General features: G+C 40.1%; 6 protein-coding genes across 11 annotated transcripts; 3 read left to right on the top strand and 3 right to left on the bottom strand.

The window, feature by feature from the left end:
* The first annotated feature begins 12,293 nt into the window (after positions 1–12,293).
* On the top strand, positions 12,294–21,903 carry LOC307140187 (histone H2A.Z). Its single transcript, XM_079839481.1, has 5 exons — positions 12,294–12,365; positions 12,650–12,727; positions 19,900–20,013; positions 20,093–20,222; positions 20,334–21,903. Exons 1-5 carry the CDS (start codon positions 12,363–12,365, stop codon positions 20,393–20,395), a joined length of 387 nt encoding a protein of 128 aa, XP_079695607.1. The 5' UTR covers positions 12,294–12,362; the 3' UTR covers positions 20,396–21,903.
* A 3,439-nt stretch (positions 21,904–25,342) lies between these two features.
* Positions 25,343–26,804, bottom strand: LOC307118101 (uncharacterized protein; the record flags this gene model as incomplete). Its single annotated transcript, XM_079803510.1, has 4 exons — positions 25,343–25,725; positions 25,968–26,033; positions 26,120–26,279; positions 26,700–26,804. 4 exons carry the CDS (start codon positions 26,802–26,804, stop codon positions 25,466–25,468), a joined length of 591 nt encoding a protein of 196 aa, XP_079659636.1. The 3' UTR covers positions 25,343–25,465.
* A 9,577-nt stretch (positions 26,805–36,381) lies between these two features.
* Positions 36,382–46,342, top strand: LOC307119030 (G protein pathway suppressor 2-like). The gene is made up of 11 exons (XM_079805044.1): positions 36,382–36,559; positions 36,677–36,794; positions 37,100–37,209; positions 37,363–37,475; positions 38,607–38,683; positions 38,832–38,911; positions 39,213–39,387; positions 42,471–42,554; positions 42,804–42,880; positions 43,010–43,105; positions 44,661–46,342. The coding sequence occupies exons 2-11, from the start codon at positions 36,701–36,703 to the stop codon at positions 44,754–44,756; spliced, it is 1,002 nt and encodes a 333-aa protein (XP_079661170.1). The 5' UTR covers positions 36,382–36,559; positions 36,677–36,700; the 3' UTR covers positions 44,757–46,342.
* Positions 45,330–56,175, bottom strand: LOC307119036 (eukaryotic translation initiation factor 5A-1). The gene is made up of 6 exons (XM_079805056.1): positions 55,785–56,175; positions 53,892–54,066; positions 48,555–48,659; positions 48,328–48,459; positions 48,154–48,226; positions 45,330–46,491 (listed from the first exon to the last, which is right to left on the bottom strand). Exons 2-5 carry the CDS (start codon positions 54,057–54,059, stop codon positions 48,164–48,166), a joined length of 468 nt encoding a protein of 155 aa, XP_079661182.1. The 5' UTR covers positions 54,060–54,066; positions 55,785–56,175; the 3' UTR covers positions 45,330–46,491; positions 48,154–48,163.
* LOC307119019 (Y-box-binding protein 2-A-like) lies at positions 55,003–66,699 on the top strand. Of its 5 annotated transcripts, none has more exons than XM_079804990.1 (10): positions 55,003–55,277; positions 59,821–59,884; positions 60,046–60,079; positions 60,334–60,423; positions 60,523–60,774; positions 61,007–61,089; positions 63,145–63,325; positions 63,599–63,703; positions 63,768–63,839; positions 66,153–66,699. In XM_079804990.1, the coding sequence occupies exons 1-9, from the start codon at positions 55,118–55,120 to the stop codon at positions 63,801–63,803; spliced, it is 1,005 nt and encodes a 334-aa protein (XP_079661116.1). In that variant the 5' UTR covers positions 55,003–55,117; the 3' UTR covers positions 63,804–63,839; positions 66,153–66,699. The 5 variants fall into 5 exon arrangements, with proteins under 5 accessions (XP_079661116.1, XP_079661117.1, XP_079661118.1 ...); XM_079804991.1 differs by lacking the exon at positions 55,003–55,277 and adding an exon at positions 58,710–58,938; XM_079804992.1 differs by lacking the exon at positions 55,003–55,277 and adding an exon at positions 58,863–58,938 and having other exon boundaries at positions 59,827–59,884.
* Positions 66,700–69,639: 2,940 nt separating this feature from the next.
* On the bottom strand, positions 69,640–96,521 carry LOC307141870 (solute carrier family 2, facilitated glucose transporter member 4-like). Of its 2 annotated transcripts, XR_013818395.1 has the most exons (12): positions 96,238–96,501; positions 93,355–93,450; positions 81,441–81,601; positions 79,742–79,866; positions 74,768–74,883; positions 74,434–74,596; positions 73,400–73,587; positions 72,960–73,064; positions 72,440–72,541; positions 71,610–71,813; positions 71,213–71,517; positions 69,640–69,761 (listed from the first exon to the last, which is right to left on the bottom strand). XR_013818395.1 is itself a non-coding variant. In XM_079842328.1 (11 exons), the coding sequence occupies exons 1-11, from the start codon at positions 96,268–96,270 to the stop codon at positions 71,293–71,295; spliced, it is 1,518 nt and encodes a 505-aa protein (XP_079698454.1). In that variant the 5' UTR covers positions 96,271–96,521; the 3' UTR covers positions 70,123–71,292. The 2 variants fall into 2 exon arrangements, 1 of the variants encoding a protein (XP_079698454.1); XM_079842328.1 differs by lacking the exon at positions 69,640–69,761 and having other exon boundaries at positions 70,123–71,517; positions 96,238–96,521.
* Between the last annotated feature and the right edge of the window lie 47,658 nt (positions 96,522–144,179).

Here is a 144,179-nt window from a genome sequence, read left to right as displayed (position 1 = left end):
ATGGTAAAATTTTAGAAGAAACAGTACAGCACCTTAAAACATCAACCTGCGCCCTTGACACACTCCCCACTTCTTTTTTCAAAAGTGTGTTTAACTGTTTAGAAGCAGATCTCCTAGAAGTTGTAAACTCCTCACTTCTTTCTGGGACTTTTCAAAACTCCCTAAAAACCGCAGTAGTAAAGCCTCTCCTGAAAAAGAGAAATCTGGATAACTCCATATTGAGCAACTACAGACCAATCTCAAATCTCCCCTTCATAGGCAAGATCATTGAAAAAGTTGTTTTCAGTCAGCTGAACAAATTCTTGAACTCAAACGGATACTTTGACAATTTTCAATCTGGTTTCCGACCGCATCACAGCACAGAGACAGCGCTCATAAAGATTATAAATGATATTCGCCTCAATACAGATACAGGCAAAACATCAATTCTGGTACTACTGGACCTCAGTGCTGCATTCGACACTGTTGACCACAACATACTTCTTGACAGGCTAGAAAATTGGGTTGGGCTTTCTGGAATGGTCCTCAAATGGTTCAGGTCATACTTAGAAGGGAGAGGTTATTATGTGAGTATAGGTGACCATAAGTCTGAGTGGACATCCATGACATGCGGAGTCCCACAAGGGTCAATTCTTGCACCACTACTATTCAACCTGTATATGCTGCCACTGAGCCAAATAATGAAAAATAACAAAATGGCTTACCACAGCTATGCTGACGACACCCAGATCTACTTAGCCCTATCACCGAATGACTACAGCCCCATTGACTCTCTATGTAAATGCATTGATGAAGTTAACAGTTGGATGTGCCAAAACTTTCTTCAGTTAAACAAAGACAAAACTGAAATTACTACATTTGGAAACAAAGATGAAATTCTCAAGGTGAATGCATATCTTGAGGCTAAAGGCCTGAAATCAAAAAATCAAGTCAGGAATCTTGGTGTGATTTTGGAGTCAGACCTGAGTTTCAATAGTCATGTCAAAGCAATAACTAAATCCGCTTACTATCATCTCAAAAACATATCAAGAATTAGATGCTTTGTTTCCAGGCAAGACTTAGAGAAACTCGTTCATGCTTTTATTACCAGTAGGGTGGACTATTGTAATGGTCTCCTCACCGGCCTTCCCAAAAAGACCATTAGACAGCTGCAGCTCATACAGAACGCTGCTGCCAGGATCCTGAGCAGAACCAGAAAATATGACCATATCACACCAGTCCTCAGATCTTTACACTGGCTTCCAGTTACATTTAGGATCGATTTTAAAGTGCTATTACTTGTATATAAATCACTCAATGACCTAGGACCTCAATACATTGCAGATATGCTGATTAAATACAAACCCAACAGATCACTCAGATCATCAGGATCAAGTCAATTAGAAATACCAAGGGTTCACTCAAAGCAAGGAGAGTCTGCTTTTAGCTATTATGCCAGCCGTAGCTGGAACCAGCTTCCTGACCAGATCAGATGTGCTCAAACAGTAGCCACTTTCAAATCCAGACTCAAAACACATTTGTTCAGCTGTGCATTTACAGAATGAGCACTGTGCCACTGTACGTGCTTTGTCCGAACTGCTTGCATTTTAATTTATATGCTTAAATTTAACCCTGTTCTTATTTTTATTTTTAATTATACTCTTTATTTTTATCTTTCAATGTTTTCTTTATTTTTTATTTCTTTTAATTCCTATTATAACTGTAATATTTTTATTTCATTTCTGTGTAAAGCACTTTGAATTGCCACTGTGTATGAAATGTGCTATACAAATAAACTTGCCTTGCCTTGCCTTGCCTTGCCTCCTGTAGGGGAAGTGATCACACTCTAAAGCCCACTGGGGCCCCCTCTCTTGAGTCCGCTCCTTTGCACTGACTGCTACCGTTACCTATGCTTAAGAGCTCTAACTCCTGGGGACTTTATTCCCTGGAGAAGCAGCACATAACGACGATCAGCGACTTCTTATACCATTAACTTTTAGTATAATTATGCCTCACTCTTCACAAGCGGAATGAAGCGAAGTACACTGCTCTCCTTTTCCAATCTCTTCCAGTCAGACAGCCCTAACCAATAATAACAAAAGCTTACTACCTTGTTTACTTGTTTGCCAGAGGTTTACCAAGGAATGATTGCTCGCGAATCCTCCACCAAAACTGTTGGGGACACAGTTTTAGACCCAGAGACCAGATATGTTGAATGAAGACCAGAAGTCAAGAGTTAGATTAATTAAAGAAATTTACTGAGGAATAGTTTGCAGTTTCATCAGCAGAAGCCAGCATCAGAGTCTCTCGTGGAATCGCAGGCCAGACTCTAACTCACAGAGAATTTTGCCCACCAGTTATACTGTTTACAAGGACATTGATTACATCAACAATAACAGATGGCCTAAGCCTTAAATCGCTACGGAGACCTAAAAGTCTAAACATTTGTCACACATGTATAGATATGCCGGAATGGCGTAGTTTAGTCAGGATGCTCGTCACAACATCAATCCCACAAGGGTAAGATTGGCCTCGGACATCGTAAAGGGCGCCTGCATGTCAGGAGGGGGGCCAGGCCCCGATCAGATAGCTCTAACAAACCTGCACAGAACTTGTAAAGACGCACACACATACAAGCACTAGGGCATCACACTCTAGTTAATGTCAGGTGATTATGACAGTTTATCAAGAGAACAATCGATACCCAAACAACGACTCCGCCATAACTATCCTTCGCGAGAGTGAGCCTGGCATGGCTGGAGGTCAACCCAGAGCAGCTGGGGAGACTAGTTTTAATACTACAAAATCATCCTCAAACTAAATATATAAAGGTATGAAATCACACAGAATTACAATCATCTCTAGATTACATATGAAAGCAGAGAAAGAGATATTTATTTTGATTATCCTTGATTATTCAGGTTATGGATATAATAAAAGAATCATTGATATCAAAGGATGTGTGTATAAAAGAAGAGACAATCCGTTTCAGTTTAGCAAACGCAATACGAGAGTACTCTCGAAAGGGAACGCTTCGGTTACTAACGTAACCTTGGTTCCCTGAGATGAGGGAACGAGTATTGCGTTTGCTTAACCGTGCTTTGCTTGCTCAGGAGTCGCTTCAGTCGATTAACCTGACCGATTAACCTGACAGCTTTAACCTTGCGAGACAGGGTCTTATATACCCTTGGCTATGCAAATTCTGTTGCCCCTTGTGGCGGGAATTTAGAAGGACCTGATTGGTCCATCCTGCCCCGCGGTCTCGCCATAGGTTGCTGTAGTTGCAGCGGCACAGCCAATCAGCACGCAGCTGCTTCCTGCTGAGAGCTGTGCAGCTGCACTGCGTGTATATGGTATTTTTTGGATAAAAATTTGCTTCAATATCTCGAGGAAAGTTTTCCCCATAGCGTTTAGCAAACGCAATACTGGGAACCGAGGTTACGTTAGTAACCGAAGCGTTATTTGAGGTGTTTCAAATGTACCCCTGTACCAACTGTACCTGGTCTCAGTGGCGCCACCAGGGGGTGGCCAGGGGTGGCCGTGGCCACCCCTGGCCGACTCCTGGCCACCCCACTGGCCACCCCATGGCCAATATAAATTTTAGTAGCATCAGTTATGCATTTCATCCCTAATGCACAGCCAGGCAGGCAAGCCGCTCTAGACCTTCGATCACACACAGCCCGCCCCGCCCCTCCCCCGATGCCGCTGTTGCGCGCTCAGACAACAGTACAGTAAGTAGCAGTTAGTAACATTAAATATAACACAATAAACCAAAGTATATCAGTAGGAGTTTCCTTAAGTCTTTCTGATAGTTTTCTACAGGCCGGTTTACTACACCAGTAGAATACAATTCTGAAATTATGGTTTCTAGTTTTGGTGTGCCACCCCAAGATTTTAAGTGGCCCCATCTGGCCACCCCTATGAAAAATTTCTGGAGGCGCCACTGCCTGGTCTACCCCTAAGTATGATTTAAACCATGCCAATTCAATTCCATTAATGCCAAAGTAATTTGAGAGTCTATTCAAAAGAATGTTGTGGTCGATAGTATCGAATGCAGCGCTATGATCAAGTAACACTAATAGCGAGATACAACCAAGATCGGATGATATGAGCAAATCATTTGTAACTCTAATGAGAGCAGTCTCAGTACTATGATACGGTCTAAATCCTGACTGGAAATCTTCACAAATACCATTTCTTTCTAAAAAGGAGCATAGTTGTGAGGATACTGCATTTTCTAGTATTTTTGACAGAAAGGATAGATTTGTGATTGGCCTGTAATTGACTAATTCTGTAGGATCAAGTTGCGTTGAGGGTTGAGCATACATGTTGTTGTACATGTACATTATTATTTGTGAACTAATGTTCAGCTTTTTTTTAATGGTCAACTTATTTTCAGCAGTCATCAAGCTTGTACAGACACAAATATGTACCTTTTATTTCCCTGATTGGGAAGCTGATTGCACATTAAAACCCCCTGCAGTCATAATTTTTTCAGCCCATTTCAAGTTTGATTTTAACGTGACATAAAGCAGTGAAATGGCTGTTGTTTACTTACTTTCGAATTACTTTTCCGTTAACGGCATCATTATCTTCATTCAGGTTGATGAGAACACGCAGGTAAATGAAGCAGGATTTATCACACAAACCAATAATATCCCATCATAACCGATCATATCCAATCATAGATCATATCTCCTCTCATGTGACTTTTCCCCATTCATTCTCAATTACCCCCAACTAAACCCACTGCACACATTAGGGTGTCTGTTTTAACCTCTTAAGCTCTGGGACCATTTTTAGGATTTTCACCTGGATTTGGCCTACCCAAATGGAAAAGCTTCCCATACCCCCATACAGTGATCTAAATACACAATTTTAGTGTAATTTTACAGGAAACCTAGCCTGGCGTGGCCATACTCAATTCTAGTCAGAATATGAGTCTGGTACCGCTCCATTGAACTTTGATTATGGGGCGTGTTTCAACCGAGCCAGGAAAGACCTCAATTGGATAGACCCACAACCAATCAGAGCAACGCGTAACGTTAGTTGTCAAATGTCAACAGAACTCAACTGCACTGTGTTGCCAAGTCCGTGTTTTTCTCCATGTCCGCGGGTTGAAGCGACCCCAATTATGTGATTATATAAACCCAGGAATGCGAATTTTAGCAGGCAACCTTGCCAAAATAACATATTTTGCCAACCAAACGCCATTTTTTTCCGGAGAACCCCCCGGAAAGTTATTGTTTTGGGCTATAGTTTTGAGTAGCAATTGTGCGCGACATTGCAAAAACACTTGGAAACCCTGTCTGCACGCACGCTGGATTAAGTAACGTTACAAGAAAAAGATGAGTGTAAACGATCTTTGCCAGTAATAAAATAATTTAAGGATACACAGAGTACTTACCAACACGATCATCGTTTCTGAGAGAAATAGTGAAGGTGAATGCATATACGAACAAGTTCTCCATTTAGGATAAGAGCAAATTCAACCCAAGAGCCTTCGATGACGTGGATGATTACGTTTCTGTTTATCATCTGTCCATCATCGTCTAAAGCCCGCCCTGACAATTTCATTGGTCCGAACAGTTTCTGTTCGGGCATAATTACTCCTCTATGGAGCGAGTCCAGACCGAATTGCCCGAGCAAAAAAAATTGTGGGCGGGGCTAAATTCGGCTGGCATCCAGTCTACAGGAAACCATTTGAAGTTACATAAATCACTGCTAAAAGTGATAAACATGTAAGTATATGTTAAAAGAGAGACGCTTTTTTATTTATTTGGTTATAAATTCATTTTTGAAAGTGTGTAACTCAGGCCCTGTGTGCTCTGGCACCCTGCAGACAGTTTGAGGTGCGTTTCCACTAGATTCCAGAAAATAGTGGAACATTTTTTTTTGTGTGTGTGTATCATGTTGTATGGAAGATTTATACAAATAGATCTGAAGGGAGGACCTAACCGTTAGATTTCTTATTAGTCTATGGAAGTCTATGGCAGCCCATAGAACCGTTTGTGGGAAAGTTATGAAATTTGGCACACTGATAGAGGACTGGCCCAACATTAACCACACCAAATTTGGAGTCTCTAACTCAATCCCTTTAGCGCCACCACCTGTCCAAAGTTTGACTCATGTTTATGCTAATAACTTTTGAACCCTAAGGGTTAGAAACAAAGTTATTTTTTCCTCTGTTTCCTTGGCTCAAGCCAATTCGACTGCACCCTATGACATCATTTTCCGTTGTAATAATTTCCCCGCCATTTTTAATTAACCGAAAACCTACTTTTGCGAACTCCTCCTAGGCCGTTGCTCCAATTTTCACAAAAATTTGACCAGATCATCTTCCGACCATGCTGACAAAAAAACATGGAATTCAACTTGATTCATCAAATCGTTTTCGATAAACACGCAAATAGTGAAAATTACGTCTGACACCGACGCTCCGAAGCTTGCTTCAAACTCGAACGGTCCTTGCAATGAACCACTGCTTCGGAGCTTGTATCATCAAGTCATTAGTCACATGAAAATGACATCTGAAGCAAACACACTGGTTCACTCCTGTAGTGAACCACCTGACTGCTTTGACAGCCCAATCCAGTGTTGACAGGTTTGAAACCTGGCGGCTGAATTTCTGATAAAAGTGAAGCCAAACCATGGCAACAACGTGGGTTGTAGTAGTCGGTGTTTGGATTGGCGTTATTGTTGAGGAGAGTGGATTGAGTTTATTTCAGTGTCACCCTCTGCCATATTTTTATTTATTTTTATTATTAATTAGAGAACATATGAACATTGTTACATAAAAACACGCATCAAAGACAGAAACTTCAAAAACCCTCTGCTACATTATACAAGTACAACCAGTTACACAAGCACATCCTTTTCAACATACAAAAGTATCAGTCCCACCAGTTAATAAGTTATAGAGTTCTGCTTCCCACAGCTAAACAAGATAAAGCTTTCACACATGATACTTCTAAAAAAACTATAGAAACCATTACAGAAATTCTATTGGATTTAATGGTTTTCATGGGAATTGTATTGGTTGTAATGGGAATTATAGTGGTATCTGTGGGGTCTCTACTGATATATGTTGGGTTCTATTGGTGGGGGCATTAAATCCTAATGGAATATGTCCCAAGCACACTACAAAAAAAGAATTATGTAGAGGTTTAAATGGTAAAAGCCAATGGTTCCTATTGGTATTTTAATAGAAACCATTAGAATTTCTGTGATGGTTTCCAACTTTTTTTAAGCTGGTCTGATCTTCTGTCCTTGTCTAAAGAAATAATTATACACACACACACACACACACACACACACACACATCATGCTTAATGTTTTATTATCATGGTGAACACATGAAATTCATCAGTATTTGTAAAATTCACCTACATAAATGAGTTTCACAGCACTAACACTGTTTCAGCTTTGATCGCCTCGGTAAACACGTAATAAACGGGACGTCAACATATTAGCCTACTTGCATTTTATGGTTGTCAGCTTTGTTGCATTACATTTACTTCACCAGGAGATGGTGCTGCAATTTCTATCTGAATGAAGCTTCGAGTAATGAACCATTTTCGACACAATTGTATCAGAAAGCAATAATGCTTCGAAACGCTTCATTTGGCCATCACTACACGCAAACAATTTTTACGTAACGCTTGCAAAAACACACTTAAGGCAATATCTCCGCAACCCTTTATTGTATTCAAACCAAATTTGGTACATTTCATCACAAGCATGACCTGAGGCAATATGCAGCTTTTCGGCGCAACGCCACCTACTGGTCTGGAGATTAAAAAATGGCTATTTTTGCTTATAACTTCTGAACCGTTTGTCCAAAAGAGTGGTATCGTTAGATTCAGGACGGCATGCCGAGTCGTCTGGTATCCAATTTTACCATATCGGCCATTTTGACTGTCAGCCATTTTTAATTATGTGCTAAAATGCTGTATTTTATCAACGCATGAAAGGATTGTTACGAAACTCTGTATGGGTCATCAGCACGATGCCCTGAAGTAGCCTGAGAAGTTTCGAAACAGCGCCACCTAGTGGAGAATTTTTTTTATTCAAACGCTTTTAACTTTGGGTGGGGTTGACTTATTTTCATGGGACTAACTTTTTTTGTCTCCTGAATCCTTGCAGAGTCCAACGATTCCAGACTTGCCAGGTTTCGGCGTATGGTTTGTGCAGCGCTGTAATTTAGCGCTTAAAAAACGTTAGCTGATATCTTCGAAACCGCTAGTCCGATCGAGACGAAACCAGCGCCAGAAAATCGAAAACATAGGTCGATAGCTAAATGCTAATACCCAAATGTCAAAATATTGATAGTAAGGGGGAGTAAAATCCAATCAAAGTCAGGTGTCAGTCATTTTGTACATGTTTTTTCATATAAATGTCTATAACTCCAAAACGAAATGAGATATTTTCACCAAAATTTACACACACATGTATGGGCTCACTCCAATGACAAATTAAAAAAATTGTAGGATTGTTTCTCTTGGTGGCACTATAATAGAACAAAAAATGACATACAATACATGCAATACATGCTCTATACAACTCAATGTTTGGGTTTTAACATTTTTACTTGAAATTGTCTTCAAATTGTAACAGTAATGATTCAATCAGTCATGTGGCAGGATAGACCAAAGTCTGAACATCTCACAGCCCTCGTGACTTGTCTAATCAAATCATACTTAAACAAAGGGCCTGTGTGTTACGCTGATTAGATCCGAGGCGTCATCATGTAGCCGCAAGAGATTGGAGCATTGAACTCTTTGGGCGTCGGCCTTCCCCTCTATAAAAACTGGAACCGACCATCAACTCTTTGCATTTTCGCCACCACAAGGAACGGACCTCTTGGCATTTCGCCATGAAGGGGAATACCAACCCTGGTCTTCCCAATCCTGAGAGAAGGCCTCCCCGCACGGAGAGAGAAATCGGCAGACTTCTGGAGCGTCTTTCCTAAACTTCAAAGAAGCTCACCTGGGACTCGCAAATCCTTAGCGAACTTCCCCGACGATTCGAACTCAGACACTTACACGAGAAGCCGTAGTAATGCAAGTATTCTATTTCACAATCAAACTGCTTGTAAGAGGTTGTCTGAATTATTTTTGATTCACGAAATCATAAATTTCTTGAGGGCTCTTGCGAAAGGACTGTGAAGCTGTCTCTCTCTCTCGCTCTCTCTCTCGCTCTCTCTCTCTCTCTCTCTCTCTCCCTTGTTAATTATTCTTCCCTTTTTATTATTCGTTAAGTTTCATGTTTCCTTGTTTGTACCATATTGTTTTTTTTCTCCTACATATATATGCATATTTCCCCCGTATGAATCGTAGCTTTGTAAACTGTAGTTGTTTTATTAAAACCCAATGATTGCATTAAATTGGATCCGTATTGTTTTGCTCACAAAATCGAAGTCAATGAGACATAAGATTTTAGCTACCCATTTAAGCTTGATTTTCCTGTATTACTACTTCAGTAATACAAATTGTACAAACATAAGAGATATTATTTGTCCTGATCAAACAGATCAATGTTTCTTAAGGTTTGTAAGATTGATAATTGATGAAGAAATCAATTTGGATAAAGGTTACTTTTAAATGATTAAAGGTTCCGTTATACGTAATTTTGTCTGTACAACAAGCAAATCTTATTTATAGACTCATGAATATTAATACCATTTGAATTAATTATTCCCCGAAACTCATTGTTGCTACAAAATGTCTTCACTCATTTTTTCAGTTGGTCTGCTGCTAGCTTCCTTGTTTGCTTCTGTTGCGCTTGGCCCCGGTATTGCTGCTTGCAGCTATATTTCTTAGTGGTCTTGTATCCTCTACGATATTCACCATAACAATATTGCAAGCATTTCCCCTGTGTATACTGATAATCCCTCAGTGATCCTTTTACCTACTGAAAATTCTGGAACAATAAATGCTACTCCTATTTTTCCACCTGAATTCTTTGATGCATCTGCATATATCTGAATATAATCATGGTAATTATTATCAATGTATTGTTGTATGATACTTGAATTTAAAACAGCTTCCCTATGCGTCCTTGATTTCTAAAATTGTGAGATCTACTCTGGTGTCAGGAAGTATTAAGGGTTGAATGGTTGGCAATGGTACTGATGGACTAATGTTTAATTTAACCATTTCAAAATCAATTGCTTTTTGTTCCACTGTCCATTCAAAGCTTTTGTCTCCTTTTTCTCCTTTTCCCAAGCCGGTTTTAAAGTATTCTGTGTTGGGTGATCCTGACTATGGCCTTGTAAAGTGACCCAATAGCTCAGCGATAGAGTTCTTCTCACTAGCCTTTCTCCCATTTCAACCTGAAGTGCCTCTGTTAGGGTTGTTTTAAATGTTCCTGTGCTTAACCTCAATGTCTGAAATTGTACCCCAGGGCCGTAACCACCATAGACATTGAGGGGGTCAAGTCCCCCTGAATAATTATGACATTGAATTAAAATATAATATGACATTATTTATGTAAATCATAACTGAATTTGACGTGACAAGAAACCTTTTGCATTTTTATATAATTAGACTGACGGAAATAAGAGTGAATGTGTACATATTTAAAAAGAATATTATTTGCAAATAGTTTACTTCATATCTACAACAGAACCAGAACCATTCTTATTTATTTTTCTTTATTTCCTTAAATTGCTTTTAATCCTTTAATAATTTAATTCCTTGAAATAAACCACACATTGAAAATCTAATATTGTTACGTTCTGTCTGCCTGCCTATTCAGATTGTATTCATATTTTTTTGATAATAGTAATAAAAGAAGCAAAGGACAGCATCTGAATGAAATGAGACAGTCAAACTTAGAAAAATGTAAGCTTATAATAATATTTTTCTAAGTAACATTAATAAAAAATAACAGAAAAATTAAATAAAATTTACGAAACTCCCCGCGTTGTTATGAGAACTACAATACCGACATTTGATAGTTGGTTTAAAAATGGTATTATTTTTGTATCTCAACTTTTTAATCAAAATGGTTCAATCTGTAATTATTCTGAGTTCTTAGTAAAGCATGGGATTCCTGTTACTCCAAAAGAGTTTGCAATTGTTGCTGATGCAGTGCCACAAGGAGTTATTATGCTTTATAAAGGATTTTCTTTTTCATCCTCTTATCACTCGGTGGATCTGTGCAAAACATTTGTTGGTAAACAGTGCCTTTCTTCATCTAAATCAAAAAACAATAAGAAAATTAGAGTCTTGTTTCAGGAGGAGATTGCTTCTGTGCCTTATGTCATTTCTTACTGGAATGTTTTTGTAAATAATATTCCCTGGAAGAAAGTTTGGACATTGCCTCACAAATACTTGATAACCAACAAAATGAGAGAAATTAACTTTAAGTTAATTCATAGGTTTTATCCAGATAAGTGCTATCTGCCTCATTCTGTCCAGAAAAATACAACGTTATTAATGCTGCCTTCACGTGCTATCGGAATTATCGTAAATACGAGTTTCCTAGGTAAAAATTGCACATGAACGCCCTCTGATGTCGTGTTTACCACTGGGAAGTTCGGAAATAATTTTGATACCCCAATTCCCGAGATGGGCGTGTCATAAGCGAGCTTTAAACATGGTGGCGGGGAGAACTACTGCTGTGGCAGGTGTGGTTTTATTGTTTTTTTTTTCCAAAACAGCTAGGTCGTCTTATCTTGACATTAATGTAGTACATATTTACATGTAAGAGTAATCATATGAAGCGTATTGTATGTTTGGTACACAGCGAAAATAGCCTGCATTTGACTGAAATTACAGAATCAGCAGAAGACTTAAAAATGACATTAATACCCTCTGTTCTTTCTGTTTAGAGAAACCCGAATCTACTTTACATTTATTTTGGAATTGCTCTCACACAGTGACATTTTGGTGTGATGTGTGTGACTTTATCAAAGGCTATGTTAATCCAAATTTTGAATTTACTTATAAAAATGTTATTTCTGGTTTTCATGAAGGTCAAGAGAAAAATTATATTCATTTTATAAATCTTATTTTTCTGTTAGCCAAATATCACATTCATAAATGTAAATTTTCTAACTGTAAACCTAGTTTTTAAGATTTAAACTTGAGGTGAAAATGTATTTTGAATCCACTGAGTTTTCTAAAAACGTAAAGGCTACAAGAAGATTAATCTTGACTGAAGTACCTTGGTGTATTATTCCTTTATTGTGGTATGACAATGATGAAAATTGTTGTTATTGTTGACTTATTGCTGATTGGCTAATTTACACGCCAAATATCCCGGATGTAGAAACGAGTTATAGTTCACACAGAGAAGGCGCGAAACTCAGTTTGAATTGGGGGAGGAACTGTGTCCGTGCTGCTCAGCTGTAGTAAGCGTCATTTACAAATTATAAAATGGTAAGTGTTTCTTTTCACTGTTGTATTAATGTTGTTCCACGCGTCTTTTTGGAAAGATACATAACAGGTTAAACATACATTTAGAGAATTATGTTCCCAGTTTGTGGACTAATATTATGCGGCTAGTTAGCTTAGCTCCTGTGCTAACTGGCGTAGTGTAAACAATTAGTGAATCCGAAAACCACCGCCTTGTGTATTTATGGTCGTGTACGTAATGTAAAAGGTCGACACACTTCGGTTAACTCGTATAACACGATGAGTGAGTATGGTGTCGTTTGTTTCAGGCTGGAGGTAAAGCAGGAAAGGACTCAGGGAAGGCGAAAGCGAAGGCTGTTTCACGCTCTCAAAGGGCTGGACTGCAGGTAAGACCAGCCGTAATGATCAAACCGTCTCCATTGACTTTGTATGCGTGAAGCGACCTCCTTGTCACTTCCTTGTTCTTACAAAAAACAGAACAATGTCTAAAAGCGAATATGTGACAAACTGTACAGCAAACAAACTAAACAAAACCCAGAACCAAACACCCATAAGTTTTTATAAGCTGTTGTTGACCCAAAAAAACTGACATTTGGATATTTGACTTAACAGTGACAATGTTTACTGCACACGTAGGCATACTGAGGCATAGTGAGTGTCAGGATCACCAAATTTACCCATTCTGAAAGATTATTGAAGCTTCACATCTTCTTGCCTGTTTCCACGTTTTTTTGGGTCGACAGCTTATAAAAACGTAATTCTGTGTTTTTTTTGTGTGTTTGCTGTACACCTTGTCACACATCCGCTTTTAGTCATTGTTCTGTTTGTTATAAGTCCGAAATGACTAGGAGGCTGCTTCATGCAATGCAAAGTCAATGGAGACGGTTGGATTGTCTCTCTCACCCCCCCACCCCCTGGTGTGGGCGTGGCCTAAATACGCTATGAAGACTATAGAGACAGAGCGTATTTAGGCCACGCCCACACCATGGGGGAAACAATCCAATGCTCTCCATCGACTTTGCATTGCGGGAGGCTGCCTCATTGTCATTTCGGACATATAACAAAAAACAGAACAATGTATAAAAGCTGATATGTGACAAGGTGTACAGCAAATAAGCTAAAAAACACAGAAATAAGTTTTTATAAGCTGTCGACCCAAAAAAGAGCGTTTAAGAAGATAAAAGTGGATACAGGCATAGGCGTCTTTCGGGGGGGACGTGTACCCACCAGATTTCGTCATGAGTCCTTTTGTACCCACCACTTTTATTTATTTTTTTATTTTTTTTAAACCTCGAGTTCAATTTTGCGGTGAAGCATTGCTGACACACACATTTTTTTCCACTCAATTGTGTCGTAATAACGATATCTTATGTCGTTTTAACGACATCTTTTGTTGTAAAAACGTTTGAAAAGCAGAAGCAAGCTCCGTAAAATAGGCTCTTCCGCTGCCTGTATCAGTGGCAGTGCCCATAACACGAAATTGTTGTAATGGATTGATGTAGCCTATACAGTTCTTAACAGCCATGGGTAGCAGGTGCCATGGACCGCTCATGATTTAGCGTAATGACGGACCCCAGTGCAGCCACAAATATCATAATTATCTATAGGCTAGGCCTACTGTAATTGAGACATTCAAGAAATGTATTAAAAAGAAAGACGCTTTCAGCCTTACTCAAAGTAGAGCCCTACATTTCTGCCCGAGCCTGACGGGCCCCGACTTTTTTACGCCCTAGGGCCGGGCTTCGGGCCAATTTTCCAGTCATAGCCTACCTCAGACGCGGACTGGGCTTCGGGCTTTTTTAGGCTATAGGACGGCGCTATGCAACACGCTTCGCTGCAAATGAGTAAAGCAAGCCAACACGCAAACTGCCACAAGTGAAACTGAAAATAAGCTAAGTTTTAGATGCTCAAAAGCACAATCATCTTCATTAAAATTAATGAGACTAAATGCTCTTGCCAGTGTTTAGGTCGCTCGTTCTCATAATGCAGTCTTTGATGTTGAAAAGAGCTGATGAATAAAATACTCATATCGGTTGATTTCGTTGACATGAACTCCGTTAAATGTGCATATAGCACGGGAATTGAAGATCGGATATATATTCATTTCGCGGAGAGGTGTAGCCTAAGGTAAGACAACCAGCATGTTTTTTTATTTTTAATTATTTGTTTAGATTGTGTAGCCCGTTTTGTTTGCGCGCGCCGTTGCGATCTGCCTGCCTCATCTTGTCAAAAATGCCTTTTTACTGTGATGGTGGTGATAATAGGCTAAACGTTTAAACGATGCTTCAAGTGTTTTTTATGGATTTAATAAGCAAGACAAGTCAAGTGTTGATTTCAGAGGCTAAAGTGTTGGGTTAACTCACTGTCGGCCGCTGGCCGCTTGGTCGTCACTTTAAAAAGCAAAAACTTTAGTTTAACAAACATTAAATGCTTTAAACATTTTTCTAAATTAACTTAATAAAGAAACAAAACGAAATATATCTACTTTGACATTAAAAACAAAACTGAACTATTTTAATGGCTGTAACTAATGTGTAATAGGGAGGATTAAAAAAACACGGGCTCCAGTGGGACTCTGATAATGAAGTGGTAAAAAAAATTGCAAAAATATTAAAAAATTTGCGGGGCGCTTTCGTCGGCATGAGTAAGATAGGCTATAAGACCCGCAATATGTCTCTCATCTGACATTTTTATTTATTTACATTAGTAAGCTGCAGGACATAGTCTTTCAAAACATGACCTGCGCGAAAGAGAAAAAAAAAATGTACCCAGCACTTCTGAAAATGCACTTCTGAATGCGTCTCTGTCCCCAGCACATTTCAAACCAAACTGACGCCCATGGATACAGGCAATACGAAGTGACGCTTCAGCAGGAAGAATGGGTAAATTTTGGGATCCTGACACTCAGTATGTGTATGTGTGCAGTAAACATTGTCACTGTTAAGTCAAATATCCAAATGTCCGTTTTATATATGATATTTCCTGTCGTTGATTACATTCCCCTCTAGTCGCCGTAGTTATCAGTGTAATATGACCTGTAGCGCTCTCTCAATGGCCTGAATCCACTTTTGTCCTTAAACGCTCGTTTTTTGGGTCAACAGCTTATAAAAACGTCTGGGTTTTTGCCTCTGGGTTTTGTTTAGTTTGTTTGCAGTTCACTTTGTCACATATCAGCTTTTATACATTGTTCAGTTTTTTTTAATAAGTCCGAAATGACAATGAGGCAGCCTCCCGCAATGCAAAGTCAATGGAGACAGTTTGATTGTTTTCCCCCCCGGTGGGCGTGGTCTTCAGATTATGACGCGTGTCGCTCTGTCTCTATAGAGACAGAGCGTATTTAGGCCACGCCCACACTGGGGGGGAAAACAATCCAACGCTCTCCATTGACTTTGCATTGCGGGAGGCTGCCTCATTATCATTTCGGACTTATAACAAAAAACTGAACAATGTATAAAAGCTGATATGTGACAAAGTGTACAGCAAACAAGCTAAACAAAATCCAACGCTCTCCATTGCTCAGCTGCTTTTGGGTTGTTTTCCCATATATATATATATATATATATATAATATATATTCCACACCAGCCTTTTCAGAAATGGAAAAGTTGCAGATATAATTGTCTTCCGTAAAAGTGCAGGTAATGTTTAAATAGTGCAACTGTGCTGAAAAACATCACACAATACAAACAATAATAATTAAAACACTGACAAGTTTTAAATGTAAACCGATTCTGTATTTATTCATACACTCATGGTGCAAACAGTGGTAAAAATAGCAGAAACAGCAAAAGTAATTACCCCTAAAATGTCTTCAGATTACAAAAAAGTTGAAAATAATGATTTAATGATAGAACTTCAGTAATTTGAGTTAATAATGCCACAAATTCTTCTACTAATAAAAATAAACTGGACTAAGGAATGAGCTTCTGGGTTCATGAATATTAATCACGTTGTCAGCGCTCATTCAAACTGATTTGTTGAAATCAAAACACAGTAATAGGTGCACGACAGCCAATGAGATTCCCGTTTGTGCATTCGTTCCTTCCTGTTCATGAAAGGCTGAATAATTCCAAATAAACGCCATTATTTTACAGGAAATACAACAAAGGATATTGTTTACATGTAGCACATCAATTCTGTGTGGTATAAGACTCTCTCGTTCTCTCTTTGAGTGTGTGTGAAACACTGAGCGCTCTGTCGCGCGCCTCACACTAGTGTTTAATGTGCGTCAAATACACTGCGCATTCATTGAGAAGAACTGAAATAGTGTGCTTTACCGATCGATTGAGAATGACCGCTTGAGCGATTCGCTCTGTCCAAGTGCTCAGCGAGTGAAGATACATCTGTATGTACAGGTTCAGATTGCCCTCAGGTAGCCCCTCGTTTAGCTATGAACTCTTCCGCCATAATGGTTTTCGCTCTGCACGTGAGATGCCGATTCAGTTGCGCGGCGCTTAGGGCACTGAGTGCTGCGGGGGCACCACAAGAAAATCTCTCTCCAACCCCCGTTCAGCTATACAAAGTGACGAACGCAGCCACCGCGGCCATTATAAAGTAATAACGCTTAGGGCATCTAGAGACGGCCAGCGGCGGCACTGTGCGGATGGGTCGCGCCATCAACAAGGCTTTATCGTTATTACGGGAAGACAAATTCTTATCGTGGGGAGAATTTTTACCGGTATATCGCAAACGATAAGATATCGCCCATCCCTATTCTCAATATGCGTTCTTGTCTGTACTTGTGTTCTCGTGGACTTGTGAAACGTCATCAGTAGCTGCCCAAGTACTGTTCCAATTCAAAGTTCACATCTAGCCATAGACAAGTACAGTTCAAATCCCCGGCTGTGTCCTTGATCCGCCCCTTTTATCAAGGATGCATCGACTTCAGACAGACCGGTATCCCAGAATGCATCTCGCACCAACGGACGCAACGATCAGTAATGCCCCCCAACACCCCAGCATGATAAGTTGATGCTACTTGGTCGTGCGTGAGCCTCTACTACTAAGAACGTAACCGAGAGCAGAGCGACATTATCATCAATTAAAGTAATACTGTTTGCATGTGCTTTATAACAAGTCTCAATGGGGTGCGGCATTTTGTCACTTGCAACACGCCCAGAATACACATAATTTCTGCTTAAAATAAGCCTAAAATGCAAAACAAGACCACTTTAGGATGGTAAGAGTTATTTTTAAGCACAAGCGTAATAAAACATTTGAAGTAAAAAAAAAATTAAATTATCCTATATAGTATAAACTTGTGAAAATTAAAATATTAAATACAATTATAAAATGTTAAAATATTTGTTAAATAGTTTTATTTATCATATTTGTTTTATTTTTGTAATGTTTTTGTTAAGTCATGTTATAATGTTTTGAACTGCTTGTTATTTACAATGGCAACTATTAACTGTTTTCATTTTTTTTTTTTATGTATTAAATCCACATAAATATTCCTAATCAAACTAAATCATAATAATTATTAATGTTAATGATGATAATATAGAGCCCACAACAACAAATAAACAAACAAAAACATTTAAAAATGTATTGTACTGTTTAAAAGATAATAACAAATGAGATTAGTGATATTTTGACCACTCAAATAGGAAATGTCTCCGGTTTCCATTTCAGAAATATGGTCACCTTACATAAACCACATAATAATGTTTAATATAGGCCTATTATTTTTTAAATCTAAATGAAGAGGCAGGGTTGTTTTATACTTCGTTTTGTTATAAATATATAAGATAATCAATGTAGCTACGCGTTGCCTGAACAACATTTGTGTGGCTAATATGTTTAAGATTTTTTTTAAAAAAAATGAAAAGAGGCAGTGGTGTTTTATGACATTTCGTTTTATTGTAGCCTAATATATACGTTTCTCTATACCAAGTAGGCCTTCGCGAACTTATGACTTGTGTCCGTGGTAGTTCAGGCTTGCCAAGTTCAACTCCGGAGAACGAACTCCTGAGGACGGGAGGACAATAGTCCGGTAATCTGCTAATGGAACAGCAGGGTTCTTGATGGTGTTATTCAGTGTATATATGTATATTTTAGGCTACAATAAAACGAAATGATAAAACACCACTCTGCCTCTTTTCATTTTCATTAAAACATATTATAGCCACACAAATGTAGTGCAGGCAATGTATTATCTTGCATACTTATAAAAACCCCTGCCTCTTTTCGTTTACATAAAAAAAAAAAAAAAAAAAAAAATGTGGTTCAGACAAGTGTGATTTATCACTGTAATAAAATGAAATATGCCATACACAACCCAGTCTATTTTTGTTAAATGTCAATTTATGTGTTTAATAGTCTAAAAATATAAAGTTATGAAACTTCACTTTGCCCTCAGTCAAAACGATTTGCCAGGGAACAAATTATAGATTCATGAGACCAAAGATCACCTGTTAGAAGACGAATTATATCTGAAGACATCAGAGCCAGCGGCAGACGTCAGAAGGACTAGCCATGTTAAGGCTGCTCTAGGCGAGGAGAGCACCTGCTGAGCGCCGCTGATCGACTGGATCTCACAACTCCGAAATCGCCTGATCAAATTTTCAAAAAGGCGCTCTCTTTATAAATAAACCACAGATTTGAGCTGTACACAAGTACATTCTCGCCTGAAAAAGTCTTAACTACATTTTGTGAAACATTAACAGTAGTATTTTTAAATTACGCTACTTTCTCATCCGCTATTGACGTTTGCTGGTTGGTGCGAGATGCATTCTGGGATACCGGTCTGTCTGAAGTCCACTAGTCTCCTCTCGATGTGTCCTCGATAAAAGGGCCGGATCAAGGACACATCCGGGGACTTAAACTGTACTTGGCTGGATGTGAACTTTGAATTGGAACAGTATTGGGCAGCAACTGATGACGCTTCACAATTGACGACTGACGATTCCTCCCGTCCTCTGGAGTTCGTTCTCCCGAGTCGAATTTGCAAGTCTGAACTACCAAGGACAAGCTCAACAAAACCCAGAAGTTTGTATAAGCTGTTGACCCAAAAAACGAGCTTATAAGGACACCGAAGTGGATACAGACCATTGAGACAGAGCGCGACACGTTATATTACACTGAGAGCTACGCCCACTGGAGGGGAACGTAATCGGCAACAGGAAATATAATATATAAAACTGACATTTGGATATTTTACTTAACAGTGACAATGTTTACTGCACACATATGCTTACTGAGTGTCAGGATCCCAAAATTTACCCATTCTTCCTGCTGAAGCTTCACGTTTTATTGCCTTGATCCACTTTTGTCTCCTTAAACGCTCTTCTTTTTTTTGGGTCGACAGCTTATAAAACCTTATTTCTGTTTTGTTTTTGTTTTTTAGCTTGTATGCTGTACACTGTCACATAGCAGCTTTAAGACATTGTTCTGTTTTTTGTTATAAGCCTGAAATGACTAGGAGGCAGCCTCACGCAGTGCAAAGTCAATGGAGAGCATTAGATGTCCAGCACATCCCCCACCCCCCACCCGGTGTGGGCGTGGCCTAAATACGCTCTGTCTCTTCGCTTACTCTTTTTTTCACTCTTGGTCATTAGTTTCCAGTGGGTCGTATTCACAGACACCTGAAGTCCAGGACCACCAGTCACGGGCGTGTTGGAGCCACTGCCGCAGTGTACAGTGCTGCTATTCTAGAGTATTTAACTGCTGAGGTGATTACCATTTAAGGCAGACTGCATTGGGCCGAGACTTATCAGACCTGTGATTTAACATGCCAGTTTTTATATTAAGGTACTCGAGCTGGCGGGAAATGCGTCTAAAGATCTGAAGGTGAAGAGAATTACCCCACGCCACTTGCAGCTGGCTATCAGAGGCGATGAGGAGTTGGACTCTCTCATTAAGGCGACTATTGCTGGTGGTGGTAAGTTCTAATTCAACCTTCAAGTTCTTCAATTTTGTGTGTTGTCATTTGTGCTCTAACCCCCCCCCCCCCCCCTTTTTTTCTCTCCCTTTTTAAATCCCCACCTTGTAGGTGTTATACCCCACATTCATAAGTCTCTTATTGGGAAGAAGGGACAACAGAAGACCGTGTAAACAATGTTGTCTCTGCACATGAGTTTTCAGAATGTTTTGTTTGCCCTGTAGATTAGAGTTTTAACTTTATTGTCTGTCTTTGCATTTACTCATTACTGGGGTATTTTTTTTAAAACATAGCTTCAGAGAAGCTTTTTTTGGTCCCTTTTATGATGTTTGCCTAGTTGTTGTTGTTGTTTTCTTGCAATGTGGCTTTTGAACTTGTGAAGCTTCAGGATTTTATTTCAATAAAGCTGAAAGTGCCAATCAATATAAAGGTCTCGCTCTTTGTTTTTGTTTTTTTAAAGCAGTGATGTTCATTCACGATGTAAAATTATTTTTTGTTATTGGAGAAACCTCAGTCTTTATACTGAGTAGGGGTGTAACGGTACACAAAACTGACGGTTCGGTACGTACCTCGGTTTTGAAGTCACGGTTCGGTACGAGTTCGGTACAGCAGATTTACAAAATTGCTTTTTATTTATTTTTTATATTTAACAGTGGTTTACTGGAGAAAAAAAGTGTCCTTGAATGAATTAAATTATATCTAAAAGTTTATTTAAGATATTTCTGTAAATTATATAGGGAGCCCTTACTTGTACATTAATATTAAAGGTTCACAACAGAGCCCAAACTATTAGCCTAAATTCAGTTGCTATTTATTTTTAGGTATAATAATCAACACTCAAATAACACATTGTGTGCAAATATGTAAACTTCACATAAGGCAGTTTTTGCATTAACTTCTAAATCTAATTATAAAATAGTTTTTTTCTCCAAATCGTTGTTGAAATATAATAATTTATATACAGTGTCTGTCATTTTCATGACAGGTTTATTTAACATGCATGAAATAATCAAGACATCACTAACAGGTTAAGTAGAATATAATGAATATAACGGCTAATATAGAGCATATATTTAGCGAAAGAGTTGATTTCTCTAGTGAATAAAATTATGTGGACACTGAATGACTGCCTGAGGTAAATGTGATGCTAACGTTACATGACATTGTTTAGTTCACAAGCAGTTATATTGACATCTTTCCGCAGTTGAAACATTGATATAGCAATTACACCACATATATACATGACAGTAAATTGTAATGTATCCTCAGCATACCTTCAGATCGTCATTCATGTTTATTCTTGAATCTTTAGTAACAGATGATCGATCGCCTTCACAGATGATCGCGTTCACGCGCGTGCGCGTCCCGCGGCCGCTTGAACTGTGATCAGTGACCAGTCACGCCACAGAGCGTCAAAATGGCATTTATCGTTTGAATTTCGTGATAAAATGGACTGAATACTTAATATGTTCGTGTGGGAACTCGGATTGAAGTGTGTTCCGCGCTTACAACAAGCCGACTGTTAACTGTTAAACATTACATTCATAACCGTTCGGTACACGCGTGCACCGTACCGGAAGCCCTGTACCGAAACGGTTCAATACGAATACGTGTACCGTTACACCCCTAATACTGAGGTAATCTTAATGGACTTAATGTAAAATAAAGCCATTTAAATCCTTATATTTGTCCCAGAAGTTACTGCAATTGGAATCTTTTTCCAGTAATGAAAGTTGACGGCCATAGTTTTGTTGGAAATGTTCAAATGTACTGACTGTGTTTAAGTAGCAAACAGTAAAGGGCAGCCTCGCACATGTTCCTTTATTTTGATCCTGACAGCTATAGCGACCACCGTCTTAATGGGTGACTCTTAAATGACATCTATTTTGCGGCAGCCACCAACTTGATTCTAATTTATTAAATTATTTTGAAGCACAAATATTAGTGTATACATAAAATATGTAATGCAGGAAAGAGGTTTCAATGTTATTGGTATGTTTTATTTTAAAATAAAATCTGTATAATTAAACCAGTCGCTGGTAGATAAATATTTATTTTATAGTCAAAACCATAATATACTGTGAAAGAACAAGACACTTATGTAGCGTCATCAATATTGATTTAAAATGTTTGTAAATCCTTCCATACAATAAACTTGAGTTACTCAATCTTTGGAAATATGTTCACGTTTTATCACCTCTATAACGGTATTTTGACTACGCCCCCGGACCAATAGGCCTACCACAATAATAGTTGTATGGTAGTATCATATGCCATTCTGAACACAGCTTCCATACTGATTTTAGTGTTTGAGTTGTATTTAGTATAGATGCTGGCAAATATAGTAGTGCTGCATTCCAGTTTGTTTTTAGTATGCCCTTCACTTGCTAACTTCCCTCCGTCTTGTTCACTCGGATGTGTCCACTACATGGCGGAACCTTTGCAGTATGGAACATACTAAGCCCTTGATCACTTGGAATCCTATGGAGTTGATTTTTATTTTTTTCCTTTACAAAATCGTTTAATGCAGCATTTTCTATGTACACTCACCTAAAGGATTATTAGGAACACCTGTTCAATTTCTCATTAATGCAATTATCTAATCAACCAATCACATGGCAGTTGTTTCAATGCATTTAGGGGTGTGGTCCTGGTCAAGACAATCTCCTGAACTCCAAATTGAATGTCAAAATGGGAAAGAAAGGTGATTTAAGCAATTTTGAGCGTGGCATGGTTGTTGGTGCCAGACGGGCAGGTCTGAGTATTTCACAATCTGCTCAGTTACTGGGATTTTCACGCACAACCATTTCTAGGGTTTACAAAGAATGGTGTGAAAAGGGAAAAACATCCAGTATGCGGCAGTCCTGTGGGTGAAAATGCCTTGTTGATGCTAGAGGTCAGAGGAGAAATGGGTCGACTGATTCAAGCTGACAGAAGAGCAACTTTGACTGAAATAACCACTCGTTACAACAGAGGTATGCTGCAAAGCATTTGTGAAGCCACAACACGCACAACCTTGAGGTGGATGGCCTTTAAAGGTCCCATGGCATGGCATTTTTCTATTATTTTATAGTGTTTTCTGAGGTGTACTTATATTATTAGTATGATTTTTACATCATAAAATGTCATAATTTAGAAATAAAAGGCATTTTTTCTATACTGCTGTTTGCCCTGTGGCTGAATGCCCTGCTTCAAGAGGCGTGTCTGCTGTGAGACTTCAGTAAAAACGCCCACTGTTGTGATTGGCTGACATCTTTGCATTTTAAATGAGCGTGGTTTAACGAGGCACGAGCAGGCACGAGTCTGCCATAAGCCGCGTTTCCACCGAAATTACCCGGAACTATTTGTACCAGGAACTTTTTTCCCAGGAACTTTTTCTCCCCCAGACCTGCTACAATCTGCGTTTCCACCGCGGCAGAGAATGTCTAATATGGCGAGAAGTTTCACTCTCACTGAACTTCCGGCTTCTGAACTGGTTGCAGTTCCTCTCTGATTCCATATGAGGGCGCTCACAGGACGAGTGCAGAATGAATGGAGGTCTATGGCGCTATACCAATAAAAATCCACTTTTCTCAGGATTTAATTTTTTATCTAGTAATTTGAATGTTGTATTCGAAAGGAAATGCAAATAAATTACACATTGCTGGGTGTTAGATTTTTTAGAGTCACTTATTTGCTTTAAAAAGTCTTTTAAAGTGTCAATGACGTCATACACATGTACGACCAGAGATACTGCTTAACGGCAATCCTTCAGTCGCTCTGGTGCTTTCGCGCTCTGCACTTTCTTTTCTCTCGAGGCATCGACAACACAGCTGACACAGGTAAATACACGTGCTAGAAGAGTTTTTGTTTTGTTTGTTTCTGGTCCCGCTTCAGATGACACGATGCCATCAAGCGGGATCTCTGGTCGTAATCAGTCCTTCACTGACCAATCAGCGTTCATTAGCAGAATGCTAGCGTGTTATGGACAACAACAACTCAACCTGTAAGAAATCAAAAGGACATAAGTACTCGTTCATTCAACTTTCGACCTAAAACCCATGTTGAACTTGCAAAATCTACAATCATTTCTGAGATTTCTCAACGGCAATCGGGTGAAAGAGACAAATTTAGCCGTCAAGCCCCATTGACTTCCATTCATTTTGCACTCATGGCGATCGCCCCCAGTGGAACTCTGGTGGTACTACAACCAAAATTCTGTACAACAGGGCTTAATAGGGAGTGGGCAGGCTCTCCGTAGACGGGCTCTGACCGCGGTCTAAAGTACCGGGGAGATTAGGCAAATTAGTCCGGTGACGTGGGAATGCGCGCGACTGCTTCTCCCAGTCACCGACGGACAGTAATCACTTTTGCGCGATACTGTCTGCAACAATAACAAGTGTAGGAGATGCAAGCAGCGCTGCTTTTGCTGATTATGTACACACATTACCAACACTGTTTATTTAAACGTGCACTTTCACCTGGTTTGACCATTTTAATGCAAAATGGGATGATGGGCAATCCAAAATCTGAATGTGTTGTAATAGCTCAATTCCAAAACAAAACATTTTCTATAAAAGGATAATGAGGTTTCAGTCATGACAGATGTGTGAAAAGTTAATTGAATGAAAACAATAGACTGAATTAAGCAGTTGAAAGATTAGGTACTAGACTGCAAGTATTTTTTTTATCACAATAACATCTCTTAACATTCACAAAAAAAAAATTCACATGACTAGTATTACAATATGCTTCATTAAATGCATAATTTTAGAGACTTCTTCCTCAAATTTGAAATGAAGCAGGACCACACTTATGGCTTCACTTAAGTTGTGGTTATAAGTTATTATACTACATTCACATAGTTATACATTTAAAAATATAATATTTGGGTTTTCTAGATATGTTTATGTGCATATTCAGAAAGACTTGCGAGCAGCAGCCCTTTTATTTGCTTCCTACACTATATGAATACAATTAGAATGTGGTTATATAGTTAGAATGTGGAAATTAAAGACACAGTGACATTTTACACATTTTACTTTATTTTAGACAGATTAGTTCTTACAAAATTAAAATAAAAGTGTGCAAAGACAAATAAATTACTAGAACAATAAAATGAAAATATAAAATGTGAAAACAACAATATAAAAAAAAAGAGTGTATTTTTCAGTAACCTTTCCAAGAGCTGTGCCAACATGTACAATATATAAAGTACAAGTGTGGTAGTGCAAATGCTTCATTCAAGCGGCTGGTCATTGTGGCTACTTCTTGAACGACTGGACAAACTGTCCAAGAACAGACAGAAACCAGGTCTGAAAGTCCCTCTGCTTTCTTCCGCTTCTGACTGGTGGAATGCCAGCTCTTGCCTCCTCATCTCTCCTCGGCCTGGCTATCCAGTAACAGCTGAATATATTGGTCAGGCTGTTCTTGTCCATGCTGCAGGACGGCCGGTTAGCCTCCTCCATGTCCCTCAGTGCATCAAGAAAGTCACAGTCCTTTTTCCTTTTCCCTAAGTAGAAAACTTGCACAGAAACACATGGAAATTAATACACAAGGCAACCATGAAACAATAGAAACCATCAATTAATTATTTAAAGTGTTTTCACTACAAATAATGAACAATTGTTTGGCCAGCTTGAACAATGCCCAGTGTGCAAATTTTATCATGGGCAATTTAAGTTTACAATTAAAAACAACAAAACCATTAAGGATTACACATCAGTTTTTAAATATATACACATTTTTGTCAGCTCTATAACGTACTGGTGACCGCGGGGGAAAACACGCTGGTCTCCGTTGCCTGCGATTCATCAGGGCCACTCGTTACGTCTGGAAAAGCACGTTGAAAAAAGTTACTGCAACCTGTTTAAACACTGCAACGAGTTTAATAGATGAAACCAAGATGATATATTTACCTTCAACCCACTCGGATTCCTGGATGGTTTCCAACAACGCACTAGCCGAGTCTTTCGTTACCGCTGCCCTAGAAAAGGACGGTCTGTGTCCCAGCAACGCGTCCAGGCGGTCATACCACTTGTTGATACGCCGGTCGGAACCGCTCCGGTTGTTATGATCCTTTAATTTCTTGTAATCTTGTCTTAATTTCTTCAATTTCTCTCTGCACTGTTTTCCAGTGTGACTGGAACCGAGTCGATATCTTCAGGTAACGTTATACCTTTTCATTACGGGTCGCCGTTTCCAGTTCCCGCTGGATGTCCTCCTCCGCATATATGCTCAATAAAGCCTGAACCTCGTCGTCGGTCCATCGGTCGAATTTATTGTTGAACTCCATTGTTGCAAAAAAATATTTACTGAACGCAAAACCCACAGAACTCACCTCGCAAAAGACTTGTAAATATGGCGGTGGGAAAAAAAATAGCTGCGAGAGCTCAACCAATCAGAGAGGGTGACAAGATGGCGGAGAGAGCGGACGCACTGTGAATAGCTCAGAGTAGCAAAGCCTTGTAAATCAATGGAATCAACTTTTAACTTAACCAAACCCTGAAATATCAGATAAAGAACTGTAGAGAACTCGTCATAATAATTCAGAATCCTGTGAACGACCCTGCGAACCTCCTGGAGGACGATATTGCAGACCATAACATGTCTAGCACGAAAGCTAATGCTAAATTGAAAGCTCTCCAAGAACACGACTATGGTGGACCAGAAAGGATGGAAACTAACATCAGAGGTACTAAAAACACCTTAACATCCCCTTCCAAAACACCAGCACCACAGAAAAAGTCCAAACCAGAGGAAGTTATGACTGCTGGCGCCCATGTTGAAGACGCCTCTAACGCTGCGATATTGGCTGCTATCGGAACTCTTCAAAACATGATGCAGGACTTCAAAGCGGAGCTAAAGCAGAACACGCTGACCATAGCAAACATCGCGAAAGCGGTAGAGTTTAACTCTGCCGAGATCAAAGATTGTAAAGTACAGTGCCAAAAACTGCACGCCGAGGTGAAACAACTGAAAGAGGAGAACACGGATCTGGAGAAAAAAGTAACAGAAGTGGGAAAAAGAGCTGTAGAGTTGGAGCGTTATAAGAGAAGATGGAACCTGCGTTTAAACGGATTACAGGAGGAAAAAGACGAAAACACACGACAAATCATCTCTGATATCATCGGGAAGATTGCGCCACACTGGAGGGAGAAGATGGATTTCATCCTGGATTCAGTGCACCGACTGGGGCCGAGTAACACCAACCGCCCTCGTCAAATAATCATGCAGTTCACAGGACGCCACTTCAGGGACGAACTCTGGCGGATTACCAAACTTCACCGCGTATGCAAGGATCTCAACATCCGCTTCGCAGAAGACCTCACCAAGGAAGACAGAGAGGCACGGAGTGCTGTATGGCCAAAAGTTGAACAAGCAAGGAAGGCAGGTCTAAAGACAGTGTTCCGGGGCCCTCATGCTTTCATTAATGGTCAAAGAGTCTCACCATAGACAGTAGACACAACTGTCCAGGGTTTTTTTGTTTTTGTCTTTTGACTCCAGATGCTTTCATTAATGGACAGAGTCTCACCATAGTCACCACCGTCCAGGGTTTTTTGGACTCCAGATGCTTTCATTAATGGTCAAAGAGTCTCACCATAGACAGTAGTCACAACTGTCCAGGGTTTTTTTGTTTTTGTCTTTTGACTCCAGATGCTTTCATTAATGGACAGAGTCTCACCATAGTCACCACCGTCCAGGGTTTTTTGGACTCCAGATGCTTTCATTAATGGTCAAAGAGTCTCACCATAGACAGTAGTCACAACTGTCCAGGGTTTTTTTGTTTTTGTCTTTTGACTCCAGATGCTTTCATTAATGGAAAAAGTCTCACCATAGTCACAACTATTCAGCCTATTCAAATAATTTTTTTTATTTATTTTTTGATTCCCGAAAACAAGTGAGTTTAAATGAGTACGTATTCTCAGGGTTTTGCTACTATGTTCCTGTTAGGAAGCTTCTACTGTTGTTCTAAGTAAGTTCAGTAATCCTTTGTTCTAGATTTTTATATATATATATATATATATATATATATATATATATATATATATATATATATATATATATATATTTTTTTTTTTTTATTAACATATAATTTTATTTTTCTATGTTCAGTTTAAAGAGTAACATTTCATTAATTTCTGTTAATGCAAGGGGTTTAAGAGACATGACAAAAAGAAAAAGTATTTTTTTATTTTGTAAAGGGAAGAAATCAAATATAATTTTTTTGCAGGAAACCCATTCTAAGGTTGATGATGTTATATTTTGGTCTAAACAATGGGGAGATGAAGTTTACTTTAGCCATGGCACCTCAAGATCAGCAGGTGTCGCCATCCTCCTAAATAATTTCAAAGGTCATATTGTGTCCCATATGGCAGATGATTTTGGTCACTGGTTGATTCTTATCATAAACATAGATGGTCTGAAATTTATTTTAGTCAATATTTATGGATATAACATCAGTAGACAAAACCGAAACCTACTTGAGCAAATTGGTTTAGAGTTAGACAATCTTAAATTAACACACTCGACTGATAACATTATCATTGGTGGCGACCTAAACCTAGTTCATGATGAATTTCTTGATAAATACCCTTGTAGATACTCTGTAAGTCATCCAAACACCATATTCATGAACTTCTGCGAAAAACACAATTTGGTTGATGCTTGGAGACACTTAAACCCAGAAATTTCTAAATACTCCTGGTTTAGTTCAAGCCACAAATATAAATCCAGAATTGATCACTGGTTAATTGCAAATAATTTGCTAGTTTATAATATTAGTTCTGATATTTCTGCTGCACCACTAACAGATCATAGTGTTATTCTACTACAGATCAAACCCAATGATAACAATGTCCACACACACACATATTGGAAGTTCAATTCCAGTCTGCTCAAAAATAATGACTACTGCCAAAAAATCAAATTATTAGTGAAAGAATATGCCAATTCTGAGGACCTAACAACTGCTACCAAAAAATGGGAATTCCTAAAATATAAAATACGCCAATTTACCATCTCATTCAGTAAAATGCTTAAAAAAGATAGTGAAAAACAACAATTAGACATTATTAATCAGTTAAATATGTACTGCAATAAACCAAACCCAACTGAAGACGATAAACAGAAGATATTAAGCCTCCAACCTAAACTAGATGAAATTTACAGTCGTAAGGCCCAAGGGGCATTTATTAGATCCAGAGCTAAGTGGATCGAGGAGGGGGAAAAAAATTCATCGTATTTCTGTGGTCTTGAAAAAAGAAGACAAGAAAAAAATAGCATCAGATCCCTGATGATTGATAATAATGAGGTCACAAATGAAAGAGTAATATCTTCAGAAATCTGGAAATTCTATAGCCAACTCTATAGCTCTAAATTCTCTAGCATGGACTGTCAGAATTTCTTTCAGGATATAGCAAAACATATTCCAAAATTAGAGGATGGCTTCAAACAAACATGTGATAGTCAAATAACAATTACAGAACTAGACGCAGTAATTGGTCGTCTCTCTCTTAACAAAGCTCCCGGATCTGATGGTCTCACAGGTGACTTTTACAGACATTTTTGGGTTGATTTAAGAGTCCTGCTGCTACAAGTCTTTACTGAAATATTCGAAACATGTGTGCTTCCACCAACAATGAGACATGGAGTTATCATCTCTATCCCAAAACCTGGAAAAGATCCCAGAATTATAGATAACCGAAGACCCATTACACTCAGAAATTCAGACTACAAACTCCTAACTTACATCTTTGCTTCTCGTCTTCAAACAGGGATTTCAGATATTATTGCAGATACACAGTCAGGCTTCTTAAAAGGAAGGTCAATTCATAACAATATAAGATTGGTAATGGACATTATTGAGTATAGAAGCCAAATAGAAGATGATGGTTTCCTTCTATTTCTAGACTTCTATAAAGCATTTGACTCTGTGGAACACCCATTTATTCTCTCGGTGCTCAAACACTTTGGGTTTGGAATCAAATTTAGAGAATGGGTTGGTGGCTTATATCGAGATATTAGTAGCTGTGTCCTATTACCTAGTGGTACCACCCCAAGCTTCAAGATTAATGTGGGTATCCCTCAAGGTTGCCCCATCTCACCATACCTATTCATCCTAGCCACAGAAATGCTAGCAATCTATATTAAAAACTGTAATGATATTAAAAAACTTAATGTACTTGGCACAGACATAATAATCAGCCAACTAGCGGATGACACAACGATATTCTTAAAAGATAGATACCAAATTTCAACAACTATTGCCAAAATTGAAAAATTCTCAAAAGCCTCAGGTCTAACATTAAACTTAAAAAAATGTGAATTGCTTGCTGTACACGACACTTCACTGAAAAACATCTGTAATATCCCTATTAAATCAGAAATCAAATACCTGGGAATTTACCTTTCCAAAGACCAAAAGCAAAGCCAACTTCTGAATGTAGAAAATAAAATTAAAGAATGCAAATCAAGATTAAATAGATGGCTACAGAGGGACTTATCAATCATAGGTCGTATTTACCTAACTAAAATGGAATGTTTATCAAGATGTATTTACCCAGCCTATTCCAATGCCATTCCAAACAAATTGATTAAATCTATCAACCAAATCAACCTAAACTTCATTTGGAGAAACAGACCACATTATATGAAAAAAAGCCATATGGTGAAAGACACAAAAGATGGAGGACTAAAAGTTATTGATTTCGATTGCCTTAATGGAACCTTAAAAATAAATTGGCTAAAATCTTGGATCAAACATAGAAACTCTTTCTGGTATTGTATTCCAAAGACCTTATTCAAGAAAATTGGAGGATTAGAATTTCTTCTTAGAGCGGACTTTAATATTAATAAATTACCTATATCATTGTCAGAGTTTCACAAACAAATACTCTTGTATTGGAAAATGCTATACACACATAACTTCTCACCCCATACATGTGTACTCTGGAACAACAGATATATTTTGCACCGCAACCGATCTCTGTTCTTTGATGATTGGTATGGGAAAAACATATGGTCCATGTCCGACTTAATGGATACCAATGGACATTTTTTTAATTATGAACAATTTTGCATTAAACATAAATTCAATCCCTCAAAATCAGACTTTTTAAAATTACATAAAGCAATACCCCAAGGTTTTGTCCTTCTAACAAGAAGCATTTTAACATATTATACGATTCAACCACAATTGGCCCCACTATCAATTCAAGGGATCTATATTCTGGATAAAAAATGCACTAATCACTTTATTAGAAAATGTCTTATTGATTATCTTTACCCTAACAGCCAAAATAAAAATAGCATCCTACAAAAATTTGATAAAGTTTCAATCATTAAGCTGAGAACAATGTATCTAACACTCCCTATACCTCCTAAAGTGAAAGAAACACACTTCAAAGTAATGAACAATATTTACCCCTCTAAAGATTTACTGAATTTTCGCTTTGGTATAGTTGATAATATATGTACATTCTGTGAAAATGATGTTGAAACTACGGACCATGTATTTTTCTCATGTAATGTGATTCAGACATTTTGGTGTGAAATGTATAATTGGGTTAAACTAAAGATGTCTTCACTCCCAACCTCTTTCTCTAGAGACGACATAACATTTGGATTGATATTACAAAACAAGGGTGATGAGCTTTGTATTAATACAATCGTATGTCTAGCTAAATTTTTCATTCACAAATGTAGAATTGTGAAATCATCTCCCAAATTTGTTGTTTTTTTAAATGAATTTAAAATGTATATGAAATCTTTGAAAATCTTAAAAGGTCCTAAAGCACAAAAAATATTTGATACCCTAAAACACTTCCCAACTGAGGTTAGTAACTGAACAATGACTGAAATCTCCTTGTGTCATATTATAATCTTTGTTTTTGTTTTGTTTTTGTTTTTATTATGGTTTTCTTTCTCTTCCTAATAATTCACCCTTATTTTTATCACGAAGACTGTTTATAATTTCCTGTTTGTATTAAGAGCTGCTCTCTCAGGCTATGTATTTTCTGTATTCTATTCTGAAGAAACGATTTCTATGCAGCCATGTTTGTTTTGTAAATATTATTTTCAATAAAAAAAAAAAATAAAAAAAAAGCTCAACCAATCAGCATGTTCAGCGCCCAAGTCCCACCCCCGAAAGTTCGCGAACCTTTCAAAAGTCCCACCTCGCAAGCAGGGCCGTTTGGAGGGGGAAATATTTACCCGGAACTTCATTTAGACCCTGGTTCCTGCGGTCGAAACACACAGAGTTCCCCCCCAAAGTTCCTGGTTCCGGGGTAAAGTTCCTGCGGTGGAAACGCGGCTAGAGTTCCCCCCCAAAGTTCCTGGTTCCGGGGTAAAGTTCCTGCGGTGGAAACGCGGCTATAGAGACGGATGGACCTGTGTTCACTTCTCATCAGTTCTCTCAGCATGTCTCAATTCAGGGTGAACTGTTGTAGTTACTAGCATATACTTCAGGTTATTAGTTTATTTCTAGTCGGAGGGGCTGTCACTCATGTCAGAAAGTTAGTAACTTTAGTAAATTATGGATCAGCGCTGACTCGAGACGCGAACCTTTTAGAACGATTCAGTCCGATTTGGTGAACTGGTTCGGTTCACTAAAAAGAACCGATTCAAAAGAATGATTCGTTCGCGAACCGGACATCACGGAGACGAAGCGATTACTAACAAAGTTATTTATAGTAACTACTGAGTTATGAGAGCGCTGTCAGTCAGCGCGAGTTTATTGTGTTTGTATCTGAGAGTTCTGAATAAACACGAGTCCCAGTCACACCGAGTCCTCTTCATCATTATTCTACCAACTTTGTAACACATGCAATGTACCATTACAGCGAGATGAACGAGTTAGTAAGTGTTGAGTATAGCATTTCTAGATATGTTCCAATCATATGAATAGCGTCATTGACGCGCATTGAGTAACGTTACACAGCGCAAACAAAGACACAACAGCTGTAATCGAATGTAATCCAGTTTATTCTGGGGAAAGCTGGCTAGCCTAGCTGGATACCCTCACGCTTACCCTCCTTCTGCTTAATCTCGCGCCGCGTTTGGTGCCTCCGCTGTGGGCCAGATGCAGTACTGGGGGTCGGGGATGTTGGAGGCCGAGCTTCGGCGTGCGTGAAGTTTATCTCTAAAGATGTGACTGCTGATGTTAAACAGAAAAGACTGTATGCACATTTTAGAACAGATAGACGCGACAAGGACGTACAAAAACACTGACTCACAAGATAGAAAACACGAACACACCTTTCTGTCGGGAGAGAGAGAAGTCGCTGCGTGTCCACAAATAATAAATAATAAGCTACACATAAGAAATCAATGATCACAGATCAGAAGGAACTGAAGAAAGACTTCTGTTTTCATTTGTACATCCAAACACTGAGAAACTGCCAGTGTTCACTCGTTCACAAGTAACGTTAATGATCTCGAGTGTTTGCATGGGTGTGGCAGATTCTCTGGGCGGGGGAAAGGGAGGTAACCGCTCCTGCTTGGACGTCAAACCAGGAGACTTCAGGATTGGCTCGTCTGGCCTGTCATTTTCTCAAAGGCAGAGAGAGACAGCCAGAACTCGGGTTTACACCGATCAACATTTCTATCCACTTGGGGACAATATTCAGGCTAGGGGAACTCATATTAATGTTGAAATACCTCATAAAATGAAAATTTCATGCCATGGGACCTTTAACAGCAGAAGACCCCACCGGGTACCACTCATCTCCACTACAAATAGGAAAAAGAGGCTACAATTTGCACAAGCTCACCAAAATTGGACAGTTGAAGACTGGAAAAATGTTGCCTGGTCTGATGAGTCTCGATTTCTGTTGAGACATTCAAATGGTAGAGTCAGAATTTGGCGTAAACAGAATGAGAACATGGATCCATCATGCCTTGTTACCACTGTGCAGGCTGCTGGTGGTGGTGTAATGGTGTGGGCGATATTTTCTTGGCACACTTTAGGCCCCTTAGTGCCAATTGGGCATCGTTTAAATGCCACGGCCTACTTGAGCATTGTTTCTTACCATGTCGATCCCTTTATGACCACCATGTTCCCATCCTCTGATGGCTACTTCCAGCAGGATAATGCACCATGTCACAAAGCTTGAATCATTTCAAATTGGTTTCTTGAACATGACAATGAGTTCACTGTACTAAAGTGGCCCCCACAGTCACCAGATCTCAACCCGATAGAGCATCTTTGGGATGTGGTGGAACGGGACCTTCGTGCCCTGGATGTGCATCCCACAAATTTCCATCAACTGCAAGATGCTATCTTAACAATATGGGCCAACATTTCTAAAGAATGCTTTCAGCACCTTGTTGAATCAATGCCACGTAGAATTAAGGTAGTTCTGAAGGCGAAAGGGGGTCAAACACAGTATTAGTATGGTGTTCCTAATAATCCTTTAGGTATAGTGTATATATAGGTGTGTGTGTGGGCTGCTTTAATTTATTATTATTATTTTTTTAATTAAAATATAGAGTTGTTTGTGGTGGGGTAAATTAAACGCGATATTCTGTGAATTATTTTGATAATTATGTTCACAGTCTTTACTATTACTATAAGTTTATACTATTGATTTTTTTTTTACGTTTAGTTTTTCCGTGTAATTTTATTTTTCTCCAACAGCTCATGTACCTATTGGATTTTACTTGTGCAACCTACGCAATGACGCACATCCGAGTCCACAAGACGGAGGTAAGTTAGCGAGTGATTCTAAGCTTACTTATGTAGCTACATCAATACATTCAGATAATAAAATAAATAAGATAATTGATCAAATAATGCTGAACTTTTTGTGGAAAAACCGTATACATTAAATGAGAATCTGTAATTGTTAATTCCTTTTCAAAATGGTGGGCTTGATTATTTAGATTTTTCTATTTTAAGTAAGCTAACACCTTCAAAATTAACTGGTTAAAATATTTTCGGAACAACACTAATTCTATGTGGAATATTATTTCTAAGTCTGTTTTTGACCAACTTGGTGGCCTTTCATTTTTGCTTATGTGTGATTACAAATCCGAAAAACTTCCAGTTAAACTGTCAGCTTTTCACAGACAAGCATTTTTGGCTTGGAAGTTAATTTACAAGCATAATTTTTCACCACATAATTTTTACATTTGGAATAATTGTAATATTTTGTATAAGCATAAGAGTATATTTTTAAGTGTGAATTATCAAGGGTATTTAATGACTTATGATGAATTCCTTTCATACTTCATCTTCCTGGTTTTCCCTAAAGAATTTGCCTCTGTAATCGGTGCTATTTCTACGGATGTTGTTTCTTTATGTAGAGGTATTTCATAAACGCAACCAGATGATACGATCTGTGGAAAAGTTATGTTTTTTTCCCCAAAAAAGAAGTAGTGAGTAAACCATATGTCATTTCCTATTGGTCAAGGTTTATTGGAACTATTAATTGGAGTAAGGTTTGGCTGTTACCTAATAAATGTATTATTACAAATCAAGGAAATTTCATTTAAGATATTGCACAAATTTTACCCCGCTAAACATTTTCTATCCAAGTTTAACAAAGACATGTATGTAAATTGTTCATTTTGTTCTTTGCAACCAGAAACTGTACCTCATATTTTTTGGCATTGTCAATTTACAAAGAGGTTATGGTGGGAAGTTTCTAAATTTATTAATGACAAATTGGATTGCAATTTTCTTTTGTGATATGAACATGTAGCCTAATATTGTAATTTTTTTATTTTTTTCAATATGAAAAGAGTTTGGAAAATTAAGCTTATATTATTAATCTTGTGATTTATATTTGTTAATTTCACATTCAGCTGTGTAAATTTAGTAATCAGAAACCTCTTTTTTTCTGTGGTATTGAGAGAATTAGAAAATTATATGGTTTCTCTTAAGGACAGTACAAACAAAAAAGCTGTTAAAACCATTCATTTATTGAATACATTTAAGATTTTGTGAAACGTCAAAGCCTTTTATGTTTTTTTTGGTCTATTATGTTTTTATTAACTTTCTTGTAAATTATATTTTGTATCCTTAAACCTGCCTTTTTTTTGTCTTGTATTATTTGTTCCTGTTCTGTAACTGTTGTTCAAGCAATAACAAAATAAAAATAATAAAATGGTTAGCGAGTGAAAGCAAGTACGTAACCTGATTGGAACAACATTGAACCGGAAAAGGAAAGCATCATGTGGCATTTTAAACCGGAACTGAATGGTAAAAAAAAAAAAAAAAACAATATTTAACTCGGTTCAACACGAATCACAGCGCTCAAAAATACTTTTTAGTGTATTTTCTCCTCAAATGTTTAGAGATTTTTTTTTTTAGAACACAAAGGAAAACATTGCTGAAAACGTGCAGCAATACGAAGGTAAGTTTATTATTCTATAGAGACACGTTTGCTGTTTGTCGTAGTTGTCGATGAAGCGGCCAGTATGTTGCATTAAACAAAAATCAAACGTATATAGTAAGACGTGTGTGTCTTCAGCTGGCTCCTCCACTGCCTGTCACGATGCCTGCTCTACTGGAGAGACCAAAGCTGTCCAATGCGATGGCCAGAGCCCTGCATAAGCATATAATGAAAGAGAGAGAGAGGAAAAGACAAGGTAAACGTGTGTTTCCAATCTAGAGCAAAAGAGTAAATAAACATGTGTAAATGTGTAAAAAACAAAAACAAAAAAACATGTTTATAAACATTTCAATTAAAAGAAAACGCAGTGTTTATAAACACTTGTAAATAAAAGAAAACATGTTTATAAACATTTGTAAATAAAAAAAAGACACCATGTTTAAATAGTTTTGAATAACCCACTAGAATATTGGTCCTTATTACATACATGGTAACAGGTTCAGTTAATTTTTAATTCTGTTTAAAAAGATGGTTTGTATATCCACTCTTTTCATACTGTAGAGGAGGAAGAAGTGGATAAGATGATGGAACAGAAAATGAGAGAAGAGGAGGAAAGGAAACGAACTAAAGAAATGGAGGAACGAATGTCTTTGGAAGAGACTAAAGAACAGGTGTGTACAGCAACACTAGCTCCTCACTATGAGGCAGAAGAAGAACCATACAGAAGAACATTTTTTAAAACCTGCAGAAGCACTGAAGTGTGATGTGTTCCCCATGCATTTGCTCATTCCCATATGTTTATTAAGGGTTTTATTGTTTATTAGGTTCAAAAAATGGGTGAAAAACTGCAGGTTTTGCAAGAGGAGAAACATCAGCTCTTCTTGCAGCTTAAAAAAGTCCTTCATGAGGAGGAAAGGCGTCGCAGAAAGGAGCAAAGGTAAATTAATCCTTTTTCTTTTCTTTTTAAATATCTGACAAATATTTAGCTGTCATGTTCCTTATCTCAACCAGTCACTTGTACTTTTTACATTGACCCTCCCCTTTGTTCAGGGACTTGTTATATTTTTTATTTCTTTACTTTAAATGTCTGTGAAACTTCTTCAGTTTGTCTCAATTGTTGAATCTTTTTATGTTTCATACAAATATTATATATTATGTTAAAAGGATGGTTCACCCAATTACTCCATGATTTAATCACCCTCAAGCCATCCTAGTTGTATATGACATTCTTCTTTCAGACGAATACAATCAGAGTTTGTTGTATGATAAAAATGTCCTGGCTAATCCAAGCATTATAATGGCAGTGAATGGCAGCCTAAAAAGTGCATCCATCCATTATAAAAGTAATCCACATGGCTCTGGGGATTAATAAAGGCCTTCTGATGTGAATTGGTTGATATCCATGTTTAAATCTTTATCAAGTAAAATATCTAGCTTCCGGCGGACCGCCTTTGGTATTCAACCAAAGAATTAACGCGATAACGGCGTTAACGCTTCTCATTTACTTTGAATGGGTGATGTCATGCGTTGCCGAACTGAATTGTGGGTTCCGCCGCGTCGCTTCATTCGGAAGCGGCAGAAATTGAAGATTTGTCAACTTTTCAAGCACCAACGCAGGCGTAATCCAATCAGATCGCCCTATGCAAATACCCTAGAGCAGACGCTAGCCAATTACGTTCATGCAACCCTAGAGCAGACGCAGCAGGTAATGTGATTGGCTGTTGTCACTATGACAGTCGCATCAGCGCCAAGCTTCAGCCACGCTCTCCGTCAAGCATTAACGCTGACGCCCCATGTGAATGCAGCGTAACACCTCTCTCAGTTCAAAACACTTACGCTACGTCCGACATCATCGTCGCTCCAATTGCGTTTTTTTCGTAAGTTGAATATGGAAGGTGGTATGGCTGAAGCTAGATATCTTAATTTATAACGTGTTAAATATGGATATGTTTTTTTTACCGTTTTACAAACAGTTGGAGTAAGAGTTTCTTTTTTGCAGAGTTTATATTTTCTAGCTATATTAAACAGTGTAATTATCAAGTGTATATGAATTTATTTTATTTTTCAGTGATATTACAACACTTCCTTCATCCAGTTATCAGTCCAGCTTACCTCTGCACTCAGGACAGCATCTACTCATACAAGGTGACGTATTTAAAGGTTGCAAAACCTTATTGACTTTGGATTATTTTGAATGAAATAATAGTAGTCAGTAGGACCGCAAAACAGTTTTGTTCTCTTAATTAGACCATACCGCGATCCCGTGCTTAATGCTATTTCTGTGTGTTTTAAGGAAGTCCAGTGAGTCACAATAGAGCCAGTGCTTTGTTAGGGGAGCGCAGTAAACAGTTGTTTCAGACACCTCTGATGCCTGTAAGTAAATAAATCTGAAGAACATATAACACTGTGTGGTCTTTTTAAAAACAACAATGCCAAACAATTTAGAAGTGAAGTTGTTTTATGCAGAGAGACTTCGCTTTATTAAATTTAGGAAAACATTTTGAGAATTGTGTCTTGTAAGATTTGTGTTCAGTGAGGTGTTAAACCATTGAATTTGTCAGTAACAATAGCATCTTTAAAATACAGAATTTTTTGTTTTGTTGTTGTTGCTGCAATTACCATATTATAGGTTGTATCTGGCCCACACTTATCCATAAAATGTTGTCTTGTTTAGGGCCATCAATTCTCCAGTCAGCCAGGTTTCCTCCCTGGTTCCTCGGAGCATGGGCAATTCTCAAGTAGCGCTGCGGTCCATGAGCCATTTGCAGTCACCCAGTCCCAGCACCACACCTCTTACGGACATACTGCTTCTGTGCCCATCAGCTTTGCTAGCACCACTCAGATCAGAGGTAAATAAAACCTGAACGTTGAGATTTTTTTTTTATACATGTCAACCTCAGTCTTCAGGTGATAGTGTTATTCTAACATTAGATTTCTTAATTGTCATGATTTTTCTTTATACGAAATGTTTTTGCATCTTCTCAGGTCAACCAGTTTAATCAGTTCAACTTGCAGAACTTTTTATAACATTAGAATAATTTCTTACTCTTTAGAAACTGCTCTGCCCTTAGGCGTTGTAATGCACTGAAATAAGCACATCATAGAAACATGTAGAACATGCTCACTATTCCGGTGGGATTTAACAAAAGGTGAAACGCATCACTGAAGGAGTATTCTTAAAGGTCCCATGGCATGAAAATTTCATTTTATGAGGTTTTTTTAACATTAATATGAGTTCCCCTAGCCTGTATATGGTCGGGCCAGTGACAAATAAGGTTTTCAACTGACAAAAAATTCAAATAGGTTAAAACTGCACATCAAAGTAGTTATTTTATTTATGGGAGGGTTTTTTTACTTATTACTAAAATCTAAATTTTAAACAATCAGAGACAAGACTAGACATGACAAGAATCATGTGACGACACCAGTCAAAATGTCATACGGGATAACGTTAATGGATTTTCTAAATATTATGATATTAAAACTTTTCAAATCAATAATACTTAATGAATATATAAATTGATGCAGTAAACAATATGTAGAGCTCAGAAAAATAAAATTTGTCAATGACTACTTGTTCAAGTTCTTTACTCACATTTTAACACTGCAATGTGATTTAAAATGCAAAATGTCTGGAAATGTTTTACAGGACTTGGTATCATGTTATTATTGTTTCCTCAACTCCATGAAGTGAAATGATGCATTTCAATGGAAAAAAACAGTGTTATCCCGTCTGACTTAAATTGTTACTCGGTATGACACCATATGAGTTAACACATGAATTGTCATTTTTACAACACTTACACATAATAATGTTCATAAATAGTTAATGTTATGCAATGTTTTTCCAAGGAAATTAATTAGGCTCCACTGTAAAGAAATACTGATGTGGTTTTCAGTGTGTAAACTGTTACACACAAACTCAGTGTGGTTTCTTCCCAGATTTTTTTCTTTCATGTTTATGAATATCAAAACAGCACAACTTTTCAACATTAGGTTTAATTTAGTACTGAAAAGTACCTTGAACCATTTTATTGATGATCATAGTATTCATCTACATCAATATTCATAAATAATGTAAAGGGTTAAAGTAGGCGACCTTCACTCATTTCACTGAACAGCATTTATTTGAACAACAAATTTACAAAAAGCATGTAATTGAACAACATATATATAAAGAACAATCTTATTAATGGTTCTTTAAGGGGCAGATTCCCCAATATGACAGGTTGGACAATAATTAAATGTAATTGTAATTGAATATTATTATGAATTATATAATCTGCTAATATTCAACTAAACACTGTTAATGATATGTTAATATCACAATTTGAATGGAAATTATACAAATTAAAGCTGAAAACTATAAGAATATATTGTCAAACACATGTCATCCAAGATGACGAATTACATTATGGACTAACAGAAAATAACTGTTATCCTATATGACAAAATTGTTATCCGGTATGACAAAACTCAGTTTAAATCTTAATCAGGCAGTATTTTTGGCTATCTATAGAACTCTGCAACCTTTACCTTCAACTTCCAAATATGTAAATTCATGCTAAATAAACACATTTACATAAAATCCACATTATATATGTTATTTTAGTGTTATCCCATATGACACAGGATTTTACTACATAGTGTGCTAGTGAGGAAAAAGGGTAAGTTAAACACATTTTATGAAAGACATACTTAAATTTCACCATTGTTCGGGGGTCCTTCAGGGTCGTCCTGATTGTGTAACATGCTGCCTCGCATCGTGTCAAAATAAAATTCACAATAAAATTGCTCCAGTTTGCTTATCCCGAATGACATTGGCTGACAGCCAGTTTTGGGACAGAATGCTCCAAAGCATAACAATCAACTGGATGTCATAATTCTTTGTAATATTTAAATATATTGTTGTCAAGACTCATACAATAATGCCTGTGGCAGAGATGTTAGGGTTTAATAGATTTTTTTACAGTTTGTTTGGCTTTTTTGTATGTCACTCTAAGGTCCGGACAATTATCCGGTTTGACATTATGTGACTATAATGTCTAATACTTCTTACACTTTGTAATACCCTCAATATATGTTCATATCATTTGATAAACAGAGATCAATGGATTCAATAAATGTGCTTTTTATTAAACATTTCCTTATTTTGACTTCATAAAGGGGTTTGGACATCAAAATTGCACGGCACGTCACCCATCAATTAAATTTTGATGGGTGTTAACCGAGTTCTGGCTGTCTTTCTCTGCCTTTGAGAAAATGACAGCTCAGATGAGCTGATCTTAAATTTTCCTGTTATGACGTCATACCAGGAAAGGTTACCTCCCCTTCCTCTGCTTTGCCCGCCCAGAGCATTCTGAGAAAATGGATTCAGTTTATATCAGCACAGGCTTTACAAACAGACTTTACGATATGGATTTGACAGCACCGCGACAAACAGGGAGTAACAGTGTTCAGTAATGCCTGATCTGTGATCAGTGATTTCTGATGTGTAGCTAATCATTCAAGTTCACGAGTACCCAGTCAGTCTCTCTCTCTCTCATGCATGCAGTGTGTGCAGTGCCTCGCTAAACCACGCCCCCTCCGCAACATAATCTAACACTCATTGCAAATGCAAAGATGTCAGCCAATCACAACAGTGGGCGTTTTCACTGAAGTCTCACAGCAGACACAACCCTTGAAACAGGGCATTCAGCCAGAGGGCAAACATCAGTATAGAAAAAATGCCTTTTATTTCTAAATTATGACATTTTTGATGTAAAAATCATACTAACAATAGAAGTACACCTCAGGAATCATTATAAAATAATAGAAAAATGCCATGCCATGGGACCTTTAATCTTTGCTATAGCTTATTTAGATGTTGTCTGTGCTTACAGAGAATTGGACTTGGTGAGTTGCCCTCCCTTCACATTTTCTGTCTATGCAGGTGCATCACCTTTCCAGAGCATGCCATTCCTGACCCACCAGCCTCAGGGTTATGCTGTCCACAGCCATTTCACTGCCCAGCCAGGTAAAGAAGCCGCCACACATTTTTTTTTTTCATACTTAATGCAGCTCTTCCTTAACATTTGTGTACTTTACATGAGATTTTCTTCTCTCTTTGGGCTAGAGATGCGCCATGCAGATTAGTATTGTGCTGTTTTATCTCAACAAGATAAAGTTCTTTCATTAATGCGTCAACAGAAACTTTACACTTAGGATAAACAAATGTTGTTTGTTTTGGTCCATCATTCCTTCATTCCTCCATTAATCTTCACAGGATTTATCCCTAGTGCTAGTATCCCCCTTCAGAAACAGCTTGAACATGCTAATCAGCAGTCTGGCTTTACTGACTCTGTAAGTACTTACTGAGACTCATTTAGTAAATATTGAGTATTTGTGAGCTTCATCTTCCATGAGAAAATGTATTGTTTAAACGCATGTGGTTATAATAAATAGTTATTTTGTCTGTGTTGTCATTGTTAGGCTGCTCTTAGACCCATGCATTCACAGGCTTTACATGTGAGTGCAGCTGGTCTGATGTCCACTTCATCCATGGCAGTCCAGATCCCTACTGCCAAGGTGAGCTCACTAACTTGCATTGAACCCCTCTGAATGCACATCATTAGATAAAAAGGTCATCAACATGGATTCTTAATCTTGATCCCAGGGGCCTCATTTATAAAACGTGCGTACGCACAGATTTGATCTTTAGAGTGTGCGTATGCTAAAATCCACGGCAAAGTTCATATTTATAAAAATGGTCTTTGACGTGGAAAAGGGCTTACCGCCACGTCAGGGTCTGTGCAGACGTACACACTTTTCCTTGTGGCAGTGTCGGAGTACTGCAGGTATTTGGAAATCTATAGATAATAGTAGATAGAGTAGTAGCAATAATAATTATAGTAATAATAATAATAATAATTATTATTATTATTATTCTGAAAATATTTATTGTCCCTAATAATAGTTATTTATCCTTACAGATAAATCTACATTAATTAAATTAGAATATATAAATGTCACCCATTATTATTATTTTTACATGTGCAAATATCAGCATGGACTACAGAACATGAGTTTTCACATATCGTCACATTACGCACCTGCATCACTTCTTTGAAAGGAGAAAAACAGAAATATGAAATATGTTTCACTTAAATAATTAACACATTACCAAAACGAAAGAGATAAAAAAACCTATGCAACAAGTGTAGGCTACACTGACTGACGCGCTCCAAAAGTTAAAGTAATTTTTTTTACAAATTAAAGAACAATATTTTGTTTTTACTGTGAGTGTACACAAATTAAAGTAAACCAGCAGTTTCAGGGTTTTTTCTAAACACAGTTTTGACTGATATTTAGCGTACCATAACCATGCAGCAAACATTTAAAAAATAGCCTGAAAAATAACTTTACAAATGAATAAATTAAAAGAATACCCTAGGCTACTTGTTAATAATAAAACGTATAGCCTGCATTTTTCAAAACCCTGTTAGCATAATTATACAGCATTTAAAGTTCAATTATTTAGCATGTATAGGCCTAATTTGATTCCAAACGTGTAAATTATTTAGACTAATGTAGGCTATAAAATGATTTTAATTTAATTTACAAGGCGGCGATCTGAAACCATTCATTTGTGCACAATTTCAAGATCATTTGTTATTTTATAGATTTCACATGTGAAAGAGGCGTACTCACGTTTTGTTGGTTTTTGGGAGTCACACGTACACATTTGAGAAATGATCTTAGATCAAACGTAGGACAGTTTTTATGCAACATTTTATAAATGAGGCCCCAGGTGTTTAAGAATATTCTTTTTTTAAATAACTGCCAGTTGTTTTGATTTTATCAATAATTTTTCGACCATTCACCACATGCTTTTGTTTTGAGCAACAGTGTACTAGATATATACAGATATAATGAGAAGACATAATAACAGACATTTTTGTAAAAACAAATCGGGGAAAACCGTACAGTTGTAATTGAAATCGATACAACGCATAGTCAAAGATGTGAGCACCTGTTGCCTCCCATATTAAAATATGTTGTTGGTTAATTTTAAAATATTTGGTGAGGATAAACTTTTTTTATGTTTATTTTTTTAAATAGATCCACTTTATTTATGTTTCAGGCTCAATTCCAGAGTTCATCTCAGCCAGCATCACGTCATGCCTTTGTCCCCGCTCAGGCTGGACAGAGATTCTTCCACCATGGAAAACCACATTAACTACTAAAGTATGACCGTGACTAGGTGCCAGGTTACAGAAAACTCTTTTGAAACCCAGTCAATTTGAATTTACTTTTTTAACATTATAATAAATGTACCATGCAGCAAGTATAGTTGGATTATAAACATTATTGAATGGTTACTGAATAAGGAATGGGTTTACACTCAATGAATCTAAGATTTGTCATGGTATGCTGATTTTGGCTAAGTTATTCTGATGTTAAGAGCAAGGTGGTATTTTACATCAGAGGATTGACGTCCAAAAAAAGATTGAAAATTAAGACCCAAATGTTGAATAAGCTGTGCTTTCCCTGCAAGACCCTTGTAAACTTTTCCCCCCAAATTTAGCAAGAATTGTCTGTGTATTTTAACTTTAAAGTAAGTTTGAAGTGTTCGTAATTAAGTTTAATAGCTGTTGGATCAGTATGTCCTACATTACATAGAAGAATACTTTCTAAAATAACTACCATAATAGTTATGTTTTTAATGTCTTTTTGTGGAGTTTGCCAGCAGCAGCCATGCCATTGTGGTCAATATATTACATCACGAACAAGCCAAAAAACATCACGAATGGAAATAAAGACATGATTTATGTGCTTTTTTTTTTTTTAAATATTGGCTGGGTTGTCTTGCTAGAATACACATTTTTGTTTATTTCCATTTTATTTTTGAATCACAGTCTTGCAAAACAAATTTTACATTACTCATACTTTAGTCACGTGTAATTTACATTACCTTGGACATAATTGATTTTAAAGGGGATAATTAACATTTTTTCACATTTTCATCCAACCCTCAAACTTAAAGACAGGAATTGGTTTGTTTGTCTGTCAAGTGTGGACAGCAAACATTAAGCAAACAATTATAGGCCAAGACCGATCCCATTACAGGCAGAAGTTTGTGTTTATTTCAAGGAGATCTAAGGCTTAGGCTTATGGCGGCACCTTCCAGCTTCACCGCATACTCAAACAGCAAATACTTGAGGTATCTTGATAAAATTGTGTTTTTGGCTTCCTATTAATCAGTCTCATTCCCAGTGAATTTTATTTTATTTATTTTTTTTGCAGGGGGGTGGGGGTGGTGCTAAAAGTGATCTGAAATCTTCCTGCATCCATCCATTCACCAGCCTGAGCGATATTGTCACTCCCTGCTTAAGGGTCTTTTGCTTTAAGCTACTGGAAGATAAAATGGAAGTTAAGCAGAATACTTTGTCCTGTGATACAAAACTGCATCCTATAACACATCATTGCTTTTGTATCTGTCCTTCACATTAGATTCTGCACTTGAATGGTTTTTCACTTCACCCCTGCACTCTTAATTGCTCAAATAAAATGAACCACGTAACAGACCTCTTTAGCTATTTGCTACAGAGATTTAAGATAGCAAAGAACATTAGGGGCAGTTTTTTTGTAAGTTTTAAAATCAACACGGACACACTCATACTACTAAAGACAACTATGAGGTGCCCTTCTCCAATAACCCCAGCCATACATCACTATGGTGCTTTAGTCCACTGTCCATTTCTCTTTTTATGTACCTTTTGGTTTCACAAGAATTAAAATATTTTTTAGAACATTTTGATTATTACATTTGTTTCCTAGTTTTTTTAACCTACAGATGGGCTATAAAGTACAGACAGAAAGAGAGGGAGAAATAAAGAGTGAAAAAAGGAGGGAGGATAGCATTGCTGAGGTCTAATTCTCTCCTATCCCGGTCCAGTGTATCTTGTCAACCCCTGAGAGAAAGGAAGAGAGTAGTACAAGCAAGAGTGAGTGAGGAAAGAGTGATAAAAGTAAAAAGCAATGAAGTTGAAGAAAACATGGGGGGAAAAAACCCCACAGTAAGCTCAAGGAAAAGGTAAGTCCATATCCACACAAGTATGTACGAAGATTTATAATGGTTCAAAACAAGGGTTCTAGTTAAATGTAGATGGAGTGTCTACAAAAGTGAATGTGCTCTCCATTACAGAACAGAGTTGGATATCTGTCGGTTCATTTTGAAGCCCGAAGTCAAAGTGCACAATAAGCCAGTACACAATCATTGTATCACTCCCATAACTCAGGAACAACAGATATGGGTGATATTAACACATTATGGTGGTTTATGATGGTTCTTAATTTTACAGTACAGCATGTTTGGTTATACATCAAACAAAATATTAGTAACAGTGTAATATACAAAATGAAATTCTATTTACATCTCAGTCATTGCTTTTATATAGCAGACACAGATCAAGACAATTTAACACTGCAGTAGTACTACATCTCGTGTTAATCAAAAGTGCATTTGCCAGTATGCAAACAGCAAAGTATTATATCTAAAGAAAGCTTGTGTTGTCACAACTTTTTAAATGCATCACTAAACATCCTAGGTCAATTTCTGGACACTGATCACATCTAATTTTAGGACATAAAATTATTATAAAATTAGTCCATTTCTAAGACTTACCACTACAGAATAATTGTCCCGCATAATTCTGCTAGAGATATGAAACAAGAGCTTAATGTACATCAGGGAAGTCATCAGACATCAATCATTTGGAGACATTGTCTTTTGAATAAATTAAGTTTACAGCCTCTTTCTTTCAGCATGGAACAGGCACGTTTGCTTATTCTAGCGTGTAAAGGTTTGATGGTTAACAATTAAAGGGGTACTTCAGCGCTGGGAAGATTAATGTGTATTTAAATTGGATCATTTATGTAGTAGAAATGTGAAATTATTTTTGAATTTGGTGCCTTCTAGACCGAGAAAAGACAGAAAATGTATTCGTCTCATGTGGATGAAAGACAACAACTCCCAGAATGCACTTGCTTTGCTGCCCTACAAGGCCACTCCTAAAGCCACAGCTACTGGTTACATCTCATGCCCACCACGGCACCGCCCCCACCCCACCTACGTTTTGATATTCATAGTAATAAAATAATTTTTTTCAGTTAGAGAGTGTCTTTTCAATAAAGTGAGAGTGAGCCGAACGAAAGGCACGGCACAAATGCTGCAGGAGTCAGATTTCATTCATCACGAGAAGAGCTGAGGTAAGCGCGGGCCAATCATTCCCACCGCGTGTACAGTCTGGCGCGATATCAGATCATGCCTATGGAAGCTTAACTTTCATAGGAATTCATTGAAAAGTTGAAGCTCACTTTGCTCCGTACTATTATTGTTTTTATAGTACTGTTATTAATGTACGATCATTCGAATATACTACCGGCTTTCTACTGATACAAAGCTTAATGCTAAATCACTGAAGTAACCCTTTAAAACGTTTTTTATTTTATTGTTTCAAGTTAAGGTAAACCTTTAAATAAGTGCTTTGCTGCAAGCACACTGGTGAGGCACAGTTGCTCCAGACCTAGTTAGCTGGTGAGCATTCGTGCACAGCAGCAAGAGCTCCATATACCTGCTGTGTTTTATTTAGCCATGGCTTTGATGGCTACTGCAGCCTCCTCATTCATAGCAGACAGGACAGTGATCTGGAAAGAAACATGAAGAGGTTCCACGCTAAACTATTAACATTCAAATAGGAAGATATGCTCAGTGACATTTGAGGGGTGGCTGCTTTAACAATACTTACCAGGATTTCCTCACCAGCATCGAACTTGCTTTCTATCTCTTTGCCCAGGTCTCCCTCTGGCATTTTCAGGTCTTCTCTGACCTCACCGCTGTCCTGGAGCAGGGACAGGTAACCATCCTGTATGCCAATAAGCTGAAAAAAGTGGAAAAAACTGAAATTTGTGAAACACTATTACATTATTATTATTATATTACATTATTATTTTACTAATATTGCTAGTCAAATACCTGGTAGTCCATTCTTTTGATGTTGGGGACATCCATATTGTGGGTTGAGGGACAGATATCCTCATACTTTTTGCCAGAGAAGATGTCAATGCCCACCATGTGAACCTTTGTACAAAATAAAGTTAGGCGTGGGGGTTATTTCACTGCTGTCTATTCAAAATCATAACTACATTTCATCTGCTTCATACCCACACATTTTGTTAATGGCCTCCCTTTCATCTGCACCTCATTCATAAAGACCCATATAAAAGGGACTTCTGGAACTCCATTATGTGCCAAACAAACACTCATCCACACACACAATTCGTGTAGCTGAGTGGATCGCGTATACAACTTACGGAAAAAGCATAACTTGCAATGGATTACGTCAGACGTAATACAAGCGTTTTGAACTCTGAGAGGCACTACACCATCTCTGTAAGTTGAATACTGAAGGCAGTCTGATGGAAGCTAGATATTTTACTTTATAAAGTTTTAACAAACCCATTGATTCGCCTTTATTAACCCCCCGGAGCTGTGTGGATTACTTTTATAATGGATGGAAGCACATTTTTGGGCTGCTATTCACTGCCATTATAAAGCTTGGATTAGCCAGGACATTTTTTTAAACATAACTGATTGTATTCGTCTGACAGAAGAATGCCATATACACCTAGGATGGCTTGAGGGTGAATAAATCATGGGGTAATTTTCATTTTTGGGTGAACTATCCCTTTAACATCAACACTATGACTGCTATTTTTTTTTGTAATGTACTCGTCAAATAAAACCAATGTTATTGCATTTAAAGTAAATAAATGAAAATGATGTGCATTAGTCTAGCTAATGCCGAGTTCACACTGCACGATTTTCAAACTCGTCAGACCACAGTTCTTTTCACACTGAACGACTATCTGAGGTAGCATTCAGTTGCTGCCCTGTGCACACTGCACAATGGATCGGTGACGGGGTTTCACATTTCATGACTTTACAATATGGAAGATTCACGACAACTGTCTGGTCCGCAAACTACGTTTCACAACCAAATACACGCGAGAAGTGATTAGGAAATAACGAAAGATCACGCATGCGTGAGTTCTCGCGGAATTGTTATTGAAAATGACAACCTGAGAAGCTTGCGATCCAAATTGTCTGTGCGCTGTAAAGGAGAAAAAGAAACAAGGATTATGGAGCAGGAAATGGTTGGGGAGACACGGGGAGGAAGGATTGCGTGTTCTGCAAAGAGAGTTATAATTTTGCAATGTGCTGCTGTTGCGGCTGGTAAAGCAAATGTTAGCGCTTTGCTTATATTTGATATAAATTGTAAATACACTGCCATTCAAAAGTTTGGGATTGGTACTTTTTTTGTGTTTTTAAAAGAAGTCTCTTATGCTTACCAAGGCTGCACTTATTTGATTAAAAATACAAAACAAACAGTAATATTGTGAATTATTACAATTTAAAATAACTTTTTTTAAATGCAATTTATTTTTGTGATGCAAGCTGAATTTTCTGCATCATTACTCTAGTCTTCAGTGTCACGTAATCCTTCAGAAATCATGATTTGTTTAATAATCAGAAATGTTTCTTGAGCAGCAAATCAGCATATTAAGCCCTGTTTCCACCGAAATTACCCGGAACAATTTGTACCAGGAACTTTTTTCCCCCAGACCTGCTACTGTCTGCGTTTCCACTGCGGTCTAAAGTACTGTGAAGATTAGGCAAATTAGTCCAGAGACGTGGGACTGCGCGCGACTGTTCCTCCCAGTCAGCGATGGACAGTAATCATTTTTGTGCAATACTGTCTGCAACAATATAACAAGTATGGAGGAGATGCAAGCAGCGCTGCTTTTGCTAGTTATGTATTGGTTTATTAAAGATGTAATTAACAAAACGGCAGAAAAGAGACAAGCACTGATACTAAAGCTTATTCTGAAAGCTTGTAAAGCTAGATTTAAAATAAGACAACCTATGTTATTATCAGCTATTACGGACATTGGCCGTGCGATTGCTGAGTGCGCGCCATCGGACAGAAAGAGCAAGACTGATATTTACTGAACGCAGAACGAACCTCACAAGACTTTTAAAAATGCCAGTTAAAATGCAAAATGCTGCGTGAGCTCAACCAATCAGCATGTTCAGCACCCAAGTCCCACCCCCGAAAGTTCCTGAACTTTGAAAAAGTACTACCTTGCGAGCAGGGCCGTTTGGAGGGGGAAATATTTACCTGGAACTTCATTTAGAGCCTGGTTCCTGCGGTCGAAACACACCGAGTACCACCCCAAAGTTCCTAGTTCCTGGGCAAAGTTCCTGCGGTGGAAACGCGGCTTTAGAATGATTTCTAAAAGAGCATGTGACACTGACGACTGGAGTAATCATGCTGAAAATTCAGCTTTGCCATCACAGAAATAAATTACATTTTAAAATATATTTCATTATAATAATATTTCACAATATTAGTTTTTTTAATTAAATAAATGCAGCCTTGGTGAGTAGAAGACTTATTTTAAAAACATAAAATCTTACATATCCCAAACTTTTCATCAGCAGTGTATATCTATTAAAATACTGATATTCTGGTCTGTAACTCCTCCCAGAACTTCCCGCTGCCCTGTATCTTGCTCTCTCATTGGCTGTAGGTCATCGCCAGGGGCGTAACTACCGGCAGTGCAGCCACACTGGGGCCCGTGCGGCGGGGGGGCCCACAGCGCACGCGGGCCCTGCCCACATCGCAAGCGGGCCCCTGGCGACAAAGTGACTACGCAGGAAATTGTGACACTCACATTTCAAATTAAATGCACTGGTTTCAGATTCTAAAAATCACACGGCATTCGCGCTCTAACGCCGCGCTTACTGACCACCTTTTCATCAGAGTATGTGAGCGAAGCAGAGTGGTGTGACGCTCCACTAGATATTCCGCTCTATGCCAGCGCACTCCACAATTCACTCTAAAATGTAAATTGTTTTATTTAAAAGTAGCGATTTCAAGCTTTCTTTAGACATATGTTTCATGTTTATTAAGCGCACCGTTTTTATTTATTTTACAAAAGCACAAAGTTTTGTTGTTATTGTGAGTGTACACAAATAAAAGTAGACAAAGAATCGTTTATAATTATGTCTCACATTTATCTGTATGGCCAAAAATGACAGAGTATTGCGGGTTATATCCACTGTCTGACTCGTGAGGAAAAAACCCATCAGAACTCACCGGCACTTTAGTTTCATATTTATGTTTAAATAGTAGCCCATAATATCATTTTTTTATAATATTATTTTGTATTATTATTTTTCAGTATTTTAATGTTGATTTAGGCCCTACTTGATTATGAAAAGTGGACAGCATGAGTAAAATGCGCAATATGTCGGGAGACATGGATCAGACATGATTTTGACCACTATATTAAGTTTTGATTTGTAAAAAAGCCTTTCTTTAAAGTGAATTTCGTTTTTGTAAAAAATGTATTTTAATTTTCATCAGTTTCATAAACTAATTGCCTGGATATTTAATAAATAAGAAGGAAACCAAGAACGTCGGGAATGGATTGACGTGCGTAACGAAACCTCTTGCCTGTTTCCGCGGCCTTTGAGTAAGGCTGAAATAATAGGCTAAGTCTTTCCATTTTTAATACATTTCCTGAATACATGTTTTAATTACAGTAGGCCTATAAGATAGTTACTATATGTGTGGCTTTAAAGCAATAGGCTATGCTATATTATATAAAGTGGTATAAATAAGCGTGACTTGTCTGGAGTGCTGAATCGCAGAACTGGTGCAAACCTATCCATATTGATATGATCAGATCAGATCAGACGCTTTCTCTTTAAAATGTCATATTTGTTGTGTGTTTTGTTGGAGAGAGATGGACGCAAAAAGAACTATAAGAAACTAAGATAGGCTACTGATCTTAGTTGGTCTAAATCATGGGCATCACTAGGCCTTTTTAGGGGGGCTTCAAAAATATGTGATTAACCTTTAAAACATATGAAACTGGTGGCAGGCTTTGGCTTCGTCCCGTCTTTTAATCTGCGTTAATCAGCGTGTTCTTCAATCCGCAGCGGCGCTGAGCAGAGCGCACGTCAGAAGCAGAGATGTGTGCGTTCATCTGAGCCTCGTTGGCCTGTCACCACTCATCAATGCCTACATAATTGAGAAAACCAATCAAATCAAGTAGGCGGGCTTTATGTACACACAGATGCGGCTGAGGATTAGCGCGAATTTTAGCAGCGCGACTCGACGTCAAGAGTGAGATATGTAGCCTAAGTAGGCCTAGCTAAATGAACATTTCATATTTAACAGCTGCTTCTTTAATTCAGAAAAGTTAAACAAATGACAGAATTATTCAGACAAATTAATAAACTTTTGTCTAATTTCACCATTTTGAATTGAAAATAGGTCTATGTAGGTTAATGTGATTCATAATATAATTAACAAACAACAAGTTTTCTTCAGAATAGGCATAAGATTAATAATGAATGTGTACATATTGTAAATTAATATAATTCCATTTGTAGCCTTCAGTAAATTAAAAAAGCTCAGCTTTTTTCAGCCTGTATTGGGCATAAGATTAGTAATGTGTGCATATTGTGAATTAATTTAATAGTAACCTTTCCTGGTAGCCTTCAATAAATTAATGTGTCAACGAAAATTATTCATAAAACATATAAATATCAGTTAACCAGATTTACTCTCTTCACTGGTTAAAATGGAAAAAACTATCAGTCATATCTGCCCACTGACATGGTTTTCAAGCTATTGTTATAAAAATGTTTGGCCTTCAGAACATCTTAAAATACACATATGTAGATCATAGAAATCAAAAATTTTCTCAGGGGAGCATGTACCTGAACCCCCCTTACTACCTCACATTTGGAATCTCAGCGATTATAAAACCGTGCCTATATTCCGATTCCGATAGGCCCTAGAATATGGTCATACAGAATAAGGCCTTAATATTTGCTCTAAAAGTAATAATCAACAGCCGATATTCTAATATAGAATTGGACCCTAAACTAAAGTGTTACCATTTTTTTCATACCCTCACTGGGGGCTGAGCCCCCCCGTGCAGCCCAGGGGGCCCGTCATAATAGCCTGCACTGGGGCCTGTCATTAATAAAGTTTCACCACTGGTCATCGCAATGTATTTTTCAGTCAGAAACACATTTCACACAGCAGGAATTTGAATCGCAGACAGGTCCAGATATTTAGCATGCCAAATAACTCACGGTCGTCAGCGACTCATCTGCAATTCTGTCAGATCGCGTCTTTGATAATTAACACTGCGTGATTTGTCACTTGCATGAAAATCGGGCCTAAATGTGTGCAGTGAGAACTGGGCATAAGTTGTAACCATCACTCACCTTGGCGTGTCCATGTTTACCGGTTTTAGATGTGGACATCTCCACAATCTTGCATGGTCGACCCTTTAAAACTACAAAACCATTTTTACGCAGGGCAGAGCACTGCATGGGGTAGGTAGCAGAGGCACCGGCATCGCCTGTCGTGAAGTCCAGGTCAGCATCTGCCATGTTATTTCTAAAGATTAATAAACCAGAATTACATTGGTTAATATTAGTCAGCATAATTCATCTGAGAAAGATACTAAAGAAAGATGGGTCTTTTGTAACAACCATCTTGCTATTCTTGAATTAGGCCTATATCCCCCCAAAAAAAATCTTTCATCAAAGTGAACTTGTTCATCCCCTGAAACAACTTTCGTTTTTTTCCCACTGACATCTCTTGGGGCCATAATAGTCAAATAACTATTGAGGGGAGGTTTTTTTGTTCTCCTTTTTTCTTTTTTTTTAGCAAATTTTACTCTGAAATAAGCCAAACCAAAGTAAAATTCATTGCAAACAGAAATTCAATAACCATGACCAACTTGGATCAGGATATCTGTCCCTCAAACCACAGTATGAACATTCCTGACATCTGAAGAATGGACTTCAGACATGTCCAGATTACATTTATAAATAGAACCAACCATGATAATTACTGTTTTACAAAAAATTTAACAATAAAAGCAGTGCAATAATATATATGCCACATTATCTTTAATTTTAATTATCTTTCAACAAATGAAAATATCTTTTAAATAAATTAATTGTAGTCTCATGGATTACTGTTTGCAGAAGCAAGCTATATAAGGCAACAAGAACATGTCACCTGTTAACTGGACTAATGACATGCCCAACTATTGTAAATATGTAATTATACCTTACAAATACTTGTCAACAACACTGACAATTGTCATTAAACAGCTAGAAAACACAACATTTGAGTAACTTCACTGTACCGTGCAATGATGGTCTGCAAGTATTCACGTGGGTAGGGCCCAAACGTCAAGTCATGGTGCTAGACACGCAGCCCATATCCCACTAGCATGCACATATCGATACATAAATCCATTTCACTCCACATTTAAAATGCTAAGCATCCGATTTCCACTTTCAAACAGCTAACATAATTTGAATGATCGCTGCGCTTCACAAGTCTAGTCAGTTGCACAAGTAGCGCAACTCGCCGCTATCGCACACTTGCACTGTGACACATTTTACAGGGAATACGGGTCGTATGTGTTTGAACAATGAAAGTTGGGCTGCTTAGCTTTCATAAGGACACGCATGCATGTCCTCCAGCCGCAGTAACCTGGCTGCTTTCTGAGGCCTGCTGGATCTGCCACTGCGCACTGATCAGAACCCGAGGCCCGCCGAGCAGCCGCGCTAATCACGGACAAGCAGGTGCACGTATGTCACCCTTAACCCGCACTTGACAACTCGTGAACCAGATCCACAGACTAACTTTAATGCATAACGAAAACCTGCGCGGCTAAAACGAGGTTTCTATGATGCAAGGCTTAGCTAATGTAACGTTAAAATGCGAGGCGCCGTGGACTCATGCGTCTTGAGTTGTGATCAAGTTTTTTTCCATCTTTGTCTTTGTGTCGGGGTGAAACTTTGACGCGAATGTTCCTCGTCAAATTCAGTTTAGTTTGTGCATCCAACGCCCAAGGAAAATATATTGTCGTCATTCTAAATTATTCGCGCAAAATAATGAGTGCACATGTCCTATAAACACTTAGCAATTTACAAGAGATGCTGTATCGTAAGCTAATTGTTTGCTTTGTTTAGGTGACTGTCAAAAGCATGAAACAGATGACAGGTTATCTCGAGCGAGGAGGAGGTTGTTGAGGTGGTTGTTGTTGTTGTTACGCGCGATCACGCCCGTTGTTTGAATTGGTTAAGCATACTTACCTGGTTTACAGCCTTGTCCACGCTTTCAGGGCAACCCAACAGGATATCCCTTTTTCTTGCCCTTTTCTCTCTCGGATCTGTCTGCCTGTTTTTTTGCTATCAGCTGCGCGATGCCTCTTGTGTTTACTCAAGCAATCCGGCTAGCCTGACGCTGCTGTCATTACAAGCGGTTCGTATTCCCCTCTCTCAGTTTGAGCAACACGTTTAGTTGGCTGACCCAAAGCGTGGATCCTAAACTGTCGCTCGCTCGCTCTCTCTCGCTCGCTCTCTCTCTCTCGCTCTCCCTCCTCGTTCTCCCTCTCTCTCACTCTGATCCGTAGTACGAACTAAGTCAACCTCATATACCATGAAATGAACCTCAACCGTTTACCGCGCCTGCGCATTCACCATCGCTCTTTAAATTCAAGGGCGGGTGGAAGTGATGTTGCCATATGCGTGATTTTGCTTATTTGTTTATTTATTTATTATTATTAGTATTTTTTGTGGTGCCCAAGTATGACTGATCGCAATTTTCAAACATCGCAGCCTATTCGAGCCATGTTCTGCATAATGTAATTAGGCCTAATTATTGCCATACTTTCTTTCCTCTTAAATCCCAAATGAGGCATGTAATACATATAGAAATCCATCCATTTACATTCCTGTTTATGAAATTGGGGCAGGACCACAAGAGCCCTTTGCCCCTTAGGGCCCTAAAACTAATAGTCCAATGATAGCTACCAAAAACTTTTATTTTTCTTTCTGTTGCTAAATCGTTGTCGTTGTTTAAAGAAAGGTGTAAGAATTATTTAGTGACTATCCTGAGCTGTGACATCAAAGGCAACAGAGAAAAAAAGTTCACTTGACCCCAAAAAATCAGTCACTGGCAAAACAAAATTACTGTATAATGATTAACGGATATAATATTTCTTGCAAAAAATATAAATAAAGTCAGAATACACAGACACTTTTATCACCAATAACCAAATTGGTGAAAGATGGAGATATGTCTAAGTGCAGTGCTGCAGCACCATTATGTGACAGCCGTTTCAGGACAGCCACAGACCGTTGGCTGTTTCGAAGTTGTCATCTGGTTAAATTCAACAAGATTTTCTACAGGAATTCTAACTGTCTATCTGGAATGCTGTGACGGCAAACCTCTTTAAAATACATCAATGAGTTTTACATGCTGGTCTATTGTAGGGACACTGATATTACTTTTTCACGTCCCTAAAAATGAGGCTGAATGAACGAACTGTAATTGGTTTCTTTACATGTCGTCAAATGGCCTCTAGGTGGTCCTTGGCGAATGAAAGATGCTATGGAGTCCAGACATTTTGCAGCTGTCTTGAAACTGCTTTGACGTATGGTTCTGCAGCTCAGCAGTTGAATACTATTGGAAAGATGTCAGATTTGCAGTCAGATTACTATATTTAGTATGTTAGTATGTAGGCCTATTAATGGGGTCGTACTGTCCAGCAAAACCTTGGTTTACATATCACAGTAAAGTACGACCATCCTCTCAGAGCAGACAAATATTCCTGCCTACTTTTCGAACCCCACTCTACATAATCTCATTAATCGCCATAATCTGTTTATACTTATATTTATACTGGTGAAATGTGAGATCAGAATGTCTGATTTTGGTTTTATGATATGGTAACAGTAGTGAGTGTGCAGAGTGTACCTTGTGTCTGACTGGAAGTCAGTCTCTAGTGCAAATTTCTTTTGTAATGCAACTCTAAATGTAAAAAATAAAGATCTACACAAATTTTCTCCATTCTGTCACCTGATGGAGTTTTGGTTACTTGTCACCGTCACCTCTGTCGCCTTTGGCTTGCTTAGTTGGGGACACTAAATATTAAACTATATTACTGATCTGCCCGCATTGACACTATGATAATTTTACTAAGCTGGATGACATCACTGTATTCTCCAAAAGTGGCTGTGCAGCCGAATCAAATTATGTTACATTATTTTCCTTTTTAACACTTTGAAGCTGCTTTGAAACAATCAGCATTGTAAAAAGCGCTATATAAAAAAAGATGACTTGACGACAAATATTATATTCACTTATCTTTTGTTTACTGCATGGTTCAGATGTCATATGTCTGCATGACTTTAGTCTGGATTTCTCTCACTCATGATGCAAACAGCAGACATAAAGATAGACACACTGGGATTCTTCATAGCATTACACACACTCAGCTACTACTTCATCAAATGCAACATGCACATATTTAGGTACAGAAACTACTGAATGAAATTAAAATTAGTGAATAAAATAATGAATGTCCAATAAAATTATAAGGTGTCGGAAGAATATGACCAAATACACTGCACCAACAGTCTTGGCAAGTCGTTTGGATAAAAATAGTCAAGTGAAACTTGAATCTGGTGACCTATGTGTAGAAGGGCTTGTGCAAGGCATAATGGGTAAAAAAAAGTGTGTGCCATAACTTTATCTATTATTAATTATAAATTATTATTAACTTTATCAATATTATTATTATATTAATATTGATAAAGTTAATAATAATTTATATTAGACCTGTTTCTGCATAGAAGATATAAAGTAGTGGTGCTGTTGACAGAAAATCTGACAAATCAAAAATAAGCCAGCCTGGTGATTTGATGGGATATAGGCTGACTTTTGTGATTTGTCTGATTTTCTGTCAACAGCTCCACTGCTTGCTATCTTCTATGGAGAAACAGGTCTGATGTATTTCATGACACCACTGCAAAATACATATTAATGTTTTGAAAGAGGCATCTATAAAAATATAAAAGATATACTGCATGACCGAAGAGGAGGCATTATACAGTACGACTGAAGCTGGATTATGACATTATGATTAATAATAATCATATAGAAAACATTAGCATGTAATTCTGTAAAAAGTCGTAATGAAAGTGTGAAAAAACAATTTGGTTTTCGCGCGAGACATACGCACTGACTTCCAATTAATCACGCGAGAATGAAGATAGTACTCGCGGATTGGTCGCTCGAACACCAATTAAATCCAGGCTTCATGACAGGGAATCGGGATAAAAAGTTTGAGGTGGCCGCTTAAGTAAAAGTTTGGCGAGTCAGAGGGAGGGGGTTAAATCCAGAGAGAAGAGATGAGCGACACAGAGGCGTCTGAGCAACCTCAGCCCGAGAGAAAAGTCATCGGTAGGGATTCAGTGTCTTATACATTTATTTAAGACACATTACAAATCATAGTAATGAACACGTCGTGTTTATTGAATGAGACGCAACTGACAGGCTTTAGAGTTCTGACAAATTAGCTGTTTTGTATTAATCAGCTGCTTATCTTGTTTTGCTTTCGACAGTATCGTTTTTCAGAATTTATTTATGCTAGGCTATATAGTTTAATTCACAATTGCGACTTTGCATAAATGCTATCGATAACGATGTCGATAATATAAATGTTTTTTACCACATGGTTACCTTCTTCTTTGGAACTTGTTTTACCATTTATTCTCGAGTTAACGTTACTCTTCACTGGGCGATATGATCGTGTCTTGTTTGGGATTTTATATTTTGTAGTTTCTGTAACTACAGCAAAAGATCAATTTAAAGTAGTCCGGTATGATCTGAAGTTCTTCATATTTGAAGCAGGCCAGCATTTGGCTATTTACACAGTGAAAGTGCGTCGATGACCTACATTTCTCCGCGGCTGTCACCATGTGCTTTATGTGGGAGGGATTTAACTGCAGGTGTGTTGCATGTCATTAAGTAAAATATTTACATTATTAACCATAATTTGCAATGTTTGGCCTTGGATCGCATGGATCCAATGATAACCTCATCTTATCGGGCCAAAAACACGTATTTGCGTCTCCCTTTGTCTGACGAGCGTCTGAACGACCTAAGGGGTTGAAAGGTTTCAAAGTTTGTAGTTAATAATTCACACACGTGGCCCAGTGTTCAAATGAGCCTGCATACCGGTCTTTGCTTGAGCATAATAGCTACGAATCTTGTCTGAGCACAGCAACAACTCAAAATATCTTGTGATTGGATGGCGATGCATTATTGTATGATCTGTTACAGCAACAGGTGTGCAAGGGACTGTGAAGTGGTTCAATGTGCGCAATGGATATGGCTTTATCAATAGGTAGGTTCATAATGCTGGTATATAATGTATAATATCGCTAAGCAAGCATTTTAATTATCAGGGTTTTTTGCCTTCACAATATCAAATGATTTTCTCAGAAAAAAATATTGGTTAAGTATAGTCGGTTTCAAATTTAATTTAATTCCCTTTTTGTTCCACAGAAATGATACTAAAGATGATGTATTTGTTCATCAGGTAATGTTTACTTTATACATGCATTGCAACCTTTAATATAAACTACTTTAAATCATTTTCTGGTGGAGTAATGCCACTAGTTTGTTTTTTGTTAAGATGTTAAATGCAGCATATTATAAACATGTCATTCTCCTAATATATCAACATTAGTTTTTAAATGGTTCGACTTGCAACTTAACCCACCCATCAATGATGGAAAATTTTAGGCTAAGGATATGCGTTTTCCTAAGGATGTGCCTTTTTCCTTTGGGCAGACTGCAATAAAAAAGAATAACCCAAGAAAGTTCCTCAGAAGTGTGGGGGACGGCGAGGTTGTGGAGTTTGACGTTGTCGAAGCAGCTAAAGTAAGTGGTTCTGGATGAATCCAAATAGTGTTGAGGAATATTGTTTAATATTGAGTTATATAGCTTAATTTTCACTCTAAAACTAAGCATTTGCTTTAGGGCTCAGAGGCAGCGAATGTGACCGGTCCAGGGGGTATACCTGTCAAAGGCAGCCGATACGCCCCCAATAAACGCAGATTTCGTAGGCGCTTTTACCCCCGTAATGCACGTCCTGCTGAAGGAGAGGAGAATGCTGAGGGTGCTCCAGCTGGTCCCACAACTGAGGGAGAGAGCAGTGAGGAGAAGGGAGCCCCTCGGCCACGTCCTCGCCGCCAGCGTCCACGCAGGAGACCTGTTCCGCCACAAGGCGAGGTGAGGTCATTTGGATGCTGTTTTTAATCTAAAGGTCTGCCATCCCTTAGATTTAATAGTATATTTGAAACATTGCTAGTGAATATTGTAGGCCCTGGTGACATTTCATAGGATTTGTGTTCAATGTGAACTTTCAATATTCAACATTAATCCTTTAAACTTTTGATAATTTTGTTTTATTACTGCACACAGCTAGTCAGTGAGTTTTGCAGTTTTTTTTTCTCCGCTCTAGGGAGAAGCAGGAGAGAAGAACGAGGAAGTAGATGGTGCCCAGCAGAGGCCGCCACCTCGCAGGTTCAGACCTCGATTTCGAAGGTTCATATCCCCACTTGTATATACAACAAACTATAGCTACAGGTTTTAGAAAAACAAAAAAGCTCACAGGAAAAATGCATCAACGGTATAATATTTAATATTTGGATATAGGGTGATGTCATCAATTTTCCTAGGCCAGACATCGCTTTTGTATGATAGTTCATTGACTTTCCAACTGATCTTCAAACCATGCAGCCAGGGCTTAATTTCTGCCGGAACATGTTCCGGCACCTCCGATGTTGGATCCGGAACCTTTTTTATTGAATCCGGCACCTCGTATGTCACTATTAAAATTAATTGTGGTTAATTTAATAGTCCGAAAAATAACTGCTTGTGAAAACAATTGATGCAGTATATTTATTAAATTTTTTTTACATTTAGCACCCGTGCAGTGCATGTTCTGAAATTAAAATAAAAATTGCCTTGAATAGGCTACACGCGGAACTTTTTTCCTTGTTTGTTTTGCGGTCTATTGACGATGCAATGCTCTGATGCGAGCCGCTAGAAAGCCCTGGTCTGTTGTAGAAAGGATACTGATCCATCCAATGCAACAAATGTATTTAATGGCTAATGTATGCATAGGCCTATGCTGAGTTTAATTTATTTATGATTAGATGCGCTGCAGTTCACGCGCAATGCAAGTGAACGCAGCGCACCGGTGCCTCCATGTCACGGTTGTTATATTTGCTTTTTATTTATTAAATACAAGCAATTAGTTGATGCAACATTTACTAAAATTAATATACAATTTATACAACAAAAAAAAATTGTTTCAAAGAAAGGCTTTCTACAAAGCAAAACTTAATGCATTTTTTTTTTCCCGTTACCTCCAACCTGCGTTTTGAGTCGCCGGATACACCCCCCTCTGTGCTCCGGGACCTCCCACTTTACAAATTAAGCACTGCATGCAGCAAAAGCAAGCCACTTTTGAGCATCGCAAGCTTCCCTGGAATTGTTGGAGTCATTGATGGAACTCATGTTTGCATCATTGCTCCAACTGTAAATTAGACGTGTATCAATAGAAAAGGATTCCACGGCATCAATACTAATTTTTGGTGAATTATTTATTTATTTTTGTACAATGCAAAGTAATTTTTAAATTTAAATATTAACATTTCAGTGTCTTAATTAAATGATTTTCATTTAATTACATTAAATGATTGGTGTAATGCTGCTGCGACTTCACCCTTGCAGCCTCACTATTGGCTGATTCAGAGGTTGAGGGTGGCCATTTTGGGCTGACATTGTAGTCCTTAATTCACAACACTCAGGTTCCACCTCAGTCAGCACTTGAGAATCAGTCTTAGACTTTTATAAAGTAGCTAAAAGCTACTTTCAGCAAAGTCTCTTACTCTTCGATATCTTAGTCAAATCTAAGAGTCTCTATTAATCTAACGTCAAAGCTTAAGACTAAATTCTTAAGAGCATTTGTGAGATGTTTTATAATCAGACGCCCTGATTTGAGACTGGACCGTGTTGTCTTGTCAAATTCCCATACTGGTGTTTATTTGAAAAGAAAAATGGAGGGGGTTGAGTCAAATATTAAGATGCCTTACATTTTGAAAAGTGTGTTTAAGGCTGCAAAAAGTCTTAAGTAATATATAGTCTTAAATATAATTAATTTATAATTTCACCAGTGCTAATCACCATTTTTCAAATGTGAATGTGTTGTGGTAAATCCTTGCTTTTTGGTAACTGAATTGAATCAACACTGAACTGATTCCAGCTGAATAACAACATTGTCTTCTGTAGAGCTGCTTCTTATGAATTGAACTCCTTTCATTGACTCCCACTGATTAACTTTACCTACTGAACTGACTTGCAGCAGAATATCTCATAATTATAGTTTGCATTATTTGATTATTCTGTTCGTACTGTGAAGCCACTTTGAAATGATCTGTATTGTGTAAAATTCTATATAAATAAAGGTGACTTGATCAAATGTGACTTGATCAAATAAAGGTGAATGACAATGTCATTGCCTTAAACATGCAAGATAGCCTGTGCTCATTTATTGTATTTTTCAAATCTGAAAGTCTCTTATGTGATGCCCAGGCCGTTCCATCCCCGGCCACCCCCTGGAGAGGTTCAACAGACAGTAGCCCCTGCAGAAGGGCAAGAGTCGCCCCCTAAAGAGGGCCAGACCAACGGGGAACAGACAGAAGGGCAGTCCCAGAAACCTCGCAGACCGTTCAGTCGGCGCAGACAGAGGAAATCTGAATCTGGTACTTCTAAAGTAAGTGATTTCCATAAAAACGCACAAGTGAAGTAGTTGAACTTGACAATATTAGCTTTGTCCTCACTTCCTGACTGTTTAACGTTACCTGCTACAATTCTGGAATGGGGCCATTTTCTCTGGACACTGCTGGAGAAGCAAACAATCAGCTAATCAATTTGAGAAATATTTTGACTTTTAAAAAAAATTGATCTTAATCGAATAGCTCTGTCCCTGTCCCACAACTGTATTCTTCAACTAGGTTGTATAAATATCTGGCTTGTCATTGTTTAGGATGGAGACGAACCTGAAAAACCTGAGTCCCCAGCTCGGACCTCCAAGTCTGCTAACGTCAAATCCTCTTCTGAAACGTCCCCAAAACAGTCCCCTAAAAATGAGGTGAGTAGTTTTGTTTTTTGCCAATGACGCTAATGGACCCTAACAACAGTTTCTCCCTGTGTAGGCACCTGCCCCTACAGCTTCCAAGCCCTCAGAATGATTTCTGTGTCTGGAAAAAATGTGACCCTGGAAAGAGGTGGGACTTCCTGAGCTAAACTGGTTTTGGCCATCAAACTACAACTGCTGTTAAAATGCAGTTAGAAGTTGTCAGCTTGCTGTAGCAGCTACTGAATATTCTAAAACATTTAATTCGTGTTTTGTTTAGTCATGCTTTTTAACTCTTTGCCCGCCATCATTTTTGAAAAGTTGTCAGTTTTTGATCTTTTTCACAATTTCTTGGCCCCCAGAATATTTTGTTGTAAAAAAAGAACAGACTGCTGCTTTTAAACAAAAACCCTGTTTAATTCTAGCTTCATGCATTTTGGACAAAAAGCTATGAAAATCATGTTTTCTGAATCTGATTCAGAACAGGGATCAAAATATGGATGGAGTCCATCAACTCCCCTAATGCTTGCACAGTCCTTTAGCTCATCCTGGGTCGATATTTTCATTCAGTAACATTTGGCAGTTTTGAATTCTGCTGTTTAATGTTGATTATTGCGTTATTTTACATGTATATGATTACATGTGATAGCTTGTTTCTGCAACTTTTTCGCATGGGGTTTTGGTCAGGAGATTCAGTACCCTTTCAACAGTGTCATAGCGCCCCCTAGCGTATAACCGTTCCGTGTTGGGCGGGGAAAGTTAAAAAGTTGAATTAATTGGCAAAGACAATCCTTGTATCATTCGTTCATTCCTTTTTTGATTTTTATATTTATTTATAAAAATGTTTTAAAAAAATTATTTATTTATAAAAATGTTAAAAATAAAAGTGTATTACAATTTGTATATATATATATATATATGTATGTATATGTATGTGTGTATATATATATGTATGTGTATATATATATATATATATATATATATATATATATATATATATATATATATTTATATTTATATATATTTATATATTTATTTATTTATATATTTATTTATTTATTTATTTATTTATTTATATATTTATTTATTTATTTATTTATTTATTTATTTATTTATTTATTTATTTATTTATTTATTTATTTATATATTTATTTATTTATTTATTTATTTATTTATTTATATATTTATTTATTAACATTCAGTTGTAGAAAATTAATAAACAGCTTGAATGTTCAACCTCTAGATGTCGAAGATCAAACAGTGTCGTCATCAGTTGTTCCTCAGTTAGAGCACAACAGAGATAATGCATGCATACTCTTCTGAGGCTTGTACTGTAGGCCGTTTTATTAATTTATTATTGATCTCAAAATAATGCTTTTGCTCTGCGCAAACTGCTGTGTACTCGCATAGATGTACACAGGATTGCAATGCCAATATTTTCACTTGACGATAAAATTACTTTTTTGGTTTCTCGCCAAACCTTACTTTTTACCTTTTAGAACAATTGGAATGCAAAGCCCTTTGCATAGGATTTTGACATGTTTTTATCCGCTTTAATAAAAAAAAAAAAAAAAAAATTCTCTTGATGAAAGTCACCATTCTCTTCCATTTTAAATGAGCAAGCGTGAGCAAGACAATAAAAAAATGCAGCAGTCAAGCTTTTTGTTTTAGCTGAGATTTGTATTAATTGATGTCACAAAATGGCCTGGTTTCACAGACAGGGCTTAGATTAAAGCCAGGATTAGGCCTTAGTTCAATTAGGACATTTAAGTAACTTTACAAACGTGCCTTAGAAAAAACATTACTGGTGTGCATATTGAGACAAAACAATGGCACTGACATATTTCAGTGTAAGTTGCTTTCTGTTAAAACAGCTCAAACATGCATTTTAGTCTTAGGCTAGGTTTTAAGCCTTGTTTGTAAAACAAACCGGGGGAATGCGTTTTATTTTCTCAGCCAAGTAAACTTCCAAAGCTAAATCACAGAACCGTTGTGCGTTCCCTACACTACTCCATGCTGTCCGGTGCGTTGTGCAGTTTTGCTACACATTGAGAGTTGGTCAGTTAAATAAAATGGCAGTGTGCCAAAGTAGACTAATGGGTAATGTATGGAGGCAGGTGCGAGGTACATTCATATTTCTGAAATAAACACCTATAATAGCCTATTTCACTGATGCGTAGTTAGCCATGAATCTACATCTACACCGAAGAAAGCCCTGTCTAGGTGAATTATGGTTCGTGTAAAGCCATTCATTAGTCTAGTTGTTTGATAAAGAGATGAAATGTTGTAATAAACACTTAAGAATCTGTACTCACTAACAACTTTTGCATTTGTTTAATTTTAGTTTTATGCATTTGTCTAAATTTTTAAAATAACCCTCTGTCCTTCTAAGTTGCCTTTTTTTTTTTTTTTTTTCTTCTTCCATGCCTCACTTTTTTTTTTTTCTTCCTGTGTCACTGCATAGGTTCCCAGGTGGGTTAGTTTGAGGGGTAGGACCACGCCTGTCTCGTCAAACATTCAAACAACTTGCCCCTCGCTTCTACGTCCTTGTCCCTCCCCCAACCTGATCCACCGCTTGTGGTCTGGACCCTTCATCTGTCAGGGAGAGCGAAAGAGAGGGATGAATGGGAAGAGAGGGTTGGGTTGATGCATACTTGACCATTTAAAAGTAAATAGCAAAAAAAAAAACTGCTCTTAAAAAGCCCATTAAATTTACAATATTTCCCCTTAATAGTTTTGTTCTGTACTATGGGTGATGAGCAGTAAAGAAAACGTGACCAGTTCGTCTACTTTAAGTTCATCAAAGAGCGGAAATGCCATCCAGTGTGATGAGCGCAGCACAGACTCTTCTCTTACTTGTAACTTGATAAAAGGGGAAAGCATGCATCCAATCAAAATACAATTTGGTTTAAAAATTGTCCCTTTTTTCTTTTTGTTTGGTATGTACTTTACTTTGGTGGGGATTTTGTGCAATGCCAGTAAAGTAAATAAAGAGTAAATTGATTATTTGCAAAGCCTTGACCTTTTTTTTTATTTTTATTTTTTCTCATTCTGCATCCATTTATCTATGTTCTGTTGTATCAAACCTTATTGAAAAGCTGGGGCCCGTTTCAGAAAGGAGGTTAAGTGAAAACTGAGTATGTTACAGAGGTGGACAGTAAGTACATTTACTTGAGTACTGTACTTAAGTACACTTTTTGAGTATCTGTACTTTCCTTGAGGAGTTTTTTTTTTTTCTGGAAACTTATGACTTTTACTTCACTACATTTGAAAGACAAATATCGTACTTTTTACTCCACTACATTTCTATCAAGGCCCTCGAATTAGATAGTCCTAGCCGCTTTTAAAGTCAGTGGATGATTCGTGTTTTTTTTGTTTTTTTTCTTTCAGTAATCACTCGTAGGATCACATGAAGTTCAATGATTTCCAAGTATTTTTGAACACTAATCAATTGATGGCAAAATAGAAGGCGGCAGTTCCTAGACGCAGTGCACGCAACCATGGTCATACTTTAAAGTTAAAATTAAGAAGAGCACATGTGGATAAGTCTGAAAAAGTGACACGAAAGAAGTCTGAAAAAGTGCGACAACACGAAAGCGCACACAGAAAGCTGCCTCTCCGATGCTAGACCACAAGTACTGAATTTTAGTTCTACTAAAATCTTATTATAGACTAAAACTAAAACAATTCAGATGCCTAAAATGTTATAGTCAAAAGACTATGACTAAAACTAAATAAAAATTTGCTGTCAAAATTAACATTGGTATGAAATATGGTTGGTCAAATGATTTTTATAGATTTACCCGCCAAGTTGCTACATAGCCTTGTGGATACATCGCTAACGCATAACGTTTGACAATGTTAGTTAGCATGCAAAAACGTAGTTGGGCTAATGTTAACTGAAGTCCTTTCAGAAATGTTTTTTACATGATCCTATCAAATAAACACAATGTAAAAACCTTTCTTTTCTAGTATGATTTTGACTTTGAGAGCTTTGTAACTTTTAAACAAGTATTTAAATGAGTTCAAGGTATGCTAGCATGTCGGATGGAGCATGACTGGCTTAAACCACCATGATGGAACGGCGTGCATTCATACAACAATAATAAAATGCGTTTACTTTTGATACTTAAGTACAGAAGTACTTGCTTTTAAAAGTACTTAAGTAAAAATCTATCTTTACAACTTTCACTTGTAATGGAGTAATATTTAACCAATTACTTTTACTCAAGTAATGGAGTTGTGTACTTTGTCCACCTCTGGTTTGTTAACCCTGAAATGAGGGGAAACTCTGGGTTTTCCTGTTTCAGAATGGGAGGTATGTCAAACCCGAGAAAGCAGGGTAAGTCAAGCCAGTTAATGAAAGAGAGGTAACTTGTACTCGGAGTCAGTTACCAGGGTAACTTACTCTGTGAACCTAACCTGGTCTGGAGCACGTTTTCTTTGGTAAACCCAGTTTCTTTCGGTGTCCTCCCCATTTTTAAAGCGTTAGCGGTGTTTAAATACTTTATTCTTTTAATACTTTTCTTACTGAGTATTTTTGTCTTAAATCAAGTACAAATATCTAAAAATTATAAATTAAATCTAAAGAGCATTTTACTTAAAACAAGTAAAATTCTGCCAGTGGGGTATGAAAAAAATCCTAATGTAAACGGAAAAAGTATTTCTTACCCCACTGGCAGATAATGTGCAAAATATGGGAAATGCACTTTTTTTTTTCACTGCAGGAAACGAGACTAAATACCCTTTTTGTATTTTTTTTTTCTAGTGTATAAAATGCATATTGATTTAAGAATCTTTAGAAATTGACTGGAAACAAGACAAAAATACAATAAAAAAAGTAAAAGCATTATGCACATATTTTCATCATGAGGACAAAGTGACAAAAATGGCATGTCCTTTTATACAGGATCCTGACGTTCACTTGATAAAGCTCTAGAAGTAACCTAATAATTAGAATTTCCTTTAGGATTTCCAGTGGTTGGATGCATTGACACGTATATTCCCATCATCACACTTTCTGAAAATTGGATTAGGAGAGTGGGGACGGTTGCAACATGGGGCAGTTGCAACATTGCTTATTCCTTCAATCAGGAATGAGCTAGTGATGATACTCATACTAAATATGCTCTTATAGCTCCTCTACCTTTCTGGAAGAAAAAAGCCACATGTGACTATTCCTTTTTTTTTTTAAGTAAAAACGTTTTTTTTCATGCTTAGTTTTTGTCATACTGTCTAAACTGTTTGCGTGAAGCATTATAATTTTAATCAGTGTTTTCTCAGCTTCTAAAAGACATAGCTACCATGTGTCAAGGCTGTTGTGTCAAGCTAGTATAGCAAGTTTTATCTTGGCTGTCAGTGTAGGGACAGTTGCAACATGCTGATGCAACTTGCAACTGTCCCCTATGCCATCAATTAATGTAAGCTGTATAACCAGTATTGTGTAAGTTACTCTAAAAGTAATTCATTACTAATTACATCTTCAAAAGCCAGCAGGTATGTCCCCTTTTTTAAGTAAATGCTGTCAGACTTGGCCACAATGTAGGTAATTAACCAAAACATTGTTACTTGTAAATAAAGAAAGAAATTGCAATATGATGTTAAAGGAATTATTTTTCTTACATTTAAATGAATGTTGCAGCTGTCCCCTCTTATGGGGTCAGATGCAACATTTGACTTTGTCTATTCAAGTATAAATTGTATGTGTATTATCATATGTACGCATGTTACAGTGGTGTGGGTGGGTAGCTGACAGATTTGGGTTTAATGTATTACAATTTTGGCTTTCCAATAAAAACAGTCTCTGAGAAACTGAAGAAAATGCAAAGTGTTGCAACCGTCCCCACTCTCCTGTGAACTGTGGAAGGGAAGGATGCTAGATGGATGGGCAGTCCGAGATATAGTAACCACCACCACAGCTGTTAAATAAACACAAATGATTCACAATTTTTATGATCATCTTAAATACTTTATTCTTTTTCCTGTTGGATTTTAATATTCTTCCTCCATCTACTATTCATCTGTCAGTGGTGCTGGTGTTTTGCGAGCCTCTGCCTTCTTGCTGTTGGCTGGCCTGAGTAGAAGTCAAATGTTAATTTCATTACCCTAATTAATAAACAAACAGGTGGGATCAGAGAACATTTAATTATGTGAAAAGAGCATTAGACTATGTGGGAAAAGCTGATGCACATTGAAATAGACACTGAATTATATATATTTTTTTTTATATGCCACGTTTGTAAAGTCATGAAACCTACACAATAAACCTTTTATGCTTAAAGCTTTACTGATTGAATTGAATATTCAGCTCTTCTGAAACCCAAAACTCAGCGTTCCCCATCTCAGGGTAAGTCAACTCAGAGTTCAAGTTTAAACTCAGAGTTGGTTGAACCTCCTTATTGAAACGGGCCCCTGGTCACACTTCCACTGTTTGTAAATGTACAGTTGGTTTGTCAGAACAAACATGTTTTATTCCATGAAAATAAGTTAAAATTACACCTCAGAATGTGGCATATAGTGTCAACACAAGGAATACAGGTAAGCTTTTTTCACTCATAAAACGGCACACATCTTTAATTTCTCAGTGGGACACTTTTTTTTTTCCCTTATATAGTGAAGAAATGTTCTCTATATATTAAGAACAAACAATTTCCTATACAATTCCTATGAAGTTATAGCCTACATGTTGGAAATTACAAAATATGCATGTTTTGATTGTTATTGAAACAAATATTGATGGTTTTCGTTTCTAGTAATAACCAGTTTCTCTAATGTGTGTTGACGATGGTGTTTGATAAGCAGTAAAAAACTGCAAGTAAAATTTTAGCTTTGTGCAAAAACTTTGGAAGCATTTTATCCTTTGGCAGTATTTGACCGTCAGTTACCAATCAGTATTAGAATGTTTTATGGACCCTTTTCACAGACTGTGATGCATTTCCGCAGTTATCAACATTGCAAATGTAATAAAGATCCATTTTTTGTTCCAAATTTTTTTTTTTTAAATGGAATGCATATTTATAATGCTATACTTTGTGTGTATATTACCGTGCTGGCTACTTTTACATCTTATTCTCTTCTGACTGCTGAAATCTCAATTTTACATTTTTCCCCTCTTTTGGAAAGTTTTGTAAACGCTATCGCTTTTTTTTTTTTTTTGCTTTTGCAACTGGAGCAGATAGAAAGAAATACAAAAATTATATTTGCTGACATCTCCTATTCACCACTATATGAAAACTTCCGCTTCTGAAAACACAGAAAATGTGAAAAGGGTCCATTATCCTAATATAATGCTACAATGAAAAGAACAGTCTATGATCCACTATAATTGTATGCAAAAGCATAACTCGCTTTGTGACATATGGAAACCTTTGTGAAGTTAAAGTGCAGAATTCCAAATCTCAAGTCTTGCTCCTTTTCAAACAACATTGCACTTTCTCCTAAAGTCCAACATCCTTCTTTATAATACTTAATTTCCAAAGACCACATTGTCTCTTCTTAGTAATGTTGTCTTTTTGGTATGCATACCATTTTCCTCTCCAAGCCACAAAGAACGGTAAATTGTGGTAATTCTGGCCCCCATCCACAATCTCTCTCGCTCTCGGGGTTCAGTTCTCTGTCCCATCAGATCCTAGGTAGTCCAGCTCTGTACTGTGTTTCCCTTGATCCAGGTCCATGTCCATGTCCATCATGTTTTGTGGATGACCATGGAAGGTGGCTGAGATCTGGTCAAAAGTCTTGCCTCGTGTCTCAGGAACTCGGAAGAATGTGAAGAGCAGAAAGAAAAGGAGGAGCACAGCGAAGATGAGGAAAACGTATGGACCACATAGGTTCTGTGGTAAGGAGAGAATGAGTTAAGACACATTTGCAACAAGAAGGTTAATTAAATATTGCAACCAGAATAAAACAATGCTTCTGTACTTACAGCAACATACGGGAAGCCCATGCCAATGATGAAGTTGGCAGTCCAGTTGGAGCAGCCAGCTACTGCCATGGCTGCTGGTCTGGGACCTTGTGAGAATAGTTCAGCCACAAAGAACCAAGGGATAGGACCTGGCCCCACCTCGAAGAAGGCCACAAAACCAAAAATAGCCATCATGCTAATGTAGCTCATTGATGGCACGGTCTCCTGTCAGTGAACAAAGAAAAAATAGTTAATGATAATGAATGAATGAATGATAATGAACAGTTTCATCACCTTTGCTAAAGCAGAGTTGTTGTTGTTGTTGTTGTTGTTGTTGTTGTTTTACAGTTAAGGTTAGGTTAGGCAGGGGTGTCCAATCCTGCTCCTGGAGGGCCACTGTCCTGCAGAGTTTAGCTCCAACCCCAATGAAACACAGCTGAACCAGCTAACCAAGGTCTTACTAGGCATACTAGAAACTTCCAGCAGGTGTGTCGAGGCAAGCTGGAGCTAAACTCTGCAGGGCAGCGGCCCTCCAGGACCGATTTTGGACAGCCCTGGGTTAGGGTTTCAAAACAATAGTTCATACTCTATCTGTCATTTTACAGATTCCGGTTGAACCATACATCAAAAAGTGATCAACATTTTGACAGCCTTTACTGACCAGGAAAAATGTGAAGCAAATTTATTTGAGCATTTTATAACCGGTTTCTCCCTTCTGACATTGTCAAGTGATTTTCTCTAAATTGAGTGTACTTTTTTCCAGTAACTGTTTTATGCACATTAGTCAAATAGAAATATTTGGTAAATCTATGAATTTGCTATTCTTTTCTTGAAAAGTATTTTGAGCTGACCAGTAATGTGAGGGCAACTGTCATGATGATGGCACAGATACACATTCCAGCAAGTCCAAACATGTGGAGTGTCCGGCGACCCATTCGCTCAACCAGGAAGACCTGTAGATTGGACAAGTGCAATTGACAGTGAGCAATGTCAGTAATAGGCATCACATAATAAACATGAAGTTGTAGTTTGGCTTGGATTACACTAATAATGTTGTTTGTATTGTTTGATTAAAAATAATAATAATTATTATACAAAATAATGATATATTTCTTAAGATAAAAAAACTTAATGAAATGCTACATTTTAGCCAAAAAGAGGGTTGCTTTTTAAATTGTATTATCTTCTCTTGACTGCTCTACCCACACTTACAAACAAAAAAAATCCACTGATATCTGGTCAACAAAATCCGTCTTATTTTTGGTCCACAGCTATTGGGGAAAACATTAAGTGCCAAAAGCTAATGCTTAAACTTGTTAGTTCCTCTTTAAAGAGTCATGGGATCTGTGTTTTTGTTTGTTTTTTACTTACCGAGACTATAGTGAAAGCACAATTGACAGCTCCAGCACCTATGGTGGCATAAACCGGACTCTCCACCCCAGCCTTCTTGAAGATGTCAGTAGAATAATAGAAGATCTATGCAGTGCAAAGCAAGGGCAATTGTGAGAAAAATATGAAAAAATGGGTTCAAAAACATGTCACACACAAATTCAGTTTATTTAAGTTTCCTGTTCTATAAAAATGGTGATAAATGATTACATTTATCCGTCAATCATTTAGCCCAAAACTTTATTTTTTGTGCCACCATTATTACAAAGGCTCAGTTACATTAAATAATTTTAGAAAGCTTAACAAAGCAAAGGTACTCAAACACTGTAGAGGAGTTGCATTCAGCTTCTTCTTTTTTTTTTATAACTTTAAGTCATTAATCTCTGTTCATCTTTCTTTCCTAGCACAACTCCAGCACTCACAGCATTAACTCCTGACAGCTGCTGAGAGAGCTGCAGCAGGATAGAGATGATAATGGGCTGCCGGTACAGAGGAGAGCGAAAGAGCTCAGCAATGGACACTTTCCTCTCCATATCCATCCTCCTCTTTTCCTCCTTCATCTCAGCCAAATCTTCCCTGACCTCCAGACGGCCAGTTAAGCGCCGCAAAGCTGAAGAAGATTTCTCAATGGTTAGTGTGCATTTAGTTTACCATTTAAGAATGATTGAATATTAAAAGTAGATCATTACAAATATTTGTGATGGAGTATAATTTGACATTCACTTTATAGATTTTAAACAAACACAAATGTATAAAAGTAGGCCTACACATATAAATTGTACTTTATTATTTTTTAACAAACATTTCGTTACAATTATAATTTGTGTACAATTTGGAATTATAATTATTATATTTATAAATTATGATCATCTGCGTGAGCAAGCAGTATTTGTTAATGATAGCACTTATGTTGAGCGACTGTTGTTAGGCTCAATGAGCAGATATTTTATCCGGTCCAAAAAGTTAAAAAGCCTTTATTTACCTCACACTAGAAACTTTAAGAATGACTAAAACACTGCACACTGATGCATTTTGATCATTCACAGGGTGCACAGGGGCAGTGCCATTCAAAGTATTTGAGATTTATTTTAAGAAAAAAATCCAATGCACTTCTTCCCGTCCAAAAAAAGTAAAAGAAAAAAGAAACAGAAAAGAAAAAAAAAAGAAAAAAAAAAAGCCTTTTGGGCATTCAGCCTTCCTCAGAGTCTGTCAGGTGAGGAAGGCTGAATGCCCAAAAGGCTTTTTTTTTCTGTTTCTTTTTTCTTTTACTTTTTTTGGACTGGAAGAAGTGCATTGGATTTTTTTCTTAAAATAAATCTCAAATACTTTGAATGGCACTGCCCCTGTGCATCTTTTCAGCATGATTTGTATTTGGTATTCATGTTTATTATTTGGGATACATGCATGAAAAAACATGTGGCGTGCACCAAACTGTAGAAATGACCCATGATCTCACCGCTCTTTGCATGGTGCTCTTGGCACCGGATGATATAGAGGAAGCGCGGGCTCTCCGGACAGAAAGGCAACAGCGTCATCTGCAGGACTGTAGGGAGTACTGTAACACCCAGCAGCACCGGCCACAGCTGCTCATTGCCCAACAGAGACTCGAGTCCTAAGATCTGAAGAGAAGATCATGAGATGGATAATGAGAAATAAGTGAAAGATAAAAATAATATTGAAAATGAAATAATAAAGGACTAGAGACCATTCACAGTAATTATCCGTTTAAAAAGAGAATTGAAAAATAATATAAAGGAAAAAAACATGATTGAACTTAAGAACTACTGTACCTGGGCGATAAAAATGCCTGTGACGATGGCCAGCTGGTGTAGTGTGCCCAGAGCTCCTCTTAGACTGGTAGGGGCAATCTCACCCACATACATTGGCACCAATCCCGATGCCAACCCTTATGAAGAAAAAGAAAAACAAAGTCCTCTGAATATAAATATTAACATTGTAATTAATTCCTGTAACGTCAACTACATTTTCAGCAGCTATTACTCCTAGTCTTCAGTATCACATGCTCTTTTTAGCATGTGCCTGACTGACACCATGTGATGTGGCTCGTCTGGTGTCAGCTGCACCCGATACTGCTGCCATACATTTCCATCTCAGTGCAATGTAAGATGAACCCATTCTCCTGAAGTGCTGCACAATGTATCCACAACACCGCAACAAAACCAGGCCAGCAGACATTTCCCTGTAACAATCTACAGTGAGGAAAATAAGTATTTGAACACCCTGCTATTTTGCAAGTTCTCCCACTTAGAAATCATGGAGGGGTCTGAAATTGTCATCGTAGGTGCATGTCCACTGTGAGAGACATAATCTAAAAAAAAAAATCCAGAAATCACAATGTATGATTTTTTAACTATTTATTTGTATGATACAGCTGCAAATAAGTATTTGAACACCTGAGAAAATCAATGTTAATATTTGGTACAGTAGTCTTTGTTTGCAATTACAGAGGTCAAACGTTTCCTGTAGTTTTTCACCAGGTTTGCACACACTGCAGGAGGGATTTTGGCCTACTCCTCCACACAGATCTTCTCTAGATCAGTCACGTTTCTGGCCTGTCGCTGAGAAACACGGAGTTTGAGCTCCCACCAAAGATTCTCTATTGGGTTTAGGTCTGGAGACTGGCTAGGCCACGCCAGAACCTTGATATGCTTCTTACAGAGCCACTCCTTGGTTATCCTGGTCTTAGTGTATTACCATCAGTAACCTTGGAAACGGTGGTCCCAGCTCTTTTCAGGTCTGATCAGGTCAGATTTCTCACCTTTCTTAGGATTATTGAGACCCCACAAGGTGAGATCTTGCATGGAGCCCCAGTCCAAGGGAGATTGACAGTCATGTTTAGCTTCTTCCATTTTCTAATGATTGCTCCAACAGTGGACCCTTTTTTCACCAAGCTGCTTGGCAATTTCCCCGTAGCCCTTTCCAGCCTTGTGGAGGTGTACAATTTTGTCTCTAGTGTCTTTGGACAGCTCTTTGGTCTTGGCCATGTTAGTAGTTGGATTCTTACTGATTGTATGGGGTGGACATGTGTCTTTATGCAGCTAACGACCTCAGACAGGTGCATCTAATTTAGGATAATAAATGGAGTGGAGGTGGACATTTTAAAGGCAGACTAACAGGTCTTTGAGGGTCAGAATTCTAGCTGATAGACAGGTGTTCAAATACTTATTTGCAGCTGTATCATACAAATAAATAGTTTAAAAGATTTTTTTTTTAGATTATGTCTCTCACAGTGAACATGCACCTACGATGACAATTTCAGACCCCTCCATGATTTCTAAGTGGGAGAACTTGCAAAATAGCAGGGTGTTCAAATACTTATTTTCCTCACTGTACATTAGCTATATCCCTGAATCATCTGCTATTGCATCCCTCCTTGATTTTTTTTAAAATTATTTATAAGTGCTACGATTATAAATAAAATACACTGGTTACACTGGAGATTGTGCCCTCATTAAGTAATTAAATAATTATTTTTGGAATTTTTGCCTTTCAGTTGCCACATTGAATTCAAGTCTGTGGGCCTCATTTATAAAATATTGCATAGAAACCGTCCTACATTTGTTATTCTGATAATTTCTCAAATGTGCATATGTGTTATTCAGAGAACACGAACACACAAAAAACTTTCGTACACCTCTCTTTCAGATGTGAAATCTGTAAATCGCAAATTTCTGAATGGTTTCTGAACTCCACCTTGTAAACGCCAACTGATTAATGTCCTTAACATATAAAAGAGCAACAGTCAACATCCAAATCCTTTACTCTCTGCCACAAGGAAAAGTGCGTACTATGGCAAGCCGTTTTAGCATTAAATACCCCTGTCTGTACTAGTCATAATTTAGTTTTGACTCGTCGTAATTGGAATTAAGATATCTACAATGTGATTATGATAGTCATAATTTGCATTGAATATATCTACAATGCTTTTTGAAATAAACACTGACAAAACAGTGGCGGCTGGTGATAAAAAAAAATTTTTTTGGGGGGGGGGGGTCGACAGTGTCTTCACTTTTATCTTTTTACACATTCATTTCCCACATATAATTGAATAAGGAAAAACTAACAAAAAACAGCAACAACAGACTAGCATGTTGACTAATTGAACATAAATTTTGCTCTCCTTTCTTTCTGGCCAGCAAATTTCTCAATGACTCTCTGATTAAAGTCAGTCATCTCAGTAGTGTCATGACGTTTGCATTGTTCAGTTAGATATTTGCGGTCTCTTACCCCCGTTGTTGTACACAAAACTTCAGTACCGACACTTTGAAATAAAAGACAGGGAAAGCAATAAAGGGCATTGCTGACAACACATCCAGCCAGCCACCTACGTTTCTCATAACAGGCGCGTGAAGCTCCGAGTGCAGCTGCGTCCTCTGTCACTGGCCTGCTGCTGGATTTGTAAATCGCATTGGTCCGGTTCGGGATCTTCCAACGAACGCCTTGTGAAAGAATTTGGTTTAACTGCTGCCATCTCTACGAAAGTGATCATCATAACAAGGTTTTGGCAGAGTCGGAGTGACTGTGTCGCCCGCGCACTTTCGCTTTAGTGGCCAAGAGCGGAAAGTTGAATGACAGGTGACGAGAACCAATCAGATTGGATAAAATAACACGCATCCAATTCTGGTTCGCCAGGGATGCAGCGACCTGCGTCTGGAGGAGAATCTTTAAAAACCAATTAGAGACCAGCTTCAGGTCACATGCTGCCCGTATATTTTTGGACTCAGACATCCATTTGTCCGGCGTCCCTCGCACATGAAACATATTGAAGAACATATTAGTTAACCGATCAAAGCCAGTTTTTATTAAATGCTGAGGCTCTTACTAACAGCCGGCACGTCGTATGAGTAAACTATTTTATTTTTATTTCATTTGTATATAATTTTTGTATACATGTATATTTCTGGAATTTTGATGGGGGCGGCGCCCCAGCGCCCTCTATTGACCAGCCGCCACTGTGACAAAAACTATACAAGTTTTAGGGCTGGACGATTATGTTATACAGTATATATAACATTGATATAAATTATCACCCGGATTTAGATCTACCTATATGTATTGTATATATTCTACCTATATTAGTGTAATAGCTTTTAAAACATAAAAGTATTCCCTTACAGTACATAAAAAAAAAAAAATCTAAATCCAGTCTTAAACCATCTGCGAAATGCAATTTTCTTTAAATATTCATGCTATTATTATTAATAATAATAATAATAATATTAATAATAATAATAATAAACAAAACTGGTATTTTTAAAATGTACTGTAAAGAAAAAAATCCAATGCTTTATGTTTAATAAACATATAATAATAATAATATGAATATTTAAATGTTGCATTTCGCAGGTAGTTTAAGACTGGCTTTATATTTAAAAAAAATGTACTGTAAGGGAATACTAATTTTTTTATGTTTTAAAAACTATTACAATAATGAAAATATGACATGTTTTTGGTGAGTTTATAATGTGATAATTTTCTGATAATGTAAAAATTGTTGTTACATCATGAGCTCAAGATTTTATTACATTTTGACAAAATGATTACATTATGAACATTTTATGTAATACTTATTACATTATGTGCAGTTTTTACATCATGCGCAGTTATTACATTATGAGTTACAGGCGTGTTCCAGCGGGAAAGTGACGTCAGTGCATTCCCTCTATCATTTTAAAATAACTTTTCAATGCATCATCACTGAAAACAGCTAAATATCGCCATCACGGATCTCTTGCTATAATACAATACAATACTATACTTCCACCTTGAGGGTTATTATTAAACGAGTAAACCTTCATCAACACAGAAGGCACAATCCATACATAACGTAATGTACTAATCAATGTTAATGCCATAATATTGTATTAACTTATAATCTTTTTAAAATCAGCCTTCACCTTTTTTGACTGGGTCTGCCTTGATTCTGAAGCATTATTTTTGTTCATCACTCATTTATTTGAACTATTTTTCATTTCAATTCCATTGTTCTCCACTCTTGTCTTTTCAAATTTTATAAATAAATTCAGACAAGCAGTTTGTGTCTCATTTATTGAACACTACACAGTTGGTCCGTTTCACAACATGATTCTATTAAAATCACAGCGCTACATATGCATGCTGGAGACCTTTTACCCTATGAATGCATTCCGATGTTATTTAATAATCCCTTAAGTAATTTATCCCTTTTCTCTCTGTGATAGCAGTTAGCACTAAGGCAAGGAAAGCGCTCCGGTGAGAGGGAGGAGCTGAGTAAATGACGTGTATGTGTGACATGTCAATTGAAGATATCTATGACATCATCATAATCGCATTGTAGATATTTTAATTGCAATTATGACTAGTCAAAATTACAGAATAGATATCTTTATTTATTTATTTCATTACAACATGGCGTGAATGCAGCATTAGACTAGTCAAAACGTTTGCTTACTAGTGCAATTATTGTAATTTATGTATGATGTTAAGTATGAAGAGATTGACTTAACCCATCCAGTGCTACTAATGACTACATTTCCAGTCTCCCTGATGACTTTAATAATACACTGTGTTCACCATCTTATATCATGGAGTGAGTTCATTGTAATTTATTACACAGAAATTAAATTAAATGAATAATAATTTCAACTGCAAGAACATTTAAGATTAAACATTTACTGTAATGAAAATAAACTGCTTTAATGTACTTTTAGTTCATATACCTTAGATACTTTGTTAGCAATGTAAGAAAAAGACTGAAAGCTTACCACAATATGCCCCAATGGTAAAGCGTCCTAAAATCATCATTTCAAATGACCGGCTGATTTTGGACATCCCCATCAGTCCTCCACCAATAAATGCAAGGACATTATTGATAAGCATTGCTTTCCTCCTAGCATAATAAACAAAGAACATCAAATCATATTATTACCTGTATGTAATACAATTGAGACATTTATTTTCTTAATTTAAGTTATTTTCTAAAACTGAACAGAAATCCCACTATTTTTCTCCACATATTGATTCATATTTTTATCACACCCCTTCTGCTGACATTATATTATTTATTACATCGTGTAGGCTGGAACAGGTGTGCCACCTTAATGTTATACACCCCAGCCAAAATCAATGACACAGGAAAATACCGTGGCCTTCTCTGACCATGAAACCTAAAGGGCCTACACAGCTGTTGTAACCTGTAACTTGAGATCTGAATGCCTGTATCACAACTTTGTCCTTCAACAAGGTTTCTCTTCAAATCACGTTGGATTTAAAAAATAAACTATTTTTAAACTATTCCAACTGATGAAATGCTTTGCATTGGCTCAGGCTTCTGGTTTCTTTACTCCCACTTTCTGTTCTTTCACACTCCATCTCTTTTAGTCACAATTTTATAGAACTTTAATGACATCCCATTCTTAACCCATAGATTTTAATATGGAGTTGGCCCACCCTTTGCAGCTATAACAGCTTCAACACTTCTGGGAAGGCTTTCCACAAGGTTTAGCAATGTGTTTATGGGAATTTTTTACCATTATTATAGAAGCGCATTTGTGAGGCACGGATGTTGGACGAGAAAGTCTGGCTCGCAGTCTCCACTCTAATTCAACCCAAAGGTGTTCTATCAGGTTGAGGTCAGGACTCAAGTTCCTCCACATCAAACTCGATCCATGTCTTTATGGACCTTGCTTTGTGCACTGGTGCGCAGTCCCGCTGGAACACGAAGGGGCCATCCCCAAGCTGTTCCCACAAAATTGGGAGCATGAACTTGTCCAAAATGTCTTGGTATGCTAAAGCATTAAGAGTTCCTTTCACTGGAACTAAGGGGCCAAGTCCAACCCCTGAACTTCAACCCCACACTATAATCCCCTCTCCACCAAACTTTACACTTGGCACAATGCAGTCAGGCAAGTACCGTTCTCCTGGCAACCGTCAAACCCAGACTCGTCCACCGGATTACCAGACAGAGAAGCCACTTTGTGGCTGAGTTGCTGTTGTTCCCAATTGCTTCCACTTTGTTACAATATCACTAACAGTTGACCATGGGATATATAAGTAGTGAGGAAATTTCACAAATGGACTTATTGCACAGGTGGCAACCTATCACGGCACCACGCTTAAATTCACTGAGCTCCTGAGAGCAACCCATTCTTTCACAAATGTTTGTAGAAGCAGTCTGCATGCCTATGTGCTTGATTTTATATACCTGTGGCCATGGAAGTGATTGTAACACCTGGATTCAATGATTTGGAGGGGTGGCCCAATACTTTTGGCAATATAGTTTATTTATGTATTGACTAATGCCCTTTTATTCAGGGTAGGGGGGCCTACTGTAATACTGTAGCCCACAATATTTAAGTAATGAGTGTGTTTTTGTAGATTTTAATCTGTAGTCCAAACATGGTATATTCAGTTTCACGTAAAAAAAATATAATAATAATACACAATTGGATATAGCTGTCTTACCTGCCAAAAAACTCTGATATGATTCCTACAGAGAAGGAGGACACCATTCCCCCAATGGAGAAGATGGCCACAGAGAGTGACCAAAGAGAGGTCAGTGTTTGTAGAGGGATTGGTTCTGAGTACCTTTCCATCCATGTTGAGTTATAGTCCTGCTCAATGATCTGAGGTCAGAGGGATGCAAAAAAGAGGGAAGACAAGAGGAGGATGACATGATGAGACATAAGTATTCTCAGGAAAAATCTAATCTCTTTTCACCCTGATGACGCAAATATCTCATTACATTTGAATGTGATTAGTGATACGCATTGTATCCTTGAGCAAGACACTGGGCTGATTCAGAGACACGGCCCCTACAATTTCCTGGAGAGTACAATTCTCGGTTGAAACTGCGTTCTGGGTGCACCACACAACCACATTTTAAATTCTAAATTCACAAATTAGAATGGTGAAAAAGGTTTTTAGATTATCACATTTTGTTTATTGTCATGTTTGTCTCTTCATGTCTTTTATTTAGTTAACTCTGGGTTTTAGCCACCATGAAAATGGCTCAGCTTTTAGCAGTGTTCATTGCCATAGTAACGATACTCGGTTACTTAACGTAACCTCGGTTCTCTCTAGAAGAGGGAACGATTATTGCGTAAGTTTCCTTACGCATCGGGAAAGTATTCTTTCTTCGAGATTTCTGAAAAACCCCAAATTATCCTTAATTTTGTAACATTGTCAACGCAGTGCGGCAGCCTGGCAGACCATAGCAGGCTATTCCAGCGTGCTATTGGCTGGTCTGCTGGCAACTGCAGCAGCCTATCGGTGAGCCCGCGTGACGTGGCGACCAATGACCACCTGGCTTCATTTGCCTACAGGTGGGGCGTGGCCACGTGTATATAAGCGGGGCTCACGGGCTGCGTATTCGGTTTTCGTAGTTCTGAAGCGTAAAAGCCCGCGGGGCGCACGGCAAGGAACGCAATACTCGTTCCCTCTTCTAGAGAGAACCGAGGTTACGTTAAGTAACCGAGTATCGTTCTCTTACGAGAGGTTCTCTCGTATTGCGTAAGTTTCCTTACGCATCGGGAACACATTGTCAACGCCGTGCGCGCCTCGCATACAGCATATGTATCCCAGGGAACCGGGGACCATAACACTGCTCGGGCAGGGTGGCCGCTAAGGAAAACGGGCCACCACATATACCGACACTTCATTCGAACTGACGGGTGGTTACAACGGGTGGTTACAACACCCTGTCCCATGAATGAGGGAACGGCACCTGCCGGTCTCCTTCAAATTCGCCACACCTTGTCTCATGAATGAGGGAACGGCAACGCCGGTCGCCTTCAAATTCACAATATCTTAATATATGAGTGAGATAACGGCACCGCCGGTCACCTTCAAACTCACAACAGCTTGTCTCGTAAATGAGGGAACGGCACCGCCGGTCTCCTTCAAATTCACATAAGCCTAGTACCGAACTTACTACCAGTATGTGAGCTATGTCTGCGCAGAATCACTGGGCAGAACCAACAGCCCTATTGAACTGATAACACTTTCGCCTGTAAGGCAGGAACTTCCAGATTGTAAAATCTCACGAACGTAGACGGGGAGGCCCAGCCTGCCACCATACAGATATCGTGGATGGAAATCCCTCTGGCCCAAGCCCACGAAGAGGCCATGCCTCTAGTGGAGTGTGCTCTGACACCTAGCGGGCACTGCAGGTGTTTGGAAGCGTAAGCTGCTGCAATCGCGTCCACTATCCACCTGGGCAGGGTCTGTTTCGAGGAGGCGAGACCTTTAGTGCGCCCTCCAAACGAAACAAATAGCTGCTCAGAGCGCCTGAAGGCGGCGGAGCGTGTGACGTAAACCTTCAATGCCCTGACAGGGCAGAGGACATTGCCACCGTCCCCCTCAACGGATACTGGCAGAGCCGAGAGGGAGACAATCTGCGCCCTGAAGGGAGTGCCTATCGCTTTGGGGACATAACCATGCCTCGGCCTAAGAATGACCTTGGAGTCATTCGGGCCGAACTCCATACACGTCGGGCTCACTGAGAGCGCGTGTAGATCCCCCACGCGTTTTACTGAAGCCAGAGCTATCAGGAACGCGTTTTTTAGCGAAAGGAACCTTGGTTCCACAGTCTCGAGCGGTTCAAAGGGATGAGCCTTCAGGGCCTCTAGGACCAAGGCCAGATCCCATATAGGAACCGATGGGGGCCGCGGGGGATTCATCCATCTGGCTCCTCTGAGGAAACGGATGATGAGCTTGTTCCTTCCTAGCGTGCTACCTAGCGTCGAGCGAACGCTGCTATAGCCGCCACATACACTTTGAGCGTGGAAGGGGACCTGCCCAGTTCCAAAAGCTCCTGGAGGAAGGAGAGCACCCGCTGGACCCCACATTGCTGTGGGTCCAATCCCTTGGAAACACACCACTCAGTGAACACCGACCACTTACAACTATATAACCGCCTCGTCGAGGGGGCTCTAGAGTGTGAAATCGTGTTCATAACCCCTTCGGGCAGGTCAACGGGTATCCGTTGGTCACCCATACATGCAGAGACCATCGCTCTGGATGGGGATGCCAAACTGACCCTCCTGCTTGAGAGAGGAGGTCAGCTCTCAGCGGAACTGGCCAGGGGGGTGAGTGCGACAGCTTCACCAGCTCTGGGTACCAAATCTGGTTCTCCCAGCGCAGCGCTATAAGGAGCACCGGGCGGCGCGTCTCCCTGATTTTCGCTATGACCTGGGGCAATAGGGAAATCGGCGGGAAAGCATACAGCGGGAGGCTGGGCCAAGGTTGGGACAGCGCATCCTCGCTTTTGGACAGAAACCTCGGGCAGCGGGCGTTCTCTTTTGTTGCAAAGAGGTCGAGCTCCGCTCTGCCGAATAGGCGCCATACCAGCTGGACTGTCTGAGGGTGCAGGGACCATTCTCCTGGGAGAATGAGGCCCCTGGACAGCTTGTCCGGGCCCACATTGAGGTGGCCCGGTACGTGCGCAGCTCTCAGCGAGCGCAGCGAGCTGTGTGCCCACACGAGCAGGCGTTCTGTCAGATTGCCCAGACACCTGTGGTATAAGTATTACATAAAACCGACCAACACGTGGTGTCCTCGTATAAGCGGGAGAAACTGCTTGAGCGCGTTCTCTACCGCTATCATCTCCAAACAGTTTATGTGTAGGAGCTTTTCTCCGCTCGACCAGAGGCCCGAGGCCGATCTGCCCTCGAAAACGGCACCCCAACCCGAGGTGGAGGCGTCCGTCGAGATGACCTTGCGGTGTGAGATGGCTCCCATCGTCACTCCCCGCTGGTACCAGTCGGCTACTAACCAGGGCTCTAGAGCTGAAACGCAGCCCTGAGTCACTCTGATCCTGAAGCCTCCGGACGCCCAGGCTCTGTGAGGCACTCGGGCGTTTAACCAGCATTGCAGCGGGCGCATGCGCATTAAGCCCAGCTGGAGCACAGCTGCAGCTGAGGCCATACGTCCCAGCATCCTCTGAAAGAGCTTGAGAGGTGCGATTTTGCCCGGCCGGAAGTACGCAGCCATGCGCCGAACTTGGCGCGCGCGTTGGGGTGACAGACGGGCTGACATTGCCACAGTGTCCAGATTCAAACCCAGAAATGAGGTTGATTGCGTGGGCACTAATGAGCTCTTGGTCCAATTGACCGTGAGCCCCAGGCTGTCCAGATGGCTGAGCAGCATTGCCCTGTGGGCGAGGAGCTCGGCCTCGGACTGCGCCAGGATGAGCCAATCGTCCAGATAGTTCAATACTCGCATCCCTCGACTTCTCAGGGGAGCGAGGGCTGCGTCCATGCACTTCGTAAATGTACGGGGTGCTAGTGACAGGCCGAACGAAAGGACGGTGTATTGATAAGCCTGGCCGTCGAAGGCGAATCGTAACAATGGCCTGTGACGCGGCGTTATCTTGATTTGAAAATATGCATCTTTCAAATCTAGGGAGATTAGCCAGTCTCTCGGGCGAATATGCGCGAGGATCGTGAGCATCTTGAACGATCTTCTCATAAGAGCTTTGTTCAGACGCCTCAGATCCAGAATCGGTCTGAGCGACGCATCCCTTTTTGGCACGAGAAAATACCGGCTGTAAAAGCCTGACTCGCTCATAGAATGGGGAACCGGTTCTAAAGCCCCTTTGCACAGCAGCGTGGCTATCTCTGCTCGAAGTAGATGTGCTACTTCCTCGCTCACTCTCGTCTCCGTACGCGCACAGAAGCGCGGAGGGCGGCGAGCGAACTGCAGAGTGTAGCCGTGCTTCACTGTTTTCAGCACCCATTCTGATACACCTGGAATGGCTTCCCACGCTCTCGCGTGTGCCACACGGGATAGAACGGCCTCCGGGCTCGAAACGCCGCGCTTCGTGGGTTTGACGGCCTGTATAGGAGGGGCGGGTGCAGTGCGTGCGCTCTCTGTGCTGTGGGCCAGCCGATCGCTCGCGATGGCTGGCCACCCTACACACTGTATCTCTGCCGCTTCGAGCGGGGAGTGGCTTGTGTGTGGCCCTACACTCATCGCTCCGGCCACCCTGGGCGGAGAACAAATGGTGTGTGGCGCGGCGCGTAGCGCCTGAGGCATAATGTTCGCGAAAATGTGTGAGCACGTTTGAGCGGGCACAACTCTTACGCGTGGAACATGACCGGTTAAGAGTGGCTGTGTGACAGCGCGTGTGGTGGTTAGGCGTGGACGCAAACAAGCGGACACGTGACCTAACTCTAGCACTCGAGCGGCCGGTGGCCGCTTTATGTGAGTGAGAGACACGGGGTTTATAGTGCTTGTGTGCAGGGGTGAACACAGAAAAGTGGGCACATTTACTGCATTTGAAACACCTACGGCGTGAGCCTTGCAACCAGAAATAATGCAACTTTTGTGATTTCTCTGGTTCGCCGTAAAAACGGCGGTTATTGACAGGCGAGAGGGCAGTTTTGCCGGCTCGTTGGCTGTGTGAAATCCATCTGCAGCAGCCACAGTGGTGGGGGCTGACAGGAAAGAGAGTTTTGACGGTGGTCCGGCCGCGGCGGGACTTAACCGTAGTTTCTCGTTTCTGGCTAGGAGGACTTTCGAGGCTCGGACTTCAGCGCGATCCTAGGCCGGGGGCCCCGAGGGGGAGGTGGCTTACCACGGCTGGAAGAGCGCGATCTGGGGCGGCCGCTCGGTCTTCGCTGAGACGAAGGGGGCCGCGCTGGGCGCTGCGCGGAGCTCGGTGCTGGCTGGTCACGAGGACGGCGAGCAACGGAGCTATTGCTAGCACCGGGGCGTCGAGGCAGGAAGAGGTTCATGGCCTGAGTCGTCTTCTGCACTTCAGAGAAACGATCGACGATCCCCTTGACCGCTGGTCCGAAGAGCCCAGACGGGGAGAGTGGGGCGTTTAGAAAGGCCGCGCGCTCTGTTTCTCGCATATCCGCGAGCGTGAGCCAGAGGTGGCGCTCAGCTACCGTGAGGGAGGCCATAGAGTATCCGAGGGCCTGTGCTGCGGTCTTGGTAGCGCGAAGGGCGAGATCCGTCGCGCTTCGCAAATCCGTGACCAACTCAGTGTCATAGCTTTTCTCATCCAGGTCGCGGAGGAGATTAGCGTGGAGGATTTGCAGCACGGCCATAGAGTGCAGAGCAGATGCCGCTTGACCGGAGGCAGCGAAAGCGCGACCGATCAGCGATGACGTCACTCTGCAGGCCTTAGACGGGAGGGCAGCCTTTGAGCGCCAACCAGAAGGCGGGCAAAGGTGCGCTGCGACCGTCTCTTCCACCGGAGGGATAGCATTGTAGCCTTTCTCAGCCGCGCCGTCAACTTGTGAGAGCGCCGAAGAAGCCTGAGACGAGACCCTCGCGGAGAATGGCGCGTTCCAGGACTTTGCGAGCTCCTCGTGAAGCTCTGGCAGAAAAGGTGCAGTCCTGGAGGTGGGCGCACGGCGGCGACTGTTTAGGAAGCATCCGTCAAGTCGATTCGGCGCTGCCACCTTGGGCGGGGCCCATTCGAGGCCTAGCTGCTCGACAGCCCGGGTGAGAAGGCGCAACAGTTCCGCGTCCTCACCCGCTCGAGAGCGTCCGGAGGCCCGGACTGAAGAGGTCGCGGAAGACCAGTCCTCGCTGTCGGAAGCCATGATGGAGCAGCTGTCGGCGCGTTCCGCGGCCGCATCCGCCTCATCCCCGGAGGCGGCAACAGAAATGGCGGCCTGGGGTGGGGGCGGGGAAGGCGAGAGTGAAGCCGGCGGGAAGGGTTCCGGCGAGCTTCTCTCTGCGAACTCCGGAGTCCGCTGCGAGCGGCGCTTCTTTCTGCGCGGCTTAGCAGGGACTGGAGGGATGTCGTCATCGAACTGATTGAGTCGAGCCCGCAGGGTCGACATCGTCAGTTCCTCGCACTCCGGGCATCCGCCGGCGAGTAGTGCGGCGGCGGCATGATCACGGCCCAGGCAGAGAGCGCAGATCACATGGCGGTCCCCGGAACTGAGCTGCGCGTGACACGAGCCGCAGGTGGAATGAGACATTTTGTATCAAACGCTCGGCTCTTTTTGAGAAAGTGTGACGCAGCGGCGACAACACTTGAGCGTAAAAGGATATGGGCTGCCGAATAGCAAAGCAGGCACGGATGGCTGAAGGTGGCGCGATGCTGCCGGCTTCTTCAGGCGCTGTCCTCTGCTTGCTCGTCTGCACGATCACGGCGCCGGGTTCCAGATCCAGCGATGCGAAGGGCTTCGCTGAAGAAAAGAAAATCGAATATGCAGCCCGTGAGCCCCGCTTATATACACGTGGCCACGCCCCACCTGTAGGCAAATGAAGCCAGGTGGTCGCCACGTCACGCGGGCTCACCGATAGGCTGCTGCAGTTGCCAGCAGAGCAGCCAATAGCACGCTGGAATAGCCTGCTATGGTCTGCCAGGCTGCCGCACTGCGTTGACAATGTTACAAAATTAAGGATAATTTTGGGTTTTTCAGAAATCTCGAAGAAAGAATACTTTCCCGATGCGCAAGGAAACTTACGCAATACTAGAGAACCTCTCGTAAGAGAACTTATGCTCCACAGCTAACCTGCTCTGAGGCAAACTGAAACTGGGAAATCTCAAACTGAACCAATCAGCTGTGAGCAAAGTGACACATGTCTGACGTAATATAATCACTCCCCCAGTTTCTCTTGCTCCAAATTAAAGGTCACTACAAAGTAACAGATTTTTAAAAGACAAAATCGTCTGGCTTCAATGATTATTTATTAGAATTATTTTATATGATTTATATAAAATTATACGCTTAATCCACGTGCAATTTTAGTTTAACAATTATTATAACACATTTAGTTTAAATGTATAAATATATACAGATAATATGTAATACGCTTTGTAAACAAAAGATAAAGCTTTAAAAATTACTACATGTGAGCTTGCATATTCAAGTCTCTGTATAGGCTATATATTATCAACTAACTTCACATCAACCAGGGCCGGCCCTGACCAATTTGCTGCCCAAGGCAAGATTTTACTTGGTGCCCCTTGTATCAAGGTTTAACACTACATGTTAACAGTCTAAGTTGTGGAAACACTGCTACTGTTTTATTTTTGTAATGCATTGATGTTTTTTTTATAGTTGTTTTATATGATGTCCAGTCCTTTCTACCCTGTCATTATGTTCATGATATTATTATTATTTATTTTTTTAAAGGCTGATGATAGTTAAACTATACAAAAATAGCACCTACAGCCTAAACACAAATAGCAAGAGTGCATCTGGCATTCATGCACAAACTATTCATTGAGAACTAGCAAAAGTTTCTTCCACTAAACTATGCACATTCATGTTTTCACCACGAATTAAACTGAGAAATTTAGATATTTAATGTGAAATTTACATAAAATTATGCTAAATAAACCTGTATATAAATATCATTACTAATTTCGGCAAATACATTTTAAAATTGCCATATGTCCCCTTAAAACTGCACAACTGTAGAATAAAAACATTAGGCTATTAAAAAAGTGATATTACATGCGTTTTAAAAAACAGATATGATTTTTTTTTACAAAATCACACTGTCTGTGGCCTCTGGAGAACCCAGAACGGCTGCTTGCATATAGTTTAAGGAATTGATCAGAGAACATTAGTATTTTACTTCTATGCAGGTAAATAAACTGTTCATTCATTAGCCTACGTCACTTTACCTCTGTCTTTACACTGCAAAAAATGCTCTTCTTATTTAGTATTTTTCTTCTTGTTTCCAGTCCAAACATCTAAAAATTCTTAAATCAGGATGCATTTACTAGATAAGTAAAATGACATAAGATATATTTTCCTTGTTTTCTGGGGGGAAAAAAATCTAAATGAAGTGAGTTTTTGCTTAAAACAAGCTAAATTATCTGCCAAATGGGGTGAGAAAAATTATCTTATTTCTGTTTGGGACAGAAACACGATTTCAATCAGAAACTAGATTATTTTTCTCACCCCATTGGCAGATCATTTAGCTTGTTTTAAGCATAAACTCACTTAAGAAAAAATATAATTTTACTTATCTAGCATATGCATCTTGATGTAAGAATTTTTTAATATTTAGACTAGAAAGACAAAAATACTAAATAAGAAGAGCAGTGTATCCCTTATCTTCCCTGCATCAGAGTCTACACCTTGAGCGAGCGACCAAGCGCCCTAAAAAATGAAAGTAATCCTGTCTACATTAGATGCGGCGAGAGGCGACGCGACACAACAAATCTCCCCAACGTTAAACTGATAGCGCGTTATATTTCTGACGCCCTTCAAGTAGCTCGGCGGGGGAGATTGATGAGGTGGACCGGGAAGAGGCGGGGGACTTGGTTAAGTTTTTTGCGCTTTATTTGGTAATATTACAAATTAATATGAATAAAATAGTAATAGCCTACATTTTGGCTCCCCTATAGATGAGTGGCGCCCCTAGCATTTGCCTATTCCGCCTATGCCACGGGCCGGCCCTGACATCAACTAACATCACAACTTTCACTCACTGATATAGCAAGATATTTTCTTATTGTTGGGTAAATTAATTTATGTACTTCATATTCTTCAATTTCTTCAGTCTTCGGCAGAAGAGAGAATTGAAATCGCATTGACTCTCTTGCGAGAAGTTAATCACAATTTTGCATGTTTAAGGGATGAGATTGTCTGTTCACTACTGATGTCACACTTTCATGTGCACACATTCCATAGTTATTGATTAACTCAGGATCAAAGCCTGAGCTGACAGAGAATGTTGATGATTTGTTGGTACCAACAAAGCCTGATTTAATTGGTTTCAATTTGTTAACTCGAAACTAATCCTGTAACCCTGAGTTTGTTCAACTAGCATCATGGTATGGCCCTAGTGATGTCATTTAAGACACTGAAGCTTCAAGTCACGCATAGAGCACGCAGCACAATCTCCAGTGAAGCCCCGTATCGGGGTGTGTATTGGTTTCACAGTCACATGATCGACGATAAACGAAGCCCCACACTCTAAAAAATAATTCAGTGGCTTAGTAAATATCACAGTAATAATTAACTTTTTTGACTTAATAAAATTTCTAAATATCATTTATTTGATGTTTTGAGTTAAACATACCAAAATAATTGACTAAAAATCCAACAGTTAATTTTGTCTCAAATTTACAGTTAAATTTAAGTTTTTTTCACTAAAAGAATTTAGTGTTCGAATAACCAATTATTTATTTCAAATATACTTCATATATTTGTGAAATTTCTATCAAAATATTTGAGAAAGGAGAATTAAATCGATCTGTTTCAAGAACCACAAATATTACTTAATTCAAATTAAGATTATTAATATTTACACGCACTGAAGAAATTTAGTAAGTTTACTTGATTATAACACTGCACCCCTCCCCCGCCCCTTGACGTGACGACGGTTAATTGAGCGCTGCTGTTTTCCTCTCAGGAGTTCCTTCTTCTCAGCGTCGCAGAATTGGAACATTTCCTCTGTGAAATTCAGGTTTGTGTGTTTTATTTTATCTATAAAATCATTACTGAGCTTAAACATTTTTTATTTAATGCAAAACAACATAACGCTACAGGGACGCAATGTGAGTAAAGGAGTGCTGCATCTGTCTTTGAAGCCCCTGGTGCTAACGTTACAGCCTTGCTCAAAACACACGACTTTATTCCTTAAGATAATTAATATAATAAATTTGGATGATAAAATGTTCTTACAACTATACACTGTTTGTTTATTGGCAGGTTATGGAGTCAGGCGCGTTTTGCAGCATCTTTGAGCTACGAGTGAAACGCAGGACGGCGGTCTGAAGTTCAAAGTCCACCCTCAGAGCACGAGTCCATCTCAGGCTCGAGAAACGGCGCTGATATGGTGGAAATGGTATAACAGACAGGTTGATTACACTTGAATTACTTTTAAATGTTTAATTTTTACTTCTAAAATGTTTGTAACATGAGTTTAAATGTTGTAAATATGTTGTAAAATATTGTATACATGTCAAAACTGTAATATGCTGTATTGCTATACTCATCGACAATAAAGGCCATTGTCATGTATAAGTGTGGTTGTGTGGAGTATTTTACAAAGGTATAGAGGAAATTAAAGTTATACTATAAGAGTTAATATTACTCATAAATAAAAACAGTTAATTGTACTCTTAAATATTGTTTTTTAAATGTTTTTCCTCCAATTTTTTCTACTCAATTTTATTTGTAAATGTACCAAATGTAGTTACACAGATCTACTTAATTTTTTTTACTTGCATTTGCTCAGCTCATATGGTGTATGTAATTGATTTCACTGCTTTAAAATTTACTCAATTTTATTAGTGTAAAAATGTTTCACCAAAAAAATTGAGTACATCATAGTAAATGTTTTTAGAGTGCACTTTCTGTCTTTGTGTGTTGGAATGTTTGAAACCACAGATCGTACTTTAAAAGCATACAAGTAATATGAAGAATACAAATTATTCAGGCAAAAAACTTGCCAAATGCAACTCTGTTAGTCCTATATGTGTATATTATTCTTCTATTACATCATATAGCAATCATTGGCACACTTTAATGGGTATTTGAATTTATCAGCGTCTAATATTGGATCATTATTGCATTGATTATTAGCATGTTATATGTGTAAGTGTGTGTGTGTGGCTTTTCATTTCTAAAACAACCATGCATGAAGACACATATAATGGCCATATTCCAGGATGACAGTGAGCAAGATTCATCAGACTCAAATGTGAAAGAATGGTTGGGAGGGAGCATGACAAATCATTTTCACACATGAATTGTCACCTCTGAGACCAGACCTCTGAATTCATTGAAAGTCTTTGGGATGTGCTGGAGTAGACTTTACAGAGTGCTTGACTCTTGCATTGTCAATACAAGATCTTGACCAAAAATTGATGCACCTCTTGATGGAGTAAATGTTGTGTGATGTTATTTCCATCAAAAGGTGCATTTTGGTCTATCTTCTATTGGCAAAAATGATTTTGAGAGAGTAAAAACTGTAGATGCACTTGAAATGACAATTGCCGATTATTATAATTTGTAATATATAGCTGTGGACTGTGCTTAAAACCTTAAGTCACTGTTCATAAATGTAATTCTTTGGACAACATTATATCCAACTGTTTCAAACTGAAGTTAACACTCTAAAAAAAAGGCTCGTAATCGTAGGGGAACCTTTTTTTAGTGCTATATAGCACCAATTTTGGTGCTTCAGCGGTTCTTCAGAGGTGCTATATAGCACCTTAGTCAAAGAACCGGTGAAGAACCACTGATGAACAACTGAAGAACCACTGAAGCACCAAAACTGGTGCTATATAGCACTAAAAAAGGTTCCCCTATGATTACGAGCCAAGAACCATTTTTGGTGCCATATAGAACCTTTTTTTTTTTTTTAGAGTGAATATAGTGATAATATGTCTAAACTATTTATATGTAACTGATTTTTACATTTTGAAATATAGATGCAATATTACCTTCTGTGGAGCGTTGATGACTCCAATGTTATAGCCAAACTGAAAGGAACCCAGTACAGCGGTGAACACTGACAGTGCGAGGGTTCCAGTTATTCTCTGCAGGACACCAAAACAGACAATGTTTATAGGCACAGTATCATAAGTCTGTTGAAGCAGGAATATTTTGTGATCTCAACACATTGGTGTTTAAAGTATGATCAAATATTAAAATAAAGCTAAGTTACAAATTTCAAAAGAAGTTATTACAGCAATACCATCACATTCACTCTGTAAATTTAAATATATGTTTTACATATTGTTGTTAAATATTGTAATTCTATATTTATATATTGGGATAAAATGTAAATACACATTCCAGATAACTACGTGAGATTGTATGATTGCCTCAACCTGTATATGAAACCATTATGTCCTAGAATTCACAGCAATATGTTCAACATTATGAGATTGAAAACAAGATATCTATCTGATTACCTTCATATTTAATTAAGGATTGCTGCTTTAACATTAAGCCCTATACTAATTTGATCTGTTCTGTTCTGTCCTGTCACGTGTTTGAGGTAAAATGGTTCAGTCTGTTCCCCTGTCTTTGTGGTTCATCTTGCATTAGCAGCATAGGCCACACACCTGTCTTTTCACTGACTGACAGAAGCGTAGGAACAGAGCCGACTCATCTCTTGTTTATATCTGCTGACACTACCCATAGGAGTGTACAACACATCGTTCTAAACAAATGCTGTATTCATTGTGTAACACTTACTGACATTAATACAGTATTAGGGGCCAGACACCAAAGGTGCATATTTATACATATTCAGTACATATCCATGTCCTGCGCTTACGCATCCATTGTATATCCTGCACTTGCTGCTATTGCACTTCTGGTTAGACCTAAACTGCATTTCGTTGCCTTGTACTTGTACTTGTGTAATGACAATAAAGTTGAATCTAATCTAATAGGCACCTATTGTATCTTTTAATTTTGTTCTTCTTCTCCTACTCTTTGGCAGCCCATAGAACCTCTTGCGAGAATGTTATGAAATTTGCCACACAGACACAGTCTAAACTAATTTGGTCTTTAACTCAATCCCTATAGTGCCACCAACTGTCAAAATGTATAATATGTATTTACTAAAAAAAAATTCTCTCTGAATCTTTGGCTCAAGATGATTCAAACTTATGTCATTTTCTGTCACATAAACAAATTCTGCCTTTTTTTAAGCATTTTTCAAACTCGTCCTAAATGGTTCGTCTAATCTGATTTTCAGCAAAGTTGGCTCAGATCATCTACAGACCATGCTGGCAAAACTTTATCAAAATCTTTTTGATAAACCAAACCGTTCTAGAATAACACGCAAATTCAACAAAGAGCCCATCAAAATGCAATGCTTTATTATACTGAGACAAATCTTGGTACATGTAATCACAAGCATGACATGAGGAAACTTGCAGTGTTTCAGCACACCACCACCTACTGGTCTGGAGATATAACTTTTTTTTCATCATTCACTATTTTTGCTTCTTAACTTCTGAACGGTTTGCCCCAAAATCACAAAACATTAGATTCTCATTAGGTCTCATTAGATCCGGTATGACATACAGCGTCAAATGGTACCAAATTGTTCCCATATCAGCCATGTTGGGCGTTGACCATTTTGAATTTTGACTTAAAATAATGTATTTTTATGAAGACATTATTGTACCATGCCCAGAAGGTACTCAAAAAGTTGAGACAGTTCAAATGAAATATAATTAAATAATTCAAAATCTAATTAAAAACGTTTTTATAATGAGATAGTTTTATAATGAAATTAATTTTTTAAGATTCCTTGAGTCATACAGAGAACAATGATAGCAATTTTGCCATAGTCAGTCAAAAACTGCTGTACTTTATTTTGGATTTCTTTGAAAACTTATCCAAGACTGTTTTTATCAAAATCTGCTTGGGTCATTTTGAGACCATTCTGGCAAAAATGTATCAAAAGCTTTTTGACCGTTCTTGAATAATGCATCATTGAATTTAATGGCATGATGCCAACCTGATTCTGAGCCTGCAACTTTGCAAAGCTTAATAATATTGACACCAAACTTTGTATGTCATTGTCACCTCTCACTGGCTACAACATGAATTTGATATCAGCACCAGCTATTGGTTAAAAGTGATAAGCAATTAAATCATATTACTATTGACTGTATTTATGTTTTTTTTCTGCCGTTTTGACTACAATCTAAAAAAAAACTCTTTAATTAGTCATTGTTGCATTCTGATAAAACATCATCAACAGCAGCATTTTTTTCAGTTTCAGGAGAATACTTCCTTAACAAAACATTAAAATGAGTTCCTCAGATATGGTGGCATAATAACAATATTGTTGAGGTTGGCAATAGTGGCATCTCAGTGTTGTAATTACTTTATGCACATCACCGACAAGCACTAAGATACAGACGTAAGTACGTTATCATTTAAAGTCCACTGTGTGACTGAAATGCTTTTACTGAGTACTTTTCAGTCGTTTTAAAGCAAAGATTTGACCTTGAAACATGTGACCATTTACATGCTGCAAACTGCAATGATTATTGCTATCTCACTCTCACTGGATCGCAATATCCAGTGACAATCTTACCAAAACCAAAGAAAGGCTGCAGGTCTGAATGTGAGTGTAATATTAAATCAGTACATGGGCACATTCCCTTATTATTTTAGGTATTTAAATCAAATAATAACACCATAACCTTTACTTTAAATATAAACATACTATTATTTAAATTACAAGCCATATAAATTGTTACAAATGTTTATATTTTAAAGATCCAAATTAAACTGTCATCATTGTCACACTGTGCAGCTCACATTAGTACATGCATAAACGATCTTGTCATTACCTCCCCTCCCAACTGCTGAAACCCAGCCGGCATGACTCTGAGTGATCCAAAGTTTTGGTCCCGTCTCACAGTCCTCTCCAAGCAGTATTATTCCAAAGCACTGATCTTTTAATTTAATTTGTCCTTTTAAACACGCACACACAGAAAATAACTAAACAAAAAGTCCAGAATATGGATCAAGGCTTGTGTGTTTCTCTAGTGTCTATAATTTCCTCTGTGACACAGGAGGTTTGAAGAAGAGGGCACGGGGACACGTGCTCACACACTCTACACCCGCATGTTTTTAGAAGTTTGGGCTGGAGGGGAGGGGTTTAGATCTATGTGAAGAATAGTTACACTGAATGTTTCCATTAGCTTCAGTCCTACAAGTTTGGTTTGTCACTGTACAAATTGTCTTGACCTTAAGTGTCATTGCATAAAAAAGCAAGGGGTACAGTGGCATGTCCCACATGACATTTGACAGAGAGAGAGAGGGTTTGAGAAAACTGAGACTAATTAATATAAAGTTGAATTATTTGTAAACTGTTGGACATTCTCTGTATCCTTGCTTATGGGTAATTAAAGTATTGTTTGAGCATATGGTTTGAGAATATCAAATATTTCCTTCTTTAGTTCAAATTCCACCACATGATTATCTGAGTCAAGAGAGTCCAGATGCCCACCTTCATGGTTTAAAACCCAATAGTATTGGCCAAGAATGGTTAACTTGACTGACCTAGTCTCTATTGTTCAGCTTTTCTTAGCTCATAGATCCCTTACTATTTTGGAACACATGCCTAAGGGGTCACAAACTCTGCCTATAAGCCCCTCCCCGCAAACTCATTCCCATGTCACATGAAAAGAATCATCCCCAGGCAACAGGTGCTCCTGGATTGTAGACTATACCACTTATATCTTGAGGTGTGAGGCTTTTTTTTAAATTTAAGCAGAAATTTGTGAGGCTGGGGGGTAGAGTCTGACACCGAATGAGTGAGCAACGCAATGGAAAATGTCTGATGTCGTTCATTCAATTTAAGAGCCCTTATTACTACCCACCACACACCCCTGCACTTTCTCTCTCTCATTAGTCTTGCTCACATAGAACACCCTCTCTCCTTGATCCTCTGATATTCCTGCCGAAGAAAGAGCAGTTGAATATGATAGCTGTCAGCTGAAGGGCCCCATCCAGAGTCATGTGTGCCTTTCTGACTGAACCCAGAGAAACCAGATGCCTTAAAGACAGACACAGGGTCTGCTAATGCAGATCTAATGCAAAAAGTAGATCACATATGATATTTAAATCATCTTTTTGATTTGATGTTTCCATATATTTTCCATGCACAATGGTACTTATTATTCAATGTATCTAATTAAATGAGTATTAGTTTCTCCACATGTGTGCAGTATAATAAAGGCAGGGTTGTTGTACATAAAAAAACTATTAAAAAAAACAACTTTTTAAGACCTGAAGAAATGAAAATTATTACCGTACAAAGAACAAACTTACCCATTCTCAAAATACATTGTTTTATATATAGGCTATTTGTATTATATGTAATATGTAAACAGTACTCAACTCAGTACTCCATAATAAACATTTAAAAAATAGTAAATACACGACATGTAACATCTTAAAACATGTAACAGTGCTTAGTAAAAGTTCAAATTTAACATGCATAATTGCATATAATGTGACTGATCAAATTACATTTAAAATGACTGAATTGCTGAACATTTAAATAGCATACTGTTCAGAAACAGGAAGTAGCACAGCCTGCTTTGTTTACGGGGTTACCGAGGTATCGGCTGCTTTTCTGCTGTTTCTTAACCCTCTCTTCAGTCAGAGAGTGAATGATTGTTCATGATTCTGATCTTTGTTGGGGTTGTTTACATCAGGGTGCGGATGCCTCTGGTGCTCTTCGGTCACTTTTGACCGAAAAAATTCTGTTTTGAATTTTAAAAATCACAGCTTCATCGGAATGGTACGAAACTAGGTGAGTTTTATGACATTTGGAATGTGAACACACACAAAAAAGAATTATTGAGGGCATGATTCGAGCAGGCTAAGTGGTCGTAAAAAAAAAAATAGTCATATTAAAATGACCGACCATAGGAAATGAATGAAATTCATTGATTTCAGGTGTTCCAATCACTTCCATTGCCACAGGTGTAAAAAATCAAGCACCTATGCAGACTGCTTCTACAAACATTTGTGAAAAAATAGGTTGATCTCAGGAGCTCTGTGAATTCAAGCGTGGTACCGTGATAGATTGCTACCTGTGCAATAAGTCCATTTGTGAAATTTCCTCACTACTAAATATTCCACGGTCAACTGTTAATGGTATTATAACAAAGTGGAAGCAATTGGGAACAACAGCAACTCAGCCATGAAGTGGTAGGCCACATAAATCACAGAGCGGGGTCAGCACATGCTGAGGCGCACAGTGTGCAGAAGTCGCCAACTTTCTGCAGAGTCAATAGCTACAGACCTCCAAACTTCTTTTGGCCTTCAGATTAGCTCAAGAACAGTGCGTAGAGAGCTTTGTGGAATGGGTTTCCATGGCCGAGCAGCTGCAGCCAAGCCTTACATCGCCAGGCAAGTGCAATGCAAAGCGTCAGATGCAGTGGTGTAAAGCACGCCGCCACTGGACTTTTTGTCTGGCAATCTGATGAACGAGTCTGGTAGAACACCTTTGGAATGAATACCCGATAGAACACCTTTGGGATGAATTAGAGTGGAGACTGCAAGCCAGGCCTTCTCATCCAACATCAGTGCCTGACCTCACAAATGCGCTTCCAGAAGAATGGTAAAAAAATTCCCATAAACACACTCCTAAACCTTGTGGAAAGCCTTCCCAGAAGAGTTGAAGCTGTAAAGGGTGGGCCAACTCCATATTAAACCCTACGGATTAAGAATGGGATGTCATTAAAGTTCATGTGCATGTAAAGGCAGGAGTCCCAAAACTTTTGGCAATATATATATATATATACATACACTATATTGTGAAAGAGTCATAGAGACTCTTCCACCTAGATATTACCACATAGAGACTGTGTCTGTTCCCCGAATTAGTAAATACAAAAAAAATCAAAACCATTAAACTGTAAAAATTGTATTGATGTCCAACAAATAAACAACAGATATAATACAGATGAACAAATGATAAAGCTCGGGTTGCTGAATATTCGATCCCTTTCCCCAAATGTATTGTTAATGATATGATTACAGATAATAATCTAGATGTGCTGTGTTTGACAGAAACCTGGCTAAAACCTGACGAATATTTTACTTTAAATGAGTCCTTTATGAGTTTATTTATATAGCGCTTTTAACAATAAGATAAGAAGATAAGAAGAATTGGCTAAACTCGTTAAATCATCAAAATCAACAACATGTTTGCTCGACCCTATACCGACTAAGCTACTGAAAGAGATGCTTCCAGAGGTCATAGATCCTCTTCTTAATATCATTCATTCATCCTTGACATTAGGATATGTACCGAAAACTTTGAAGTTGGCTATTATTAAACCACTTATTTAAAAAAACGCAACTTGATCCTACAGAATTAGTCAATTACAGGCCAATCTCAAATCTACCCTCTGTCAAACATACTATAAAAGGCACAATTCCTCACAATTAAGCTTCTTTTTAGAAAGAAATAGTATCTGTGAGGATTTCCAGTCAGTATTTAGACTGTATCAGAGTACTGAGACTGCTCTCATCAGAGTTACAAATTATTTACTCTTATCATCCGATCGTGGTTGTATCTCTCTATTAGTGTTACTTGATCTTAGCACTGCATTTGAAACTATCGACCACAACATTCTTTTGAATAGACTCGAAAATTATGTTGGCATTAATGGAATTGCATTGGCATGGTTTAAATCATACTTATCTGACCAGGGCCAGAGGCCAAGGCGGCAACCTCGATTCCAGGGGCCAGGACAGCCCACACAGTTCAGGAGGCCAGGGCGGCCCACCCATTTCAGGAAGCGGAGTCCTCTCTGAACTTGTAACAGGAAGCAGAGTCCTCTCTGGACTCGGAACAGGAAGTGGAGTCCTCTCTGGACTCGGAACAGGAAGTGGAGTCCTCTCTGAACTCGGAACAGGAAGAGGAGTCCTCTCTGGACTCGGAACAGGAAGAGGAGTCCTCTCTGGACTCGGAACTAGGAAGCAAAATCCTCTCCAGACTCGTAACAGGAAGCGGAGTCCTCTCCGGACTCTAGCATCTGTAAAACTGCATTCTACCATCTTAAAAATATAGCTAAATTATGGCATTTGCACAGTTAGATCATGCATTCATGACCTCAAGGCTAGGAAGCGTGGTCCTCTCCAGACTCTGTGCATGGAATGGAGCCCTCTCTGGACACTGGTCAGTGGCTGGAGCCATCTCTGGATGCTGGTCAGCAGCTGTACACAGCAGAGCAAGGCGCCTGGGCGGCGCGGGCAGAGCAAGGAGCTTTGGCGGCACGGGCAGAGCAAGGAGCTTGGACAACGGGGGCAGGGCTAGACACCGGGGCGGCGCGGGCAGGGCTAGACGCCTGGGTGGCGCGTCTGGGACGGCAGCAACCTCCGGGATCTCTGGGCTTGGGACCACCGGACTCGGGACCACCGGAACTGGGACCACCGGACTTGTCACAAAGGAAGCCTCTCTTCTCCTCCTCAGTCTCGGGACCACCGGACTCGGATCCTCCTCAGCAGAGACCCTGGCCACCGGGATCTCCGACCTGGTGAACCCCGCCACCCAGCCGCATAGCTTCAGTGCACAAGCAGCGTAGCATTCCAATGACCCGTCAGGGTCCCAGTCAGGCATGCATGACCGGAGGGGGTCTGACAATCCCCTCTGAAAGAGGATCATCAGGCATGCCTCACTCATCTGAGTCAGGCGAGCCAACCTGAGAAACTCTAGCACAAAGTCCTCCGTGCTGAGCTCTCCCTGATGGAGACCTATCAATCTCCCTGCTGGATCCATTATGGTTCAGTCGTTCACGGAGCAGGGAATTAACAGACGGCAGGCAGAGATACAGGATACAAATGCAGGGGTGAATTTAATGATGACAAAACAATAAAGATTAAAAAAACAGGAACAAAATAACACTGAGCAAACACAAAGAAAACATGGGGAACAGAGAACCGAGAACACCTGCATAACAGCAAACAACGACCAACAGAGAACCAGAGAAAACATGGGCTATATATACACACAGGGAAACTAGCTAAACGAGATAACAAGGGGTGTGGTGAATGGGAACACCTGGGGAGACAATCAACATGAAAAACTACAAGAACTACAAAAACTCCACAGGAATCAGGACTCAGAAAAGAACAGAGAGAAACTGCACAGATAACCTTCAACATAAAAGTCCCACCGAGTGCCAGACAGAGCGATGTGATACCGAACACAAGTTCAGTATGGAGTACCGCAAGGCTCAGCGCTCAGCCGTTGCTTTTCACCCAGTACATGCTACCACTGGGAGATATCATTAGGATGCATAGGATGCACGATACTCAGCTCTATATTTCTTCACGCCCTGACGAAACTTACCAATTCACAAGATTAACGGAATGCATAGCTGATATAAAAAAATTGGATGACTAGTTATTTCCTAGCCTGGTTAAAACCAGACCATTCTCAGTAGTAACTGAGTTATGGTCTGGCAAAGCTTCATAGACAAATCATTTCCAAAGGGCGTCGCTCAAATGCCTCTCGGCGCAATTGGACAGACCTCAAACCAATCAGAGCGATGAGGGAGATGACGTATGCAGAGCGACGGAGAAACATCTGACTCTGGCCGTTTCTCAATATGCGTTCTTGTCTGTAATTGTGTTCTCAAATAGGAAATGTCCACGGTTTCCATTTCAGAAATCTGGTCACCTTACCTATACATATTAATATTTAATATATTATTTTTAAAATGTAAAACGAAAAGAGGCAGGGTGTTTTATACTTCGTTTTATTATAAATATATAAGATAATCAATGTAGGCCTAGCTACGCGTTGCCTGAACCACATTAGTGTGGCTATTATGTTTAAGATTTTTATTTTTTATGAAATGAGGCAGTGGTGTTTTATGACATATTTTGTACGCGAACTTCTGACTTGCGTCCGTGACTTGCCAAGTTTGACTCCGGAGAACGAACTCCCGAGGACAGGAGGACACTAGTCCGCCTACAATGCTGACAGTATCACTCAGTATATATATGTAGTGCAGGCAATGCATATTATCTTCAATGCATGTTTATAACAAAACGAAATATAAAAAAACCCAGCCTCTTTTTGTTTACATTTAAAAAAAACATACACATAATATAGGCATAATATAGGCTATGATTATCACTGTAATAAATTAAATATGACATAAAACACAACCCATTCTCTTTTTGTTAAATGTCAGTTTATGTGTGATCATCAATAGCAATTATAAAAGTAAGTAAAAGGTATAAGAAGCTATACAATAAATAAAGCAATTCAGTCAAAGTCAGCGCTAGGAGACTACAACGGTAAAGGTTAATAGCTTAAAAATATAAAGTTATGAAACTTCACCTCAGACAAAACGATCTGTCTGGGAACAAATTATAGATTAATGAGAGCAAAGATCAGCCGTTAGATCTACACAAGATGAGACGAATCATATCTTATCTTTAACCACTACAGAGACATCAGAGCCAGCGGCAGACGGCAGAAGGACTGGCCGAGGAAAGGTGCCTCTCGGTGGGGTTATGAGCGATTGAGCGCCGCTGAACCACTGGAGCTCACAACTCCGAAAACGGCAAATCAAATTTTTAAAAAGGTGGTCTCTTTATAAATAAACCACAGATTTGAGCTTTAAACAACTACATTCTCGCCTGAAAAGGACTTAAAACTATATTTTGTAAAGCATTAACACTACCAGAGGGCTCTCGCTAAGACCCATTCGTTTAGCCACCAAAGGGCCAAGCTGGTATCAGACTTTTGCCGAATCCAGTCGGTAAGACAGCGATAACATCTTTTTTAGATATGAAGGCTTCGAGTGTTGTTCTTTGCTCGGGTTTTAACGAAAAGGAAAAGTTTAAATCGCTTAAAACAGACGCGATAGCTGATTCAAACGAGTGATGCGCCACAGCGGCAAATCTACTTCAATGTCGCTGCGCTGTCGTCATCGTCTAAAGCCCGCCCCAACGTTTCTAATTGGTGCCGCGATTTCTAGGGATTAGAAATGGGTTTGAATGGGGTCTTTGCCAGACTACTTGCAGAGCAAATCTAAATTTGCCGGAAGTTGTCTGGGTTTTCCCAGGCTAGTTATTTCCTGCAACTTAATTCAGAATTTTTTTTATTGTTAATTATTGGACAAAAAAACTCCACAAGTAGTAACCTAGAATACTGTCTAACACTTGATGGCTGCTCTGTCAAGTCCTCATCCTCGTCCTCAGTTAGGAACCTGGGTGTGCTCTTTGATACCAATCTTTCATTTGAAAAGCCACGTTTCTAGCATCTGTAAAACTGTGCATATGCACAGTTCGTTCATGCATTCATGACCTAAAGGCTAGATTATTGTAATGCTCTACTGGGTGGTTGCCCTGCTCGCTTAATAAACAAACTCCAGTTGGTCCATAATGCAGCAGCTCGAGTTCTTACTAGAACCAGGAAGTATGACCATTTTAGCCTGGTTCTGTCAACACTGCACTGGCTCCCTATTAAACATTGCATACATTTTAAAATCTTGCTTATTACTTACAAAGTACTAAATGATTTAGCTCCCCAGTACTTGAGCGAACTCTTAGCACATTATACTCCATCATGTCTATTGCGGTCTCAAAATTCTGGCCAGTTGATATTACCTAGAATATCAAAATCAACTGCAGGCGGTCGATCCTTTTCCTATTTAGCACCTAAACTCTGGAACAGTCTTCCTAGCATTGTTCGGGAAGCAGTTTAAATGTAGACTAAAAACACATCTCTTTACTATGGCATACAGATTGTAACGAATGTCCACTGAAGGCAAGTTGTAGTGGTGAACCCAAATGCAGCCTTTATTATAAACAAACGTGAGCAGGAACACAATAGACTCCAACTTGACATGGCACAGAACTCACCTACAGCAGTGTTACACTTACAATACTCGACAAAGACACATGGAAAACATGAGGGCTTAAATACACACAGACTAATGACAAGACAAGGGGCACCTGTGAACAATGATGAGACAATGAACCAATGACATGACACAACACATGAGGGCATGGGAATCACATGACAAAACCAGGAAGTGCATGACAAGACTGAACATGACAAACTAAAACATAACCAAGAACATGATAAACTTGAACAAACAAAACAAGGAACAATGAACATGAACCGTCACCAAAACACCCTGTGACACAGATAAAAGTCTTTTTTTCCAATTAAATGATTGTTAGGCTGCATTAGCTAGGTCAGCCGGAACCGGGAACACTTCCCATAACACCTGATGTACTCGTTACTTCAAAAAAGAATGGCATCTATGCTAATGTTAGTCTCTCTGCTTATCCCGAGGTTTACTGCAGTCAGCCGGATCCGGGCTGTGTCCAGATCAAATGGTGGACCTGCGCCCAGACATGACCAACCCATCCCTGAAGTGTCTGCAGAGACTGTGTCAATTAGACTCCACCTGAAATTGCCTCATCGACACGCCATCCTCAATAAACCCGTCTCCGGCGTGATGACTCCGATCTTTCGAATATTCCTATTTAATAATTGTTTAACCCTTTAAGACCTAAGGGTATTTTTACAATTAATTTTCCGCCTGGTGTTATTTACTAAAAAAGCTTGTAAAACATCAACCCTGTTGTGCACAGACAATTGACACACCTCTTTTTTTTTCAAGACAAGTTGCACTGTCAGTATATTTATGTTGTATTGATGTCACCTGAATGTAAAATAAGTTATGGGACAATAAAGACAAATGAAAACATAAAACGGAAATTGAATCACTCAAATATTTATTGAAAACACACACAAATAAATAAAAGCTAAGCATATTTCCTCTGGAAAACAGTTTTTTCAAGTCTTTGGAGTCCTGGAACTCAGGAATAAACATGATAACTTATACAGAACCAAAACTATTTACATATTTTTCCAAAAAAAGTCCAGGCGCTTTTGGCCTCTTTGGATTTTGGATATTTACTGGTGCCAAGCCTCAAAACAGTTCCTATCAGGAACTTCTCCTCAAACTTTCTCCTCAAACTTTTTCCTCAAACTTTCTCCACAAAACTGCAGCACGTCTCTCTCTCTCTCTCCTCAACACTAGCCGTGCGTCTCTCTATCTCCACAATAACAGAGCTGTGGTTCATGCGTAATGACGCACACCAACGTGGATGACGGATCAGCCTGTCATTGGTCAAACCCTCTTCCAAAATGGCAGCTAGCATCGCGCTAGCGGCAAAAATGACGGAAAATGTATAAATTATGGACATCAAGTGGATATATCTTGGATGTAAGCGTTTTGATTTATTGCTGAACAACTCCAAAAAGATGCACATGTTCCAGGCTGGATAGAAAACCTTCTGTAAAGGCTACAAAGACATCAAAGACAGCCCCGTGATGGCTAGCTCGTTAGCTTTCTGCTGAAAAAAAACGGTAAGAAAATCGATAAAAGTTTCATGAAATAATATAGATATTTATCGGAGGTGCCGTGTGACGTCTTGGGCGATGCCGTCGGGCTCTGAGGGTTAATCGACACGTCATCCTCAATAAACCCGTCTCCGGCATGATGACTCCGATCTTTCGAATATTCCTATTTAATAATTGGTTAATCGACATGTCATCCTCAATAAACCCGTCTCCGGCGTGATGACTCAGATGTAGCGTCTTAGGGTTACATATATATTTAAATTAAAAATTAGCTCAATAGGGAATTGTGGGTATTAATATTTAGGGATTTATGAGCAATCATAACGGGTTATAATCTAATCACAAATCTCCAAAATCACCCAAGATGGGAATACCTAACCTCGGTATTTATGCAATATATAATATATATATATATAGTTAACAACAATTTATTGTAATTAACTACAGATATATCTATATTAAATAATCACAGAATAACCTCTAGGGAGCTGATTCAAATTCCTCTTCGTTCCGTTTAAAGAACGAGCTGATATTCTTTATCCACTCACTAGGTCTATTCTTCCTACCCAATTTTCGGGAAGTTTATCCCTCTGGCCACAAAGGACAAACTTTCCGAGTTATGGTATTAATTATAGCATTCAACGATGCTTATAAGAGCTCGTAGCTTAGATCTGACATTAAAGGGACCCGTGTTCTGTGAGCAAGACAATGACAATCAAAACGTGGATATCATGGTTTTAATAAAGACTAATACTACGATTACATATGACTAAATAAAGAATACATGTATTTACAGAATAGTGGAAAGTAAAGAGGAGGATGGAAAGGATAGAAATAGAGGAAGGACAGAGGAGAAGGGAAATGAAGCAGGGTACACTTTCCCAGACAAAACCACTAGAGCCAGCAAGAACCATATCACCTTAAACAGGGGTACAATCTTAAAACGCATCTAAATTTCGGTAGAATTGATACTTGCATGGTTTCTTGGTGTTGTGTAAAGCAAGATGCGTGCGTTGGCGTATCTCAGAGTGTTCGTGCGCTGAAGCGCTCTCTCCGTTTGGTTCTTCCGGAGCTTCGTTGGTCCGCGGGAGTTTTAAAGGTGTTTGGGAAGGGAGCGTCTTGGAAGGGAAAGTTCATCTCGTCCAGCTAAGTGCGTCCGCTGACTGCGTCGCGGAGCGCGTCGCGGAGCGCGTCGATCTTCAAAGGAAACATCAGCTTGGCTGGACCGCGCCGGCTCGCAGGTCGAAGCCTGCGAGCCGCGCTGATGAGATGGGAGGAAAAGGAAATTTGTCTCGTCTGGGTCCTTGCAAGTTGACTGACCTGATGTGCTCGGGTTATTGTCCTTTAAAGTCCACTAACCCCACGCCCATCTTCTCTGAGATGACCAATCATAGATGTGGATTGGAGGCGGGAAAATCCCTTTGTTCGGACTTTTATCACTCACTGGAATGTTCTCGCTGGCAGCCAAATGAGTAAGGTTTCGCTCAAAAAGGGCTAAACCTACTAAAAGGTACATCTCATAATCATCTACTTTGCACCACTGACTGGGACAAAGAAAGAGAAACCTTTAGACATCAAACATGCCTGTGTTTAAATGCATGAAAGACAGTGTATCTCTTTTACAGAGCCATTTTGAGCATTTAGGATTAACATCACACACATACAAATATATACTTTGTGGTCAACATACATATAACACAAGGGTCATCACATATATTTCTGGGATGGTTAAATTAAAGGCTAATATGAAGAGGAATACTTGTGTGTGTGTGTGTGTGTGTGTGTGTGTGTGTGTCTGTGTGTGTGTGTGTGTGTGTGTGTGTGTGTGTGTGTGTGTGTGTGTGTGTGTGTGTGTGTGTGTGTGTGTGTGTGTGTGTGTGCGTGTGTGTGTGTGTGTGTGTGTGTGTGTCTGTCTGTGTGTGTGTGTGATAGGAATCTATTTGAAGTTCCTCACAAGGTGATAACGGCACGGCCTGCGTTGTCTCTGCTGGTCGTAAGGGTGATAGTGCGGCCATTTGGCCAGCCTCAACTGGCACCACTACACTCATTTATATGCTAATACTAATTCATAGGCAGAGCTGTGCAAAAGATCTGAATCTCTGGTGTTTCTCGAACGACCCACCACTTTGATCTCATGTCAAGAGCGACTCCAGACGCTACAGTCCCCCTTTGTCATGTGACGACGTCCGGTTGACCTCGTCGGATGACAGTTGTCGTTTTGATCGGATGGTAGTCGAGTGGGATCATGATGGTCAGATGGCAGGTGGATCATGGTGGTCGAGTGGCAGGTGGTTTCTAATCGTTCCAAGCCTTTGGTTCCTCAGGCTGAGGGTCCATCCTGATGAGGTTTGGCATTGTGTCTGTCTTGGTACCTCTTTTCCGTGGGTTTCGTTTGAATCCTAGGGAGAGAGAGGCTGTGTTCTTTGTCATGGACTTTCGCATCTCGTGGACTCTCTTGAATAGGATGAAAGCCAGGCCCAATGTTAGGGTGTAGCCTAAAGCTGTAGCGAGGTAAAGCGCTGTGTCGGCTGTGGTCTGCGCCTGGCCAACAGGGGAGTTGGTCAGGATGAGCAGCCGGGACAGTACTTGGAGGGCCGCGTCGATGAGGGTGATGTCAATTGGCTAGGACCCCCCCCCCCCCCTTTCTCAATCTTCAGTTCCAGTTCTGGATCTAGAGTGAAGTTGTGATTTTTGAAGAAGGATGGGGTTTCCAGCTCTGACCAGTACTCTTCACTTGGGCGGAGGTGCAATGCCAGATCATCGAGGTGGAGGATGGCACCCTTTGGTACTTGAATCCACATACTCTGGTTGTTTGTGTCCCCTGGAGTGATGGTCTCTCCACTGCAGATAAGGCAGGCAGTAGCCAAGTTCAGGTCTCTGACCTTGTGCAACAGGTGTCGATGCAGCAGGTGCCATGAGGGTGCGTCACCCGTCATCCTGAAGTCTGTCTGTGTGGCGCAGGTTTCTGCTTGTGGTCTCAGGAAGTGGTAAGGGGTCTGTGTGGCCTGAAGAGGGTTTCAGACTGACCTAGTGCTGGTGACAGGAGGGGAGCGGGTAGTTGTTAGCCTCTCAGTCACGAGAAGTCCGAAGGATCGGAGTTCTGCTCTGCTTCTTGTGGCAGTGCTGTTGTGAGCTTGCCTGAGCTGTGCGTGGCAAGGAGTTGGAAGCTTGTCCTTTGCAGTACTCATCTGGTGAGTCCTGTTCAGGGGCTATTTTGCTGGTGTCAGCAGCTCCTGTGACCCTGAGATAGTAGTGTCCAGCTGTCCTTGTGCAGCCTCCGCTTGACACCTGTGTGAAGGGTTTGGCAGAGGGCGTTGTTGCCGGCGGCTGTGGGACATCCTGTGGTGTACGCAGGTTGGACGCGCTGTCCTCCATGGCTTTGCCCAGTGGTTTGTCTGGTACTTGGCGTTTGCCATAGTGACAGTTCTGCATGGGTCCTGAGCTTGATCTGTCCAGCTGCTCTCATGGTTCAACAGCTGTCTGAGCCACTTCAGGTGTAGTTCGTCAATGTGCGAGTGAGCAGTGTAAGTTCTGACAAAGCTAGAGTCTCTTGTTTGATGCAGCAGGGTCGTCTGGCACCCAGTCACAAGTTCAAAAGTAGACACATGAGTTGATTCATGCGGGGTGGCTCTGATGGTCATGAGCACCAACGGACGTTTCACATCCCAGTCTTTCTGGTTGGCAGACACATACTTTCTCAGCATGCTAGCCCCAGCTCGATTGGTTCGTTCAACTTGTCGTTGGGTGCTCAAAGACATTCTACTCACTTGGAGAACTGGCATACAACTGTGAGGGAGTACTTGTGGTCCCTCGTCGATCTAGGAAGGGATCCCGCCCAGTCTATTTGGACGTATGACCACTCTTCTGCGTTGCAGGGGCTCTGGGGTTTGGGTTTGCCGGTTAGAATTGTCAGCAAACCAGACACTTCTCTGACATACTCTGACACGACTTGCTGCATGCCAGGCCAATATTCCACTTGCTTCTGTGTCTTGTGGCTCTGGTACCGTGGTGTCCGGCACATGGTGCGTTGTGGGCATACATTTAGCATTACCCCCCTTTTGACACTGTGGCATCACAAGCTTTAGCGCTGTGAGGGCGTCAGAGGCATACCCCAGAATGTTTGTTTTCTCATGCAGCATGTGTTTGCCGTCATGCGGTCGTCTGAGGCACCTTGTGAAAGTATGCTGTCGGTTGCAGAAGGTGAAAGACAGCTGGTGCTGCAGTATCCTGTTCGTTGATTAAAGTACAGACTCTTGGAATGGTCTGGCCTGGCAGGAGGTTTTCAGGCTTGGCAGGAACCACAGGGGGCTGTGATGTCAGTGGGGCTCACATTACCTCATTTGTAAAGTCCACATGAGCCTTGAGGCGAATCAAGGGGTCTGCTTCTATGTAGACGTTATGCAGTGGATCCGGAAGGACCAGGATGTAGTGTGTGAGGCACTGATCGTTCCAATTCAAGTTCAAAGTGCAGGTGCCCTTGACAGTTACCATGGTTGTTAGGCAGGAGTCCAACGGGCAGTGGGTGCACTTGCTTGCAGATGGAAGGTTGGATGTGTCTTTCATGAGGGCTTTGAACAGTGCTAGACTGATGGCTGAGTTGTCTGCCCAAAGTGAGAGTATGATGTCTGTAGTTGTTCCATCATTCAGCTGGAGGTCGGTCATGACCTTGGGGCAGTGAAAGTCAGAGTCTCTGGTGAGTTGAAAAGTGCAGAGTAGCGAGCTTGAACTTTGCTCTGGTGCTGAGACAGTGTTCTTGCGGCTGGTTGCAAGATTTCTCTTGACCTCTGTGACCTAACAGTCTGGCTCAGGTGATCTGAGTGGCTGGAGAGGCAGATGTTCTCGTACTTGAGCCCAAATCTTTAGCTGTTTGAAGTCTAGTAGGGGCTCAAAACGATTTAGCAGATCTTTGCCGAAGAGAAAGGGGTACGTGTCCATTGGTTAGATGTACACTGGGTGTACCAGACTCATTAGGCCCATCGTTAGCTGGATGGGAGCTATCTGTTCAAGTTGGATCTCATTTTGGCTGTATGACTGCACATTTAACTCACATTTTTGGATTTCAGAGTTCGATTGTTCAGGAAGTGCAGCTGTCAGCTAAGGGGGTTGAGCGATGCTGTCACTTGGTGATGAAGTCTCTGGATCTTTGGACTGTGGTTTGTGCAGTGCTTGGTTCAGTCGGAGAGCAGTCAGAAAGGACGTTGGGTGCCGGTCTTGGTCACAGTCGTAAGGTGTCTGGCCTGTCCTTCTTGTCTCCCTTGCGAGAAGTTCTTTCAGACTCCTCAGGATCTCTGCTGACTCAGACGAAGCTGCACCGTCTGGCTTTGGTTAGTGCTCAGACGTGGCTTGTCTCAGAGTCTTTCAGAGTGCTCGGACAGGTGCTTAAGACGGGCACCATGCCGGTTGCGCTGCTCTCTGCTGGCTTGGAACGGTCTTGACGGTTACAAAGTCTGTCACTATGTTGTTGCAGGGCGCCCCCTGGAGCCAGCTCTGAACGGTGATCAGAGACAGGGCAAACCATTGGATTTCTCACAGTCTTTTCAGAAACAGTCTTTTTGGTCGGCAGTCCCGTAGCTGTTGGTAGTCCAGCTTTACGGTCTCAGGTTGCCGATCAAGGAAATGCCACGCCGCATGGCTGGACGTACCTCGGAGTAGACCTAATTGGTTCCATGCGGTCACGTTAGCCACAGGTTGCAAGTGAAAGTTCATATCCTGCAGGTAGGCGTGCGCGTCTTGGCTTCCTGCAGGGTTTGGGGTGAAAGTTGGGAGGTTTCTGGCCAGCTTGTAGAGTTCTTGGGAAGCCATGGTGTGTGTGAGCACGATTCTCTGGATTGGCTCCCACCCCCTTTGCTGCTGGTGGGGGCTCTTGGCTGCTGGCTGGTGACAACTTGGGCAGTGGGCTTTCACACCCCTTTTGAGCTTGGAACTCTTGGCTGGGGGTTTCTTGGCCCACTTGTCAGGGGAAACCGTGTGGTGTGTGTTTCCCCTTGCTGTTCACTGTGCAGTGTACATGTGAACTTCAGTTCTCCGTGAACAGTTTCAAGTTCTTTGTCTTGAATGGTCTTTTTGTTGAACCAAATCTTGGACCTTGGCATGGGCCGTTTGCAAGTGGGTTTCACAAGCTTTGGCCTTGCTGTCTCTTTCTTTCAGTTCAATCTTTGCTCTTGTTAGGAGAACTTCACCTTGTTGGAGTTTTTCTTTTGGTTCCTCTTCGGATTCTTTCTCCAACTGCTCTCTGTGCTTGTCTCTACACGAAGTTCTGCCGGGGCATTTTGGAGTCTCTCAACTTCCTCCCGAAGTTGTAGGTCCGTTCCGTCCTTCCGTCCGCGTCGGTCCTGGGTCTCGAGGAGTAGCTGATCTAGTTGACTCTGCGCGTGGTCCTGGTTCCTACGGGCCTCCTCAGCATGGAGCTTCAACGCTGCCGTTCTTGGCTCAGGGGCTGCAGGTCACCGTGGCTTTAGGCAGGAACGCAGTCGTCCTGGTGCTCGATCAGGTCTCGACGTGATCCCAGTGACGGTGGGGCTGGATGAACGGGACACACCGCTTACTGTGGGCAAGAGAGAGACAACACAAAAGAGGCCAATGCAAGTCCGTATAGGGTGTAGTGCTTATAGCCATATGTGACTATTTAATTGTGTGTGCAATTTTGGACTAACTGGTGCAGACAGTTAGTGGAATCTAGGCCGTGCACCTGTTGTCTTTGCCGTGAGCGGCCAGGTGGGGCCGATTTGTGTGGGTGAGTGTTAGATTTAAATAACAATTTTGACAGTGCGGTAGCCTAGTGGGTCATTTACTGACACTGGCTGCTGATCGTCAATCTATTATTCAGCTTTCCTTGATGGCTCTCATAGGTTCTGTCTTTAGGTGAACTGGAAGAAACAAAACAACAGAACGGTAGAGTAGAAAAGCGCAAAATAACCAAGAATACCAAGAAGGCATGAAATAAAACAAAATGAGAACATGAGAAGAGATAGAAATGGAAAGGCTCTAAGCTTAATACCAATGCTAGGGTTTACGACAGGGCCAACGAGTGAGGGGGCGCTGTTGAGCTATAAAGCCTAGGGGAAAGGTATGGCTTACAAAAAAAGAAAGGTGTGGCCAAACACTTAAGTGACCGGGAATATGTATATTCTAGGGCTTGCAATAAGTGAATGGGCTTGTTTAACTTACTATGCCTGGGGTGAATCGGGGTCGCTTCAGGTGAGAACCGATGGTGAGGTCAATCTCGCCGGCGGTCCCTGGACACTCGACCGCGGTGTTCCCAGATCCTTGTCCCTTGGTACCACGGTGCGCCCACTCAAACAGCGTGTGACTTTTAGCATGACTGGGCAGCACTCAGGTAAGTTTGGTCAACGGCCAGACTGAAGGGTTGAAATTGGGTTTCCTCTGAAATCCCTTTGGAGTCCAAACGGAGGATCAGAGTAATTAACCAAAATGCCCTTGAGCGGTTCAGTTGGACTCGTTGACTTCTCCCTGGAGTGCCCGAAATGCTTAGTCTGCTGCGTGCCGCCGCCAATGGTACGGAGACAGAGGTGTCTGTGATTCACACACGACCGGTGTCAGTTACGCAGGCCAGGTGACTCCACTCACCGGAACCCAGCCAGAAGACAACCGGAAATTCGCCACAAGCACTAGGGGAGGTACTACCTGTGAATATATAAATGGCTAACAAGGAAAACGTGACATCAGCTTAAGCTTAAACTTGTTTGAACCAAGTTCAAATAATTCTGTAAAGTGAGTGAGGTAAAAGACTATTCAATAAATAGTACTAAAACATAAAATTATGATAATGTTGGTAATTATCAGAACAACCTTGAAAAAGGGAGAAATAGAATTAATTAAATTAATCTATTCAGAAATGGAGCCAAAGGAGAAGAGAGAGAGGAAAGCCCACTTATGAGAGTGCCCAGCAGGGGGCGTGCTACTGATAAGTGGCTGTCGCAGGCTGAAAAGAGAAGGCTTAATTTAAATTCAGGTTCAAACTTGTTTAAACCAAAATTTAAATAAGTGCAGGGTATCAGACTGGTATGCAATGGAAGAAACCAATTGATAAAAGAAAAAGGAAAGAAAAGAACAGACAAGCAAAAATAACTCAAATTGAAACAATGAGAAAGAAAGGGAAACTGACTTAGCAGAAGATGTCACAAAAGGGGCTTATTCCCCTTAGGTAGCATCACTGGCTGAAAGGAGAACTTAATTTAAATTCAAATTCAAACTTTGTTTAAACCAAATTTTAATAAGTGTGAGAAGTCATTGAATCCGAAAGATCGAATGGTATCAAACAATAGCAATAACAGGAAATAAATGAAAATAATTATAATAGTAAACAAATAAAATAACGAGAGTTCGCTTGAGAGAGTTTAATAAGGAACACATCTGCAGACGTCCACAAGATGGCGTAGTGGAGTCAGGCGTGGGTAATTTGAGAGGTGCAGCACACCTAGCGGGCTGCCCCCTTGTGTTACTCTGAGGTATTACATTACCCACAAATTAGATGGTTTGAAGCTTGAGCGTCCGACAATGGGGAGGGTCTAGCTTCCTAATGCAGCGATTTAACTGCAATCACAAGTGTGAAGGGAATTTGTTTCCAAATTTCCTTCGTGCCAATTTGAAGCACAGAGTGTGTGGCCGGACTTATTTACCGCATATACACACAAATGTAGAACAGAGTATTATCTCTGCAACAAATTTTAACGTGATCAAGGTTAAAATAAAATACTCCCATTCACACATCAAGCAGATACTGGCCAGCAGTTTTTTTCTGGTTGATTTGTGCAAGGTGTGCGTTCTGGTTAGCTATGCCAAAACTCCACCTAAGGGGGTGAGATCGCTCAGTTGAATAATATTTGGACACGCAATATTTCAAATCTGGCGATTGATAAGGCCTTTTATAAAACTAATAAGAGGAACACGCTCAAATCGTTATATCATCACGCTGAAAGAAGACTTCTTCGTTCTAACAGGTGGAATTTATCATCACGCTGAAAGAAGATTTCTTCGTTCTAACAGGTGGAATTGATAATATTAAAATGTTCTGCAAAAGAAGTTTCTTTCCCTTTACAGAGACATTTTTAATATTATGAACTGCAGTTTCTTTTTAACAATTTACAGTGACTAAAATGTTTGACCAAAATAGACGCTGTTAACATATGACTAACTGAAATGAGCTTTGGGCTTTTCAGTTACAGATACGTGAGTTCGCGATTGCGACTTGTCTCACTGAAGCGCGCATACAAGACAACAGTTAACACAAATAATATACACATAAAATTGACAAAGTTGCTCACAAAACAGAGTTTAGAATGTGCTCGAAATATTCTCCACCAAAAATATGTAGCGTCTTAGGGTTACATATATATTTAAATTAAAAATTAGCTCAATAGGGAATTGTGGGTATTAATATTTAGGGATTTATGAGCAATCATAACGGGTTATAATCTAATCACAAATCTCCAAAATCACCCAAGATGGGAATACCTAACCTCGGTATTTATGCAATATATAATATATATATATATATAGTTAACAACAATTTATTGTAATTAACTACAGATATATCTATATTAAATAATCACAGAATAACCTCTAGGGAGCTGATTCAAATTCCTCTTCGTTCCGTTTAAAGAACGAGCTGTAATTCTTTATCCACTCACTAGGTCTATTCTTCCTACCCAATTTTCGGGAAGTTTATCCCTCTGGCCACAAAGGACAAACTTTCCGAGTTATGGTATTAATTAAAGCATTCAACGATGCTTATAAGAGCTCGTAGCTTAGATCTGACATTAAAGGGACCTGTGTTCTGTGAGCAAGACAATGAGAATCAAAACGTGGATATCATGGTTTTAATAAAGACTAATACTACGATTACATATGACTAAATAAAGAATACATGTATTTACAGAATAGTGGAAAGTAAAGAGGAGGATGGAAAGGATAGAAATAGAGGAAGGACAGAGGAGAAGGGAAATGAAGCAGGGTACACTTTCCCAGACAAAACCACTAGAGCCAGCAAGAACCATATCACCTTAAACAGGGGTACAATCTTAAAACGCATCTAAATTTCGGTAGAATTGATACTTGCATGGTTTCTTGGTGTTGTGTAAAGCAAGATGCGTGCGTTGGCGTTTCTCAGTGTGTTCGTGCGCTGAAGTGCTCTCTCCGTTTGGTTCTTCCGGAGCTTCGTTGGTCCGCGGGAGTTTTAAAGGTGTTTGGGAAGGGAGCGTCTTGGAAGGGAAAGTTCATCTCGTCCAGCTAAGTGCGTCCGCTGACTGCGCTGATGAGATGGGAGGAAAAGGAAATTTGTCTCGTCTGGGTCCTTGCAAGTTGACTGACCTGATGTGCTCGGGTTATTGTCCTTTAAAGTCCACTAACCCCACGCCCATCTTCTCTGAGATGACCAATCATAGATGTGGATTGGAGGCGGGAAAATCCCTTTGTTCGGACTTTTATCACTCACTGGAATGTTCTCGCTGGCAGCCAAATGAGTAAGGTTTCGCTCAAAAAGGGCTAAACCTACTAAAAGGTACATCTCATAATCATCTACTATGCACCACTGACTGGGACAAAGAAAGAGAAACCTTTAGACATCAAACATGCCTGTGTTTAAATGCATGAAAGACAGTGTATCTCTTTTACAGAGCCATTTTGAGCATTTAGGATTAACATCACACACACATACAAATATGTACTTTGTGGTCAACATACATATAACACAAGGGTCATCACATATATTTCTGGGATGGTTAAATTAAAGGCTAATATGAAGAGGAATACTTGTGTGTGTGTGTCTGTGTGTGTGTGTGTGTGTGTGTGTGTGTGTGTGTCTGTCTGTGTGTGTGTGTGTGATAGGAATCTATTTGAAGTTCCTCACAAGGTGATAACGGCACGGCCTGCGTTGTCTCTGCTGGTCGTAAGGGTGATAGTGCGGCCATTTGGCCAGCCTCAACTGGCACCACTACACTCATTTATATGCTAATACTAATTCATAGGCAGAGCTGTGCAAAAGATCTGCATCTCTGGTGTTTCTCGAACGACATTCTCTCATGTCAAGAGCGACTCCAGACGCTACAGTGATCTTTCGAATATTTCGATTTAATATGACCTCTGACCTGTAAAGTTACCAGAATAATAATCATACACTGTTTGTTAATTGCGGGGGAGGAAGCTGGATAGACTCGGTAGACCCAAACGTACTGTGAGGGTCTGCTGGGAACGTTTGGCCGAGTCTCCTGTCAGAGAGATCTTCAACTCCTGCCTCCGGCAGAGCTTCGACCGGATCCCGAGGGAGGCTGGAGATATTGAGTCCGAGTGGACCATGTTCTCCACCTCCATTGTCAAAGCGGCTGCTCGGAGCTGTGGACGCAAGGTCTCCGGTGCCTGTCGAGGCGGCAATCCCCGAACCCGGTGGTGGACACCGGAAGTAAGGGATGCCGTCAAGCTGAAGAAGGAGTCCTATCGGGCCTGGCTGGCTTGTGGGACTCCTGAGGCAGCTGACAGGTATCGACAGGCTAAACGGACTGCAGCCCGGGTGGTCGTGGAGGCAAAAACTCGGGCCTGGGAGGAGTTCGGTGAGGCCATGGAAAAGGACTATCGGCTGGCCTCGAAGAGATTCTGGCAAACCGTCCGGCGCCTCAGGAGGGGGAAGCAGTGCCCTACCAACGCTGTTTACAGTGGCGATGGGCGGCTGTTGACCTCAACTGGGGATGTTGTCGGACGGTGGAAGGAATACTTCGAGGATCTCCTCAATCCCGCCGTCACGTCTTCCATTGAGGAAGCAGAGGCTGGGGGCTCAGAGGAGGACTCGTCCATCACCCGGGCTGAAGTCACCGAGGTGGTCAAGAAACTCCTCGGTGGCAAGGCACCGGGGGTGGATGAGATCCGCCCTGAGTACCTCAAGTCTCTGGATGTTGTGGGGCTGTCTTGGCTGACACGCCTCTGCAGCATCGCGTGGCGGTCGGGGACAGTGCCTCTGGGATGGCAGACCGGGGTGGTGGTCCCTCTTTTTAAGAAGGGGGACCGGAGGGTGTGTTCCAACTATAGGGGGATCACACTTCTCAGCCTCCCCGGGAAAGTCTATGCCAGGGTACTGGAGAGGAGAATCCGGCCGATAGTGGAACCTCGGATTCAGGAGGAACAGTGTGGTTTTCGTCCTGGTCGCGGAACACTGGACCAGCTCTATACCCTCTACAGGGTGCTGGAGGGTTCATGGGAGTTTGCCCAACCAGTCCACATTTGTTTTGTGGATTTGGAGAAGGCATTCGACTGTGTCCCTCGCGGCGTCCTGTGGAGAGTGCTGGGGGAATATGGGGTCCGGGGTCCTTTGCTGAGGGCTGTCCGGTCCCTGTATGACCAAAGCAGGAGTTTGGTCCGCATTGCCGGCAGTAAGTCAGACTTGTTCCCGGTGCATGTTGGACTCCGGCAGGGCTTTGTCGCCGGTTCTGTTCATAATTTTTATGGACAGAATTTCTAGGTGCAGCCAAGGGCCGGAGGGTGTCAGGTTTGGGGACCACACGGTTTCATCTCTGCTCTTTGCGGATGACGTTGTCGTGTTGGCCCCTTCTAACCAGGACCTTCAGCATGCACTGGGACGGTTTGCAGCCGAGTGTGAAGCGGCTGGGATGGGGATCAGCACCTCCAAATCCGAGGCCATGGTCCTCAGTCGGAAAAGGGTGGCTTGCCCACTCCAGGTTGGTGGAGAGTTCCTGCCCCAAGTGGAGGAGTTTAAGTATCTAGGGGTCTTGTTCACGAGTGAGGGGAGGATGGAACGGGAGATTGACAGACGGATCGGTGCAGCTTCTGCAGTAATGCGGTCAATGTACCGGTCTGTCGTGGTGAAGAAAGAGCTAAGCCGTGAGACGAAGCTCTCGATTTACCGGTCAATCTACGTTCCTACTCTCACCTATGGTCATGAGCTTTGGGTCATGACCGAAAGGACAAGATCCCGGATACAGGCGGCCGAAATGAGCTTTCTCCGCAGGGTGGCTGGGCGCTCCCTTAGAGATAGGGTGAGAAGCTCAGTCACTCGGGAGGAACTCGGAGTAGAGCCGCTGCTCCTCCACATCGAGAGGGGACAGCTGAGGTGGCTCGGGCATCTGTTCCGGATGCCTCCTGAACGCCTTCCCGGGAAGGTGTTTCGGGCATGTCCAACCGGGAGGAGGCCCCGGGGAAGACCGAGGACACGCTGGAGGGAATATGTCTCCCGGCTGGCCTTGGAACGCCTCGGTGTCCCCCCGGAAGAGCTAGAGGAAGTGTCTAGGGAGAGGGAAGTCTGGGCATCTCTGCTTAGACTGCTGCCCCCGCGACCCGGCCCCGGATAAGCGGAAGAAGATGGATGGATGGATGGATGTTTGTTAATTGGCCAGAGGAGAACTGGCACCCCAACTGAGCCTGGTTTCTACCAAGGTTTTTTTCTCCACCTGATGGAGTTTTGGTTCCTTGACACTGTCGCCTTTGGCTTGGCTTGCTCAGTTGGGGACACAAAATTTTCAACTAAATATCCAAATAAATTTAATTACTAATGTAGCGTCTGTAGGAATTGTGGACGCAGACACATAGTTTAATGAATCTTCCAAATGATTCGATCAAATGAACATCCCCTTCACAAAGCTCAATTCAGCTCCAGACCCCAGGAAATCGACCATCTATCACGGAGGCTCCATTCTGCCCGGAGCTACTAGTTTTGTCCAAACTTAGTTAAAGAGGACAGAGGACTCATTTTGATCACAAGACAAAGAAACAAACCAGATCTCTGTCTTTTCAATGACCAGTAAATGAACTCCACGTGACACAGCTAAAACTTCAAGCAAACTCACAGAAACTGTTACATATGGAGTGCATGAAATTACTGATTATTGTTAGTGTGTTTACAACTGAATACACGTGACTATTATGCATGTATATCACTCCCAATTCATGCAATTATGTAACTATTGAATGAGTGGATGAAAAGGCACTGTGTTTTGATATTTTTGTGTTCGTATGGGTATAATCCAACAGATGATCTGAATGAAATCTTTATAGAATTGATCATGTCCTTATAGTAAGAAATTAGGTCTAAATTTACTCTCTGCTTAAGAGCAGGAAACTAAATTCTATAGATAACCCAATTTTATGGGAGGGGTGGAGACACAGTCACCCCTGAACCCTAATTGGCCAGAACCCATCCAGGGGATGGGCAAATATTTGAGTTTAATCTCAGAACACGAACGAAGAGTTGAGTTCAAGTTGGTTCGCAGTTCAGAGTTGTTCAGAGTTGACCAGATTGAGTTCTGAACGGAGAGCTCCCAGGAGACTATCAGACGATCGTGTCAGACCAAGATCAGAGAAAATGGGTTAAACAATGATTTCATTCAGGCCATCTGCTCTTCTCTCACTTTCCTTTCTTTTACTTAAAGTTTATTTTCTTTCCGTTAAGTCTCGGGTTCTGTTAAGTTTCGCCGCAAAAGATTCTCAACGAGTCTCCGACAGCGCGCTTCAACTTCAAACAACGCCCACAAGACTTCCATCCAGCCAACACGCCACGTGATTGGCTTCCCAAGATGTCGATCAAAGACCCGACCAGCCCTTCAGTGAATCAAAGACCCAAACCCCTCTCTAGCGGGGAAAGAGAATCCCCTGTCTGAGATGACACACAAACGCAAGTAATACCTCTAGATTCCGAGCTGAACTGGTGCATTAGATCAAATGTAATAACCCTGCCTAAGAAACGATAGGAGGTTAAATTACTGATCAATGGTTTCTTCAGGTCATGTGTCATAAATGCATATTGCCTGGGATTTCATATTTTCTCTCTCTTAAAACTTATTCTTTTCCTCACCTTCCTTTCTGCAACGTGTGTGAATGTGCGAGTGCGTGTGTTTATGTTAGATATTAGTTTGATGTGTTAGAGTAATCAATAAAGTTCCGTTTGTATTCAAGGATAACTGTTCTTGTGTTATGTGCTTATGAATTTAATGTCTTGAACTGCCGATCTAAGTTACCTGGCTGTTAAATAGTGTTTCACTATTGTTCGGATATTAATATCCGCTGCAGAGTTGATATTTACGGCCCGTTCAAATGAACGCTGGAAGAGTCATTTTCTAGGCTGTAAAATAAATAGACTCTCAAAATTCCCTATGAATTCATTAATTTGAGCTAAATAGACATGTTTCCCTTTAACAGAGTCCCCTTTAAGTTCTTACACATCGGCGGACGAATAAGTTAAGGTGTAAACATTAATTCTGAATTATTTATAAATTATAGTGTAATTCGAGTCTCTTTTATTTTAATTCAATTCCCCGTTGAGTTATTATTTTATCTGACTCATAGTCGTATTTATTGGTGGAGAATGCGGGCAGTTTAACCTAAATTATAAGCATATATATCAAGAATTTATCTTTGAATTACATTATGAGAGATCAGACCCACTAGACGGGTCTGTGTGTGCGCGCGCTCGAGTGACGCAAGTGTGCGCGCCTATTTGAAAGCCTGTTGAATGAATGCAGAACGCTGTGTAACGTTAACCCAAGTCTGTCCCTGTTCTAAGACTGCATTAAAGTAATTTAAGATCTGAGATCTCACACTATACGATAAGGTAAGAATTAAGCATGTTCCTTAATTTCTAGAATGCCTCGTTTATAGCCGAATTGATGTCATTGCGTGTTCCAGTGTCATTAAATAGCTATACGTATATCAGTCAGCCAGAGAACTGAACAAACTTAAACTGCATAAAGTGGAATACCCTGCGAGGAATAATCTCCTCACAGCGCGGTCAGATCAAGCGTGTTCCTTGATCGATTTATTAAGGCCCTATATGTATTTATAGCTATTAATTCAGTGCGTGTTCCACTGTAATTCGAAGCTATATCTTCCCTGTGCTAAACAGTTAACAGCTTGCCGGTTTGTATATCCATCTCGTGAAACACTGTGTGTCCCAGTGTGATTTAAAGGAGACACAGATAGCGTTGTGACATTGAGTCAATGTTGAAATTCCATCAGAATCATCAATGTGGTTGAGGTTGAAATGTCAATGCTAAATAATATTGGATCAATGTTGAAAATTCGATGCAAAATAAATAGTGGACCAATGTTGAAAATGCAGTGCTAAATAATATTGGATCAATGTTGATAATTCCATGCTTTTCAGTATTGAAAAGACAAACATTGAATCAATGTTGATTTTTGGTCAGCTTAATTCTCCACTGGTGAGGCTTACTGTCAATCTATCTGTCCCATCATTCAACATGTTAAAGCAAATCCAAATCAATTGGGTACATTTCTGTGAAATGTGAGCACATTCATTCTCCTCAAAGTAAGAATCTCCTCCAACGAGTGTGTGGATTAACAAAGAACTCCTACCATAAATTTAACTCAATGGGACGAACCAGTTGATTATTATTTGTAGGCATATTGTTAATATTACTGTTGAATGCACGCTGTCTTTCACTTCGGAGCCACACAGGCATATGAAGGACTCACTCATCTTACGACGAGTATTTTCGCTGCTATCAAGCAAAGACTACAAGGACCGGAGAGAACCAGAGGAGGACGCGTGTTGGAGAAACGGCACCTTTCAGCGGGACCGCGCTGACTCATCCAGCTGCCTCTGAGATAACAGAGAAAACTGCTGTTATCACAGCAACCCCGTTGGTCTGGGTAGGGCGTTTTCCTGTCTGAGTACCGGCACGGGCTGCACTACAATCCCGTGCGCTGTCGCGGTTCCCCTGAGTGCTTCAGCACAGAGCGTTTTCCTCACAAAAAGAGCTTCACGGGTGACGTGCCGTCTTTTTCAAGATGTCTTACCACCCGTGCGTTTCTGGATGCGGTCGTTCCCTGTCCCCTGCTGACGGTCACAGTCGCTGTCTCACGTGTTTGGGCACACAGCACGCTGAGGCGGCGTTTGTGGATAGTTCATGTTCCCACTGCGGGAACATGACTATCTCGGAGCTTAGATCGAGACTCTCCTACCCCCGGGCTGGGGGAGTCCCCTTACCCATCCCACGAACTAGGTCTACCCCTAACCCGGGTGGACCTGCTTCTTTGGATGGCCAGGGTGATCTGAGGATTACGTTTAGGGCAAACCTGCCGAGCGATCCTCCGCAGGCCCCTAATCCCTCAGCTCCGCAGCCAGTTGAGCCTCCGAGAGAACCCGCTGGACCATCCCACGGGAGACCAGTGGTGACTTTTGGAGCTCCAGCGGACGAACAGATGTCGATCGCTGCATCGGAGGGGGAGTTTCAGTCCTCGGGGGATGAAGGGTCAGTTGTACTGCCTCCCTCTGGGAGAGTGGCTACGGCTGCCCCGGACCCTGAGATGGCTGCTATGCTTGCCCGGGCCGCCGAAAGGGTTGGGCTCGAGTGGAACCCTCCACCGTGTCCCAAACCCTCTAGGTTGGACGATTGGTTCCTCGGGGTGGGTCGCGCTGGTTCTCAGCGTCCTGCCCCGACACCTTTCTTCCCAGAGGTGCATGAGGAGCTCACGAGGTCGTGGACGGCACCTTTTTCTGCCAGAAACCGGCCGAGTGACAAGTTCAGGGGCGTTCACTTCACGACTGTAGGCGAACGCCTGTCCCTGTCGCCCCGCGTCTTTACGAAGGTTGCGGAGGCGGCCATTGCTCCCATGAGAGAGCATGGCGTTCGCATCCTCAACTACCTCGACGACTGGCTGATCCTTGCCCAGTCGCGGGAGCAGTTGTGCGAACACAGGGACAAGGTGCTCAGTCACCTCAGCCAGTTGGGACTTCGGGTCAACTGGGAGAAGTGCAAACTCTGTCCTACACAGAGGATCTCTTTTCTTGGTATGGAGATAGACTCGGTCGCCATGACAGCGCGCCTCACCGAGGAGTGCGTCCAGTCAGTGTTGAACTGCTTGAATTCGTTCAAATGCAGGACAGCGGTACCACTGAAACATTTTCAGAGGCTCCTGGGGCATATGGCATCCGCAGCCGCAGTAACGCCGCTCGGATTGCTTCATATGAGACCGCTTCAACGCTGGCTACACGATCGAGTCCCGAGATGGGCGTGGCACAGCGGATCCCTCCGTGTTCAAGTGACTCCGAGGTGCCGCCAAACCTTCGGCCCGTGGTCAGACCCTTTGTTTCTCCGGGCGGGAGTTCCCCTAGAACAAGTGTCCAGGCACTCCGTTGTCTCCACGGATGCCTCATCCACGGGTTGGGGTGCCACGTACAACGGGCTTGCAGCTTCGGGTCTGTGGACGGGGCCTCAACTGCAATGGCATATCAATTGCCTCGAGTTGTTAGCAGTTCGTCTTGCACTCAGCCTCTTCAAAGTGCCGCTCAGAGGCAAGCACGTTCTGGTCCGGACGGACAACACTGTGGCCGTAGCGTACATCAACAAACAGGGTGGTCTACACTCCCGTCGCATGTCGCAACTCGCCCGCCATCTCCTCTTATGGAGTCAGAAGCATCTGAGGTCGCTTCGTGCTGTTCACATTCCGGGCCTGCTCAATCGTGCGGCCGACGAGCTGTCACGTCAGCAGGTGCTTCCGGGAGAATGGCGACTCCATCCCCAGGCGGTCCAGCTAATCTGGAGTCGTTTCGGGGCCGCACAGGTAGACCTGTTTGCCTCCCCAGAGACGACCCACTGTCAGTGGTTTTATTCCTTGACCGAGGGGACCCTCGGGTCGGATGCCCTGGCCCACAGCTGGCCCCGGGAAGAACGCAAGTATGCGTTTCCCCCAGTGAGCCTTCTTGCGCAGACACTGTACAAAGTCAGGGAGGACGAGGAGCAGGTCCTGTTGGTCGCTCCGTATTGGCCCAACCGGACTTGGTTCCCGGAACTAGTGCTCCTTGCGACAGCACCTCCCTGGCCCATTCCTCTGAGGCAGGACCTCCTGACTCAGAGACGGGGCACCCTATGGCACCCGCGTCCAGACCTCTGGAAACTCCATGTCTGGTCCCTGGACGGGACGCGGAGGTTCTAGGTGACCTACCGCAAGCGGTAGTTGACACCATCACTTCCGCTAGAGCCCCCTCTACGAGGCGCCTCTATGCGTTGAAGTGGAACCTGTTCGTCGATTGGTGCTCTTCTCGCCGAGAAGACCCCTGAAGATATTCGATCGCATCTGTGCTTACCTTTCTACAGGATGGGTTGGAGCGAAGGCTGTCTCCCTCCACCCTCAAGGTCTATGTCGCCGCTATCGCCGCTAATCATGAGCTCGTAGATGGAAAATCTCTAGGTAAGCACGATCTGATCGTCAGGTTCCTTAGGGGAGCGAGGAGATTAAATCCACCTCGTCCTCCCTCCATACCCTCTTGGGACTTAACTCTGGTGCTAACTGCACTACAGAGAGAACCTTTTGAGCCTCTGCAGTCAGCTGAGTTGAAAGTTTTGTCGTTAAAGACAATACTCCTGACTGCGTTGGCCTCCATCAAGAGGGTAGGGGACCTGCAGGCATTTTCGGTCGACAAATCGTGCCTGGAATTCGGGCCCGGTAACTCTCATGTGATCATGAGACCCCGGCCTGGATATGTGCCCAAGGTTCCCACTACTCCCTTCCGGGACCAAGTGGTGAGCCTGCAAGCGCTGCCTTCGGAGGAGGCAGACCCAGCCCTAGCTTTTCTCTGTCCCATCCGTGCTCTCCGGACTTACGTGGACAGAACGCAAAGCTTCAGGACCTCAGAGCAGCTCTTCGTCTGTTACGGAGGACAGCAGAAGGGAAAGGCTGTCTCCAAGCAGAGGATGGCCCACTGGATAGTGGATGCCATCGTCTTGGCTTATCAGTCCCAAGACGTGCCCTGCCCGCTCGGGTTAAGAGCCCACTCCACTAGGGGTGTTGCCTCTTCCTGGGCGCTGGCTCGTGGCGCCTCGCTGACAGATATTTGTAGAGCTGCGGGCTGGGCGACACCTAACACGTTCGCTAGATTCTATAGCCTCCGTGTAGAGCCGGTTTCTTCCTGTGTGCTCACTTCCCATAGTCAGTAACACCGAAGTCCCCGTTCTAGTGTCGGCTTGCTGCGCCCTTCTCTCCCCTATGGTAGACGGATGCGTGCGCTTATTTGCTCCAGTCGAGTTCCCCGGATCGGCGAACCCTGTTGAGTCCTCCGCAACCCACGGCAGTCGGACGTGGCGGAGCGTTCGACGCCAGGTCTAACACTCGTATGCATTGGTGGAACTTGTGTTAGGCTGGGTTCCATATGTAGTGACCCCCACGGCGGTCCCATATGTGTATTCTTCCACGGTACGGCTCCCTACGGCGAGCCCGTGTCTTTCCCTCGGCAGAGTCTCCTCTGCCGTCCCAGGTACGTGTTGTCCCCCTCCACGAATTGGCCGGGGCCACCCCTGGGACTTCCGTATGTTGTGCTGCCCACAGCCAGCCCATACGTGTATTCTCCACATGTTTACTCCCTCTGGGCATGATGTGGCTTCCGCAGCTGCCTTCACAGGCACGCTTTCCCAGCGTTATCCAATACAGTCAGCTGAATGGGTCTTGCGGAACAGCAGCTTGGACTCTCCCTGCATGAACTTTCCCGCCCGCATCAGATCGGGGTCTGAGGGGCTCATCGCTGGGCGCTGGAAGTGGCAGTAACTATGGCGTTTTCCATAGGGGATCCCAATTCGTCGGTACGTCCGACGTACGTCGAACGTGACCGACTGAATGGGAACGTCTCGGTTACGTATGGTAACCCTCGTTCCCTGAAGGAGGGAACAGAGACGTACGTCCCGTCGCCACAGTTGCTGTACCATCACTGCAGGTTGAGCCATTACGTGTGGCTCCTCAGTGAAAAACAGCGTGCATTCGCTCTCGCTTCCTGTTTATACCCGCGGGGCGGGGCGCGAGATGCAAATCTCGCACGCCAATTGTCCATTGGCCGGTTCTAGATAGCTCGAAGCTGATAGGGGCTCCCAGAAGTGATCCCAATTCGTCGGTACGTCCGACGTACGTCTCCGTTCCCTCCTTCAGGGAACGAGGGTTACCATAAGTAACCGAGACGTTTGTTTTTCACCAAACCAAACCCTATCATATTTTTTTATTAATCTTTATTTCTTAAGCTGGGCATACACGGTGCAATTTTCGTCCGATTTTGAGTCGAATTCTGACTCGTGCAAACCTTATATGGGTCGGGACGATTTTCAGCTTTGTCGTGCATCGTTTGTTGTGAGGTGTTTGCGTGATTTTAGAATCAAAATTATTCATCTGTGCGTGCAACGAGTAAGATGTGCATTTGTGGATCCAGTGCCGCGCATGCATTCATTGACTCGTTTGTGAGTCGATCCTATTTGATTCATACGAGTCAATGAATGCATGCGCGGCACCGGATCCACAAAAGCACATCTCGTTGCACGCACAGATTCTGACCAACATTAATACAAAATCGAAGTTTTGCATTCACAATTTTGTCTATTTGTACAAAATGCTGCACATTCATGCAATTCTGTATTTAGCACACACAAGTTGAAAGGCATTTGTTTGTGGACAGTAAAAATATCTACAAAATGTATCAAGTTCATGGATTATTGTGCATGCATTTATTAATCATTTTGATAGTAAAATCATCCCATATTTGTCCAGTGTACAGGGAGAAACGAGCGGCGATCGGATGAATTTCTGGCATGTCAGTAATTCTGGTCGGCCCTCATTAGCTAATCGCACAGCTGAAACAGATCTAGAACTGATCGCCCGGTTGGCGTGGTGAGGGGAAATAGGACAATCAGTTCGTAGCCCTGCCTCAGCTGTGCGATTAGCTCACGAGGGCCGACCAGAATTACATAATTGCAAATTCATATTTAATGCAGCAAGAAAGAAAACGAAAGAAGAGTGAGATCTTTAAGTTCTGTAGACAGCTATATCAAACTGCAGAAATTTAGTAAACTGCTGCACCTCCAGTTTGTGTTGTAAAATGGATAATCTCTTACAAACCACTGTGTAGCCTATCCAGCTCCTTTTTCATTAATTTAGCTACTTGATTATTGATTTACTTGTTTCACTTTCTCACGTTATTTGTTTATTTACCATTATTTACTATTAAATACAGTATTAATATTAGATAAAACAAGATAGATATCTGACGATATTTTCACCTTGCTTTTCCATTCATTCCTCCTGCAGGTGCTTTAAAGGGAAAAGTCTATGTTAAAATGAATTAAATAGTCTTGAATTTAAATTCAGTGTGTTTTAACTGGAATGTAAAGATTTTGATCACATTTCAAGTTTCACTTCATTTTGTAGTACATTTGTAATGTAAAATTAATCACATTTCCAAATATTTACTAACTTCTTGTTGTTTTAGGTGCATTACAAGTGAATGCTGATAAAAAGGAAGCATCAGAGTTCATCTTTGCTGGGACGGTGCACAAATGGCTCCGTTACACCCCTGAAAGGCTCAGGGGCTCGTGGTGGAAACCCCTGAGTTTAGTATTCAGTGAGTATTTCATTCTTTCTTCTACCTTTTTTCTTTCAGTAGTACTGTCCCATTTCTGTCTTTATTGGCGAGTTTCCATTTGTATTTACTTCCGTTTTGCCAGGTTGTCATGTTTTTCACTTGTGTTATAAATTCAGATGTAATTGTTTTAAGTCAATGTGAGATTTCCTGTTGAAACTAAATAAGATGTGCATAAATAAATAAATTTGCATGTAAACTGAAGGATGTTGTTAACTTTGATACAAAATCATATCATTTGCTGCCATACATGAAAATTAACTGGCATAGAATCCTGCTGTACATAAAGCAAGATTGATTTTATAGTGTGTCTATGTTGATTCAGTGTTAAATAAGTGATTTAATTTAAGTTGAAAAAATATAGATTTTAAGCCCATCTTGATCTATTTTTCATCGTTGAAATAACATTATTTCAAGGTGCAAACCTGATGAGAAATCAATGTTAAATATCAACATCGTTTCAATGATAATTTGATTAATGCATTAACATTGATTCAATGTTGATTCAGTGTTAAATAAGTGATTTAATTGTAGTTGAAAAAAATATAGATTTTAAGCCCATCTTTCTCTATTATTCATCATTGAAATAACATTATTTCAGGGTGCAAACCTGATGAAAAATCTATGTTAAATTTCAACATTGATTCAATTATATTTTAGTTGATGCATTAACATTGATTCAACGATGATTCAGTGTTGGTCTGCTATCTGGGGAATGATTTGAACCCAAGTAAAGCTGACATTGAAAGAATCAACAGTAAAAGAAACCCGGTAACACTTTACAATAACAGTACATGAATAATCATGTATTCATACATGAATTAATAGTTAATTCAACATGAACTCATGATTAGTGAAGATATGAACTAATCATGAACAAATGAGGAGCTATCATGAACTAAGACAGGAGTCATAATGATTCATGCATGAATAACAAGAGCATTAATACATGTTAGTACATGTTTGATAATTAATGCATTAATTAACATGTATGGGTAAACTAAATCAAACAGGCTTTCTAAGAATGAATAACAAATATTTTGACTTTGAAATAAATTTTAAAATGTATTATTGTCATAATTTAAACCATTTTTATCAGAAGCTTCATCATAAATATTACTGAAAGCCACAGGAATAGTTTTTCATTACTTTCACTGATCACCCTTATCAAACATAGAAAATACTAAATCTGCTATATTTTATCTCAAAAGGTCTCTGTCTGTTTTGTGATACTCTCTTTCCCATCAAACTAAACCTACTGTGACTTATAACAGTTCCTGAGAAATCAGTTACCAAAAAATAACCAAACAGGAAACATGCAGTAAATTCAGGAAGTGAGGGATCGTCTACTGGGATCCGTACAGTTCTCTCTCCACCCAGACACAGGCCGTGATGATACTGTCCATTCTCTTAACTGGGCTGAATACTAGTTACATGTGTATTTGATAGTAAGTTTATGATAAATCATGAGCTGAATTTGATAAGTGTAACAAGTATCCACTGGAGGCAAGTTGTTGGACCCAAGTGCAGTTATTTTATTCAACATAAAGCTTAACATAAATCAAAACCTTGGCAAAACAACAAACAAAACTTGGCTGTGACAAACATGACTAAACAAAACAGACTTGACTAGAAAACTCACCACCAACAGGTTACAACATCAATAAGAGACAAAGACACATGGCAAACATGAGGGCTAAAATACACACACAGACTAATGACAAGACAAGTGACACCTGTGAACAGTGATGAGACAATGAACCAATGACAGGACAAGACACAAGACCACATGAGGGCATGGGAGTCACATGACACTGAACCATGACAAAACCAGGAAGTGCATGACAAGACTGTGAACATGACACTAAAACAAAGCAAGAACATGATAAACTAAAACATGAACAAGGAACAATGAACATGAACCAACACCAAAACACCATGTGACAGATCCCCCCCTCTATGGGCGGCCCCTGACGCCCAAACACCAACACTTCAATGGCCTAATAACAAAGAGTCCAAACAAAAAGTCTTGGGGGACGTGGCCTTGGGCTGGAGCCTGGACGTGGCCTTGGGCTGGAGCCTGGACGTGGACTTGGGCTGGAGCCTGGACGTGGACTTGGGCTGGAGCCTGGACGTGGCCGTGGGCTGGAGCCTGGACGTGGACTTGGGCTGGAGCCTGGACGTGGACTTGGGCTGGAGCCTGGACGTGGACTTGGGCTGGAGCCTGGACGTGGACTTGGGCTGGAGCCTGGACGTGGCCTTGGGCTGGAGCCTGGACGTGGCCTTGGGCTGGAGCCTGGACTTGGGCCGGAGCCTGGACTTGGGCTGGAGCATGGACGTGGCCTTGGGCCGGAGCCTGGACTTGGGCCGGAGCCTGGACTTGGGCCGGAGCCTGGACTTGGGCTGGAGCATGGACGTGGGCTGGAGCTGGAGCATGGACGTGGGCTGGAGCTGGAGCATGGACGTGGGCTGGAGCAGATGACTCTGGCTGGGTTGTGGTGGGTACTGTGGGGTTGTGGGGCCCATCCTCCACAGTCCCCACCGTAAAAGATGACCCACCCAACTGCAGTGCAAAGTCAATATACTGGGCCAGAGTCCACGGCAAAGTGCTCTCAGGCATTAAATAAGCTAGGTGCTCATTCAGTCCAAAATAAAAAATGTCCTTGAGTGCCTGATCATTAAATTCTACTTGGCAAGATAGTCCACAAAACTCCTCAACATAATTTTCCAGGGGACGACTCCTCTGGCGTAAACGCAGTAAAGCAACTGCTGGGTCCATCTTGTTGGTCTCTTATTCTGTAACAAGTATCCACTGGAGGCAAGTTGTTGGACCCAAGTGCAGTTATTTTATTCAACATAAAGCTTAACATAAATCAAAACCTTGGCAAAACAACAAACAAAACTTGGCTGTGACAAACATGACTAAACAAAACAGACTTGACTAGAAAACTCACCACCAACAGGTTACAACATCAATAAGAGACAAAGACACATGGCAAACATGAGGGCTAAAATACACACACAGACTAATGACAAGACAAGTGACACCTGTGAACAGTGATGAGACAATGAACCAATGACAGGACAAGACACAAGACCACATGAGGGCATGGGAGTCACATGACACTGAACCATGACAAAACCAGGAAGTGCATGACAAGACTGTGAACATGACACTAAAACAAAGCAAGAACATGATAAACTAAAACATGAACAAGGAACAATGAACATGAACCAACACCAAAACACCATGTGACAATAAGTAGTTAACAGTGAATTAATCATGATGTGCCCCCTCAAGTAAAGTCATGACACAATGATGCATTAACAAGCCATGAGTTGATGTTAGTGTATGGTTAGTTAATAGTGAATTAATCATGACGTGCCCCCTCAAGTAAAGTCATGACACAATGATGCATTAACAAGCCATGAGTTGATGTTAGTGTATGGTTAGTTAATAATGAATTAAAGCTACACTATGTAACTTTTCCGTCCACTAGAGGTCGCCTGTTCAAAACAAAGGCGTAGTTTGATGACGCCACGTTTGAGCGCAGAATCTCGGGACATGTGGTCTTCACCTCAGCCGGTGGGAAACAGTCAGGATAGGACTCGGGCAGAAATCATGTTCATGGATGCGATTATTAACATTACTGTAGTCTGAAGCAGAGCAGGAGCGAGTGTTGTGGAGCTGAGCAAGGCCGCAGGAGCGATTGAAGAGCGGGACTGTTATTATGGCATAGTCGCTGGCGGGACTTTTATTATGACACGGTTGCCGGCGCTACTTCGTCTTCTCCAGTGCTGAGTGTGAGGTAACGCAACTCTGTTTATCGTATTAGATATATCTGAGTGTGTTGAAAAGGAAGTTATGACGTTCGCTTGGCGGCTGCTATGACACTTGTTCACACTGCAGTGAGAGTAAAGTGTTTCACTGAATAAAACCGGAGACCGAGGGTGACGCAGATATGACGCAATCGACAGGCGACTCCCTCACACGCATAGCTCACACGTCCCGGCTCCTTGGTTAAAATATCAATTTTCTCACGATTTACAAATAGTTGAAAACATTTGGGATATTCTAAGTACTCAACTGAACAAAATATATAACACTGGCCAAGTGGTTTCTGGATGTTTTACTGCAAAAATCCTACATAGTTCACCTTTAATCATGATGTGCCCCCTCAAGTAAAGTCATGACATAGTCATACAGTAACAAGCCATTAGTTGATGTTAGTGTATGGTAAGTTAACCATGAGATAGTAATGCCGTGCCCCCTGAAGTAAAGTCATGACACAATGATGCACTAACAATTCATTCATTACAAAATGAATAAACATATACACTAAGAATCCTTATTCCTTTACACCCTTGGTACAAAAAAAACAAAACAAAGATAAAAAGTATTTGTAGGCTAGTTCTTTTATTTATATTTATATAATTAAACATATATGGACTTAAAAGAAAGCCCAAACATACCTGTAAAGACCCACATAAGGCATGTTTACATGTAAAACAGGGCACATCCACCGGCTAATGCTAATCGAAGCATATAAGTTACATTTAAACAATTAAAAAATACAGTTAATTAAAGTACACACCTCCAGAAATATCCAAATACAACAATCATACAAACATGTCTTAAATTATTATTTCGGTTTACCAAAGCAGTCGACATATATTATTTGATGAAAATGTCAGCAATACCGAAGGAACACAACTAACGCGCTAGGAGTACAGAGAGCGCCACTAATGAGTATCCCCTTACAAAAAAATACTGCAGTTTTTTTGAAGTAATACTGCAGTTTTTATTCATGTAGAAAAATGCAGTTTTTTGGACACGAAAAAACTGCAATATTGCAGTATTACTGCAATATAACTGCAGTACTGCTGAAGTAATACTGCAGTAATACTACAATAATACTGCAATATAACTGCAGTACTGCTGAAGTAATACTACAATAATACTGCAATATAACTGCAGTACTGCTGAAGTAATACTACAATAATACTGCAATATAACTGCAGTACTGCTGAAGTAATACTGCTGAAGTAATACTACAATAATACTGCAATATAACTGCAGTACTGCTGAAGTAATACTGCTGAAGTAATACTACAATAATACTGCAATATAACTGCAGTACTGCTGAAGTAATACTGCAGTAATACTACAATAATACTGCAATATAACTGCAGTACTGCTGAAGTAATACTGCAGTAATACTACAATAATACTGCAATATAACTGCTGAAGTAATACTACAATAATACTGCAATATAACTGCGGTAGTACTGGAATACATAATACAACTAAAGCACAATTACAATACTACCAAAGTGCAATACAAATAAAATGCTGTACAATACCATTAAAATACAACCAGAATAAGTTTTATCTGCAATAGAACAAATTACGGTACAAAACAACAGTGAATGTCTCAAACAGCCATGCGACAATAAATGTGATTTTTACTTTTTTTATTTTGAAACTTCAAATAACAGACTTAGAGTAAGACATTGTATTTAAAGTGTTTATTTACAAATCATACAATCATGCATATATCTTATCATATTATTCAGGGAGGGTGCTTTAAGAGCTTATCTTCATCATTATCCCACGTGGTTCTTATAACTGCCTGTATCTCAGCTGTGGAAACACTATTTAGGAACACTATTGGAAAAACAAAGAAACAAAAATAAATAGATAAACTCTCAAGTTTCAGTTACACTGAACCACAGGCATATAGTGTGTTTAATATTAATGTTGAATTGTGGAAAGTATTCATAATATTTCCAATGAATTTCTTACGCTATATTGGTGAGCATTATCAAATCCCAAATATGCTTTGAACACTCCAGGTAAAAGAAGTTTAAGGGTTAGGTCAGCCAAAAAATAGAATTCAGTCATCAATTCCTCACCCTCGTGTTGTTCCAAACCCGTAAGACTTTCGTTCATCTTCGGAACATAAATGAAGATCTTTTTGATGAAATCTGAGAGCTTTCTGTCACTCCACTGACAGTCTGTGTAATTTGCACAATGACATGCATTTCTGGAAAAATAAAAAGCAGAGAGACACAATCATGTTTAAATACTGTACAGTGCCCTCTCACACAAAAATTTTCTTTTTTTATACTCTCGGACTTTTAATTCACAAATCTAACCTTAAATAAAAATGTAATATTATTGGAATAAAGTATATGGAATACATGTTCCACAGTTATTGTCCCCCTTCATTTATTACTTTGTGTAACTTATAACCTTTCACATAAGTAAGGACAAATCCATGGCTAGGCATTACATTTGAATGAACAAGATGGAGGTAAAGAACCACCCGACATGAAGCGGGTTGCTTCTGTGAAGTGCACTAAAATTGTGCAATAGACACCCAGCTGTTAAAGATAGGTAAAAAAGTTAAATTAAATTGGTCATTAATGTTTGTGGAGCACAATTTGACTGGAAGGGTAAAACTAACAGTTAATTTTCTTTTTTTAGATCTAGCATTCTGCAAACTTTAAATCCGGCACAGAGATAAATTAGCATCATGGTTGGATTACATTTATTTGAATAAATAAACGAGGGAGAAAGAGAGAAAGATAGTGCATATGTGAATAATCTGAGTCTGTGCAGCAGCACTCAGAATTTACAGTTTAATTACTTCAGAAACAGCAAAAAAGGAATAGTTCACCCAAAAATGACAATTACCCCATGATTTACTCTTCCTCAACTCATCCTAGGTGTATATGACATTCTTCTTTCAGATGAATAATCAGTTATATTAAAAAATGTCCTGGCTCTTCCAAGCTTTATAATGGCATTGACTTGATTCGTTTTAGAATTCCATAGAAGTGCATCTATCCATCATAAAAGTGCATCTATCCATCATAAAACTGATCCACATGGCTCAAGGGGTTAATAAAGGCCTTTTGAAGCAAACTGGCATGTTTTTTGTAAGAAAAAAATCTCCATATTTAAAACTTTATAGACTAAAATAACTAACTTCCAACAGTCAGCGGTACGTAAGTGGACTTACGCTAAAAGAGTGACCCCTGACGCGATTTACAGAATCACCGCAAGCTATTACCTCTCTCACGGATAGTACTGGGCAACAAACTTAAAATCCCTCTTCTCTTATATCGAAATCCTCCACCATTTCCCTTTAAAAGTTCTCGTTTTAGACTAATGCCGCATTCAGTGTGTGTGTGTGTGTGTGTGTGTGTGTGTGTGTGTGTGTGTGTGTGTGTTACAGGAAAGGCAGCACATTTATTTAGAATGGAGATTAAACTGACTGTAACTATCTGTGCATTCATTGTTTTAATGCACACCTTTCAGTCAATCAGAATCCAGTATACAAACAGACTATGGTATAATATACCCATGAAGAAGAGAGTCCACAAGCAAACTGTTGAGAACTGATGTCAAGTACTGAGAATAATTGTTGTGGTATAACTAGATTTCATTACCTTTCCAGCAGCGCTAATATTGTAAATCTTCTTTTAGGTCTTTGATTTCATTTTTTAAATCCTCGATCTCTTCTAACATGGCTTAGGAGACAGAAGACTTTGTATACTTGATTCATCCAGCATTCCCACAGGTCTTGGTTCCTAAAGTACAATATTAGTTATTATGCATTCTAAACTATAAAGATAATAGTTTATAAAAGATAAAATATATAAAGTTGCCTACTGCTCTCACCATTATTTGAGTGCTGCTTTGTTTCACTCCAGCCATGATCTTCTGTTGAATTAAATTTTTGGTCTTCTTTTTGTTGTTGTTGTTGTTGTTGTTGTTACCAGTGCATTTTTCTGAAAATAGCAATCACACAATAAATTGTATTCCTGTAAAACATCCTTTTCTGCACATTAATGTCAAACTATTGAACATAAATGCTTGTGTACAGTGCTGCGAAAAAAAATTCCTGATTTAGTCTATTTTTGTGTATATACAATATGATCAGATATTCCAAAGATATTTAACATAAAACAAAGGCAAACCTTACGAAAATGAACCAAATAAAACCAACACAAAAAAAAACATGGTTATTACAGTTAACCGTGGCTTTACAACTCTAACCATAGAATTTGTGGTAATCAATTAGCCCAAAAACCATGGTTACTACACTTTTACTATAATAAAAACATGGTTAATTTTTCCGTGTTTAAGTGCTATAATCAGGCCCCCGGTGAATCTACCAACCCAGAAAATTTTAAAGGACAACTCAGGCCAGTAACTTTGTTTTGGTAAGTTCTCTGCAAGCACAGTGAAAAATTAGACTCTCTCCCCTTCTGACTTGGATCTTATATTACCGCCCCTCTGCACAGTTTTTCAGAAAACAAGAACCTTGCGTGTATTTGACAGTTTAAACACAGCAAAAAAATGTAAAAGAGAAGTTACTCACGAGACTTGTTATCTGACAGCCGGTTCTTGTGTGCGCTCAGAAAACGCGGTCCATTATCCGTGAGTGTGATAGGGATACTGATGATAATCACAAGCAGGTGGGGGCCGCGTGCACACAGCAGTTAATTTGCATTTAAAGGCACATGCACGAAAACAGCCTGTTCTTGACTGTAGTCTGAAATTAGTATTTATAACATGGATTTATAAATGATCTGTGAGGTCTTTAAAGCTGAAACTTCACAGACACCTGTAACTTATTACATCTTGTAAAAATAAGCAAAATAGGTCCCTTTTAAGTCAAGTCACTATTATTTATAGCACTTTAAACAATACATATTGTTGCTTTACAGTGATACAAATGAGAATAATAATGCCAACAGAATTTTTGTGAAGCAGCTCCGACTTGCCTGATGAACGTTTCTTCCAGAAAAGGTTTCTCCGTCCTGCTTGTGAATCAGGGTTGCCAGGTTACAAAACTTGTCCAATTGCTACTCAAAACTAGCCCAATTGTGTTTTGCGTTCCGGGAGATAAATCTGTATTTTTTGGTGGGTAAGATCCAGTCACGTGAGGGCTATTTATCTATGTGGTTGAAATGTCCCATAGGTGACAAAAGTGGCTACATGTTGCACAATACAGCATAACTGCAGTACAGTGTAGTATGAGTGGAAGGCCTATGAAGACTTCAGATGCAAAAACCGTAAACATTTTTATAAGACTCCTATAGGTTAATATTTTTTAATGTAATGGCAACTAAAAGTACATCATTGCCATTTAAGTGATATTACTGAACATAAACATAGGAGCCCAATACAAAAAAGCTCAATTAAAAATAAAACGGACATTTGCATCAAAGTCTTCATATACATTACAGTGTATCACTGTACTGCAGTTATATTGCATCTAAACTTCATTATACTGCAAATCTACAGTTGTACTTCATTTTACTGCAGTTTTACTGCTGTTGAACTTCAATGTACTGCAGTTACTACTTTGTACTGCAATGTTACTGCAGTTTTACTTCAATGTACTGCAGTTTTACTACTTTGTACTGCAGTTTTACTGCAGTTGAACTTCATTGTACTGCAATTACTACTTTGTACTGCAATGTTACTGCAGTTTTACTTCAATGTACTGCAGTTTTACTACTTTGTACTGCAGTTTTACTGCAGTTGAACTTCATTGTACTGCAATTACTACTTTGTACTGCAATGTTACTGCAGTTTTACTTCAATGTACTGCAGTTATACTACTTTGTACTGCAGTTTTACTTCAATGTACTGCAGTTATTTTTTGTAAGGGTCCCACCAGAAACAAACCCTACATACTGTAGTTCCGGGAAGAAAACTAGCTGTGACTAAACGTAACCTAATTGAACTATACAAATCTGAAAACGGTTTATATCAAATTAAAATGATTAGTGATAGTTATCAGTTTATTTTCCACGTTTGATTAGACAAATGTGTGTAATTAATGGCTCACAAAAATGGCTAAAAATCACAAAGCTGCAGATGGCAGATTATAATAGGCTATTATAGTTTAAATTATGACAGTATTAAATCACATGTTTAACTCAAAGTCAGAGTACTTCTTATTTATTCTTAAGGAGCCTATTTGATTTAGTTTAACCATACATGTTAATTAATGCATTAATTATCAAACATGTACTAACATGTATTAATGCTGCTGTTATTCATGCATGAATCCTTATGACTCCTGTCTTAGTTCATGATAGCTCCTCATTTGTTCATGATTAGTTCATATCTTCACTTATCATGAGTTCATGTTTAATAAACTATTAATTCATGTATTAATACATGATTATTAATGTACTGTTATTGTAAAGTGTTACCAGAAACCCTGTTGTTTGATATGCACAGACAGATCAAGCGTGTTCCTTGATCGATTTATTAAGGCCCTATATGTATTTATAGCTATAAATTCAGTGTGTGTTCCACTGTAATTCGAAGCTATATCTTCCCTGTGCTAAACAGTTAAAAGCTTGCCGGTTTGTATATCCATCTCGTGAAACACTGCGTGTCCCAGTGTGATTTAAAGGAGAATGATATGAACCCAAGTAAAGCGGACATTGATAGAATCAACAGTAAAATAAACCCTGTTGTTTTATTTGCACATAGATCCGCAGAGATCACTAGTGTTCTATTTACAGCGCAAAACATTGAACTGTAACTGTAAAGTTTAATCTCACTCTTAACAAACTGAGTGATAAGCCCCACAGAGCAAAACCAGCTACGAGTGGTGTTCCTTATTTTTGACGTTTCATGTGCTGACGTTTCATGTAATACACTCGATTGCACGTGCTAAACTTATGTGTAACTTTACAGGGTGAAAAGCGCTGACTTTTCTCGTTACCCTTCTCTGTATATCCTGTTGTTGGGGTAACAGTTTAGGACCCAGGACCAGTAGTGAAAAATGAAGACCAAGAGTCAGGAGTTAGATTAATTAAAGAAATATTTACTGAAGAATAGTTTGCAGTTTCATCAGCAGAAGCCAGCGTCAGAGTCTCTCGTGGAATCGCAGGCCAGACTCTAACTTACAGAGAATTTTGCCCACCAGTTATACTAGTTACAAGGACATGATTACATCAACAATAACAGATGGCCTAAGCCTTAATTGGCTACAGAGACCTAAAAGCCTAAACATTTGTCACACATGTATAGATATGCTGGAATGGCGTAGTTTAGTCAGGATGCTCGTCGCAACATCCCTCCCAGAAGGGTAAGATTGGCCTCGGACGCCGTAAAGGGCACCTGCATGTCGGGAGGGGGGTCAGGCCCTGATCAGATAGCTCCAACAAACCTGCACAGAACTTGTGAAACACACACATACAAGCACTAGGGCATCACACTCTAGTTAATGTCAGGGGATTATGACCGTTTATCAAGAGAACACTCAATACCCAAACAGCGATACCGCCACAGCTATCCTTCACGAGAGTGAGCCATGCATCCTGGCTGGAGGTCAACCCAGAGCAGCTGGGGAGACTAGATTTAACTCTCCAAAATCATCCTCAAACTAAATATATAAAAGTATAAAATCTCACAGAATTACAATCATCTCTAGATTACATATGAAAGCAGAGAAAGAGATATTTATTTTGATTATCCTGGATTATTCAGGTTATGGATATAATAAAAAGAATAATTGAAAAGGATATGTGTATAGAAGAGACACAGGTATCTGACCTGCCGCTTCACTGTCTGCAGTTCACATGTTCGCCGCTAGCGTTTGTTTGTCGCCATAGTCACGACTGCGGCACGGAAGTCAACCAGCGGTTCCGGATAAACTCCGCGCATGCGCAGTGTGTCGAAGCCATATTTGTAAACAAACCTGATGGTAGCGGCTAAGCTAATCAAAGCAGTTGTTTACATTGAAGCCTAAATGCTAAAGCTTTGGCATTAGTTTCAGCTATCAACCGTATTAACATACGTGTAAATACAGTGCCTGTTTGAGTCACTTTAAAGTGATTTAACCATTTAAACACCTCAACTTTATGTACACCTGTTGGTCTTTCTTACTTTTCTCTTATCTTTCTAATACATTACGTTATACTCTACTTTAAGGGAAAATATTGGTTCACAATTATTAATTACTTTACCTACATTTTACTTGAAGAGGAAAGATACTGGTTTGCAATTATTAATTGTTAAGTTTGAATTTAATGAAAGAAAAAAATTCAAGATTCATTCCTCAAAGTCATGTAAAATGATTTTAAAGTTATTCTAACTATTCTGGAATTTACTCATTTTCAGAATTTCTAAATTTCTCATTGAGATCCAATTACTTTAGGTATAAGTCTGGAACTTTAGAAGTTCAAGTGAACCACTAAATTGATATCTATTACCAAAACCTTTTGGACTCACACTTATTCATTATTTTATTGCGTTATACCCTCCTTTAACCTCTCTTCCTATTGTAGCTATTCACTTAGCCACTCTATTTTATTTACTCATTTATCTCTTTATAGGAGACAGTGCCAGATTCCTACGAGTTTCAAACTAAATCAGAGACAATCCTCATTGTCTAAATATTTATTTTGTGTGATTAGTTGACCATCAACTATCAATTTTATACTCGTAGTCAGACAAAGGCTTCAGAACCTTCTCCTCACGTCTTCTGTTCTGTCCTGCTCTATTCCATCTTATTCTTCGTATTTATAGGGAACAAGCCTGGAAGAACCATTGATCATTTCTAAAAGAAAGCGAAAGATAATCCTTCCCAGAGATACAAACCAGTAGGCATTTGATTGGTAATCAAACCCTCCTTTGTTCTCCATACTTTCCCTGCATTTGTAAACGCATTTTAAAATTTTGACATATCCAAGTTCATTTAACAGAGACAAGTGTTGAGTCACCGTTGCCTTCAACGCATCCCTGCATAAGCGGTCCGCCTGTAGGGTGTGTGGCGTCAATCCTGTCAGACTAAGAAAAGAGGTATCAGCATTATTATTGTATTATTTTCCTCTGTAACATAAACAATAATATTGTTTCTGTTTTCGAAAACAGATTTTCATTGATAGGAAGTAGTTATAGAAAAAAAAAACTTTTCTCCCAGTGAAAGTTATTTTTGTTTCTTTTAAATTATTTTAACCTTTTCTCTCTTCCTCCCTTACTAAGCTGAGTGACAAAGTCCTCGCATCACGATTTGGAAACAGCTTTTCATTGATAGAATTTTCTTTTTAGAAAAAAAAAAAGAAATTCTCCAAGTGAAAAGGAAATTGTTTCAATCTATTGAGATTTGTTTTAACCTTTTTCTTTCTCTTTCCCTTACCTAGTTGAGTGACAAAGCCTTCACACCACTAGCCTACCTGTCTACACTGAGACCAACACTTAGTCATCACCACACGTCACTATTGGTGTACAATCACTGAAACGACACTTAGCTGTTCCACCACACATAGGCTTATACCCCACACAGATCTGTGTCAGTCTCTTCTCCCAGCGTACCATGTCGCAGACGGCAAACCCCACTGCCCGAGGGGAGGATGTGGACGCCTGTCTCAGAGGCATTACTTACTGCCTCTCACCAAAGACAATTGAACTGTTATTATTTTTAATAATAATCATGATTCTGAGAAGGTTCCTGACACATGATTCAAGCCAGAACAACAACCACATGGAACTAGCCAAGATCACCTGTTCCCTAAGCAACGCCTTCACAGCCCAGCTGAAACTAAGCAACAAGCACATCATCCACCTTCAAGAGGAGCTGACACGTGCCCAAAACCGCATAGACAAGCTGGAAGTGAAAGTCCAGGATGACTTCAAGCGTCAGACCATGAGTTCCTGAGAGAGCTGATGCACACTCAATGCTGCACAGACCAGCTCAATGCTAAAGCTCAAGACAAACTCAAAGTGCTCGACGAAGCGGAGCAAGAAACAAAGAAACAAGTTGACAAGCTCCAAGAAACCCTTGCAGTCGCTGAACGCGACAAACAAGATTTAAAGACTGCACATAAACACCTGGTAAACCAACTCCAGTCTGCTGAACATCAGCTAGAGAAAGCCAATGCTGATATTAAAGACCAGAACTCTAAAATCAATGCTCTGGAAGACAACCTTGAAAGGTACAGCACTGAGATGGACTATCTGATCCAGGCTTACCTCCGAGATATTGACTTCTACCTAGAGGCAAGACCTCATGTGACCGACCGAGACAGGTTATACCTCCTCAGAGCCACATCCAGTCACGAGGTACGAAGCTTTCTAGATCGGCAACCATTTCACGTAAAGTATAACTACCAGCTACTATGTGAGACGCTGACCCAAGAATTTACAGGCCCTGAGTCTGAACACGGACTATTAATCGCCTGGGAAACCAAACAAGGTCGACAAGAGACTCCCCAAGCCTACTACAGCCGTTTCCGACAAGCCTACTTTGGTGCATATAACGAACCTGAACTTGAAGAGGATGTGAACTTCAAAACCCTCTTCCTGAGAAACATGCACCCTGGAGTGAGTCATCATCTAGGCATCATAGCCTGCCCAGACATGATGACAACCCAACAGCTGCGTGACCTGACACACAAGGCCTACATCAAACAAAAGATGGCCTCAAAGAAAGGTTTGAAAACATCCACAGTGTCAAACTCCGTCAGCCAAGACCCAAGCCTTGCACTGGACGACACCCAGTGGCATGACTACACTACAGTCCATCATAAAGAGCACAGAGAACGTGACTCCCATGACAGCTACCACACCAACCGCTGGGAAAAGCCATGGGACCAGCCTCGCTTCTCAAGAAACCCTAAAGATACCAAAGACCATCATCATCCCACACATTCCAGAGCATCTAACGTGGGTAAGCGACGACAAAACCCACCTCGGCACCACTCAGTCAAGCACAGCACTGAGTACGCCCAAGAACGAGACTCTCATGCCAATGCCAGATCCAAACAACCAGACGGCTGCTGGCACAAGCAAAGCAGCGACTCACAAGAAGTCATGCAGCTATTGAGAGAATTCCTCAAATGCAATGAAGAGGACAGGAAATGGGACGAGTCAGATTCTGATTGACACGCCTTCCAGAAAAGGGGGGACCAAAACAGACTAGAACAGATCTGACCATACTTACACTACGTTACATACACTACATAACTTACATACTTGCTAACATACAGAAGTTAACCACATCTGCCATGGAAAACATTCAACAAACATGTTCTTCTCACAGGTAGAAACGAGCTTCAGAAACTAGCTTAGCATGGACCCGGCTACACTCATCATAGGAAACATTGCACAATCTACCCAACAACACTCTAAAACCGGATAAGTTGAGTTTACTTAAAAAATTTGAGGAAAGTGGTTGCCCTAAAAAATTTAAGTAATGATTACTTGATAAACTTGAGTTAAATTTATTTAAAGATATTAGTCGTACTAATAACTATTTTAAGTTGAATAGACTAAATACTTTAATTTTAAGTAATACCGCTGTTTAATTACTTCACTTATCTTTTTAATTGCATTAAGTTGTTCTTACTTAAACCGTTTAAGTTTTGTCAACCTAATTCTATCTGGGATCTGAGGAAGTGTACTCCCAGAGTGCATTGTGGCATGAATAAATGAATTGCTTCGTTTTACTATTTTTGCCTTTATTTTACTATTTGTCTTTTGTCAGTATAACCCCAATAATGACAGCAAGTAAAATAGTAAAGGTCGTATTAATAATAAAAAAAAATAAAAAAAAATAAAAAAAAATCCTTGTTACTATTGTTGTGTTTTGCATGCTGAATGTTGAAGTGTGTGTGTGAGACACACTCGAGCATGGTCAAATGATATTGTGACAAACATAGAGGGATTATATCAACTCAATTAAAAGGTTATGCCATAAATATTAGCAAAACAAATGTTAAAAGGTCATTATTTGACATGAAAAATAGTTATGTTCTATATCATTAATGGACAAATATTACATATATATATATATATATATATATATATATATATATATATATATATATATATATATATATATATATATATATATATATATTACTTCCCTTGTTTTGAAATCAATTTCTTGTTGCGTTGCTGCATTAATAGGAAGTTAATTACTATAATATGAATGAAGTTCCAAGTGTCCAACCAAAGG

This window comes from Gobio gobio (assembly GCF_949357685.1).
Source record: "Gobio gobio genome assembly, chromosome: 2".
In the NCBI taxonomy this organism is placed as follows: Eukaryota; Metazoa; Chordata; class Actinopteri; order Cypriniformes; family Gobionidae; genus Gobio; species Gobio gobio.
The sequence above is the reverse complement of the archived record's forward strand: the minus strand, read 5'-3'. Positions and strand labels throughout refer to the sequence as shown.

Excerpts from the sequence above, each read along its gene's own strand:
- LOC307140187 (XM_079839481.1), top strand. Across the intron at positions 12,728-19,899 it reads CTCAAAGGGCTGGACTGCAG|TTTCCAGTGGGTCGTATTCA; the intron begins GTAAGACCAGCC and ends CTTGGTCATTAG. Across the intron at positions 20,223-20,333 it reads GGCGACTATTGCTGGTGGTG|GTGTTATACCCCACATTCAT; the intron begins GTAAGTTCTAAT and ends CCCACCTTGTAG.
- LOC307119030 (XM_079805044.1), top strand. The coding sequence starts at position 36,701 with ATGCCTGCTCTACTGGAGAGACCAAAGCTGTCCAATGCGATGGCCAGA. Across the intron at positions 38,912-39,212 it reads TTCAGACACCTCTGATGCCT|GGCCATCAATTCTCCAGTCA; the intron begins GTAAGTAAATAA and ends TGTCTTGTTTAG. Across the intron at positions 39,388-42,470 it reads TAGCACCACTCAGATCAGAG|GTGCATCACCTTTCCAGAGC; the intron begins GTAAATAAAACC and ends CTGTCTATGCAG.
- LOC307119036 (XM_079805056.1), bottom strand. The coding sequence starts at position 54,059 with ATGGCAGATGCTGACCTGGACTTCACGACAGGCGATGCCGGTGCCTCT. Across the intron at positions 48,660-53,891 it reads GTAAACATGGACACGCCAAG|GTTCACATGGTGGGCATTGA; the intron begins GTGAGTGATGGT and ends TTTTGTACAAAG. Across the intron at positions 48,227-48,327 it reads ATGCTGGTGAGGAAATCCTG|ATCACTGTCCTGTCTGCTAT; the intron begins GTAAGTATTGTT and ends GTTTCTTTCCAG.
- LOC307119019 (XM_079804990.1), top strand. The coding sequence starts at position 55,118 with ATGAAAGTTGGGCTGCTTAGCTTTCATAAGGACACGCATGCATGTCCT. Across the intron at positions 61,090-63,144 it reads TTCAGACCTCGATTTCGAAG|GCCGTTCCATCCCCGGCCAC; the intron begins GTTCATATCCCC and ends TGTGATGCCCAG. Across the intron at positions 63,326-63,598 it reads CTGAATCTGGTACTTCTAAA|GATGGAGACGAACCTGAAAA; the intron begins GTAAGTGATTTC and ends GTCATTGTTTAG.
- LOC307141870 (XM_079842328.1), bottom strand. The coding sequence starts at position 96,270 with ATGCCGGCTGGGTTTCAGCAGTTGGGAGGGGAG. Across the intron at positions 72,542-72,959 it reads GTGCTTTCACTATAGTCTCG|GTCTTCCTGGTTGAGCGAAT; the intron begins GTAAGTAAAAAA and ends TCCAATCTACAG. Across the intron at positions 71,518-71,609 it reads TGGGCTTCCCGTATGTTGCT|AACCTATGTGGTCCATACGT; the intron begins GTAAGTACAGAA and ends TCCTTACCACAG.